The sequence below is a fragment of the Tamandua tetradactyla genome, chromosome 2 (genome assembly GCF_023851605.1).
Source record: "Tamandua tetradactyla isolate mTamTet1 chromosome 2, mTamTet1.pri, whole genome shotgun sequence".
NCBI lineage: Eukaryota > Metazoa > Chordata > Mammalia > Pilosa > Myrmecophagidae > Tamandua > Tamandua tetradactyla.
In genome coordinates, this window is record NC_135328.1 from 126,442,916 (window position 1) to 126,587,094 (window position 144,179).

The 144,179-nt window shown below is 37.1% G+C and overlaps 1 protein-coding gene, 2 long non-coding RNA genes and 1 pseudogene across 3 annotated transcripts; 2 read left to right on the forward strand and 2 right to left on the reverse strand.

Moving 5' to 3' along the window:
- Positions 1-11,590: 11,590 nt before the first annotated feature.
- Positions 11,591-12,520, forward strand: LOC143657289 (olfactory receptor 2H1-like). The gene has a single exon (XM_077129526.1). It carries the CDS (start codon positions 11,591-11,593, stop codon positions 12,518-12,520), a length of 930 nt encoding a protein of 309 aa, XP_076985641.1.
- A 12,769-nt stretch (positions 12,521-25,289) lies between these two features.
- LOC143662010 (RNA transcription, translation and transport factor protein pseudogene) lies at positions 25,290-26,236 on the reverse strand (annotated as a pseudogene).
- A 790-nt stretch (positions 26,237-27,026) lies between these two features.
- LOC143673828 (uncharacterized) lies at positions 27,027-29,374 on the reverse strand. The gene is made up of 3 exons (XR_013170674.1): positions 28,840-29,374; positions 27,787-27,907; positions 27,027-27,403 (listed from the first exon to the last, which is right to left on the reverse strand). It is a non-coding gene; the product is annotated as an uncharacterized LOC143673828 (long non-coding RNA).
- On the forward strand, positions 29,027-117,817 carry LOC143673827 (uncharacterized). The gene is made up of 3 exons (XR_013170673.1): positions 29,027-29,379; positions 103,787-103,963; positions 117,678-117,817. It is a non-coding gene; the product is annotated as an uncharacterized LOC143673827 (long non-coding RNA).
- Positions 117,818-144,179: the final 26,362 nt, after the last annotated feature.

The following is a 144,179-nucleotide window of genomic DNA, read 5'->3' on the forward strand; positions in this document are numbered from 1 at the left end:
ATAGGCCCTTAGAAAGGGTGGGGCTGCTATTTCTAAATCCCAGAGCATAAATGACCTTTAGGATTTGAAATTCAATGGAATTTGGACTGCAGAGTTTGCAACTGTTTGGATAAAGGGACCTCTGTTTATGTTTTGATTTCACCCTATGGCAATGGAAACATGGATCTTCGGATTGTCTCTCCTATGTATATTGGAAGAAGAAAACTTGCTTTGAATTCTTCTGGTGCACAGCCAGATTTTTTTTTTTTTTTTGCATTCTAACAGGCCATGTCTGAAGATGACTTTTATGAGACTTAGCTCTATTTAGTACTTTGTAATGAATTGTTTTTACTGAAATGGTTTAAGGGTTTTGTGACATTGCGATGGAAGGACAGTATCTTGTATATGGAAAGAACATGCCTTTTCTGGGGTGCAGGTGGTGGAATGTTCTATTTCAAAAGTGTTGTGCATCTGAGGAAAGCCATGTCTTCTAATCCTGATTTAATACTGTAGAATCATGACTGTTTTGTTTAGATTGTCTCCCTGGAAATATAACATGCTCAATATTGGTGGTGGTTTTGGTTATATGGAGATTTGACTCCACTTATTCAGCACAAATCATGAGTAGATTACCAGAGCCCTTTAAAAGGGGAAACATTTGTGAGAATTCTCAAAGCAGATGCAGACTCTTTAAGATCAGCTGCTTCACAACTGACAGAGACACAGGTGCTTGGAGTGACAATCCAGAGAGCAGAGGCCTAAACACGGATAGATCCCAGCTGACATTGCCATGTTCTTTCCATGCAATGCTAAGTAAGCCAGAACCCAGAGTTGTTTCCTGGAGGAGCTAAGTTAAAACTCCCAGATGCTTCTATAGGAAACCACTGTCATTAAAAGATGGAAAAAATGGAAGTGGAAACAAGGATCAGTAGATGTCAGCATATGGCTTCCCATATAACTGAGGTGTTTCAGATGATGTCAAATTTTCATAAGTGAAGGTACCTTCTTGTTGGTGCCTTGATTTGGACATTGTTTCAGCCTTCAAATTATAAACTTATAACTTATTAACTTCCTTTTTAAAAGCTGTTTGAGTTCTATACTATTGCATTCCAGCAGCTTAACAAATGATTACAGCTTTTGACACCAGAGAAGTGGGATGCTGCTGCTGATTGCAAATGCTAAATATGTTGGAATGTCCTTCTTTTTTCATGAATAAGAGAAAGATTCTGGAAGACTTGTGAGGGACTTGACAGAGAAGGTCTAGAATGCCTTCAAGAGACTCTTGGTAGAAATGTGTGCTTTAAGGATACTTCTGATAAGGCTTTTAACTGAAATGAAATATGTGACAATGTAAACTGGAAGGAAGACATTCTTTGTGGATGGAAGACAGAATGCGAGAGTGATGTAATTTAGCCCAAGAAACTTCCAAACTAAATGTGGAAAATGCAGTCAGGCTGCTATTTTCAGCTTATAGTAAAATATGAGAGGAAAGAGATAAATGAGGCCTGAATACTTGGCTATAAAGAAAATGTAAATGATGGTCTGGAAATTCCAGGGCTTCCAGAAATTGAGACCCAGTGAATAGGGCCTCTTGTGAGGATGTAGCAAAACATAGAAGCAGGCTATCTTACAGTCCAAGCAAACATTGGAAGTGGAGGTATCCAGAAAAGATTTGAGTAATATTCTATTGTCTTATGGATTTGAGACTTGTACACTGTACTGAAAATCAACAATATTTTGTGAGATATGTATAAGCATGTCCACTGCAAGTACGAACTAAAAGGATCAGGAACAGACAAAATTGAAGGATTAATGCTTTGAGAGGCAGAACCATTGAAACTGAGGTGCGTAGATTGAAATCTCATGCCATTAAAGCAGATCCATCCATACACATGGAAAGTGTGAATTTGCCCCAGAAACAGAGGTTGGTATTTCTGCTTCCATGCCTAGAAGATCTGTAATGCCCATGACTTCAATGAGAGTGGAACACCTAAACCAGCATTGGAAGAAACATGGCTGCCACCTCATTATTCTGGAGGCTATGAGCATATACCCAGATATGGTAGAGATTGCAGGTGTTATCCCGATGTCTAGAGAGGGTAGTGTTGAGAAAAACATAGTACACTCAATGATCCCTCATGTTGTAACTCACTCAGCATTTGGAGAGAAAGGAAGGCCACTGCTCAGGCACATGAAGAGAGTGATACTGCAACTTTCTATAATCCCAAGGATAAGTGACTCTCAGAGGTTGAAATCCAATAGTTTTTCTGCAGGTTCTTGAAACAGTTTGTATCCAGTGACTCCTGTTTATCTTTTAATTTCTACCTATGTCAATGGAAGCATGTATCCTTTGACAGGTTGTCCTATGTTCACTGGAAGAAGAAAACTAGTACTGAGTTTTTCAGATCCATAGCCAGATGATAATTTTTACCTTATTACAGGCCACGTCTGAAACTGACTTTGATGAGATTTTGTGCTACTTAGTACTTTGCATTGGATTTGTATTGTTACTGAAAATGTTTAAGATACTGTGATATTGTGATGGAATGAAAGATAATTGTGATACTGTGATTGAATGAAGGTGTGCACATACTAGTGCAAGTTGAAGGAATATGATGAAATGTCTTTTTGGGGATCCAGTTGTTTGAATGTGCCAAATTTTCAAAGTTTCAAAATTTCAAAATTTTGGATATTATTCTGTATTCAAAAATGAGCCACGCTCTTTATTGCTGACTCACTATTGTAAGGTGGAAACCGTTTTGATTAGATTAACTCCATGGAGATGTGGCACGCCTGATTGCAGGTGTGGCCTTTTGGTTAGATGGAGATGTGAGCCCACCCATAAAGTGTGGCTCTTGATTTGTTTACATGAGTCCCTTAATAGAGGAAATATTTTGGAGAAAGCTCAATGCAGGCACTTAGAGAAGAGATGCTTCAGAGCTGTCAGAGACACAGATATTTGGAAATGCTTGGAGTTCTGACAGAGCAGATGCCTAGACACAGCAGAGCCCAACAGACATTGCCATGTACTAAACTAGTGAGTAACCAGAGTTGTGTTTCTGAATAGCCCATTGAAGTGGTCAGAGGCTTACAGAGGAAACCAGTGGCATCAAATGCTGGAAGTAATGGAACCAGGAACAAGCACTAGCAGATGCTAGCCACAGGCCTTCCCAGCTAACAGAGGTTTTCTGGATTGCACTGGCTTTTCCTGAGTGAAGGTAACCTCTTGTTGGTGCCTTAATTTGGATATTTTTTATGGGTTTAGAATGGTAAACTTGTAACTTATCTAATTCCCTTTTTAAAAGCCATTACATTTCTGGCATATTACATTCTGGCAGCTTAACGAACTAATACAGTGACCATTCCCATGATTGCCAAATGATGGAATCTTCCCAAATGCCTATCAACTGAAGAATGGATGAGCAAAATGTGACATATGCATGCAATGAAATATTATTCAATCTTGAAAATGATGAATTTCTGATAAATGCTGTGACATGGACTTTCCTTAAAGACATCATGTTGAGTGAACACAAATGGTAAAATATTTATGATTTGACCAAATCAAATTTATAGTGTTAGAAATTAGAAAATAGTTTACCAGGGGCTGGAATGGTGGTTAAGAAATGGGGAGTTATTGCTTAAATTATTTAAAGTTTCTATTTGTGGTATGAGAAGTTTTTGGCAATGGATGATGTGACAGTAACACATTGTGAACATAATAACACTGAATTGTATTTTTGAATATAGTTAAATTAGAATTTTTGGCTTCTATAATTTACTAGAGTACAAATTTTAAAAATATGTCTGTACTACTGCACAAGGAAGGAAACCTATTGAAACCATGGACAGTAGTTAATAGAAGAATAATCATATTCTATCATTAATTTTCAGGTATGCACAATACTAGTGCAAATTGTCAATAACAGAGGGAGGTATATATAGAAAATCAGGATTTGGGGAATGATTTTTCTATGTTGTTACAATTTCTCTAACAAAAAACCCTTAATTTCCAAGTGAAGTTTGAAATAAATAAATAAACATGATACCATTCCACAGAACATGCAGCTGAAAAATAGTTTGGAAATTTACTGGGAAGAGGGTTGGGTTTAGGGAAGTTTTCTGAGAAGATGGTCTTTGGTGGTTACATACGGAAAATAGTCTTTGAAATATTGAAGAAAGAATAATCCAGGAAGTGGGATGTAAAATGGAAAAATAGCAATTGTCAGAATTCTGAAAAAATAATGACATTGTTATGGTTCCCAAGTAGGAAGATGTCTAAGATACTTGGAAAACTACAGAGTTAGATGGAAAAGGTCAAAGATGTTAGGAGAGGTAGACTAGGGAAGATTCTGAAGGGCTTGGTTAGAAAAATAACTATTTCTAATACACGGGGTTGTTTAAAAAGATTATATGATCAATTTGCTATAAAACATCTATTAGAATGAAATGAATAAAAAGCAAATAATACGCTGGCTGGGAGGCTACTGATAAGATATATCAGAAGCTCCTCTTAAAGAATTATAAAATTTAGTGAAAATAAATGCATTCCAAAAAACCAACCTCACAAAACTCATATAATTAAAGGTCAACAAAATATGTAATCTGTGTAATGAAGCGTTATCATACTCTAAAATAGACACAAAGAAGATGGATGGAAATCTCATATTGATCAGGTAGAGTCTACTCAAGATAATTAAATAATTTGAAGCAATCTCAATATGAATTTTTGATGTTAATGTTCCTGTGTTGCTTCTTAAATTTTCCTGCCCTCCATTGCTGTACAAACAATCAAATCCTGTTGTAGGAAAAATAATATCATTTATCATTTTAATGTTATTTTTATTTCTCTTTTAATATGTGGGCTTGTTCCATTTCCACTGAGCACATCATCAATGTTTCATTTCTTTCTGACATCTTATTTTTGCTATTCTTCCTTTTACTTTAACTTCCTTTATTTTACTTATTTCTGTTTCAAATGGATTATATAATTGTGTGTTTAAGTCCTGATAGTTACCATTTTGATTGCTTTTACAGTTCGAAAAATATATTTAAATATCTACTATTTAAATTTACACACCTATTCACTACCTCTTAAGAAAACAGTAATTAGCGTATTTATACATCCTATCACTTTGCGTGCAAGGCACAGAGTTCATGATTTTAATTATTCACCTTAAAGGCACAGAGTTCATGATTTTAATTATTCACCTTAAAGGATGTTTTATAATGACTTTAATGATACATGTGTGCTTATTTCTCCACTAAATAATTAATCAGTTTTAAAATTTGAGTAGACTGTTCTGCCAAGAAAAGCATTTGTTTTTGGAGATACAAAATGAAAAGAAAGACTTGTAAACATTGGTGGGGAAGTAGTCTATATTTATGTTTCACAAATCTCTCTCACCAACCTCTGGAACCTTCTGTTATATTGTTGTTTCAATTTTGTCATGGTTTGTTACATTTATATTCTATTTCAAGTCATACATAATTTAATAATGATATTTTGTCATATCCTCTGCTGTTTTTATTAAATGACTCAGTCCCATCATGGACCATTTTTAACATAACAATTTTATTCATCTCTTGGTGATCTCAGTGATGTTTGTTCTGAACCAGTTTTATTACAGTAAAGCACCTATGGGTCCTATATTTGTTAACACAGCAAACATTTGAATTTACTCCTCTGCTAAAAAGAAACTGAAGATATAATATACTATTTAAAAGATATTACATTAAAAACCATGTAAATATTGTTGTATTCTATCAATTATTTTTATTACATAAAAAACAGAGAATAGCCTGATATTTCCATCCATATAGATGAATTTACATTTTTGCCTAGATTTCCAAGTAATTCTCAGCTTATGCCTACAGCCAATGTTTTTTCCTATGTCATATTTTGAAATATGTATCTGAGTACATTTTTCTATCTAGTCATTTATTTATATTTTAACACAGTAATTATAATTTAAATGATGTTTGACATAATTTGGTGCCTTCCAAATCTCCACTAGCTTTTATATTTTTCCAAATTTTCACACTGTGTTTTCCTTATGATTTTTTCAAGCTTTTTTCCAAGTCCTTAAGCATTTTTGGCTATATATGTTCTTCTTTTTTCTTAAAATAATTTTCTTTTTTACTTCATTTTGTCTTTTATTTATTACCTAAGCTTTGTTTGCTTTGTGTTTTTGTTTTGTATTTACCTCTTTGTCACTTCATGCATATGCCTTGAATTCTTTTCACAGAAATACCATTTTTATAAGATTTTTATTTCAAGGAATATAAATTTTAATAATTTTTGTAGCTGTAGTGTAACATTTTTATTGATTTATTGCTATGTTTTCTTACCATGCCTCATTCTTCCTTTACAATTTAGCATATGTTGTTGGCTAAAGAGAAAATTTTATATTTTAAAGAAATGCATTTTTATTTCTAACTATTAAAGTCTTTTTTTTTTCAAAAACTAGTTTTGAATTATTTAAAGCCTTTTAGGTTTTTCTGCATGTTGAAAATGTTGTCACAGAACAATTAATGAAACGTTCTATAGTCATCTGTGTAATTTTGCTCTGTATCATTGCATGCCTGAGAAAAACTTTGGTTGTTTCTTATATCCTGTTTTATCCTTGCATACCAAAACCTCATTATAAAAATCTATTTTGTAAGCATTGTTTTGGATTCTTCATCTCCTCTATTTTTTGTTGTATAATATCATTTGCTTTTAATCTATTTCAGGATAAGAAAGAAGGTTTTTTATTAATTATTTTTTATTTTCTTTCTCCACTAGCACAGGTTTAGGAAGATAGCAGATGCTAAATAAACACTGGTGCAGTGAATAAACAAAAGCTTCATAAAAACTTTGGCATATATGATCAGTAAATCAATTTCTTAATTATACTAATTGGGAGACTATTTAAAAGAGCCAACTGATAACAGTTTAAATGATAGTTCAAGTCATTTGCTGAAAATAAAAGAAGTGTACATTCAGTTCCCAGGTTGTTGCCACATTTTAGGCCTGGCTTTTAATTACTTGCAGGAATAGAAAACCCCAGGGACTTACTAAGAAGCTCAGTTCATTCTGTGCTCCTTATGCTCTTTTCCTCAATGGCAAAAAACATGGTAGCATCTTGGGGCCCTCTTCCTTAGTCTGCAGTATGTCATGTATTTAATGGGACAACATAGAGGAGACTGAGATGAGACCTCAAACCCAGGACAGAGACAATGTGTGGCAATCTTAGGTTTTGCCCAACTCTGCCATTGACCTGCTTTCCAATCCAGGTAAGCACTTTATGTTTCTGAGGTGGAAATATCAAAAATGGAAATGGAAAAGATAATACTTTCATAAATTCAGAAGACATACTATTTCCCTAAAATTGAAGGGAATGAGTGTTAGGTTCTGTGGAGTTTCATGGGGCAGGATGTATTTTAAGATGCACAAGATATTATTATAGTCTGGTCAGCCTCAGAGTTCTGAGCTATAAAAAATTAGCTGTAAAATGTTTGTGTTAAAACACACCCAGGGTGGTGCAGTGGTGGCTCAGCGGCAGAATTCTTGCATGCCAGGCCTGAGACCAGGATTCAATTCCTGGAGACTGCCCATGCGAAAAAAGCAAAACAAAACAGAATGAAACAAAAAAACACTCCCTCACATAAAACACTCATAAATTTTTTTATCACTCTTACTTCATAAATTTTATTGTACATAAAAACATTCATAAATTTTAATGTAATTTTATTGCATTTATCATATCACAACAGTATATTTTAAAAATCCTTCATATTGAAAGGCATGAATGCAGATATTTCAGTAAAATATGTTTTTTTTTTTTTGTTTTTTTTTTTTTAAGGAAAGACAGAGAGAAGGAAGGAAGGATAGAAGGAAGGAAGAGAGGAAGAAAGGGAAACATCTTTTTTTTTTTTTTTTTTTTTTTTTTAGGAAAGACAGAGAGAAGGAAGGAAGGAAGGAAGAAAGGGAAACATCTTTAAACATTTTCTTGTTTTATTGTATTCTGTTTCTCCGTTTTTTTGTTACATGGGCTGGGGCCGGGAATCGAACCGAGGTCCTCCGGCATAGCAGGCAAGCACCTTGCCCGCTGAGCCACCGCGGCCCGCCCGGGAAACATCTTTTTAAACATTTTTCTTGTTTTATTGTATTTTGTTTCTCCGTTTTCGTTACATGGGCTGGGGCCGGGAATCGAACCGAGGTCCTCCGGCATAGCAGGCAAGCACTTTGCCCGCTGAGCCACCGCGGCCCACCCAGTAAAATATGTTTTAATGTGACCCTAAGGTTTCATTAGTCCATATGCATGGGTATTTTATGTATTCTCAGTTAGACACAGGATCATAGTTAATGAAGCTATGGCATACTTAGAACTAAAATCTATATGTAAATCTATTGACTATTACTTAATAAAATCACTGGAAGTTTCTATTGTCATAATCTGATGAAAATAAAAATAAAAGTGAGAAAGAAAGAGAGAAGAAGAGAGATTGGATCAATTTTTTTCCCATAACACAGGAATGGAATGTGTGGCTCTTGCCATGATTCCATTGAATTCTAGATCTGGGAAAATTTAGCAACTAGTTAGTTATACATTTTATATCCTATTCCGTCATTAAAATAATAAATAATCAATATGATTAAATGTTTAGACAGAAAATTAAACATTCTAGACCAAAAAAATTGGGTAAAATTTTACCTACACTACATGCATAAGCAATAAAGAAAATACTGTGGGATAGAAATTGAGAGTTTGAATAAAGGACAAAAATCCTGAGGAGAAGATTAAGAGGCAAACAATATTAAAACAAGTTTTATAAGTGGGGTATTTTTGTGGACCCTATTAAAAAAATGAAGGCTACATTTTAGTCATTTATAAACTCTTACAAATGAATCAGAAAAGGATAAATATATCAGTTAAGAATGGAAGCTTGGCACACCAAAAAATTTCAGTGAAGAAAACTTCACAAATGACCAGTGAATTAAAAGGAATGCAGTAATGATAAAAGTGGAAGCAAAACCAATAACGAAGTACCACTCTTTTTACTGAAGAGAAGAAAAATAAATGATTTGCAGTGATGTTGTGAGTAAAGATTGAAGACTCAAGCACCTGCCTATATCTGTGATACATGGTTTTGGTAAATCCTTGATGGAAATCAGCCTGAACACATTAATCAAATAAGTATGTTTTCTCTGGTAATGTGAGTTTTCCACAGAGCTATTAATTTTAGTATACATTTAGATGAGGAAAAATATTGTGAGCCTACTTTGGAAATAGGATGAAATTTGCTTTATGTTTTACCAAGATGAAATATTATAAAACATTAAATGATATTCAAAAGTGAGATCTTTCTATAGGCACTATAAGACATAAAAACACATACATAATTATAAACTGTAAGTAAATTTAGAGCTACATACAGCCATATTGTAATCTAAATCTTTTATATCTTATATGCCATGTAAAGTACATATATATATATATATATATACATATATATATACCTTATTTATTACTCAAAACATTAGAAATAAGAAACCAAATCCCTATATTTGATATTTCCATGATGGGATTATGTATTGCTTTTACTTTCTTCTTTTTGCTCTCTCTATACATCTTAAATTAGCTATAGTGTTCATAAAAGGCATTTATGTAGTGAAAAAGATAACTATTTAAAAACATCATTCAGTCTAATTTTAGCCCCAAAATACCACTGAATACCACTGACTTGAATGTATTTTTTGTTTGTATAAGGAAATCCCAAACTCATGGTATTTTAAAAACAAAATCAAAGATGGACAATTGGAAAATTTTTGCCCGAACTATGCAATTTAGGATAATATTGCATTATGAGACAAGCTAGGTAAGTGAATTAAATAAATGTCATGTTGATACTGAGGAAACAGAGCAAGTGGTACAGCCTGAAGGAGAAAGAATAAACATTGTATAATTAAGGTACCTTGTAGAGAAAAATAATGGAATGAGTTCAGGAGGACTGTCCTGGGAAGTGAGAAGAGAGAAGCTGAGTTCATCTGATGCAGTGTGCACGGTCCACTTGCTTCCCCAGTTGCACCAGCAATTTCTTTCTGACACACTTTTACCGTAAGAGAGTTTTTGCTTTTCCTCCTCCCTGTAATGAAATCATTACCCTCCGGTTCTTGCATCCTGTATTTTTATCTTCAATTATAATAAACTATTTTTCTCCTTTTTAAAACTTATCATATGAAATTGCTGAATTCCTCTTATTTATGTATTTACTTATGATTTTTGTCTTCTGGGTTTCATGAGATCTATAAAAGCAGGATTTCATGTTTTTCACAGTCTAAGCTTAGATAACAGCACAATGCTTGGCACAAATATGACACTGAATAAATAAGAAAGAAATTGCTATGGAATAGAAATTCCTCCAAATAATGTTTCTTCAATTTTTTGCTTACTATGACTCCTTTCAAAATGTCCCAACCCATGACTCAAACTTCTTTTACTTATTAGCATAATTTGAGCCTGTCATATTCTTTATTTCCTCTAAACTATTCAGCAATACCTGAAAACATAAAATCAATATTCCATGACAATATCCCCCACCCAGAATATCCCAAGATAGTATTTAGCTATTGTCTTTGTGTCAACTTTCCCCCCCGCTCATGAAGTAGAGCCTTTAGCAGTTACAGATGTCATGTTTTTGACACTTTTTCATTTCTCTGTTTAAAATATGGCTCATAGCTAAGTTTTTATTATATACCTAATTGATTAATGATAATGAAAATAATGGATATTTGTGGAGACAAATTAGACAGAAATTATGATGCTTCTATTCTCCTAGTTTTATTACTGCTTAGCGTGCTTATTACTGCTTAGAGAACAAATAGTAGACACCATTTCACTGTTATCCCCTTTAAGAATAAAGTGGAAGTTATTAGAACTCTTTTGTAGATGAGATTAGTGGCTCTAGATTTTTAAGTTATTTACTGAAAGCAATTTTAATAGACTCATGTAAGGTAAAAGAACCAGAAATTACTCCTAGGTTTGCATTATTTAAAAGCTGGTATGGCTCCTATGCCAAGGGGCTTCTTAAGTCAATCAAAGAATGGTATTTCATACAGGATCTCATTTTTGAGACTATATTAACACACTGCTGAGACCAGGAGGCCTTGTAAGTGGGATTATCTCCATTATACATGTTCTAGTAATGTCATAAAATGTTGTGAGATAATACTGTCTTCCTCTTGGGGTCTATTTATTTGAAAAATGCTATCAGTTTTGCATTTTCTAATAGATATTTTAGAATAGATACAGCACACATGACTGAAAGAATAACCTAGGAAGAAATGCAAGTGATCTAAAGTGATCAGGAGGATGTGACTGTGGATGCTGTGATTGCAGGTTTTAGAGATGAATTCCAAGAGTTTGTTTATACAAAGGCTTTTTGTTTGCATTAACAACATGGTCTTTTGAAAGGAAAGATTATATCACATTGGCTTAAGATAAGGGAAAATGTCCATATGTTCTGCATTTGGGAGAAATGTGGCCCTCTCTAAAAAGATCCACAGAATCAGTTTGCAACATGGTACTTACAATTTTTTCTAAACCCAATGTCAAACCCAACAGGAATGACCAATGAGAGTTTCCCAGTTGGTTTCATCCTTCTTGGCTTATCTGAATGGCCCCAGCTAGAAATGATTCTCTTCTGGGTTGTCATCGTATTCTACACCATGATCATCCTAGGAAACTTGACCATTATTTTACTCTCTTGCACAGATGCTCACCTCTACACCCCCATGTATTTCTTTCTTAGCAATCTTTCCTTCCTGGAACTCTGCTTTACTACAACCACTGTGCCTCAGATGCTGTTAAACTTTTGGGGGCCAGAAAAGACCATAACCTACACAGGCTGTGTCATTCAACTGTTTGTCTTTCTCTGTCTGGGTGCTACAGAATGTATCTTGCTGGTGGTGATGGCCTATGATCGCTACATAGCTGTCTGTCAGCCACTACACTATACCACAATCATCCACCCTCATTTTTGTTGGAAGCTGGCACTCATGGCTTGGTTCTCTGGCCTGGTGGAATCCATGATTCAATCCCCCATCACACTCCATCTTCCCTTCTGTGCCCACCACCGCGTGGATGACTTTCTATGTGAGGTCCCTGCACTCATACATCTTGCCTGTGGAGATACTTCCTCCAATGAGTGGCAGATGACCATATCTGCTGTCCTCTTCACCATCGTGCCAGTGGGGTTGATTCTAACTTCCAATGGCTACATAGCTCAAGCTCTTGGGAAAATCAAATCAGAGGAGGGAAGGCAGAAAGCCATTGCTACCTGCTCCTCCCACCTTCTTGTGGTCTTCATGTTTTATGGGACAGTTACAATGGTTTACGCAAACCCTAAGAGCAAATTTTCTTCAAAATATGGCAAGTTCTTCACCTTCTTGTACACTGTGGTCACACCATTGTTAAATCCTCTCATCTACACCCTGAGGAACAAAGAAGCAAAAGATGCTCTGCAAAGACTTCTGAGGAGGAAGATCAGCATATGAAAAATAGATCATTAACTTTGGACGAAAAAGAACTTGGAAATGACTTCTTTGATTCTCTAGTCTACAGAGGTCAAGAACAGGCTGTCTTTCAAATGTCACTGCAAATATGTGGGTTTAGCTCATATATGGTATAAAAACTTGTGTCTTTTCATTATGTCATTACATATCATCTTGTGGAAAATATGTACAAATACAATATCCCCATATTTGGCACATGATAAGTGTTCAATGTCTATTTCATTATGGGAAAATGATAGTGACAGTTCATTATTGAAGAACATAAATTATCACTTCTCAAGCAACATAAGCACCATAAGCTAGACACTCTAGAATAAGCAAATTCTGATTTATATATTATTTGAGCATTAACTTTAAAAAAATAAAGATAATTTGGTTTCAAAGATTCTCTTATAGAAGCCTGAAGGGAAGGTAATTACCCTGGAGTTTCTCTGAGTTCTTTGTATATATGAAAAAATAATTATTTTTAATTTGACCTTAGGAATGAAAACTGAAACACTAAGGAGATAATTTGCACATATTTGTGTTAGTGCTCTTATCTCCCTATATTTGGACATTTCAGAAGATGAAATCACCACAGTGTGATGATTCTGCAATATTTGAATACACAGGATATGTAGGCAGTCAACCTTGAGCCAGCTAAATCTCTAAATTTAATCTTCATAGGGCCAAAGATATAAATATTTACTGCAATATTTTCTATCAATATTAAATATAGATCATATTAATTTTAGTTCAAAATTTATATAAAATTTCTAAGTACCTTATAGATTCTCAATAATATTTCCATTGTTATGAAACTGTAGAAATACAACTTTGTGTAAATCTAAGCAAATTTTTGTCTATGGGACATAAATATGAAAGACAACTAGCAATTCAGCTCAATTAATTGAGTTGGAAATTTTAATTTAGATTTACTGAACATCTTCATGACCCTTGTTCTGCAAGAAGTATCAAGAGCACTTACAATGATGTGTAAGACATACATTCCCTGATTTATCACAATCTTTGAAGTGATTACCAGATGGCATTATCAAATATTAATTAAGAAAAGGATTCTGGGTGGCATTGATGACAAAATATAAGGAATCCAGATGGTTATGGTTATGGCTAGAAGTAATGCTATTGATTTTGACCATAATAATGTGATTGGCTGTATTGATCAGGATAAGTAAGAGGATACTGAAGTAACAACTGAAGATCATCATTTGTGCCTTAATGTTAATTTTTTTGCACATACAAAGTCCAGTCCATCTGCCTTGTGATACCCTGAGACAAATATCCTCTACATATTGTAATGGTAATGCAAACTTCTTTAGGGAATCTCCATTGCCACATATGCTCCCATGATAGGGGAAGACAGTTCTGGAAAGTCAAACAAAACCTGAGAATTAAATGCTTCCTCCTGGAAGTTATGCACTCTACTTCTTATCACATTTCCTTGGTAAAACAAAGTCAGGTGACTACTTCTAAATTTACGTGTGCAGACTTCTACAATCTTACATATGTTTCTAAAAATGGAACAGAAGATTGTATCAGTGAATGCCTATTAAATGTACGTAGGTGCTTTGGGAAATAAGTGCAATACTACAACATGGAAAATGCTGTAGGCATTATACCTAAGCAAAAGACGTCTCTTGGAGAAAGGAGCGGGAAGGTTATGTTTTTATCTGTGAAGTTGAGGAATGAATGCAAGTTCCTTCTTCCAGGTAGGTACATAAAAAGGGTGGAACTTAAGAATATTTGGGAAAGAAAGAACTGCAATAAATGCTGCTTGTTGGCCTGCTGGCTGCTCCATTCAAGGGACATATATGTGTTTAATTTTTTCTGTTTCTCATCTCCTCACTGCTTCACTTTCCTTTTGTACTCCAAATATAGCAATAGTTATTTTCCCTATTTTTTACTTATCATATTCCTTTCCATGTTTGATATATTGCTTCTCCATTAATGCTTCAGTTGCTGCCAATCCTTCCTAGTTGTGGCAATTGACACTTTTCACCCACAGCCTCGTTGCTATCCATATTCTAAGTCTCAAGAAACAGTCTAAGCATTAGAAAGAGACTAAGAGTCAGAGTTGTCCAACATGTGAAGTTTTGATTATTATTATTTTTAGACTTAGATGAGGTGTGCAGTGTGCAGGGTGCCCCTTGGTAGCCATGTGTTCATTGCCCCTGGACTTTTATACTAAGAGAATAAAAAGTGTGCAAATAAATTCTGACAAGAAAGCAAAATAGCAGCTCTGCATTATTTACACTGGGAAACACACACAGATAAAACAGCTGCAAAATCAGAGAAGACCTAGTTTCTCCCAAGGTCTTACAGGAGCTGTAAAATACAATAAGGACCCCCTCCTAGAGACTTCTCATTTCTCACCCATGATGCCGAGACCCACTTTGCTACACCCACTCACCAGGTACACCCAATTACTAAGCTACCTTCTACTCATGATAGTACCTAATTTCTGTTTAACCCCCACTTCTTCTATTCCCACCTCAGAAAGAGCAACTAATCTAGAAATGGTCCACACCACATTATGCTTTCTTCAGAATCCTTCATTAGAAACTCAAACCAAGCTAAATATACTTTCTGACTCCCAACTGTTGAAGGTCATTCCATGGTCCCTCTGGAGTCTCCTATTTAACTACATTGGGTTAAAAAACTGATTTGTTCATAGTATAGGTTTATCTCTTTTGGATGTTGGCCAATGGGGTATAAACTTCATTGCCACCGCCCGCATTCTGTTCAGAAGTTAGAGTAGGCTGGTGCTTCCTTTCTTTGTTTGAAAAACTGTTTTTTTTTACTGAGTGCATATGAATGAACTCTGATGAATTAGCTTATCTTTGTCAACATTTCTGTTGGTGATAAAACAAAGCTGTGTGTAGAACCTCATCAATTTTAGTTGACTGAAGACAGGAACTCACAAGCTGTATTATCACACACACTGGAAAATACTCTTCAACCATCTATCACCCACCTATTTATAGATCAGTTCAATTTTTTTTTCCTTCTGGAACCAAGATGAATTTCAAAGTTCTCCATTGACAGTATTGCAGAATGATAATTTCTTATTTCACACATTTATAAGTTCAAGTCCTCTTTATTTCAATGACCCATGATTTCAGGCTTCATATTTCAAGGTGAAACTCATGAATTATGATATAAATGGACCTACTTTGTTTTTATTCTTATTCTCTGTCCTTGTCATCCATAATTCTTAGATTACACGTCACATACTCATTTATTTCTTTAAATATTTCAGCAGTGGAGGTGTGTTTTCTTCCACATTCTCCTATGAAAACTATATGACCCTTTCTGAGCACTAATCATGTGATTTAATGTTCTATTATCCCACATCCTATTCAGACAATGGGGACATATACTTTTTTTCCTTACTCCCTTTCTGTAAGCACAGCTATGAAACCTGGAAAATGATGCAATGGACACTCAAAGTTCAACTCTGAAGGGTGATGAAGGAAATAAAATGGTTTGGGATCTCAAGATTGGGGGAATAATGCAGCAGCAACAGGACATCTTATGCCCATACTGAACTGAACACAAAAAGGTGACTCATACCAGGCAATTTTTGATCCCTAACCTAGGAATAAAAGACAATGCTGGTAGGTTTATTCCTCTTCAAGATCAAAACAGAGTCCGTCTAACAACATTTTGTGAGCTGGATGTTCCTGGCAACTTGAATTACTTGGGAACTCTTCTGATAAATCACCAGAGTCAGGGTTCTCCTTCCCCGCCAAGCCATTCTATCCCCCAACACACACACACGCGTGCATGCCCACACACACGTGCACACACACACACACACATACTAAGAGCTACCAGAAAGTCCAGGCAGCACTCACAAGAGAGATACTGGCACAAATATCAGTTCAGGGAATCATCTTCATACCCATGGCCTGTGAACAACCTGCCCCATTGAGGACCAGTAGTGGACTAGCCTGAGGAAACCACTTTCATCCCATAAGGCAGTACCAGCAGAGACAAGTGGCTGCAATATTGAGATGATATTCATGTAGAGGAAAATTATACCTCTGTCATAGAAGCCTAATTCAAACAAACCAAAGACATAATCAATGCAAGGACAAAGTATTTGAATCTCGCATGTAATGTGACTATAATGCTAATAATGACTCAGAAATGGTGAATATTTTAATTTTAATAATATAGACATTCCATCATATGTAATACCACATTTTGTTGATCCAATCATCTGTTGATGCACATGTGATTTGTTTCCATCTTTTGGCGATTTTGAATAATGCTGCTATGAAAATCAGTGTGCAAATATCTGTTTCTGTCATTGCTTTCAACTCTTCTGGGTATGTACCAAGTAGTGCTATTTGTGCATCATGGAGCAACTCGATGATCAGTTTCCTATGGAACAGCCAAACAGTCTTCCATAGTGGCTGTACCATTATACATTCCCAGCAGCAGTGCATAAGTGTCCCAATTTCTCCACATCTTCTCTAACATTTATAGTTTCCTGTTTGTTTAATAGCAGCCATTCTTATAGGTGTGGGGTGATATCTCATTGTTGTCTTGAACTGCATTTCCCTCATAGCTAATAAAAATGAGCATTTCTCCATGTGATTTTCAGACATCTGTGTTTGCGCTGCAGAAAAATGCCTATTCATAACTTTAGACCATTTTGGGTTGTTTGCTCTTTTATTGTTGAGTTGTGTGATTTCTTTGTATATACAGAAATTCAAACCAGTGTTTGGTATGTGATTTCCAAATATTTTCTCCCATTACATTGACTGTGTCTTCACCTTTTTGACAAAAGTCTTTTGAAGTATAGAAGCATTTGATTTTGAGGAGTTCCCGTTTGTCCATTTTTTCTTTTGTTGCTTGTGCTTTGGATGTAAAATTTAGGAAACTATGTCCTATTACTAGGTCTTGAAGATGTTTCTCTACAATTTCTTCTAGAAGCTTTATGGTGTTAGTTCTTATATTTAGGTGTTTGATCCTCTTGGAGTTAATTTTTGTGTGGGTGAAAGGGGTCCTCTTTCATTCTCTTGGTTATTGATATCCAATTCTTCCATGCTCAATTATTGAAAAGACTATTTTGTTCCAGTTCAGAGGATTTGAGGGCCTTGTCAAAAATCAGTTGAGCATAGATTTGGTGTTCTATTTCTGCTCTCTCTATTCAATTCTGTTGGTCAATGCTTCTGTCTTTGTGCCAATACTGTGCTGTTTTGACCAATGTGGCTTTATAATAGGTTTTAAAGTCAGGGAGTGTTAATCCTCCCGTTTCATTCTTCTTTTTTAGGATGCTTTTAGCTATTCAGGGTTTCTTTCCTTTCCAGATGAATTTGGTAGTTAACTTTTCCAAATCTTCAAAAGTAGATTGTTGGAATTTTGATTGGTACTGTGTTGAATCTGTACAACAATTTGGGGAGAATTGACATCTTAACTATATTTAGCCTTCCTGTCCGTGAGCAGGGAATATCTTTCCACCTATTTAGATCTCTTTGTTTTCTTTTAGCAATGTTATGTAGTTTTTTGGTGTACAAGTCCTTTACATCCCTCGTTAAGTTCATTCCTGAGTATTTGATTCTTTTAGTTGCTATTTTGAGTGATTTTTTTTCCTTAACTGACTCCTCAGCTAGGTCAATGCTTGTGTATAGAAATGTTACTGATTTTGCCCATTAATTTTATATCCCACCACGTTGCTGAATTTGTTTATTGGCTCAAGTAACTTTGCTGCAGATTTCTTAGATCTTCCAAGTATATTATCATATCATCTTCAAATAATGAGAATTTTGCTTCTTCCTTTGTAATTTGGATGCCTTTTATTTCTTTGTCCTGCCTAATTGCTCTAGCTAGAACTTCTAGCACAATGTTGAATAATAGTGGTGACAGTGGGCATCCTTGTCTTGTACGTGATCTTAAGGGGAAAGCTTTCAGTCTCTCTCCATTGAGTACGATGCTAGCTATTGTTTTTTTCATATATTCCCTTTATCATATTGAGGCAGTTACCTTTGGTGCCTATCTTTTGGAGTGTTTTTATCATAAAAGGATGCTGAATTTTGTCGAATGCTTTTTCAGCATCAACCAAGATGATAATGTGATTTTTACCTTTCAATTTGTTAAAGTGCTGTATTACATTAATTGATTTTCTTGTGTTGAATCATCCTTGGATTCTTGGTACAGACCCCACTTGGTCATGTTCTATAATTCTTTTATTTGCTGTTGCATTTGATTTGCTAATATTTTATTGAGAATTTTTACATCTGTGTTCATTAGAAAGATTGGCCTGTAGTTTTCTTTTCTTATAGAATCTTTACCTGGTTTTGGTATTAAAATAATATTAGCTTCATAAAATGAGTTAGGTAGGTTTCCTTTTCCCTCATTTTTTTTGAAAATGTTTGAGCAGGATTGGTGTTACATCTTTATGGAATTTTTGATAAAATTCACCTTGAAGCCATCTGGTCTTGAGTTTTTCTTCATAGGAAGATTTTTGATGACCGATTGAATCTCTTTACTTGTGATTGGCTGTTGAAATCTTCTATTTCTTCCTGAGTTAGTGTAGCTTCTTTGTGTGTCTCCAGGAATTAGTCCATTTCATCTAAGTTATCTAGTTTGTTGGTGTGTAGTTGTTCATAGTATCCTCTTATGATTTTTTAAATTTCTTCATAGTCTCTGGTAATGCACCCCTTCTCATTTCTGATTTTGCTTATTTGCATCTTCTCTCTTTCTTTCTTTGTCAGTCTTGCTAGTGGCCAATCAATTTTATTGATTTCCTCAAAGAACTTCATGAAACAGGAAGCCAGGATAGAAAGCTAGCAGATGATGCCATGTTCACCACCTGCATTTCCAGATGAGAGAGAAACCCTGACTGTGTTCACCATGTGCCTTCTCACTTAGGAGAGAAACCCTGAACTTCATTAGCCTTCTTGAACTAAGGTATCTTTCCCTGGATGCCTTTGATTGGATGTTTCTATAGACTTGCTTTAATTGGGATATTTTCTTGGCCTTAGAACTGTAAACTAGCAACTTATTAAATTCCCTTTTTTAAAAGCCACTCCATTTCTGGTATATTGCATTCTGGCAACTAGCAAACTAGAACGTTTTGGTACTGAGAAGAGTGTGGTGCTGCTGCAGGTTGCAAATGCCAAACCTGTTGGAATGTCTTTTTAAATGGATAAGAAGAAGATTTTGGATGAGTTAGTTGCAAGGAGCCTGATAGAGAAGGCCTAGAATCCTTTGAAGAGATTATTGGTAGGAAGGCAGACTCTAAAGACACAAAATGAGGCATGTGTTATTGCAAACTGGAAGAAAGGCAATCCTTGTTTTAAAATGGCAGGTAACCTGGCAAAATTGACAGCGGCTTTGTTTGAAATTCAGATTTTAAAAGCCATGAACTTGGATATTTAGCAGGAGAGATTTCCAAATTAAATGTGGAAAGCCCAGCCTTGTTTTCCCTTGCAGTATAGTGAAATGTGACAGGAAAGAAATGAGATAAGAACTGGACTCTTGGGTACACCAAAACCATAAATTGAAGTTCTGGAAAATTCTTGGCCTCTAAAAAGTAAGGCCCCAGAGAATAGTGTCCTGCATGAGGATTTAACCAAATGTGGAGCCAGCCAACCATTTCAAAGAAAGCCAGGATTGGACCTGGAGTTATCCAGGGTTTGTGGAAATTCCTTCTGTCCGATGTGCATGATCCAAGGCTACTGCATAGAAAGCCAACAAGTGTATTGCAGGCTCTGTATAAAGAAAACTACTGCCCCTCAAGACTGACAGGGACAGAGAAGGGACACATTGAAGGCAAAATAACTTCATAGCAAAGCCAAGGAGGCTGGGGTCTGAAGTTAAGAAGACTCAGGCCAGTAGAGCAGACCCACTCAAGCCTATATAGAGAGTGAGCGTACCCCAAAGGGACCTCATTTCAGTGGAAGAGTCATGCCACTTCAGGCTTTGGAAAGGGTGAAACACATTCCTTGGGCTTTGGGGAGAGCCTGGCTACCACCACATGGAGGGGTTGAGCATGTGCCCTGGAGATGGCAAAGAGCCTGGGTGTGGCCCCAATGTTTGGAGAGGGTGGAGCTGAGAAAAAAGTGGTCTCCCCAAAGTCCCCCAAGATTGCATTCAGAGAGAGGCAGGCCTCTCTGTAGGCCCTTGGAAAAGGGATTGCTGCTTTCAAAAGCCCCAAAGAGAAAGGATTCTCAGATTTTAAAGTCTAAAGAACTTTGCCCTGTGGGTTTTTTAAACTATATGGGTCCAGTAACTACTCTTCCTTCTTCCCTATGGAAATGAGTATATGTATTCTATGACTGCTCCTCCTTTGTATGTTGGCATTAAGAAACTTGTTTTGAGTTTTCAAAGGACCATAGCTAGAGGAGAACTTTGTTTTAGAACAGGCCATGCATGTAAGTGACTTTGTACTGGTTTTAGCTTTGCATTGTATTTGTAATGTTACTGGAATGGTTTAAGTTTTCTGATTTTGTGATGGAATTAATGTATTTTGAACATGGGAAAAACATGTCTTTTTTAGGGTCCAGAGGGTGGAAAGTTCTGGTTTAAAAGGATGTGTGTACACTAGAAATGCAGTGCTTTAATCCTAATCCCATTTTGTAAAGGTAACCATTTCTTCCAATCCTTATAAGGTATTGTATGTTTGAAACATCAATTAGATCATCTCCATGGAGTTGTGACTCAGTCAAGAGTGGTTGTTAAGCTGGATTAAGTGGAGACATATCTCCACCCATTCCACGTGGGTCCTGATTAGTCTACTGGAATCCTATAAAAGGGGAAACATTTTGTAAAAAGCAGGAGATTCTGAGAGAGCAGAACACATAGCCATGAGAAGCAGAGTCCACCAGCCAATGACCTTTGGAGATGAAGAAGGAAAATGCCTCCTGGGGAGCTGCATGAAACAGGAAGTTAGGAGAGAAGCTAGCAGATGATGCCATATACCCCACATGTCTTTCCAGATGAGAGAGAAACCCTGACCATGTTCACCATGTGCCTTTTCACTTGAGAGAGAAACCCTGAACTACACCAGCCTTCTTGAACCAAGGTAGCTTTCCCTGGATGCCTTAGATTGGAAACTTCTATAGACTTACTTTAATTGGGACATTTTCTTGGCCTTACAACTGCAGACTAGCAACCTATTAAATCCCCCCTTTAAAAGCCATTCCATTTCTGGTATATTGCATTCTGGTAGCTAGCAAAATAGAACAGGGTGCAATGAGGTATATATGTCTGTTAGGTCTAATCCATTTATCAAGTTATTTAAATTCTCTATTTCCTTGTTGATCTTCTGTCTTGTTGTTCTATCTGTAGAAGAAAGTATTGTATTGAAGTCTCCTACTATTATTGTTGAAAGATCTATCACTCTCTTCAGCTTTGCCAATGTCTGCCTCAGGTACTTTGGAGCTCCTTGATTAGGAGCATAAACATTTATGACTGTAATATCTTCTTGGTGAATTGACCCTTTAATTAGTATATAGTGTCCATCTTTGCCTCTTATGATGTCCTTACATTTAAATCCTATTTTTTCTGACATTAGTATAGCTACTTCTGTTTTCTTTTGGTTAAAACTTTCATGGAACATCTTTTTCCATCCTTTCACTTTCAATCTATTTGTATCCTCATGTCTAAGATGATTCTCTCATAAGAAGCATATAGCTGGATTATGTTTCTTAATCCATTCTGCCAATCTGTATCTTTTAACTGGTAAATTCAGTCTGTTGACATTCAAAGTTATTACTGAAAAGGTGTTTCTTCATTCCACCATTTTATCTTTTTTATTTTATTTGTCAGATGTATGTATTCTTTTCCCTCTTTCTCTTTGTATTCTTTAAATTACCCTTAGTGGTACTCTTCAATTATATGCCCTACTCTAGACCTCCCTTTCCTGTCTGTTTTTTCAACTGGCCCAACTCCTTTTAGTATTTCTTGTGGGTCTGGTCTCTTGTTGACAAATTCTTTCAGGACTTCTTTGTATGTCAAAACTTTAATCTCTCCCTCAATTTTGAAGAACAATTTGGCTTGGTACAGAATTCTTGGCTGAAATCTTTCTCTTTCAGGATCTGAATATATCATACCACTGCCTTCTCACCTCCAGGGTGCAAGGTGAGTAGTCTGAGCTCAGTCTTACTTGATTTCCCTTGTATAGAGTAGAATATTTTTCTCTTGAGACTTTCAGGATTTTCTGCTTCTCTTCAATATTTGACAGACTGATTAGTGTGTGCCTTGTAGAAGTCCCATTTGGATTTATTCTTTTAGGAGTTCTTTGGTCTTCTTTGGCTTGTATATTTATGTCCTTTAAGAGGGTTGGGAAGCATTCCCCCATTATATCCTCAACTACTCTTCCTAGCCCTTTACTCCTCTCTTCTCCTTCTGGGACACCAGTGATTCTTATATTCATGTGCTTTGTTTTGTCTGTCATTTCCCTGAATTCCCATTCAATTTTTTCCATCTTTTTTTTCACCTTTGCCATTTTCTGTTTTGAATCTTTGAAGTTAATTATCCTGTCCTCTATATTGCTTATTCTTTCTTCTTCTCTTCAAATCTGGTGTTGTGTGCCTCTAATATGGTTTTCATTTGGTCAAGAGAATCTTTAAACTCAGTAATATTCACTATTTTTCTATTTATTCTTTCAAATTCCTCTTTATGCTCTTCTACTGTCTTCTTGATCTCCTTTATATTATTTGCTATCCCGCTTATTTTTATTAAGTAAAATTGTATGAACATCTTTGATTAATTGTTCTAATGTCTGTGTCTCCCCTGCTGTTTTAATTTGGTCATTAGGCAGAACTATATCTGTCTGCATTGTAATATGCTTAGTGATCTTCTGCTGTCTTTGTGGCATGTAAATATCTTGATTGATTTACTTTGGAAGTTGGTTTCATTCAGTAGTCTAAGGACTTTTGTTTGTGGGATGGTTGTACAGCAATGAGCAAGGCACAGGATGGGCACTCAGTGTGGTGATTTGTTTCAGGGCAGGAATAGGTGCAGGTTGGGTATGTTACACTGATGCTTGTGAATGTGGGTGCCCAGTGGCTCTGTGGCTCTGCACCTCTGTGCCAGGCTCCAGCTTTCTACCTCTCAGCTCCTTGGCCTCTGCAGCCAGGGCTGGTGCATGTGGTGCAGAAGGCTCTCCCAAGTCAGCCACGCTCCCAAATCCCCACCTCAGTCACCCTCTCCAAACTTCTCTAAAGTTGGAGAAATTAGTTCCTTCTCTGCCTTTTCCATGGAGCAGGGCTAACACTTGAGCTAGTCTATTTGGCCATCTTCTGCAGTTCTTTTAACATTTCAAAAGCCATACTATTAGGTGCATACCAAATTTAAACTTCTAAAATTTCCTGGGGATTTATTATAGATTGTTATTTTAAAAGGACACTCAATTTGTAGAAGTTTCTTCAATGTCTTTTATATGTTATTAACATAATTGCACAAGATTTACTGTTTTTTTCTGTTTCCATGGCATATTGGGACAGTATGGACATATTGGAGCATGTTGGAACTTCTAATGTCAACTTTGAAGTATATTTCAGGTGAGTTTCTTAAAACTTCAGAGGAAGAAGAAAGTTTTCCTTTTAAATCACCTGATAATATTGACTATTTAAGCGGTACACATATTTAATATAAATTCTTTTAAAATTACGTTCTCCTTCTTTCATATGTTTTCTATTTGTACTCCATGTTTTATATTCTTTTTTAATGGGCAGGCACCAAGAACCAAATGTGGGTCTCCAGCATGGCAGGCAAGAACTTGGCCACTGAGCCACCAAGACCCTATGTTCTTTTTAATTTTTCTCCTGAATGCTTTATTTTAGATGGATTACTTTTGTTCAGATTTTCTCTTCAGCTAATTTTGCAATCCCATTATTTTAACATGCTTATTAGTTGCCTGAGAACTGACATTTCCTGCTGACTTTTTGTCAAATATAAAGTTAAAGTACTCTTTTATCCCCTTCCTAGATAATGTATTTTAAAATATTTTAGCTTCATTTATCTGTTTTATACCATGTATTATTTTATGGTGTATAAAACACTTTATTGATGTAATCACAATATTATTGATGTAATTATTGATGTAATACATTATTAATTTATACATGCATTCATTTTTATTTATTCATTTCATTAACAATTTTCATTGCTCTTCAATCCTTCCTGAAATTTAAAAATTTCTGTCTGGTATAGCTTTGTTCTACTTTAGGAATATCCTTTTACATCTCTTTTAGAATTAGTTGCTGCTAGCAAACTTTTAAATTTATCAGATTTTATTTGGTTAAAATGTTTTTACTTCACCTCATCTTTAAGGACTTCATTTTCAATACAGAATTCTATGATGATGGCTATTTTTTTATTTCAATATAATGATATCATGTCATTACCTTCTATGTTCCATAATTGGTGACAGATATCAGCTCTTCATCTATTGTTAATTTAATGGTTTTATCTCTGTTTTTAGCTTCTTTTAAGATATTTTTGAAATGTGCAATCGTTTGGCAAGGTGGTGTGAATTTCTTTTGATTTTTTGTTCTGAGTTTTTTCTAGGGTTTCTCAACTCTATTTATTTAATTAACTTCAGGTAATTAGATATAATCTCTCTGAATATTTTTATGCCCTGTTCTATCTCTAGTCTCCTACTGACACTACCAAGTAATATATGTTGTAACTTCCTACTCTACTCTCTACCATATTACTGTCTCTTCCATATTTTCCTTCATTTTTCTCTTTAGGCTTCATTTTAGATATTTTTCAGCCTTAATCTTTTTTTTTCCCACATTCCCCAACTTTATTAAAGAAAACAGTGATGGTAAATCTCTAGAACAGTCAATCTTTTGGGATTTCCTCCCTTGAAAATGAGACATTTACTTTCCAAACACATGCCTGAAGTATACACGGTTCCCAACTGCACTAAGTAGGTGAGAAGGCTGAAACCCTAAAATGTTCATCTTCCAACTTTTCCCAGCCTGTGGTCTGTCTTAGGATCAGCAATAATTGCCTGGACAGCGACTATGGCTTCATTAATTTTTGTCTGTAGCTCTCTGAGCTCTTCTATATGCAGCAATCGCAGAATTTGAGCAGCTTCATTTAGTACTGCATCTCCTGTGCAGAAACCAAGAATATGCTTGTCTAAAGCAACAGGCAAGCCCTCTTTTGTTTGATTTGCTTTAGCAACTGCGTCCTGTGTCAGGCGCTCCTGAACCAAAATGCGAATTGCCTTAAGCATCACCAAATAATAATCATGACGCTGAATCTGAAGGAGGTTAGCCAAAGCCATTACACCAGCTTTAAAATCAGGATTATTTACATCCAAATTGATCAATGGCTCTGCATTTTTAGTTGCACTGTCAGCAGTTTTTGTATTATCAGGTACCAAGTCTTTGTATTTTTCAGCATTATCTCCATATTCAAGTCTAACAGCTAACCCAAGAAGCCAGTCAATTGCTTCTTGTCGATCTTGAATCTTGAAAGGACAGTTAACATCTCTGAGATACTTTTCAAAGAACTTGGGCCAGTCACTGCTGTGGATGTTTCTTAAATTACCTCTGTCTTTTAAGTGTCTGATTTTCTGATCTTCAAGCCAAACAATAAAGTTTCTAAATTCTGTTTCATCTCTGCAGTTGAAGCCGGCGGGGTTGTGGTAGTCGAGTGCCGTCAGCTTACGTCGGAACATGGCCCTGGCTCCACGCTCGGAACCCGGCCTTGGCCGGGAGAAGCGACGGGTGCGGATTGCTGAGGCGCCGCGACGCGCCCTAGGGTCGGCCTAGCGCCGCGACGCACCGAATCAGCCTTAATCTTATAGTTCATTAATTCTCTCTGCTGTTTTGCCTAATGTGTTTTTGCTATTTACTTAGTTCATTTTATAAATACTTTATTTTGTTTTAGCATCTCCTTTATGCTATTTTTTGGTACTCACTTTTTAAGGTTTCCAATTTGCTGTCAAAAATTTATGTTTATTGGTGAAATTATTGAACCTAAGAAGTATAGACATTTTACATCCAGTCTCTAGGGTTCCTGAAGGCTGGTTTTTGTTGCTTATTATTCAAACATTTCCTTGTTTATTTCATTTCTTTTCTATAAAATATATTTTGAACCTTAAATTCAAAATTTTAGAAATAATGTCACACCTAAGATGACGTTACTATCCTTTAAAGAGGACATTTGTTTGCTTTTTGACAGGTTCTGTGTACATCAATAATCTAACACTACGTTAATCCAAATTAAAAATGAGATTTAATGGAATATTTTATATTTGGTTGATCACTGTGCCCAGAAAGCAGTCTACAAGGTTCCCAACGAAGAGCAATGGACATATTACTGGATTCCCTACTCTTGTTTCCACACTTTGGAATTTGTCTCGCTACCATGTCAGTGCTGACAAAACAATGCTTGGTTTCTCAACTACATTTATGAAATTGACAAACACACTCAGGGCACAAGCAACCCTGAATATTGGTTAACATTTTTGGAACTCTATCTTATTCTAATTCTTAGTCCAATTCTCCTCACTGTCTGAATAATTTGTTTTATCTGTTAATATTTCATCAAAATAATTACAAGATTCACCATCAATAGAATATTAATTCATCTCAGCTTAGTGTGGTGTTATTGTATGGAGGGGCATTTGGAAGACGGCTTCTGGAAAAAAAGTGAAATAATCAAACATCTTTTAGAATCCCTCTAAACAGCTTACTGTGGTTGTTCTTCCCTGTCCTAAGAATGATTTCCCTTATTTTCACTGAGTGTTGAGCAATAACTTTTATCTTCTTAGCTTTAAAATACCCGCCCTTCATACACTAAACATTTGGAAGCAGTCCTCACGTGGTGGGAGGGTGTGCTCTGTGCGTATTCCATGCTGACAGTTATGAAACCTTCTTTTCACTTCTGCATGAAGAAAATAGAAACCCTTTTTAGCCTATTGTTTCTTTTCATAGGGCTTATCATGCTTTATTTTAGATGTTATCATTAAACTACCAGGTAGACAATATTAGTGAATTTCATTCCTGCCCAAGCACAGTGGTGAGCTTCTGCTCTACGCTTCAGAGGCACAGCTTTGGGTGCACCCACAATCCCCCTGGTACTATAGGTTCAAGCAGATGTCACTTATCTGACCACATCCACCATTTAGAATCCACTCATTCCAGGCTAACAGGTCTATTGTTACCAACAATGCCCTGATGCATAAAATCCTCTAGAGATTAGTGCAATCAAGTTCAACTCTATAAAATGAAGAATTCATAAGTTCATAGTTTTAAATTTGTTCTAACCTCAGGAAGGCTACTGTCAGTCTTCTCTTTTCATAGTTTATTCTGACAAAAAAACTGGCCAACAGCTTATCCTGTATCTCCACCAAATCCATGAATATCCATCCAGTTACTCAGAAGTTGTCTTAAAAACAAGAATTTACTGTGTCATGGTTTTGGAGGCTGGAAGGCTTGCTTGCTCCTGGGGTCTAGAGCACCCGGTGCTGGCTGGCTCCAATCCTTGAAGTTCCTTGGTTTCTCTTTCTGTCTCATGTCATTTGGTAATGTCCTATCATTTCTCTTTTGGGTCTCAACTGGCTTACTGTTTCTCCTTGTCACCTTCTCTGACCATGGTGGCTTCAAGGTCTTCTCTTTATAAGGCCTCCCAATCCACATTAAGGCCTAGCCTGCTTCATTTGGCTACAACTTCACTAAAAATAACATCTTTAAAGGCTTATTAAAAATGGGTTTACACCCACAGGCATCAAGATTAAAATTAGGAATATGACTAAATTGGGATATATAACTCAATGGACCAGAATACTCCAGCTCATTTTAGTGTCTGATGATTTTAGATCATGGAGGGGAAGGAGGTGAGTGTGTCTGTGATAAGAAACTACTGATTAAAAGCTATAAATGATTCTATCACTACAGATAAATATTAAATCTTTTCTATTACTTTCAGATTCTTTGATAGGCAAGTCCTTTGGGAATAGAAAGTGGGTTCAGTCTCTCAAAGTAAAACTTCCTTTGCAATTATAGTTAAATGATTTATTTTTCACATCCTAGGGACTTAATTTGCTTATCATAGTAGGAGGCAAAGTGAGTGAAATCCACAAACCTCTGAGTTGTAGTGCCTCATTCCCTGCATTTTTAGTACCTAAGGCCAACACATGACCAACATGAAATTTTTGCCATATTTTGGAAAATAAAGAAATGGCTGTTGAGGTTGTTTCCATCAGAGTAGGAATAACAGCTCGCATGGGTTGAGTTTTGGAAAGATGAAGCCTAAATCATTGGAGGTGGGTGATATTAACCCACAGAGCTCAAGCAAGCCACTACTGGTGTTCTGTTTACCTTGCTGTTCTCTCCACCTTTGACTGGGAACATGAGGTTGAGAGCTGCCTTACTTCCAGTTGACAGTGTTGTCCTATAGAAGCCACCCTGTCTGAGCCCTAAGAAAGTCACTAATAAAGTGTTGGCATTGCCATACTGGAAAGGGATGAAGAGTCAGTGGGATAAAAAAGGGAAGGATTCTGACTGGGCAGAGCCTCCATTCAGGGAGTAAGGCTGGGGGGTCACATGGGATGGAGAACAGCATGATGTCACAGATGTCCCATTATGACATCCAGAACCTCAGCTGGGGACTGACTGGGAGGGTGGAGGATAAATATTAGGGGCACAGGTCCTGATAGAGACAGTAGAATCTGAGCACAGAGTGGAGGCTTCCTATCCACTAATGTCATTTGTCTCTACTTCCGAATAACATCAATGCTGAACCTGCTGAGGAGGCTGCTCTGGCCCATCGCTCTCCTGGGGCTCAGGCACACACAGACTCAGGTCTCTTGCTTCCCACCCACATCCACCTTCTCTACCCTTGGAACAGCTAAAGAAAAGGTAAGAAACACCAAATCAAGCAGTTTCACGGTTAGGATGGATATTTTAACCATCACATGTCATGGAGCGTTGACAACAGGATGGACAGCATAAGGAGTCCAGTGATATTAATCAGTAATCTAGAAATTCCACAAGGCCTTGGGTCCTTTGGATGGCAAGAGCTACAGAAATGAGGATGTGAGAGGCAGAACTGTGCAGCAGAATTTGTGTGCAGAATCCCACAGTAGACAAGGAAACCTCAGAAAGGACAAATGGCAGATATTTCTCAGACCAATTTTTTCACAGTGTTACCAAATTTGATGACTTCTTTCAATCCAAAGTGAGAACAGAAGGTTCATGCAGGCAGAAGTTGATAAACACACGAGGAAGCTGGACACATGATCACTGAATGTCACACAATCCTGATAAGAAAATGTAGATAAAACCTTACTTAGAACAAAATAATGAGTATCATCATTACTGGTTCTGCTTCTGCTGACAGGGACAGAGAATGTTCAACATTCACAGCCTTATTTACTGCATTTTCTTCTCCTACAAAGCAGACAAAGGAACATGTGAGTCCACAGTAATGGTATATTTTTAGGAGATTAACCAACACTAAGTTTATCTCCTGTGGAATTAACAATTACCCTAACCAGGCACACTGAGAGGATGCTACGTCTATCATGCAGTCATGTCCATACTCCTTGTGCTCTGTGGTTCCCTCTTATCTGTGCAGGGAAGGCCTCAAGCAATTGGGCATGGGAGGGACAGTAAACACTGAAGGCATGAGTTTTCTGGCATGCCTTAAAGGAATGTGGAGTTTCAAAGAGTCATCTGTTGTTGCATTTGTCATTCTTTTAACAGGTTTCCTTCCCTATCATCTGGTGATCTAAACAGATCCAACTACCCTAAACTTTTATATACTTTTGTACAGGAAAGGTCCACCAACTAAGAATGGCTTAATGAAGTTTTCCCCCCAAAAGAATTATTATGAAAAAGTTTAAAAAATAATGGAATGATAAATTAAAAATATATTTAAACATCTTATTCCCCAAAACTTGGTATATAGTTAATATTGGAAGGCAGTTTCTTTGTCACGTATCTTTCCATTTATTCATACATCTGGTAAGCCATCATATTTGCATTCATTTCAGAGAAAGTTGCATACATCAATAAAATTTCCCTAAGTAATTCAGAATGCACATTATTAGAACTTTATATTATTAGCGCTTATTCATTTTACTTAAAATTTACATATAGGGCAATGTACTTATATTAAGTATTGAAGTTTTTTTTTTTGCTTGGGCAGGCACTGGGAATTGAACCTGGGTCTCCAGCATGGCAGGCTAGAATTTTGCCACTGAGCCACCTTCATACCACCCAAGTGTTGGGCTTTAATAAATGTTTATACCTATATAACCCAAAGCTCTATTAAGTTATGAAATCAATTTTCAATTGAGAAGTTACTTCATTCCTATCCCTCTATTAAGACAACCATGGCTTTTATTTTTTTTAACCATCATGAATAAATTCTGCATGTTCTAGAACTTAACATTAATAAAGTTGTACAACATATTTTCTGCTGGGTAAACTTCTTACACTCCTGTTAAAGCTGTTGTATGTATACGTAGTTCATTATTCTTATAACTTATTAGTATCCAGCTGTATGAATAACCAAGGATTGCTTATATTTTTTCCTATTGCTGAAAACCTGGGCTTTTCCTGGTTTGGGGTCATTTAAAAATATACAAAGACCACAACTGCATTTCCTTGATGAATTTTCATAGCATTTGAATCCATCAAATGCTATTTATTGACAGTGTAATGACCATCTTGGGAAATGTACTGTTGGCCAAGCATCAAATCCAAAAGATCCAGGAAAGCCTCTAACATCAGTGATTTGTACCACTGCTGTCTTACTCTGCATCATAATTTAAAGGGATCCAGGGTTGTTGGGCTTCTTTAAACCTTCTTCTCTGGTTGTCCATATCCCTTTTACACCATAAAGACCAGCATAAAACTTTAGTTAGATGAAGAAATTGGACTGCTTTTCCTATCACAGGAACATAAGTAAAGACCTAGTAGCAGAGCCAGTCAACATATCAACCTCTTTGAGAGCTTAAAATAGATGATCCCTGATTTCTCCTCAAATTCCCTGGATTTCACATCTAATGAAGCATCATTGGGTAGAACCAAACCAAAGACATACAACTTGACTCCTATTCCAGTGCCCTGTCCTCCATATCACATCACTCCTGCAGCCCTGAGTTTGACCTTGTCATGCAATGAACAGAAAATGATGCTGTGGAATGGAGACTAAAACTTCCTGATAATTTTAGCAGTTAGTTTGTCAGAGTCCTAAGCCCTTCTAAATGTAATCACTGGCTGAAGACATTCTGGTAAAAAAAAGGCTCTATTGAAGTAAGTTTGACTGAAAGATGTACTAGAATTAAAATTCTCAAGGAGGAATGGACTTTATTTCAGGATATATGTCTATGATTATAAAAGGCTTGAGTAGAGTTACTTGAAGAACAGCATGAATGGATCACAGAGAAAGTGTTGGGGCACATGGGAAGTAAATTTTGTGAGGGAGAGAGAACAGATTATGACCCTTAAAATCAAGGTGAGGAATTGAGTACATGTGTATTTTAGACTCTGACTGGGTTTGATGGGGCCTTAGCAGCATGTTGAATCTGAGAGGGCACAGGCACAGCTGGACTTAGAAAGGAATTCTAGGGAAAGGTTTCATGGTCTGGGTGAACTCAACAATGAGATTCGGAGTGAAGAAGTCACAGAGTCACTATATATTTTTCCATGAGTGCAGGCCTCAGGATCGATCACATCAAGAATTATAGCACTTGATGATAAAGCCAAGGAAAACAGTGGCTATATGAAACTGAACCAAAAGCACACAAAGGTGAGGTTCGATTCCTATCAAATGCTGAAAATAGCTCTGTCTGGTGAAATCTGCCTCTGAATATAAATGTGGAGGAGATATAATCTCTAGAAACCAATATACCCATAATAATGGGAAACCTTTGTGAGGAGGAAAATCTGGTTGGGAACTGGGATGTGCATGGGAGTGCCCAGGTACATGTGTGCATATCTGCGTGGGTTTGTGCAGATGCATACATGCACCATGTGTGTGTACGTGGGTGCATGAGCATCTGCAGTTGAAGGATGTGTGTGGCAGCTGCCTGGAGCTCACAACACCCCTTGCAGCTGTGAGAAGGAGGATAAAGGAAAGTGTTTTCAAATCTGTACTTGGTTCTTCTTAGCCATTACCTTGGGAATGTTATGGACTGATACCAGTTATCTGTGGTAAAGGCCCAGGTCTCTGATGTGGGTGAGCAAAAGAAAAACTCTATTAGGTGAGGTATCAGGACAGCAGGTGGGGAATGATGTGCCCAGGCAATCATGCCTACCCCGTGGATCCCAGTTTAATTCCAACACATATTACCAGGGATATAAGAGTGAAGCTCTGACACAAAGAGCTCCTTGGAGCCTAAGACACCCCCATGTGAGTGACCACACCATCTCGGCGTACTGCAGGCTCTCTGTCCAACTGCTACCTACTTCCTACCCCTTCCTTGAACTCACCACTCATTGACACAGAGCAGAATTTGCCCTCTGCTCCCTCCAAATACATCTAAATGGTATGTTATTCTAATGGGGAGTGGCAGACAAAGCGCTCAGGAACCAAGATATGAGGCAGCACAGCACCTAATCTATCTCAAAGAGAACCACTTTCTGGAAAATTTATGACATTAGAAGAAGATGTTTTAAAATGGATGGATCCAAACTTAAAATATTAATATATAATCACAAATATAGCAAAGCAAACATGAGGCTATATTAAACATGTGAAACATAAAAATATAACTGAAAAGAATTGAGTTGAAATATTAGGTAAGGTAATTGGAGTATTATTGTTAATAGTTGTGGTTTATTTATTATAGAACATAGGGGTCTATAATTAGTCGGCACTTTTAAAAATGTTTCTTTCTCTACTTTATCATATCTTGTTTATACGTGTTTTTGGTAAATGCTCTTATCTATTGGTAACTCCAGCTCTATTTATATCTCTACTCTTAGTTTAAAAGTGAGCAATAGTAGTTGTGGAAGAACGATTACTAGTATTTACTTACTGTGGCTTTTTTTTCTGTTTTCTTTTATTTCTGCATGCGTTTCCTGGGTAATGCTACAGATACAGAGCAGTGTCATTAATCAAACACCCTACTCTTTATAATATCATTTTGTATGATTATCTTCATTTATTAAACAGTGTAACAAAATTATCTGTGCAAGGATTATAAAATAATATGTAATATTTGTGGGATGCCAAGCAATTCCTGTGTCTATTTTCCCAACCACAATTTTTCCTTTCCTAAGTATAGCCACATAAAATTTTATTGAATTTTCATTAGGGCATATATCTCTATATTTCTAAATAATATGCATGCATTTTGTTCTTTCATGAAACACAAACTGCACCACCCCTGTGCAAATTCTCATGTGCCCTCATCTTCTCACCAAAATTATTTGCTTCATGTTACATCTCTGAGAACAGAAATTCTTGCCATAATTTCGTGTTATTGTCCTGGCATCTATCTTTCATCGAGGGTCTACTCAGTTATGTTTTGATTCTTGGTTTTCTTTTCAAATTAAAGAGTGGAAACTTAGAACTGACTGTAAACCTCGGTTGTGGAAAGTCTTCAAGCTGTGAACTTAGCTATGGTGTAGTCTGTCTGGGTCATGTCTTTAAGGATCATCCGATGTCAGTATGATTAGGTCTTAAGTAATAGAAACTATGACACCATAAAATGTGAATTCCCTCTTGTCAACACTACCATCAACCTCAAGCCTAAGTGATGATATATTTTAGTTGCTATATATTGTCTAAGTTAATAATTCACCCATATAATATTGTAAAAGAAGAGTGCTCAGCTTGTAAGGGCTCCTTTCAACACAAAATAGGACCTTAACAATATGAATGAATAACTCAACGTAGAATTTCAGATGCCAAAAATATAGACAGAAGTCAGAAAAATGGTAGAGTGGGCTGCTCCAAAGGTCATTCTCCCTAGAAACATTGAAAAATGAGCAGAAAGTGACAGAATCAACTTTTCCAGAACTGTGGAAATCAGTCAGTAATTTATGGAAATGAAATGTATGCTTAACCTGGAAAATATTGCTTCAAAATTATAGAAAAATTCTGTGGTGCTTTACTTTTTTCAATGTAATGTTATTTCAACACATGCCAATGAAGCTAATTAATATTTTGTATTGAAAAACTTATCAGAGAAGTCAGGTTTACAAATCTATCACATGTGAAATACAAGATTTCCACAAACCATCCACATGAATACTTACATTGGTGTGAAAAAGTTGGTAAAATTGATGGCAACATATGATTTGTAATTCTACTTTGTAACAATAGCTGCATTAATTAAAATTGATGAAAGATTATTAAAGTAGTACTAAAAAAATTGTCCATAGAAGGGTTATTTCCCCCCATATTCTTGGCCTATTGTTATTATCATATTAATGCATGTCTTTATATTACTATTCACCTCTCCATACACTGGATAAGGGAATGTCGGTTACAAGGATTCTACAGTGACAAAGTCACATAAGAACTATCTAATTATGCAATAATTAACAAAGATCAAGGCTACTATATTACATAAGCAATTCTAGATATTTCCTCCTGGCTATTCTAACATGCTAGAAACTAAACAGAAATACATTATTAATCTATTAGTCACAATCATTTGTTTAAATCCAAGTTTCTAAGTTAAACCTCTTCCCTCTAATATGATTATTCTTTCAATCTTCAGGGATATCTGGGCAATAACCATTTAACTTCATGCCAGAAAGGGATATTGACCTGATAGCACAGAGGAATCAAACTGGTTGATGTTCTTGGAGAGACTGGTATCAGGGCTTATGGGGCATTGAAAAATTGGGAGGTTTTACTTTCTGTAAAAATAAACTTATAAAGAAAACCTTTTTGTAGAGTCTTATAAAGAGCTCAAGTTATTCTTTAGGGTTTTCAAAAATACTGTTGGGTTGGTGCTTGGCATATTTTGGCAATTTGCAATATCAGGCTAAATCTTGCATAAGAGTAATGTCTAGAATGATTTCTGAATCATATTTGAAATTTATTAGCCGCTGAATTTTTTTTATTCATGTATTTTCCCCTTTTGGTCAAGAAGGCTTTCTTAATCCTCTGATTCCAGGGCAGAACTAATCACTGGGTATCGTGTTGCACATTGCCTTGGAGATGTACACCCCGAAGCTCACGTCCCACATGGTGCTGAGGGTAGTGAGTTTATGCATAGAGATGGCTTAGAGAGAGACACATATCTGAGCAAAAAAGTGGTTGTCTGTGGGTGACTCAGGCATAATTATTAGTAGGCTTATCTTTGCCATTGTTTTCATAAGGGAAAACCTCAAGATTGAGTGCTTAGCTTATTAAATTGGGAGTCCCTAACACTTGAGAGAATATCAGAAATTCCCCAAATGGGGAAGTTTAATAGTTTCGTGTTTTTCCCACCTCCTCAAGGGGACTTTGGAAATGCTGCTTTTATTATCTGCTGTTTTTATATGTCCATAATATCAAGATCTCATTCTCTATTCTTTATCCCATGTAATTTATTTGAATAAAATAACCAGGCAGGATAAGTCTGATAGTATGCTTCAGAAAACTGAAATTTGAACAAAATGAACATTATTGTTTTTGGTGTCACACAGAAATTTAAGTTTTAAAATACAAACAATATCATCCTTTACCTTGTATTTTGATTTACTTTAGTCCTAGCCAGATCCACATCTCTTATATCTGTAATTGAAGTCTGATCTCCTTTCCATGTTCTTTAACATTTGCTGTGTATAGTAAAGCTGTCCTTCATGGTCGCCAAACTCTAACTCTGAGTCTCAGGTGCCACATAGATACCTAAAGTTCCAGGGAACTAGAAAGTTTCACACAAAGAACACTGTGTATCAGAATTTAAAAATAACAGTTAAATCTCAGGAATAGAATTTACTGGTCTAAGAGCTTACAATCTAGAAATCAATGAACTTTATTGAACATACTGTACTCGTTGAACAGCAATTGTCCAATCTCTGCCCACTTTCTTTCTCCTGATACCTTATGCTTCTGAATTTATTTATCAGGGTTTGAACATTATAGTTTACTTTACATTAGTGAGATCATGCCATATTGTTCTTCTGTTTCTGGCTCATTTCATTCAACATATCCTCGCTAGTTGTATGCCTCATGACTTCATTTCTTTCTGCAGCTACACAGTATTTCATAGTGTTCACAATGCATACTTTGTCTTACTGTTTAACAGTCAAGGTAACTTTAGGCCACTTCCTACCATTGGTAATCACATATCATGCCACCATAAACACAGTGTGCAGATGTTTATATGTGTCCCATTCTGTTCTTCTGAGCACATACCTAATAACTGGGCAGCAGTATCATAAGGAAAACCTTAATTTAGCCACCAGTGGAACCAGTACCCTGCCCTCCAGAGGAGCTGCAGCATTCTGCTTCCCAAACAACAGTTAATAAGTATCTTTCTCTCTCTGCACTTTTTTCCAGCACTTGCATCTTCCCATTTGTTTTTTATCCTTCAATGCAATTTTACTGAGATGTTCACACATGTTATAATCAATCTAAATGATAAAAAATCCCACTGTATCATCAAATAGTTCTGCATGCATCATCAGAGTGAACTTCAGAATATTTTCATTACCCTGAAAAAGGAATGAAAATAAAAAATGAAATCTAAACAACCCATACTTTAATTCCTCCATTATTATTTTTGTTTTTATTTTATTACCCCTCTTCATACAACTGATAAAGGGAAAATCAGTCACAAGGTTTTTGCAAATACACAATCCCAGGATAAAAACTACATAGTTATATAATAATTAACACAAATCAAGGCTACTGGATCACAGTTCAACAATTTCATTTTTTCTTATGACCACTCTAAGACACTAGAAACTACAAAAAAATCTATATAATCAAAATTCATAATCATTTGTTAAGTCCTAATTTCTCAATTGCACCTCTTCGTTCTCATTGGATAATTCTCTCAATATTCAGGGATATTTGGGCAATGGCCATTTTACCTTCATACTGTAAAGGAGTGTCAATCTTATGGGGAAGAGGAAGGAGACTGGTTGATGTCCTTGGAGACTACGTCTGGGTTTCAGTGCTTACCTGACACTGGAACAATCAGGAGGCCTTAAGTTTCTGAAAAAACAAACTTAGGAAACAAAATTTTATAGATTTTAGATAAAGCCCATGGTATTCTTTAGGATTTTCAGGAATACTGTTGGTTGAAGCTTAAGCATACTCCAAAAGTGCAATATCTGGATGCAGATTGTATAAGAGTGTTCTAGTTTGCTAGCTGCCAGAATGCAAAATACCAGAAACAGAATAGCATTTAAAAGGGGGAATTTAATAAATTGCTAGTTTACAGTTCTAAGGCTTTATCAGAGTGTCTTTAGAGTTTGCTAGCTGCCAGAATGCAATATACCAGAAACGGAATGGCTTTTAAAAAGGGGAATTTGATAAGTTTCTAATTTACGGTTCTAAGGCTGAGAAAATGTCCCAATTAAAACAAGTCTATAGAAATGTCCAATCAAAGGCATCCAGGGAAATACACCTTGGTTCAAGAAGGCCGATGAAGTTCAGGGTTTCTCTCTCAAGTGAGAAGGCACATGGTGAACACAATCAGACTTTCTCTCTCATCTGGAAAGGCACATGGTGAACACATTCAGGGTTCCTCTCTCATCTGGAAGGGCACATGGTGAACAGGGCATCATCTTCTAGCTTCATCTCCTGGCTACCTGTTTCATGAAGCTCCCCGGGAGGCATTTTCCTTCTTCATCTCCAAAGGTTGCTGGCTGGTGAACTCTGCTTCTCATGGCTATGTCATTCTTCTCTGTTGTCTCTGAATCTCTCTCATTCTCCAAAACGTTTCCTCTTTTATAGGACTCCAGTATACTAGTCAAGACCCACCCAAACGGGTGGAGACATGGCGTCACCTAATCCAGTTTAACAACCACTCTTGACTAAATCACATCATCCAGGGAGATGATCTGATTACAGGTTCAAACATACAATATTGAATAGGAATTATTCTACCTTTATGAAATGGGATTTTGATTAAAACATGGCTTTTCTAGGAGGCATACATCCTTTCAAACCAGTGCAAAGAGAAACCTCCAAAATGAACTTTCAACACTATTTGAAATCTCTTAGCCAGTAAAATTTTATTTTATTCTATCTATTTTTCCTCCTTTTGGTCAAGAAAGCATTCTCAGCCCCACTATGCCAGGGCCAGGCTCATCACTGGAAGCCATGTCCAATGTTCCCAGGGAAAATTATATTCCAGGGTTCATGTCCCTTGTTTGGGGAGGGGTGGTGTGTTGACTTAGAGAGAGGAGCCAAATCTGAGCAACAAAAGTGTTTCACTATGGTGACTTAGGCATAATTATGAGTAAGCATAGCTTTGTCATTGCAGAAATTATTTTTTAAGGGAAATCCTCAAGATTGAGGCCTTAGCATATTAAATTATGGGTCCTAATGCTCAGTAGAATATCAGGATTTCCCCAGTTGGAGAAGTTTAATAGTTCCACATTCCCTCCCCACCATCACTCTATGAGACTTTGCAAGTACTTTTTTATCATCTGCCCACAATACTCTGGAATATATTTGGACATTACATTAACCTATACAGAATAACAAGATAGTTCTCTCTATTCTAGGTCTAATATAATGATGCTATTTGAGTGAACTTACTAGGCAGGAAAATTAGATAGTATACTACAGAAAATTTAAATCTGTGATGAAATGAAAATCTCTCCACTTGCTCTCACACAGAGGTTAAGATTTTATAAAATACAGACAATATCATATTTTATCATTTTTAAATTTACTTTAGTTCTACCCTTGTCTCTTCCAGTCGTAGCTATATTTGAAGTCTGTTCTCTGTTTCACCATCTTTAGTAGTTGTTGTATGGGATAATGTTGACCTACTGGGCTGTCGAACTCTAAAACAGTCTCAGATGTCCCTTAGATGCCTGAACCTCCAGGGCAGTGCCAAACTCTACTCAGAGAGCCCAGTATCTAAAATTTAGAAATAACAGTTGAAAATCAGGGATAGAATTTGCTTCTCTATGAGTTTATAGTCTGGGAACCTTTATAATGAGCCTTATGGAACATTCTGTACTCCCTAATCATTGATTGTCCAATCTCTTCCCTTCTTGAATCACTTGATTGCCTATGCCCTCTAATTCATTTCTTCAAATGTATTCATTGTAGTTAGCTTATATTAGTGAGCTCATACAACCTTTGTCTTTTTATTTCACTCAACATAATGCCCTCAAAGTTCTTTCACCTAACTGCATGCCTCATGACTGCATTTCTTTTTTCAGATGCTCAATATTCTTTTGTATTGTATACATGCAATGTATATTTATTTTTAAGAGAAATCCTCAAGATTGAGGCCTTAGAATATTAAATTGTGGGAACTTAATACTTAATAGAATATTCCATTTTATATATACACACAGTATATGTATACACCACAGTTTGCCCTTCCATTTATCAGACAATGTACTCAAAAACCACCACTATCCATTGAAAATTTTGGATAATGCTGCCATAAATCCCAGTGTCCAAATGTCTATTCATGTTCCTGCCTTCAGTTCATCCAAATGTATACATAATGACAGGGTTATCAGACTCATATGATAACCCAATATTTAGACCCCAACAGAAACTGCCACCCTGTGCTCCAGAGGGCCCACACCCTTCTACCTCCCTAGTAACAATGAATCTCTCTCTCTCCACACTTTCTCTAGCACTACTATATTTCTTAAACAGCTTTATTCACACACAATACAAACCATCTTAAATGTATAATCAATGGCTCCTGGAATAATCACATAATTATGCATTCACCACCACAATCTATATGAGAACTTTTCCTTTTCTCCCATAAAGAAAGAAGAAGAAAATGAAAAACATGAGAGAAAACAACAACAAAAAATCCCATATCCTCCCCTATACTTCCCTCTTATTGGCAATTAACTTTGGTATACTGCTTTTGTTACAATTAATGAAAGAATATTACAACGTTAATATTGACTATAGACCATATTTTTCATTAATTGTATTTTGTCAATTTACCATCCCATTTTGACACCTTCCAATTGTGAAATTAATTTGTTCTCCCTCATTTAAAAATTTTCTTATATTTATACATTTAATGTACAATGTCATTATTCACTGTGGGTTTCACAAAGTTATACAGTCCCAGTTTTCATTCTCTATCTTTCTTTTTCTGGTGTCATGTATGACCCTAGCTTTCCTCTTTCAACCATCCTCACACTTAGCTTGTTTTTTTTTTTTTTGTATGCTGTATGGTGGGGTCACATTTTAACATTTTCCATGTGTATATCCCATTATTGCAGCACCATTTGTTGAATTTTTGTTTTTTTGTTTGTTTTGCTTTGGGGGAAGTGCACGGACCAAGAATCAAACCTGAGTCTCCATCATGGCAGGTGAGAATTCTACCACTGAACTACCCTTGCACCCCCTCAGCTTTCTTAATTATACATACAATATTGTGATATCATCACACAATATGGTGCTATCCATTTCTGAATCTTTATAATCAATCTTTTCAAATATTCTGTACTCCTTTAACATTAAATACACAATCTATATGATTTTTCTATCTCCTGATATACTGTAGTCTCAGGTTTAACTTTCAGTGTTTGCTCATTAATATTAGTTCATATTAGTGAGACCATACAGCACTTGTCCTTTTGTTTCTGGATTTTTGCTCAAATAATATTTTCAGGATTCATCCATGTTGATGCATGTGCCATGACTTTATTCCATCATGTATTTGTGTAATATTGTGTCCTATGTATATATCACAATTTGTTTATCCACTCACCATTGGACATTGGGGCTGTTTCCATCTATTGGCAATCATGAATAATGTTTCCATACACATTAGAAAGCAAAGTCTGTGCCTGTCTCTCCTTTCAGTTCTTCTGAGTACTCATCAGTATAAACCTGGTAATGGGATTGCTGTATCATAAGGCAATTTTATGCTTAGTTTCCTGAGGAACTGGGAAACTGCCTTCCAAAGTGCATGCACTAGTCTACATTCTGAGCAATAGTGAAAAATATACCTCTTTCTCCAACATTGTAATTTTCTTTCTTTCTTTTTTTAATAATAGCCATTCTAGTAGGTGTGAGATGATATCTCATTGTGTTACTGATGTGCATTTCCCTAATAGCCAGTGAGGTTAAGCATCTGTCATGGTTGGGGACAGGTGTCAACTTGGCCAAGTTGTGGTACCTGTTCATCTGATTGGGCAAGCGCTGGCCTGTCTGTTGCAATGAGGACATTTCATAGGATTAGGTCATGATCACATCAGCTACATCCATAGCTGATTCCATTTGTAATCAGCCAAAGGGGAGTGTCTTCTGCAATTAGTGATGCTAAATGTAATCATGGGAAGCCTTTTAAGGAGGACTCAGAGGAGACAGGTTCCATTCCTGCTTTGGCTGGTGAGCCTCTCCTGTGGAGTTCATCCAGGCCATCCGAGTCATCGGCTTCACAGCCTGCCCTGTGGATTTTGGATTCTGCGTTCCTACGGTCACATGAGACACTTCCATAAATTTTATATTTGCAAGTGTTCCCTGTTGATTCTGTTTCTCTAGAGAACCCTAACTAATACAGTATCTTTTCATGTTTTTGAGCCATTTGTATTTCTTATTCTGAAAAGTGTCTGTGTATTTTGCACATTTTTAAATTAGGTTGTTTCTCTTTTATTATTGGGTTACAGAATCTATATCTGCATTTACATTCATTATATGGATAAATATTCAACATATATATCTACATATAGATAGATAGATATTCTATGTCTATTTTCATTATAGATATTCGTCTGTAACTTTTTTTTATCATAGTGTCTTTGTCTGACTTTAATATTATGGTGCTGTTAGCGCCATATAATTATATTAACAGAATTTTAACAGCTTTCCCTCCTCTTCAATTTTATTGAAGGCTTTGATAAAGATTGGTATTAATTTTTTCTGAACTTTTTTTGGCGGAAGTATTTGATGATTGATTCAATCTCTGTATTTGTGATTGATTTGTTGAGCTCCTATTTTTCTTTTTGAGATAATGTTTGTTTTAATGCTTTCTAGGATGTTGTCAATTTCATGTAATCAGTGTCGTTTGTTATCATACAGATGCTCAAAGTATCCTGTCATTATCTCCTTTATTTCTCTGGGGTAGTAGGTCCTTCCTCTCTCCCACTTCTGATTTTATTTATTTGAATCTCCTCTCTACTTTAAACTAGATAAGTTCTGTCAATTTTATTGATTTTTCTCAAAGAATCAACTTTTGTTTATTGATTATCTTTATTGTTTTCATGTACTCTATTTCATTTATTTCTGTTCTAATCTTTCTTTCTTTCCTTTTGTTTTCTTTGTTTGTTATGCTTTCTTTAGTTCCTCCAGGTGAAAAACTCTTTCATCAATTTTTGCTCTTTTTTCTTTTTAAATATAAGCCTATAGGGCATTTTCTTTCCCTTTCAACACTGACATTGCTGAATCCCATAATTTTTTATATGTTATGTTTTCATTTTCATCTACCTCAGTATATTTATTGACTTCTCTTTTAATTTCCTACTTAACCCACTGGTTGTTTAAGAATGTTTTGTTTGGTCTCCAAATGATTTTTTTAAAAAAAATTGTTGGCATTCTTCCCGTTTTGGATTTCTAACTTCATTCCATTACGATTCAAAAAAGTTTTTTGTGTAATTTCAGGCTTTGTAAATTAATTATGATCTATCAAGAAGGATGATCCATGAATGCTTTAGAAAAATATGCTTCATGTTCTTGTGGGGCATAGTGTGTTATAAATATCTGTTAAGTCTAGCTCATTTATCACACTATTCAGCATATCTGCTTCCTTAATAATTCCCTATCTATATGTTCTGTCCATCGATGAGAGAATTGTATACATGTCTCTAACTGTTATTGTATGAGTTTCTACTCTTTCAGTTTTATCAGTGTGTGACTCATTATTTTGTGTGCTCTGGTTCAGTGCATAAATATTTATGTACTTTATGTCTTCTTAATGTACTGCTCATTTTATTAATACATAATGTCATTCTTTGTCTCTTTTGATTGTTTTACATTTGAAGTCTAATTAGTCTGATATTAGTATAGCTACCCCTTCACCTTTTTTGGTTGCTTGCCTGAAATATCTTTTTCTAGCTTTTCACTTTCAATCTAATATTGTCCTGGGTCTAAATTGAGTCTCTGGGAGAAAGCATACAGATAGGTACTGTTTTTAAATCTACTCAGACACTCCATGTCTCATGATTGGGGAGTTTAATCCACTAACATTCAGTATTGTTACTGTAAAAGCAGTTGTTCTTTTATCATTTTCTCTTTTGGCTTTTACATATAGAATCTTACTTTTTTCTTTCTGTCATTTTATGTTCCTGATGGTATTTATTTCTCCACTCTTCCCCAACCCTCTCTTTTCTTCCTTTCCCTATCTACTTGTTTTGTTCCCTTTATTCTTTCTCCAAGAACAGGTCTCTTGTTCTCAGTGTCTATTTGTCTGAAAATATTTTAAATTCAGCTCTTTTTTTGTTTTTTTTACATAGGCAGGCACTAGGGATCAAACCCAGGTCTCTGGCATAGCAGGTAAGAACTCTGCCACTGAGCCACTTGGCCTGCCCTCTAGTTCATTTTTGAAAGACAGTTTTGGCATATATAGAACTCTTTTCTTGACAGCCTTTCTCTTTCAGTGACTTAAATATATCATACCACTGTCTTCTTGTCTCCATGATTTCAGCTAATAAATTTGCAGTCTTATTGCACTTCCCTTGTATGTGATGGATTGTTCTTATCTTGCTGGTTTCAGAATTCTCTTTGTCTTTGACATTTGACAATATGATTAATAAGTGTCTTGGAGTATTCAAATCTATTCTTTTTGGGGCAGGTTATGCTTCTTGGATTTGTGATATTATCTATAAGAGATGGAAATTTTGAAGTGATTATTTCCTCCATTATTCTTTTTGACCCTTTTTCCTTCTCTTCTCCTTCTGAGACATCATTCTCATGTATATTCATGGACTTCATTCAGTTCCCTGAGTCCTTTATATTTTCCATACTTTTTCTTATCTGTGCTTTTGCATGTAGGATTTCAGATGTCTTGTCCTCTAGTTTACTAATCCTTTCTTCTCCCTCTTCAAATTTATTATTGTACATCTCCATTGTGTTTTCTTCTCTTCTACTGTTCCTTTCATTCCCATAAATTCTACCATTTGTTTTTTCAAACTTTCAAGTAATTCTTTATGTTCACCTAATGTCTTCTTTATATCATTCACCTCTTTGTCAAAATTTCCTGCTTAATTTGATTTTTGATGTGACTTTACATATCTGCTCAAACATCACGAATTAGTTATTTAATTGTAGCATGTTATTTGTAATGTTAGTTTGTTCCTTTGATTTGCCATAATTTCATTTAATATAGTATGACTCATAATTTTTTGCTGACACCTAGGCATCCGATTTTATTCATTAGTTTATTGTGGAGGTCCTTTTCATTCTTTTACCTAGGTTTTTCTTTTTTTTTTTTTTTTTTAAAGAGAGAGGGAGGAAGGGAAGGAAAGACAGAGAGAAGGAAGGAAGGATGGAAGGAAGGAAGGAAGAAAGGGAAACATCTTTAAACATTTTCTTGTTTTATTGTATTTTGTTTGTTTGTTTGTTTTTTACATGGGCTGGGGCCGGGAATCGAACCGAGGTCCTCCGGCATGGCAGGCAAGCACTTTGCCCGCTGAGCCACCGCGGCCCGCCCTAGGTTTTTCTTTTTAGTTGACTTTTTTCTCTGTCTGTCTTTGTCATTCAGTTCACCTTAATCTCGATATCTAGCATAGCTTCTGTTTAACTGATCACAGTTTTTCAGCTCTTGCTTCTGTGTTTCTTGCCCTATCTATATGGAACAAATTTTTGAGCAAGATCTCCCTTGATATGATCAACCTCATTCAGATTTCCCCTAACCAGACAGGCCAAGGTCTCTGCAATTAGGCATAATCAATATTAAGTTTCCCTGAGAGTGAGACTCAGTGGATTGTCAGAGATTCCTATGAAGCCTCTAGACTGTGATTTTCCTATCTTTTGCAGTACATGGTCCTTTTCAGCCTGCAGTATCCAACTATATTTCTAAACAGACACTGTACCTGCCAGGGTCACAGTTAAGACAGAGAATGAGGTATAAAGCAGGCTTATAGCTTAGCATCTATGACCTGAATTATCTGATTGAAGGTTGCCATTTGAGCTGGGACTTGCCCCTCACTTTTCTTGAAGAAGATAAGCCCTTTAGGGAATTATCTCCTTCACTTGACTCATTACTTTGTCTTGCAGACCTATTTTAACTCTGTCCTTGCCTGGGTCAAAAATTCCTAAGATTTTCACTTATGAATACCTAGAATAGCTTAAAAATGAAAAAAAGACAAAATAAGAAAAAGGCATCCCTCTTCAGAGCATGTACCTAGTCCCCACGTTTACTTGTCAAGAGCTGGATTTAGTAGCAGGCTCTATTAACACTTTTTCTTGGGGCACAGCCCTTTCCCAGTACTCTGAACTCAGCCAAATCCAAAAGTCTCAGTTTTTTTTTCCTTCATTAGCCTTGCCTCTTGTCTTCTGGGAAATACCTCAGGATTCCTTTCCTGCTTGTTCTCAGGTTATCTGTGCTTTAAGCTTGTTTTCAGCAGTCCCATATTTGTTAATTAAAACCACAATTTCAGCTTTTCTGATCTACCTTCCCTTACTCCCAGTAGAGGCTACTTAAAGTCATGACTTTTAGGAAATTATTTCCTTCAACTTGACTAGCTATTTTATCTCTCAGGCATACATTAATTCTGACTTTGCTTAGGGAAGCACTGAAGGCCTCAGAATGCCCACTGTTCTATCTAATGTGCTGTACAGAATTTCTACAAAAAATCTGAGAGAGAAAATTTCCTTTTCAGAGCTGTACCCCCATCCGAAGCTTTACCAATCAAGAGCCAGAATTGATTCCCTGCTCTTTGTGCACTTTTCCAGTAATTTGTGCCTCTGTTTTTTTCCCATCAATTCCATTCTCTCTCTGCTAGGACCAAAACTCTGGATTCCTCTTGTGCTTGCTCCAGATTTATCTGTGCTCAGAGTTTGTATTCAGCAGTCTGAATTTGTTAATTAATCCCACAATTGGAGCTTAGTAGAGCTGCCTTCATTGCTTCAAAGAGAGAGGGCTTTTATTCCCTTGGGGAACCAATTCTGAGATAAGCCAGCATGCCGAAGTGGAGGGTCACAAGCTTCCATGATTTGGGAGGCTTATAGTACACTGTAAGATCTCATCAGTTCCACCTGTTCCAGAATGGGATATGATGTGTGTCCAAAAACTGAAGTTCTCACAAACAGTTCTTCTAGACAGTTCTTCCAGACAATTCCTGGCTATTTGAATCTTCCCAGGAGAACTAACTAAATTCCGTACCTAACTATGCTGCTATCTTGCCCCAGGGTACTATGAATGTTCTTAATGGCATCTAATGGTGAGAAATTTCCAGAAGAATTTCATTTTATTTTAGCATTCTCCTCCAAAGGTATCACTATGTATGGCAGCTATGGTAGTTTAGAACTGCATGTTCCCCAGAATAATATATTTTAAAGTTAGCCTATTCCTGGAGGTATGAACCTTTTGAAATTTAGGACCATTGAAGGTGGTTTATTCAATTAAGGTGCAGAATACCTCATTCTGGATGGGTCTTAATCTTATTACATGGATCCCTTATAAGAGAATGAAATTAAGACCAAGAGAGAGCAAAGCACAGAAAAGAAGAAGGTGAAATGGAACCTGAAGGAGAAGGAAGAGAACAGAAGATTCCAATGTGTGCATGCCATGTGACAGAAGAACCAAGGATCACTGGCAGCCATCTCCAGAATACCACAATCTTCAGGGAGAAAATATCACCTTGATGATGCCTTGATTTGGACATTTTCTGCACTTCAAAATCATAAGTGAATAAATTACCATTGTTTAGTCTAATCAATTTTGTGGCATTTACTTAAGTAGTCTAGGAAATTAAAACAGCAGCTATAGCCTTACAAAATATATTACGTAAATAGACTTGAATGTTGAATTTACCTCTTGATCCATGAGCTGCAGAGTGGCTGTTTTGTCAGCAGACATGAAAACAGTATTCATCTCACTGCACAGCTCTATCAGAGCTGTTGAGTGACCAGAATCACTTTTCACTGAGCTATAATATTTTGAAAGGAATCTTTTTTTAGTGAGCAGTAGTTCTCAAAAGTAGGCATAAAGTGTTCAGTAACTCACATCGTAAACATGTTCTGTCATCCAAACTTTGTTGTTCCAAACACAGGAAGGGATTAATCATAAGTAATAAGGTCCCTAAGGTTTTTAGAATGGTAAATAAGCACTAGATTCAACTTAAAGTCACAAGATGCATTAGTCCATAACAAGAGAGTCAACGTGTCTTTGAAGCCAGGTACTGTTACTCTCTAGTTATGAAACTGCAAAATAGCATCTTCTTCCAATAGAGGGCTGCCCTTTATACATTTAAATCTGTTGTGTGGTGTAGCCACCTTCATGAATTACCTTAACTAGATCTTCTGGATAACATGGTGCATCTTCCACATAAGCACCCACTGATTCATCTTGCACTTTTATGATATGGGTACAGTTTATTTCCTTAAACCTCATAAACCAACCTCCATTAGTTTCAAACTTTTCTTCTGCAGCCTCATCACTTCTCTCAACCTTCATACAATTGATAGAGTAAGGGCTTTACTTTGGATTAGGCTTCTGCTTGAGGGAATGTTGTGATTGGTTTTATGTCCTATCCAGACCACTAAAACTTTCTTGTATCAGCTGGAAGGCTGTTTCTCTTTCTTACCACTTATGTGTTCACTGGAGTTGCACTTCTCATTTATTTCAAGAAGTTTTCCTTTGCATACACAACTTGGCTAACTTTGGCACAAGAGGACTAGAGTTTAGCCTATCTTTGCTTTCCTCTTTAAGGTTATTCATTTATAGATTTCAATTTAAAGTGAGGGATGGTGACTTTTCCTTTCATTTGATACTTGGAGGTCATTGTAGGGTTATTAATTAACCCACTTTCAATATCATTGTGTGTCAGGGAGAAAGGTGGTCTGAGAAAAGGGAGAGAGACAGGGAATGGCCAATTGGTGGAGCATTCAGAACACACAACACTGTGATTAAGTTCACTATCTTATATGGACTGCTTTCATAGCACCCCAAAATAATTGCAATGGTAGCATCAAAGATCTCAGAACACAGGTCACCATAATAGGTATAATAATAATGAAGTTCGAAGCATTGCAGGAATCACCAAAATGTGACACAGAGACAAAGTGAGCACATATTTTTGGGAAAAGAATTCCAATAGACTCACTCAATGCAGGGTTGACACAGTCCTTCACATTTTAAAATAATGTAAAGCTCACTAGAGTGAACTGCAATAAAATGAGCTGTCCCTGTATAGCCTCTAAAACTTGCCTTTCCAGAATGTCATAATACACTTAGTATTTGGCCTTTTCAGAATGACTTCTTTCACTTGGCATTATGCATTTCAGATTCATCCATTCATTTGGCATGACTTACTAGTTCATTCTTTTTTGTCACTAAATAGTATCTCAGTGTATTGATGTGACAGAGTTTATCCTTTCACCTATTTAATGACACCATGATATCTTCAAGATTTTCATCATTATAAATAAAGCTTCTGTAAATAATTGGAGACTGATTTTTGTTGTTGACAAGTTTTCCAACCAGTTGGTAACTATCTAGGAATGTGGTTACTGGATTGTATGCTGAGACCATATTTAGAAAGAAATGTGAAATTGTCTACCAAAGTAGCAGTTCCATAATGTACTCCTATCAGCTTTGAATGAGAGCTCCAGTTGTTGTGCAGCAATTACTATTCTCTCTTTTCTTAGAATTTACCCATTTGAAAAGGTTTGTAATTGTATGTTATTGTTGGTTTGTTTTATCACAATGAAAAGCGATGTTGAGCATCTTTTTGTGTATCTATTATCCTCCTGTATATTTTCTTTGCTGAGGTGTTTCTGTTGAAACTTTAGACATTTAAAAATTTTATTATGGTAACATAATCATAAAAACATTTTAACAATTTAAGTGTACAATTCAGCTATATCAACAACCAGTAGATTGTTGTGCTACTATCACTACATTTTAATTGAGCTGATTTTTCTTATAGACTTTTATGACTACAATTTTGCATATTTCATACAAGGCTTTTATTCAGATATGTATTGTGCATACTTTTTATCCAAGCATGTGGTTATATTTTCACTTTATTAATGATATATTTTACAGAGAATAGCATTTTAATGTAAATATAGCCCACCTTATCAATTTTGTACATGAATAATATTTATTTTGTACATAAGAGGTTATCCTAAAACTGTCACATAGATTTTTCCTATATTTTATTCCAGAACTTTTATAGTTTTGCAATATATATTTGACTATAAATTATTTTGAATATAGTGTTTAGTAATCAGCTAAATTTGTGTCTTTGCTCTTCTTTTTCTATGTGATTGTCCAATTGTTCCTTCACGATTTCTTGTAAAGATTATCTTTCTGCCATTAAATTGTCTTTGAAACACCAGTCAACTATATTTTCACAGGTTGATTTTTGGGTTGTCTTTTCTGTTTCATTTATTATGTGTCTTTACTCTTACCATTATCATGGTGTCTTGATTACTGTAGCTTCACAAGAACTTCTTTGATTCAACTTTCTTAGTCAGTGTTGTGTAGGCTCTTCTAGGTTTAGAAGTAAATTTATCTACAGAATTACTGAGGTTGATATTGAGTTTGCATTCAATCTATAGACAAAGATGGCAATAGTTGAAATCATAGCAATTTTAAATCTTCTCTTCATGAACAAGGAAAATCTCATCATTTATTTAGGTTTTCTTTGGTTCCTTTCAACAGCAAGTCATATTTTCCTATGTGTACAACTGCAGCTAATATTTTGTATTTGTGTTCCTGTTTTAAATATCATTTATCTTTAATTCCAGTTATAATTTTTCATTGTTGGAATATAGGAAGGTAAATGACTTTTGAATATTGAGCTTATATATGTTATCACCAACCATTCAATTTAAGGCAGGACATAGTTGGCTCCATTTGTGTTTGAATTGCCAAAAATTATGTCATATGAACCTGAATTTCAGTGACTCAGAGGGAGGGTTGGTTGAAGAAGAATCACCACCACTATTTAGTTATTTCAAACATTACTGTGCTGTGACTGGTTGATTGAGATGGACAATTTGAAATGGGCTTTTCTGACCAACTGGCCCCATAAGTACAGAAAAAAATGCCCAGGTGCTACCTCCTCTGAAGCTGGGTTTGCCTCCTTGGTGAGTATAAGTGCTTCATTCCTCAGGCACGAATCCTAAGGGGTTAAGCATGTGGCTTTGGGAAAACTCAGTGAAGTATCAGTAATGAGTAAAAACTTCCTGTTTGTGCACCTGATGCTGAATGGGGAGCTCTTCCACTTGAGATTTTTTCAAAGTTTGCATTTATTTAATTCTTAACTTTGTCAAAAAATATGTGATCAAAGTATTCGTTTTTGGCTTTGATGGCTGGAAATCATATCATACTGTAATATGAAATAAGACAAATATACAATTGTAAAATGAATATGTAAAATATTGTGACCTTCTTGATTTATGAGTGTATGACAGATTTTGCACCTTGAAGATAAAAGGAAAATTGTACTCCTATACATATGATTTTAATAATTTTTAAGTGGTTCATTTTCCTACAACACTAAAGTAGCTGAAAAATATCGAAAAATTGAAAAGTGTATATATTGAGTCTCACAACAATTTGCTTAAATACATTTATTTTTTTTTTGCATAGACAGGCACCGGGAATCAAGCCTGGGTCTCCGGCATGGCAGGCAAGAACTCGGCCTGCTGAGCCACCATGGCCCACCCTTAAATACATTTTTTTATACCCCCAAACAAACTGTATTATAATTTTTACTTTCTTTGTTTTAATGTTAGCAAACTAAAATGTGCTTTAAAATTTTACTAATTATCTAACATCATTTTCATTTTAAGGAATTGTTTTGGTTGGCAAATTCTTATGACCATGTAACAATCTTCATTATTTTAAAATTAACTACTGTTTACTGAAACATCTTTTTCAAGACCCAATTTTTACTGGTATTTAAAAAAAATCTCTACCACCTATAAATTTGAATAATATACTAACCAAAATTTGTAAATTAGTTTTAGAATGATGATTTTTAAGAAAAACATCTAATTAAATTTTATGTGCTTAAATCCATCTAATTTCAAATTTCTATAGGATTAAAAAAATTGAAAAAGCAGTGAAATAATCTCAATCGATAGATATTATGATCTTATATATATTGATGATCTCAAGGAATCCATAGATACAAAAGCATCAGCAGTAAAAATTAATCAAAATTAAAGGATACAAGATCAATGCATAAAAGTCAATTTTATTTCTATAAGCTAGCAATGAACAATCTGAAAAAGAAATTGTGAAAGCAATCACAGTTAAATTAGTAAGAAAATAATTATACCTTTAAAAATAAATTTAGACAATAAAGTACAATGTCAATACTGAAAGCTACAAAACTTTGCTGAAAGTAGTTCATGAAGATTTAGATAAATAGAAAAACATCCTGTACCCATGGATCTGAAGACTTCATAACATTAAGTGGCAATAATACTGATCTACAGATTGATGGATTCCCATCAAAATCCCAATGGCCCTTTTTAAAGAAATAGCAAAAGTGTTACTAAAATTTATGGAATTGGAAGGGACACCATAAAACCAATAAAATCTTGAAGCAGAAGAACAAAATTGGAGAAACCACAATTTCCTGTTTCAAATATTTTACAAAGCAATACTAATCAAACAAGATGACACTGGAACCAGGATATATACATAGAATATAGAAGAGACACCAGAATTAAACCCATACATGTAATTTCAACTGATTTTTACAAGGTGACATGTTCATTCACTGGGAAAACAATCTCCTTAGTAAATGGGGCTGATATCAATGGATCTTCTCAGACAAATAATCTAACTGCCCCCTACTTCATACCATATACAAAACAACTCAAAATGGAGCAGAGACCTCATTGTAAGAGCTAAAACTATAAAACTCTTAGAAAAAAACATAAGGGTTAAATATTTCTGATCTTGCATTTGGAAATAGATTATATTTATCACATCAACAAAAAAAGAAAATTTAAAAAATAATAAACTGGATTTCATACAACTTTTTTAACATTATGTTTTGCATCAAAGGACAGCTCAAGAAAGTATAAAGATAATTTATCAAATGGGTGTAAATATTTGCAAATCATATCTCTTCGAAAGGTCTGGTATTGAGAATGTAAAAGAATAGTTTCATCACAACATCACAACAATAAACATCCCCATTTAAAAAATGGTCAAAGGACCTAAATAGGCATTACTCCAAATATATATATATAAAAAGACCAGCAAGCACATGTGAATGGGCACAATTTCATTAGCCTTTGGAGACATTAAAGTGAAAATCACAGTAAGAAAATTTTATAAAATAAAAATTTAAAGTAAGCACAGAACTGTACATCACAGTTAACTGGAGTAAACCCTGATATATTCTACTGATTACCATATTGTGATCATAATAATATTTTTCATGTTATAGCAAAGGTACCACACTAAAGCACACTGCTAATGATAGGGAAAACTGCATGTGGAAGAGGCTTAAGGGAACTATGCATGTTCTGCATGATTTTTCTATTTACCTAAAAATTTTTCCAATTTAAAAAAATGGGAAACTTGGGCTTGAGGAAATAGCAGCTTAAATCCCAGCCTCTACCTGACTGGGCTATTGGTCTTTGACTCAAGGGCACATCCTGCAGAAAACCTTGCCTCTGGGAACTGGGTGGGCAGAAGCAAAAAGTTCATGCTCATGATGTGGGTGTCGCTGGCTTTGGCCTCATTGCCTCAGGCCTGACCCAGTCTCTGGCTCCTATGAAGGAGAAACACCTTCTTCAAGGGGCTCTCATGCATCAGGCTTGCATTCTTCAATTTGGTCTGGCAGCTGTGCATGAATTTCCTGTACTTATACCTTGTGGGCTCAGTGATCCTTATTTTCCTTAAAGATGCATTTTAGAGCTGTGATTGAGTTACCCATATGATGGCAGACTGACCTGCAGCTTGACAACTAAGTTGAGCTGTCAGCAACAAGCACTACAGTCTCAGGAGATTCCCAGATGGCTTTGCTCCCTAGACATTTCCAGTTTCTTTGCAGAGATACAAAGGAAGAATTACACAATTCTGCAATTAGAAAATTAAAAACTGGACCCAGTGAAACATTTACGAAACCATGTAAACTTAAAATTAAGATAAATGCAAAGACATAACAAATGGCACAGGGTGCATGATATAAAAGGAAGGCTGATAAACTTTTTAGGAAAGATAGTTCCATGTACAACAAACTTGTGGCCCAAACCTAGAGGAAATGAGTAAACTTCAGGGATTTTGGACTGTAAACATAATGAATGAGGAAGAAAATGAAAAGATTTAGGATATGATATGGTAGCATGTATTTTTCCATTTCACAAGAGTAAACATCAATAATCTTAAACTTCAATTTAACAAAATTAAAACTTACAAGAATGTGTTCTTCTAATACTAAGGAACTTGTAAATTGGTGAGAGATTTCCAACAATTGTGGGAATAAGAAAATGAATGCTGTTTTATTGTCCCTATGGACATTTCTTTCAAGGATAATGTCAAGAACTTGGAACCAGAAAGAAGGAAATGCAATCACAGCACCAAGCTTGGCTGATCCGTGAGTCACATTTAAATAATCATAATGTGGTTTCCCAGAGGAACTGAAAAACCTGTGGGTGTTACACCTGGAATCATGGTTGGTGGACCAAACTTCAACCCAGATTGAGCCGCAATTTAAAAAATAGAGTGAATGGTGCAGACCCTGTTGCTGGGGGTGGTCAAAGTGGACTCTAAGAGCCAAATTGAAATCACCAAATCTGGATAGTTCTGGGAAAAGAATTTGGTGAAGACCATGCCCTGGGTCTGACATCAGCACACCAAGTAAGCTGACTGCAGTTGAGAAGATGAAATGACATGAGTAGTTCTTCAAAGTCCTTATATCAGGTTCACAGATTCCACAAAGACATTTGTTGTATCTTTGCATTTATATTGATTTTAAGTTTACATGGTTTCTTAAATGTTTCACTGGGTCCAGTTTTAAAAGGGCATTTATTAAGTTGTAAGTTGATAGTTCTAAGGCTATAAAAATGTTCAAGCATCCAGAGAAAAATACCTTGGTTTAAAAAGTTTGATGGGTCCATTGTTTAAAACAGCATAGTGCTGACAGGAGTATTAATAGCAAGCCCTGTTTCTGCTACTAAAGTTGAAGGTTAACAAGTATTCTTAAATTTCTGCATTTGATTCTTCTGTATTTTAGTGAACAGTAGTTTGATTTTTTGATGCAAACACAAATTTAAAGCTCTTTTAATGAAGACATGGTTTTCATGACTTTTTTTGTTCAACAACAAAACAAGACAAAAAAAAAAGTTGACTGGGGTTTAGTGTATTTCTATTTTTTAAATTCAGTACAAAAAAATTTACTCCTTTGGTTTTTTGTACCTAGATGCCATATGACTGCTTCACTGACACCACCCACATTATTTAAGCTGACTTTATATCTTTTCTTGTAAATAAAAATAGGAATAAAAGTATAGGGTAGTCATTATGGTTGTTTTTTAAAATGCATTGCATGATTTGCAGACCTAAGCTCAGACACATTAAGTCCTACAAAGAAATAAGAATAAAAATAATAGCCAGAATTTATTGAATTGTCACTGTGAACAAGGCAATGCCTTATCATACATAATCATCACTTAGTGATGAGTATTATTATTATTCCCACTTTATACAAGAGAAAACAAAGGCAGAGAGAGGTTAATTTGCCAAAGTTCACAGAGCTAGTAAATTATAATGACTTCATGTCAGGTAGATACCCGTACACAGGCTTCTAGGAAACCTTCTTATAATATCTCCTTTTATAATATTTCCTTAAATTACCTTCATAATAAAAAATACAAATAATAGCATATCAACATTGGAACAAAGTATAACAATCAATCATATAACGGGAAGTGATGTCATATTTGTTAGCCAAGCAAATAAGCAAGTTTAAAAAACTGGCAATAGGTGGCATACCCAAGTAACCAAGACCCAAATAGGAGTCAGCCATAGGAAACTCCTTAAGGCAATGAGGATGTTGGACTGATTCAAATGTTTTAGATGGCTTTGGCACACATCAGAAAGAACATTGCTATCTTTGTCTTACTTCTGTGATGCATCAACATGAGTACTCCAAGGTATGGAATCCAGGGTTTTGTTTCTGACATGAATTTCTCCATTGAATAGACAACTCAGAAAATTGTAAAGGACCCACCTCTTAGAGGGCAAGTTTGTGTAAGAAGTTAGAAAAACTTTAAGCAGTACAAGGATAAATTCCTACCTCTTTGTCATGGTCAGGTTCATGTGTCAACTTGGCCAAGTGGTGGCTGGGCAAGTGCTGGCTTGTCTGTTGCTATGAGGACATTTCATAGAATTAAATCATGATCATGTCAGCTGCATCCACAGCTGATTACATTTGTAATCAGCCAAAAGCATGTTTCTTCTGCAAGGAGTGATGCTTAATCTAATCACTGAAAGCCTTTTAAGGAGGATTCAGAAGAGACAGGTTTTTCTTGTTTCGGCTGGTGAGCTTCTCCTGTGGAGTTCGTCTAGACCCTCCATCGGAATCGTCGGCTTCACAGCTTAACCTGTGGATTTTGGACTTTGTGTTCCCACAGTTACGTGAGACAATTTTATAAATTTTATACTTGTGAGTGTTCCCTGTTGATTCTGTTTCTCTAGAGAACCCTAACTAATACACTCTTACTCTCACTTCTTTCCCCATGAGATGCTTGATCTCCAAACCAATAATCTACTCATGATCGTATCCTTCCTTCTCTACAGAGAAAAATAAAGTATACATGCAAGGCCCCTTATCAATCTCTGGCAAAATACAATTAATTCCTACTTGAAATATTTAGTCAACCTAATGTCATCTCTCTTCTTTTACAGGGAAATACACTAATAAACATAAATCTTTTCATGAGGTCAGATGATTTCTTCTTTAGTTCAAATGAAGGATCCCAGTGCCCCTGGAAATCATTGCCTAATGAAATAAACCTATGTCAGGAAAGGACGACAGTGCTTTTTTATGTTCTCCATAGTGGTCAGAAAACTACTGGCACTGTGTCATAGATCAAAAAGTAAAACAAAAGAAAATAAATGGCTTTGTAGAGATGGAAAACATGGCAGCAGAATTTAAAATCAATATGGAGGCAAGAGGGAGTAAATCTGATGTTACAAAAATTAGTATGACTGAGCTAGATTCCAAACATAAGACACAATTTTCTTAGCTCCATTCTCACAATTTTCTTTGAAGATTAAAATTAAAGTGAAGTATACACCTTTCTTAAAGCTGCCAGAATGCAATATACCAAAAACGGAGGTTTTAAAAAGAACATTTATTAAGTTGTAAGTTTATAGTTCTGAGTCTGTAAAAATGTTCAAGCATCCAGAGAAAAATAGCTTGGTTTAAAAGCTTGATGGATCTGAAACAACTGTCAGCTGGGAAGGCATGTGGCTGACATCTGCTTGGGTCTCTCAATTCTCTTCTCAGTGGACTTCCTGAGGACCATTTCCCTTCTGCATCTCCAAAGCCCAAAGTCTGGGCACTGTCAAGATTTTCCAAAACGGTTCCCTCTTAAAGGACTCCAGTAAGCAATCCCACGCTGAATGGTTGAAACACATCGTCATGGAGATGGGTAGGTGGGTCATATCTCTATGGAAACAATAAAGAAGATCTTGCACAGTAATATTAAATGAGAATTTTAAAACATGGCACAGTATGTAACATAAATGGATAAATAACAACAACAATGTTAACATAAATTTTAATTAGCTCTCATTATCTTCCTAGAACCTTATAAATATTATAATCACTTCATTTTCAACTGACCCTCATTTGTTCAGGTACTCTATTATCACCAGTTTACAGATGAATAAAATGAGGCTTAGACATTTTAAGCTGTTTTCTGAAGTTGCAAAAATAAATAACTGGAGGGAAATTTGAAACTAGCTTTTGGAGTTTAGAGCCAATATTAAATTAAATAATTAGAGAGTGCCATATTTTATGTCTGAATCATAGATTTAATCTATTTCACCAGTTTTATTAATACCAAAACCTATGAAAACAAAAAAGGAAAACATGAGCTGATCACAATTTTAAAAAATGCAATTTTGTTTATTTTTTTTATTTCTATTGAATCCTAAATAGTATACTAGCAAATTAATTTTCAGCAGAAAAATATAGTATTAGTGGTGTTGGCTTCACAGATGTATACATATATTAAACCTTAAGTATGTGCTATTGATTGTATGTCATTATAACTGAATAAAGTTATTTTTTGAAGTAAAGAAAAATAATTATCAATAAAATACGGTTGCTTCTTTGTTATTGTTTCTTATAAACAATTGACAGCAGAGGTCCAAGGCAGCAAAATAAGACAATGGAAAGAAATCAAATGTCTGTCATCATTCATAGAAATAAATTTTAACTGTTTTCTATATACGTTATTTTTCACAATGTTAAATAAATGAATAAATATTTATTCATCTAATCAAGGTACCCAAAAGTACATAAGCAAACAATGGCAAACTAGAAGGAATGAATAGTTGTCTCTACAATAATAATGTGAGATTTCAACACACTACTTTTAGCAATAGATAGAATGTCTAAAGAAAGAATTAATAAGAAAATAGATAACCTAAATAATATGATAAATAAACCAGACCAAACAGATGCGTATAGAACATCTCACCCCAAAACAGGAGGCTATCCATTCTTCTCCGGTGTTCATTAAAAAATTTCCAGGATAAACCACATGATGGGGAATAGAGCAAGTTTTAGTAAATATGAAAGTAATAGTAATTTTGCAAATACACTTTCCCTGATAATAAAAGAGTGAAGCTGGGGATCAATAATAATCAAGGAACTGGAAATTATACAAATATATGAAAGTTGAGCAACACACTCTTAAACAATCACTGAGTCAAATAAGACAGTGAAGGTGAAATATTCAGTGAAAATGTATCAAGACAAAGGAGAAGAAATACAACATATCAAAAGTTATGAGATGCTGCAAAGGCAGGTCAGAGAAGAAAATTTATAGTCTTAAATGCCTATATTAAAAAGTAAGAAGAGCTGAAACCAAACACCAAACTGAACAACTGGAGAAACTAGAGCAAGATAAACTGTTCTCAAAACTAGCAGAAAGAAATGAATAACAAATATTAGAACACAAATAAGTGAAATGGAGAACAAGAAAACAATACAGAGAATAAATAAAGCCAAAAGTAGTTTCTTTGAGAAGATAAATAAAATCAACACATCCTTAGATTGACTGGCAATGATAAAAAGAGACAAGATGCAAGTAAAATAAGAAAGGAGAGAGGAATCATTACCACAGACAACCATATGCCAACAAACTAGACAATATAGATGAAAAGGGCAATTTTCCTAGAAACACACAAACAAACTACACTGAGTCAAGATTTTGAAGACTGCAACAAGCCAATCACAAGTAAAAAGATTGAATCAGTCATAAAAATTTTTCAACACAGAAATCCCAGGACCAGATGGTTTCTTTGATGAATTTTATCAAGATTTGAAGAATGTGTACCAATTCTGCTTAAACCCTTTTAAAAAATGAAGATGAAATGCTATGTAACGCATCATATAAAGCCAATATCTCACTAATAATGATGCCTTCTAAAGACACACTACCACAGAAGAAAACTACAGATCAGTCTCTCTAATGAATATAGATATAAAATACTTAAAATATTTGCAAGTCAGATCAAACAACACACTAAAAGAATTATACACCATGACCAAGGAGGTTCTGTCCAATATATGCATGTGTGATTCAACACAATAAATTAATGTAATATACTAAATCAATAAATCAAAACAGAAAACTACATGGTGATATCATATGTTGAAAAGACATTTGACAAAACTCGGCATCCTTGATAAAAAACATATCAAATGGTAGTAATTGAAGGAAATTTCCTCAATATGATAAAACACACATAAGAAAAAACAAAAGCTAATGTCATAGTCAGGTTCATGTGTCAACTTGGCCAGGTGGGGGTGCCCGGTTGTCTCTTTGGGCAACTGCTGGCCTGTCTGTAGCTATGAGGACATTTCATGGACTTAAATCATGGTCATGTTGGCTGCATTCATAGCCGATTGCATTTGTAATCAGCTAAGAGGTGTGTCTCCTGCAATGAATGAGGCTTAATCTAATCACTGGAAGGCTTTTAAGGAGGATTCAGAAAAGACAGCCACTCTTCTGTTTCAGCCAGCCAGTCTCTCCTGAGACTTCATTGAGGACCTTCATTGGAGCTGCCAGTTTGCAGCCTGTCCTATAGACCTTGGAATCTACATCCCCAAGGTTACATGAGACATTTTATGAATTTTATATTTATGGATATCTGCTGCTGATTTTGTTTCTCTAGAGAAACAGATATGCAAGTGTCTGTGAGTGCCCTGAAGGAAAATCATATTTCCTATAGTCACAGACTTGGGATCTCGGAAAATCAGACTCAGAGTCTCACTGTTAGAGTAGCAGCTTTGCAATGTCAACTGAAATCTCAATCTTGAAAGGTGTCTGCCATTAAATTGAGGGCATTGATTGGAAAGAAATGGACTCTGAAAAATGGTATGGTGACATAAGGATTGATAATGATAGCTGTGGAGACAAAGAAACCCCAGATTGTGCTTAATCTTTTCTAGAGAAAACAGTCATCACACTTCCAGTCTGACCTGAGGAAATGAATTCAAGACTGCCAGTCAATCCTGAGGATTCTGCCACCCAACCTTCACCTGAAGAGATGAACACTTCAGTGTGTGAAGCACGTAATTATTCCCTATAGGGAAACAGCCCTTGTTCTTCTGCATGGAGGAAATAATCCTGTTTCACCAGGTGGAACTGTGAAAGAATGCCCTGAAGTAATTGGCCTGGAAGTTACTATTAATTATTTTCATGAGCCAACCCCACCACCCCTCTTTGCTTCCAGACTTATAACTAGACTGAAGTCACAAAAGGCCCCAAAAGGTGAGGTACAAAGTGTCACTATGAGGTACACTATGAAGAGGTACACTATTCTCCAAAAGAGATGAATGAGTTTTCCAATTTATATAGACAGAAATCAGGGGAATATGTTTGGGAATGGATTTTCAGGTTGTGGGATAATGGTGGAAGGAACATAAAATTGGATCAGGCTGAATTTATTGACATGGGCTTAGTAAGAAGAGTTTCTGTATTCAATGTTATAGCTCAAGGGGTTACAAAAGGCATTAACATTTTGTATAGATGGTTGGCTGGAGCATGGATCAAAAGGTGGCCAACATTACCTGAAGTTGAAATGTTAGAACTTTCCTGGTATAATGTAGATAAAGAGACCCAAAGGCTTAGAGAGACTGGAATGTGAGGGTGGATTTATCATGGAAAGCCTGCTCATATACCCCAGGAATGTCTGGAGGACACACCTTTCACCAGAACTTTGAGAAATAAATTTGTGAGACTAGCTTCATCATCCCTGAAGAGCTCTCTAGTCACCCTTCTCTGTAAGTCAGATGTTACTATGGGAACTGCTGTCACTGAGCTGGAATCCTTAAACTTAATGGGGATGATCAGATCCAGAGTTTGCAGTAGCCAAGCAGCAGCACCTAATCACCTAAGACAAGGTAGGTGTGGCTATCATAATGGACAGCAGACCCAAAGAAGAAGTCAAAGATAATCTGATTCACAGAGACTTGTGGCAATGGCTAGTAGATCATGGGATACCTAGAAGTACAATAGATAGGTAGCCTACTACATTCTTCTTTGAGCTGTATAAGCAAAAGACTTCTAGTTCAAGTGAACAGAGGTCTAACTTGAATGACAAAAACAGAGAGTCATGGCCCATTAATCCATTTCCAGGCTTGAGACTATCTACAGACCCAGAGCCACGTGAATGAGGGGAAGGCTAGGTCCTTTGGGGAAGGACCGTGTTTCACTTCTACAAATTTATACTGCTAATATTCCTCCACTCTTCCCCAAGGAGACCTACAGCTTTTAACCAGGGTGACTGTGCATTGGGGAAAAGGAAATGATCAGATATTACAGAGATTTTTAGACACTGGTTTAGAAGTGACATTAATTCCAGGGGACCCAAAATGTCATTCCAGTTCACCAGTCAGAATGGGGGTATATGGAGGTCAAATAGTTCATAGAGTATTAGCTCAGGTCAATCTCAGTGGATCCAAAAGTGTACACAGACCCATTCCATACTTATTTCGCCAGTTCCAGATTTCATAGTTGGAATAAATATACTGCACAGTTGGCAGAATCACCACATTTGCTCTCTGACACATGGAGTGAGTTGTTATAATAGGAAAGGCCAAGTAAAAGCCACTACAACTGCCCCTACATGCAAAATATTAAATCAGAAGCAATACCAGATTACTGGAGGAATTGCAAAGATTAGTGCCATTCTTAAGGATTTGAAGGATGCCGGGGTGGTGATTCCCCCAACATCCCAACTCTCCTATTTGGTCTGTGCAGAAAAGAGATGGGTTTTTGGAGGATAAGAGTGGATTATCATAAACTCAACCAGGTGGTGACTCCAATTGCAGTTGTTATCCCAGATGTGCTATCATTGCTTGAGCAAAACCACACATTCCCCGGTACCTGGTATGCAGCTATTGATCTGACTAATGCTTACCTGGTATGCAGCTATTGATTTGACAAATGCCTTATTCACAATAATTTTTAGCAAGGACCAGCAGAAACAGTTTGCTTTCACTGGCAAGGTCAAAATATACTTTCATTGTCTTACCTCAGGGGTGTATCAACTCTCCAGTTGTATATCATAATATTGTCTGCAGAGAACTTGATCATTTCTCCCTTCCACAAGACAACACATCGGTCCATTATATTGATGATATCATGTTGATCGGACCTAGTAAGGAAGTAGTAGCAACTACTTTAGACTTATTGGTAAGGCATTTCGATGTTAGAGGATGGGAGATAAATCCAGTAAAAATACAGGGGCATTTCACCTCAGTGAAATTTCTATGTGAGCAGTGGTGTGGGGCATACCAAGATATGCCTTCTAAGATGAAGGATGAGTTGCTGCATCTGGCCACTTCTACGACCAAAAACTGAGGCACAATGCCTAGTTGGTCTCTTTGCATTTTGATGACGACATGTTTTTCATTTGATTGTGCTTCTCCAACCCATCTTTCAAGTGACCAGAAAAGCAGATAATTTTGAGTGGGGACCTGAACAAGAGGAAGCCCTCTGATAGGTCCAGGCTGCTGCACAAGCTGATCTGTCATTTGGACAATATGATTTAGCAGATCCAATGGTGCTGGAAGTGTCAGTGGCAAATAGAGATGCTGTCTGGAGAATTTGGTAGGCACCTACAGGAAAATCAAAATGCAGACCCTTAGGATTTTGGAACAAAGCCTTGCCATCAGCTGTAAATAACTACTCTTCTTTTGAGAAACAGGTTTTGGCCTACTACTGGGCCTTAGTAGAGACTGAATGCTTAACCATGGGCCACCAAGTCACCGTGAGACCTGAGTTGGCTATCATGAGCTGGGTGTTGTCTGCCCTACCAAGCCATAAAGTGGGACATGCACAGCAGCACTCCAGTATAAAATGGAAATAGTATATATGAAAAAAGGCCAGAGCAGGTCCTGAAGACACAATAAGTTACATGAGGAAGTGGGCCAAATGCGCATGGTCTGCACTCCTGCCATATTACCCTCTCTTTCTCAGAACAGAGTGTTGGTCTCTTGGGGAGTTCCTTACAGTAAATTGACTAAAGAAGAGAAAATGCAGGCCTGGCTTACAGATGGTTCTGCATGATATGCAGACACCACTCAGAAATGGGCAGCTTCATCACTACAGTCCCTTTCCAGGATGTCCCTGAAGGACAGTGGTGAGGAGAAATCCTCTCAGTGGGCAGGAATTTCAGTGGTGCACCTGGTTGTTTATTTTGCATGGAAGGAGATCTGATAAGAGGTGCATTTGTGTACTGACTCATGGGCTGCTGCTAATGGTTTGGCTGGATTGTCAGAGACATTGGAAAAGCATGATTGGGAAATTGGTAACAGAGGTCTGGGGAGGAGTTACATGGAGAAACCTTTCTGAGTGGGCTAAAAATACGAAGATTTTTGTATCCCATGTGAAAGCACACCAGAGGGTGACTTCAGCAGAGGAAGGTTTTAATAACAAAGTAGATAAGTTGACCCATTCTGTGGATATCAATCAATCTCTTTTCCCAGCAACTGCTGTCATTGCCAAAGGAGCTCATGAACAAAGGGTTCATGGTGGTAGAAATGGAGGCTATGCATGGCTCAGCAACATGGACTTCCACTCACCAAGGTTGACCTGGCTTTAGCCACTACTGAGTGTCCAATCTGCCAGCTGCAGAGTCTCACACTCAGCCCCTGATATGGCACCATTTCCCAAGGTGATCAGCCTGCTATCTGGTGGTAGCAGGTTCAAGTTTCATTACATTGGACCATTCTTATAATGGGAGGGGCAGCAATTTGTTCTAACGGGAACAGACACATTCTGGATATAGGCTTGCTTTCCCTGAACACAATGCTTCTGCCAAAACTACTATCCATGGACTTATAGAATGCCTTATCCATTGCCATGGTATTTCACACAGTACTGCTTTTGATCAAGGAACCCAGTTCAAAGCAAATGAAGTGAGGGAATGGGCACACGCTTGTGGAATTCTCTGGTCTTACCATGTTCCCCATCATCCAGAGAAAACTAGATTGATAGAACAATGGACTGGCTTTTTGAAAACTCAATTATCATGCCCACTAGGTGGCAGTACCTTGCAGGGCTGGGGTGATATTCTCCAGGAGGCAGTGTATGCTCTGAATCAGCATCCACTGTATGGTGCTATTTATCCCATTGCCTTGGGACCAAGGGACAGAAATGGGAGTGGCACCACTCACTATTAACTCTAGTGATCCACTAGAAAAGTTTTTGTTTCCTTTCCCTGTGACCTTGTGCTCTGCTGGTCTACAGGTTTTAGTTCCACAGGTGGGAGTGCTTCCAACAGGAGAAACAATAATGATCCCATTGAACTGGAATCTAAGATTCCATATTGGGCTACTCATGCCCTTGGACTGAAGGCCAAGAAGGGGAATATTTTACTGACTGGGATGATTGACCTTGACTATCAGGGGGAAATAGGGCTGTAACCACACAATTGAGGTAAACAAGAGTTTTCCTGGAATATAGGAGGTCCCCTAGGGCATCTGTTAGTATTCCCATATCCTGTGATTAAAATCAATGGAAAACTGCAACAACCCAATCCAGGCAGGACTACCAATGGCTCTCAAACTTCAGGAATGAAGATTTGCATCACCCCACCTGGCAAAGATCCATGTCAGCTGAAGTGCTTGCTGACAGTAAAAGAAACATGGAATGGGTAGTGGAAGAAGGTAGTGATAAGAACTACGGCCATGTGATCAGTTACAGAAATGAGGACTGTAATGTTGTTTTGTTCATGTTACAGTACTTAAGTTGTAAGATATCAAGTTTAAGAATGACTAATAACCAAGGTCTTGTGCCCTATTCTGGAGAGATTTAATATGTTTCCAGTTGTACGTGGGATAGTTGAGTATTTTTAGGTAAGGAAAAAATTGTGATTGTTATCGTTTTCTATTTAAAGATCAAGCTTGGTTTAAATCATGTGTATAGCTGCCAATTTGTCAAAGGATGCACTGTCATGGTCAGATTCATGTGTCAACTTGGCCAGGCAGTGATGCCTTTGTCTTGTCAGGCAAGAACTGACCTGTTTGTAGCTATGAGGACATTTCATGGACTTAAATAATGTTTACATTGGCTGCACCCACAGCTGATTTAATTTGTAATCAACTAAGAGAAGTGTCTTCTGCAATGAGTGATGCTTAATCTAATCACTGGAAGTTTTTTTTAGGAGGATTCAGAACAGACAATCACTCCTCCTGCTTCAACCAGCCAGCCTCTCCTGAGATTTCATACAAGACCTTCATCAGAGCTGCCACCTTGCAGCCTGCCCTATAGACCTTGGAGTTTGCATCCCCATGTGTATTAGTTAGGGTTCTCTAGAGAAACAGAATCAACAGGGAACATTTGCAAATATAAAATTTATAAAAGTGTCTCATGTGACCATGGGAACAGAGAGTCCAAGATCCACAGGGCAGGCTGTGAAGCTGATGATTCCAATCGAGGGTCCGGACCAACTCCACAGGAGAGGCTCGCCAACCGAATCAGGAAGAGAGCCTGTCTCTTCTGAACTCTCCTTAAAAGACTTTCAGTGATTAGATTAGGCATCACTCATTGCAGAAGACACTCCCCTTTGGCTGATTACAAAGGGAATCAGCATGGATGCAGTTGACATGATCATGATTTAATTCTATGAAATGTCCTCATCGCAACAGACAAGCCAGCACTTGCCCAACCAGAAAAACAGGTACCACCACTTGGCCAAGTTGACACATGAACCTGATCATGACACCATGGTTATTCAAAACACTTTTATAAATTTTATATTTTTGGATATCTCCTGCTTGTTCTGTGTCTGTACTGAATCCTAGTTAATGCAACTAACATCATTCTCAACAGAAAGAGCCTGAAAACTTTCATGGAAAACACAAGGACACACTGTTACCAACGCTATTCAACATTGTGTTATAAGTTCTAACTAGAGCCATTAAGTGAGAACATGAAGCAAAACACATCCAAATTGGAAAGGAAGAAATTACACTTTCATTTTGTGGAGATAATATGATCCTATATATGGTAAGTCCCCCTGCAAACTACACCAGAATTAGACAGCTAATAAACAAGCTCGACAAATTGGCTGGATACAGAATCAATGTGCAAAAATCAGTGGTGCTTCTACAAAGTAGTAGTGAACGATCACATGTAACCAAGAAAAAAATTAAACTCGCAATAGCAATAAAACAAATATCTAGGAATAAACTTAACCAAGGATGAAAAGATCTGTACACCTAAAACTACAAAATAATTCTAAAAGAAATCAAAGACATAGATAAATGGAATGGAATCCCAGGTTCATGGTTTGGAAGGCTAAATGTCATTATGATGTCAATTATGCTCAAATTGATCTACACATTCAGTGCATTACAGTCAAAATTCCAACAGTTCACTTTGTGGAAGTGAAAAAGCCAATTATCAAATTTATTTGGAATTAAGGGGCTTCAAATAAGCAAAAACAAAAGCATCTTGCAAAAGAAGAAAGAAGTGGATGGACTCACATTATATATATATATATATATATATATATATATTATATCTGTATCTTTAATATGCCAGGCTTTGAGGCATATTATAAAGCCACCATGTTCAAAAGAGCATGGCACTGGAATAAAGACAAGCGTGGTAGTTAGGTTCAGGTGTCAGCTTGGCCAGGTGAAGGTGCCTAGTTTACTTGCTGTGGACATGAGCCAATGGCATGTGAAGCTCATCTGTTGCTGATTAAATCTGCAGTTGGCTAAGAGGTTTGCCTGGTGCAATGAATGGTGCTTGATTTAATTGGATGGATGCTTAAATGAGAGAGTTCAACATAGAACAGCCCAAGTAGCTCAGCTTGCCTCACCTCAACACTCATAGATCAGCCCAGGCTTTTGGCGATGCAGAAAGGAATCACCCTGGGGAAACTTGTTGGAACTCAGAGGCATGGAGAGAAGACCAGCAGAGATTGTCCTGTTCCTTCCCACGTAAGAAAGAACCTCAGTTGAAAGTTTGCTGCCTTTTCTCTGAAGAACTATACGTTTTTAACTAAATAACCCCCTTTTATTAAAAGCCAATCCATCTTTGATGTGTTGCATTCTGGTACCTTTGGTAGACTAAAACAATAAGCATATTAAGAAATGTAATTGAATTGAGAGTTTAGAAATAGGCACTTAGATCTATGTTCAATTGATTATTGGCAAGGCTCCCAGTCTTATCAACCAGGAGAGAACAATCTCTTCAGTAAATGTTGTTGGGAGAACTGGATATCCATACCCAAAAGACTAAAATTTGACTCAACTCACAGTCTATAAAAAATTGACTCAAAATTGACCAAAAACCTCAATATAAGAAGGAATACAATAGCATTCCTGAAAATAAATGTAGGAAAGTATCTTCAAGATCTAGTAGTACCCGGCAGTTTCTTAGACCTTACTCCAAAAGCACAAGCAATGAAACAAAAACAGAGATAAATGGAATACTTTGTGTTTTAAGGAATTTGTGAAAGGTGTTAAAATGAAGCTGACTCAATAAGAGAAAATATTTGGTAACTATGTTTCTGATAAGGGTTTGATAAAGAAACCCTACAACTCAACAATAAAACTATGCACACCTAATTAAAAAATGAGTTCAGGATTTTCTGGGAAGATGGTGGATTGTGAACAGGCAGAATTCACTTCTCCACCAAAAGCACCTAGAAAGTAGGAATTACCTACCCAAAATAACATATAACTATCCAAAGAAGCACAGGAGAACAGGGAATGATCACTCCAGCATGTAAGGATGAGCTAGATAAAAAACAGAGAAACTGCAACTGGGAAATTGTGGTGTGTGATCTCAGGCTCAGTCCCTGGTGACACACATGCCTCCTAAGCCCAGCAGCTGTGGGATGGCCTGGTTCTAAATAGCTGGTGAGGCAGTCTTTGTCCTATTCAAATTGAAGGCCAAAGAATTAAACCTTCTTTGTCCTGAAATCTAACATTTCATGCAAGAATTCGAAAGCTCACAGCTCCATTAATCCTACAAACTGAGAGACTACAGTGAGAGATTAACCTCCATTGCAGCTCCTGTCACCTGTTCCCCACTCCTGAGGCCAATAGAGGAGTGCAGCCCTGGGAAAACTCTTGGCAAGTGAAAGTAACCCTGTCAGTCATGCAGCGTGGATCCTTTCCACACAGAATCTTAAGACCCCATATCTCAATGGTTCCACAAACTAAGAGAATGTGGAAAGGCACTGCTATATGCCAGGATGCCTGGAACTCAATCCCAACCCAAGAAGTAGATCTGGGCACATCTGATTCTCTTTTGACTAGAAGTAATAATCTGGGATGGACACAGAACCCCTAACCTTGGGAAACTGGGGGATATGGCACAGATATGATGCAGCTGCTGGCCAGAGGGAGTGCCCTTCTGGGTCTCACAGCATTGAACCTTTCTACACATGAGCCGGGAGTGCTTGTTCACCCACTATTTCCATAAAGAAAGTGCAGTGAGGGAATGAGATTCACAGCATCCTCAGATGTGCTACCTCCTTTGGCTATCAGTCCTAAGTATGCCTGAATTTTTTCCCAGAGAGCTACAGCAGTCCTCCCTTTGGGAAAGGATGGGCATGTAGAAAAGTTCTGAACAAACATTATAAAAGGGAAATAGGACAGTGGGGGACCACAGCCATACTCATATCTGGAAATGTGCCCGTGGCCCCATGGGGCCTTTATCTCCAATAACTGTAGAAACAGAAGGTTCAGAAGGATTAAAAAATAACTTACCCTTATATGATGTGGAGAGCAGGCTGTCAAATATTGCTGTCTGCTTGGAAGGCTGGGAAAGTGGAGTCTGAGGAGATACTTTCCTGACCATTTATAACAGGTGCTCATTCAAACAGTCTTCCCTCCCCCCCAACAAGACCCTGGGATGGTGGTCTTGGTTGGGAGTGGAATACTTATGTCCCAAGTGCCAAAAGCAACTTCCAATATAAGTGCAATCAACAACAAAATCTTAGACAAGAGGGAAACTAACTTTCAATATAGTCTCATCAAGCTAATCAGATGCCTAAAAATCAGCAAAAATTGTAAGCCACATTAAGAAATGAGAAGACATGGCCAAAGCAATGATCAAATAAAAAATTCTACGGAAATGCAGAATTTGGAAAATAATTGAAGATGGTTAAGTAAATCTCCTAAACAATTTTGAGATGGTTAAATACATTTAGGGTTCTATTTGTATTGTTTATTTTCTTAAATAAAATTTAAAAAGTACATAAAGGATATAAGTAAACTTTAGATGAACATAAAGAATTTGAAAGATTATATAGAAAAGTAACAAATCTCACATAATTGAAAGATACTGTAGATTCAATGAAAAATATACTACAGACACAAACAGTAGATTTAAGAGGCAGAAGAAAGAACCAGTGAAGTACAGCACTGACAAACTGAACTCAAACATGCAAAAGAATAAATAGAGGAAAGAACTGAAAAATTTGAACTGGGTTTCAGGGAAATGATTGACAACACAAAGCACCAAAATATATATAATGTATGTGTAACAGAAAGAAAGGAGAAGTATAAAGGGTGAGGAAGAAAATTTCAGGACACAATGGCTGAAAATTTCTAAACTCCTATAAAAGAAATAAATATGCAAATCCAAGAAACCCGATGTTCTCCAAATAGAATAAATCAGAATAGTCTCACTCCAAGATACATACTAATCAGACCATCAAATGCTGAAGAGAAGGAAAGAATCTTGACCACAGTAAGAAAAAAATGATTCACCACCTGCAAGGGGAGCTACATAAGGCTCAATGCTGACTTCATCTGATACCATGGAGGCAAGAATGCAGTGGTATGCTATATTAAAGACACTGATAGATAGCAATCAATAGCCAACATTTCTCTCTACAGCACCACTGTTCTTCAAAAGTGAGGGAGAGTTTAAAATATTCACTGATAAACAGAAGTGGAGAGAATCTATTGACAAGACACATGCCCTGCAAGATACACTGAAAGGAGTTCTGCTAGTTGAAAGAAAAAAAAGGAGAAAGTAGCTTGGATGAGAGTATACAAGTAATGACCATCAGTAAGGATAACTGAAAGGATAAAAAGAGAGAAAAATAATAGATCTGCCAAATAGAAGCCAAAGGATAAAATGGTTGATACATGGATGACTTTTCACAGTAATTATTTTGGTTGTTTATGAATTCAACTCCCCAATCAAAAGATGAATATTTGCAGAATGGACAACAAAAGTATGATCCAATTATATGCTCTTTACAAAAAAAGAGACAGATTTTAGATTTTAGCCAACTGCAGATGTGATCAGCCATAGATAAATTTCAGATGCTGATGATTTAAGTCTGCAGCAATAGAAGAATGGGGTAACATCACCTGGCCAAGTTGACACCTGAACCTATCATAGCACCTATCAAGTTGCCTGAAAGTACATACGGCAAACATTGGCAAAACTGAAGGGACTACTGTATCCAGTAGCCTTGATTCTTGAAGATGATTGTATAACAATTTAGTTTTTATGGTGTGACTGCATGATTGGGAAAAAACCTTGAGACAATACTCCCTTTATCCAGTTTATGGACAAATGAGTAAGAAAACAAAGACAAAAAATAAATAGCAGGAGGAATGTGGCATATGGTATGTTTTCAGTGATGTTTTTTACTTTGTTTTTATTCTTTTTTTAAACGTTTTTGGTGTAATGAATATATTAAAAATTGATTGTGATGAATGCACAGCTATGTGATGATAATGCGAACCATTGATTGTAAACATAGGATGATTATATGGTTTATGAATATATAATATATCTCAATATAATTCATTAAGAAAGAAAGTAGCTAGTGGGGATACTCCCACCACACATGGTAAGTAGCAGAAGTAGCCACCAGAAAAAGAAAACAGGTCAAGAAGACAGACTGTTCTCACCATATGTTCCATAGAGGATGATGATCACAACCTCCATAGAGCCTGAAAAGACAATGCAGGAGATGGCCAGGTGCAGGACACAAACAGCCGTAAGCTGGACAATAACAATAAATCTAATCTCCTGGGCCTGTAAGCCATACAGAAACACCATGTGTAGTAGAGAGTGGAAGCATGCAGATACTGCAGTGGTGACTCCATTGGGTTCCCCAGGCAGAGGATATCCACACATTCATGGCCATGAAAAGTGTTGCTTTGAATTTATCCAATATTCTTCAGCTATCAAAGGCTGTGAGGAACCACCTGAGAGACCAGAGGAGTAAGCCTTAGACCCTAAGTGCCAGGTGGCCACTTGATCCCACTTTGGCAGCTGGAGAGATAGCACTGCTGCATTTCCCCTGGGTTGCTGCTCTCCTTTCTTTCTCCATCCTTTCTTCTGTTTCTGGTAGGATGAAGTTGTTCCACAAAACAAAAAACAAAAAACAAAAAACAAAAAAAACGTGAATTCAAATGGGAAAAAAACTGAAGAAGCTAATAGATATTGCTACAATAAGAGTGGGAGCCTTGAAAACACTACTCGCTTTAATAGATAGAGCACCTAATCAGAGGATCAATAAGGAAGCAGAAAACCTAAATATATGATAAGTGGACTAGATCTAACAGACATATATAGAGCATTGCACTTCAGATCAGAATATGTACATTCTTCTCAAGTTTTATGGAATATTTTCCAGGATAGACCACATACTGGGGTAAAAAAAATCGGTCTTAATAAATATAAAATGATTGAAATGATACCCTTTCCATGATCATAATGGAATGAAGCTGGAAATAAACAACAACTGGAAACTCAAATTTCATAAATATATGGAAGTTAAAAAATTTGTTTTTAATCAGTGAGTCAAAGAAGAAATTATGAGAAATAAGTAAATATTGCAAGACATGAAAATAAGAGGAAAATATAACAAAATCTATGCAATGAAGTGAAGGCAGTGCTGAGAAGGACATTTATAGCTTTAAATGGCTCTATTAAAAAGAAAGAAAAATTCAAACCAAAATGTTACGTATAGAACTGGAGAAATGAGAAAGAACAGAAATCTAATCCCACAGCAAGCAGAAAGAAAAAAGTAACAAAGATTAGAACAGAAATTAAATGAAATGGATAACAATAAAACCAAAAGTTGGTTCTTTGAGATGATGAGTAAAATGGGCAAGCATAGCCAGAATGACAAAAAAAGAAAGGCAGAAGATGTAAATATACAAAATCAGAAAGGTGAGGGGGGATAATACCATGAACCCTGAAGAAACTAAAAAGATCATCCAAAGATACTATGAGCAAGTGTATGCAAAAATCTAGGCAAGCTAGGTGAAATGGACAATTCTCTAGATAGACACAAGCAACCTACAGACTCGAAAGCAAATACACAACCTCAACAAATCAATCAGAAGTAGGGAGATTTAATTAGCTATAACAAAACCTTCCAATGAAGAAAATCCCAGGGCCAGGTGGCTTAAAAGGCAAATTTTACCAAGCATTCCAAGGAGAAGTATTATCAATCCTGCTCAAACTCTTCCAAAACTTGAAGAAGAGGGAACACATAGAAGCACATCTATGAAGCCGGCATCACACTAATACCAAAGTCTGCTATAGATACTAAAAGAAAATAAAACTACAGGCCAGTCTCCCTAATGAATATAGATGCAAAAATACTTAAGAAAATGCTTGTAAATCAAATCCAAAAGCACACTAAAAGAATTATGTACCATGACTAAGTGGGTTTTATTCAAGGTATGCAAGGGTGAGTCAACCCAAGAAAATCAATTGATATAATACACCACATTAACAAATCAAAAGGGAAAAAACATGTCATCTCAATTAAAGTAGAAAAGGCATTTGACAAAATCCATCATCCTTTCTCGTTAAAAACAATTTGAAAAGCAGGAATTGAAGAACATTCCCTCGGTGTGATAAATGGCATATATGAAAATCCCATTTCTATCACCGTATTCAGTGATGAGAGATGGAAATCTTTCTTCCTTAGACTGGGAACAAAGGAAGAATGGCCTGTCACCAATGATACTCAACATTTTGCTTGACATTCTAGCTAGAACAATAGGCAAGAAAAAGAAATAGGCATCCAAATTGACAGGACAAAGTAAAACTTTCATATTTGGGGATGATATGAATTATATTTAGACAATCCTGAAGAAACTATGACAAAGTTACTTGAGCTAATAAATGAGTTCAGCAAAGGGGCAGGATACACAATCAACAAGCAAAAATTATTAGTAATAAGCTGTCAAAGGAGGTAATCAGAAGAAAAATCTATTTACAGAAGGATTAAAATAATTAAGTATTTAGGGGCAAATTTAACCAAGTATGTAAATATGTAGACACCTACAGAAGATTGCTAAAAGAAATTGAAGAGAACCTAAATAAATGGAAAGAAATCCAGTGTTCATGAATTGGAAGGCTAAATGCTAAGATGTCAGTTCTACAAAAACTGATAAACAGATTCAATGCAATACTAATCAAAATTCCAACAATCTATTTTGAAGAAATGTAAAAGATAATTATCAAATTTATTTGGAAACACAGGCAATGAATGAAAAATATATATCATGAACCATCTCAAAATTGAATGCTTCTGTGCTTCTAAGGACTATCAAAAGGGTCAAAAGGGTTAAAACTCAGTGGGAGAAAATATTTGGAAAGCAAATAGCTGATAAGATGTTGATGTCCAGAATAAAAAAAGAAACACTACAACTCAACAGTAGAAAGACAAGTAGCACAATTAAAAACTGGACAAAAGATAGGGATAGATATTTTTTCCAAAGAGAACACACAAATGGCTAAAAAGCACATTAAAAGATGCTCAGTTTCACTAGTTATTAAGGAAATGCAAATCAAAACCACACTGAAATATCATTTTAACAAGCTAGAATGGTCACTATTGCATGAACAGGAAACATCAAGTGTTGGAGAGGATGCAGAGAAACAGCAACACTTACTCTCTCCTATTGGGATTATAAAATGGTACATCCACTGTAGAACTCAGCCTGGCTTTTTCTCAGAAATCTAACGATACAGTTGCCTTATGAACTTGCAATCCTGCTACTCAGTATATAAACAGATGTTATGAAAGCAGGGATGTAAAATGACACTTGCACCCTAATGTTCATAGCGGCATTATTCATAATGGCCAGGATATAGAAACAACAACCCAAGTGTCCTTCAACTGATGATTGGCTAAACAAAATGTAATGCATACACATGATGGAATGTTATTCAGCAGTAAGAAGAAATGGAATCTTGAATCATGTGACAACATGGATGAACCTTGAAAACATTATACTGTGTGAAATATGTCAGACACAAAAGGACAACAGTTAGATTATCTCACCAACATGATCTAATTTTATACACACTCACACACACACACATATATGTGTGTGTGTGTGTGTGTATATATATATATATATATATATATATATATATATATATATATATATAAACTCACAGACATAAAATCTAGAATAGAAGGGTGCCCAGGTGGTTCAGGGGTAGAATGCATGCCTCTCATGTGAGAGACCTGGGTTTGAGTCCCAGACCGTGCACCCAAAAAAATCTAGAATGGAGGTTACCAGGAGATAGAACGAAGCTAGGTAAGGAGGAACATCTACTTAATACATGCAGAATGCTTAACTAGGTTGAAACTGAATGTTTCAAAATGGATAGAGGTGTTGCATGTTGTTTCGAATACAATTAAGACTGCTGAATTGTGTGTGAATGTGGTTGAGAGGGAAAGTTTACAGTCAGTATGTCACCAGAAAGAAAGCCAGAGATTAAACCATGCGAATATATGACACAGTGAATCTTGGGCTGGATGTTGACTGTGATTAACAGTGCAATATAAAAGTTCTCTCAGAAATGGAACAAATGTATGACACCATTGCTAGGAGATGATTAAAGAGTGGTATTTTGGGGGTAAATATACCTAGGAAACTACAGACTATAGTTAAGAATAATGTCTTAATATTCTTTCATTGATAGTAACAAATGTATTGCACTAATATGAGGGATCAAAAATAGAAAGGATAAGCTTTATGGGATGTCTGGGGATTTCTTCTTTACTTTTATTTCTTCTTTATTTTTTTGAGGAACGAAAATGTTCTAAAATTGTGGTGATGAATGCCCAAGTTATGTCAGGATACTGTGAGCCACTTACTTTATACTCTGGATGGATTATTTGGTTATTTCTTCCTGGGATCTGTTATTGTCATGGTCAGGTTCATGTGTCAAGTTGGCCAAGTTGTGGTACCTGTTTGTCTGGTTGGGCAAGTGCTGGCCTGTCTGTTGCAATGAGGACATTTCATAGAATTAGATCATGATCACATCAGCTGCATCCACAGCTGATTCCATTTGTAATCAACCAAAGGGGAGTGTCTTCTGTAATGAGTGATGCTTAATCTAATCATTGGAAGCCTTTTAAGGAGGATTCAGAAGAGACAGGCTCCCTTCCTGCTTTGGCTGGCGAGCCTCTCCTGTGGAGTTTGTCCAGACCCTCCATCGAAATCGTCAGCTTCACAGCCTGCCCTGCGGATTTTGCACTCTGTGTTCCCGCAGTCGCGTGAGACACTTTCATAAATTTTATATTTGTGAGTGTTCCCTGTTGATTCTGTTTCTCTAGAGAACCCTAACTAATACAGTTATAGCTAACTTAATAAACCAAAGTGAGGTTAACATAGATTATTGAAGTTTTCAAAGCTGACCTAAAAGGAAGACCAAATATGGAGGTTTATTTTGAAGAGTTTTTTCTTTGTTTGTTTTCTTTGTCCTTATTTTACTGGCTTCCTATCAATATTTTTCATTCATTTTCTATTTAAGAGTTAGAAACATCCTTTATTCATGTCACAGATATTCACTCAATGACTCCTTGTGTCAAGTACCAAAAAAGAGAAAACTTATGCACATAGTAGATTGTGAAATTGGGTGGTGTTTCATGGTCAAATTGTTCAGAAAATTTAGTAAGGTTTCACTTAAGCATCTTTTAAAATGATTTTCATTTTGAAAATTCAGTCTGATTTACAGATAGAATATTTTAAGAATAGTTTATGAATTGTTTAGCTATTTTCAAGTCTGTTCTTTTTTACATGGGCAGGCACTGGGAATCAAACCCGGGTCCTCTGGCATGGCAGGTGAGCATCCTTGCCTGCTGAGCCACTGTGGCCTGCCCTCAAGTCTATTCTTGACTCAGGTAGCAACAGAAATGCATTAAATTAAAAAAAGAAAGACATTAAATAATCTCAGTAGATCTTCATATACTCTGGCATTCCCCTTCCTATTTCAATCAAATAAGTAAACTGTCTGCAATTTGCATATTGTCATCAATTGCTAATCACTTCAACTTGTCCTATGGGAGCCTAGGGTGCTATACCTACAGTTTTAAAAAGTGACTTTTTTGGGGAAGGCATGGGAAATTACTTGCATCTCTTAGTCATGTCCCTCTGCCTCTGTTGGGACAGGAACATAGGCCTGTGCGTGTCCAGGGCATGCTCCTTACATCCTCGAAGGCCTTTTTTTCTTCCACTTAGCCATTTTTCTCACTGCCATTAGACCTCATGGAGGCCCACTATAGAGTGGCACCTGCCTAATATTATTCTAGTGCCTTAAAAGGGGCACTCAAAAACATATAAATTCTACAGCATGCTATTACTGCAGCCCTTCTCATTTTCCACATCTGTCTTCCATTTGATTTCCGAAAGACTATTATGCCCTTGCACATGCAGGCCTTTTGTGATGAAGGCTGCTATCTGACCAAGATAAAGAACTAGAATTCACCTCCATCTGTGACATCTGGAATTCACCTCAATGCCTTTAACTATCACATTTACTTAGTATTCTAATTAGATCAAAGGAAATTATTTTTCTAAGATTTGCACCTGAAATTTACTTTATATTTATTAAATATCTTCTAATTTTATCAACAGGAACACACATTGACTTTTTATTTTGCTGTAATTCAAGTTTTGAGAAACCACATGTTACTTTCACCTTAACATTTTTCCCCCCAATTAGGCACACATCAATCACTCTCTAACACTGACTTTTTCCCAAGGAAATTTCCCTTTGATTGGAGGAAAAGGTGGCTTCATTTTTCCCCTCAAATATCCCCACAAAAATCTGTTTTCGCATGTATCATCCTCAAACTTTATGGAAATGAACACAGATCAAGTGATGCTGACCCCAATTGGCTCCTTCGTCTCCTGCTTTGGGGGTGCAGTGAGGGCTAAGTCACTGAGCCCTGCTTCTCTCTCCTCTGCAGAGCATGTGGATAAAGGAACATATATGATCCCAAGGTCAGTATAAATGGGAAGGAAGAGGGAGTGAAAGTCTCTAGGCACCATGTTTATTGCCAATCCCCAACAGTAGGTGATTCTGGGTATTAGTGAGAGTACTGTGAGTGATTTTTCATACCTGGTGTTAAATGTCTGGTCAATGTTAAATGTCTGAAACGGTTAACCTTTGAATTTCTTTCAAAGGGAAAAAGGAAACAAACTAGTGGCAGAAAGAGTAAAAAAGAGATCACCTAAGGCCTAGTATTGCCCTTAATGTTGTCTATGCAAATTAATGTTAGCTGGACGGAATATTTCATAGAATAGGATTATGTCCCCCTAATGTATCCACATTTAAAAGTGGCTTTTCCATGACAGACAATTTGCCTTTAATGTAGTCCAAACACGTAAAATTATGCCTAGGTCCAGGATGATTATATCTGATGAAAAAGAACATAGGAATAGTGCTCAGATGTACAAAATAATAATCAGTAAACATCCAAACATGCCCATCAATGCCATGATAATATGAGTTTTCTTTCAGCTCATTGTTTTATGTATGAAGATTGATGACAACTAGTGATATTTGCCCCTCAACATATGCAAATAATGTATTTATTTGACTTTTCAGAGCCAGCAAATAGCACTACTGTAGGCTACATGATTGGATCATTTTACTACTTGCTTTTAAATCCGTTTACATAGTTCCTACATCCTTATTCATCTTAATGCCCTTTATAATGCAACATGGACCAGAATCAATTATATCCAGGAAAAAACTACTGAAAGGCAAGGAAATGCTTGTTCCTATCTAAGCAGTCATTTCACATCCCTTCTGCCTGGTCAAAGGTGAAAGCTGACCCTAACCCAACACAGCCTACAACTGTGCTGCATTCATGTATCAATATATTGCAAACTGGAAGAATCAGAGTTACTATGCTGGTAACAAAAGAGTGCATTTGAGCCTTGGGATCAAGCTGCAGAATTCAGGCTGCACCTAGAAGCCTATTCACTGGAAAATTGCTTCAGGTTGGAATAAATTACAAATTCTGGTTAAGAGACTATGTACACTGCAATAAAGAATGTATAGGTGAGTCACTTTCTAAATAGAATTGTACTGTTTCTGAAAGTGTGTGGATGAAAAAGCTAAGTAGGTACTTTGCACACTGATTAAAAAGGAAAGGACAAGAGGCTGGAAAACGTCTTCAGAGAATTGTAATTTCTGATTGAATAGGAATGTGTATCATATTCTGCATACCAAGGCTTGCTGCAAGCTGGTAGTTCTGAAGCCACTTGGGAAAAAAGGCAAATGTTGCTGCTAAGTACTTAGCTGCTGAGTAGTTTAATTAATTGTTGACATTTCAGCAGGGAGGCAACTCCCACAGCTCAGAACTTCCTACAGGTCAGGTGAATGCTTCCTAACACCCCGCCCAGTGCATTTCTTTACATTGGGTATTGGAATATTGAATTTTGGCCTTCTGCCATCTGCATTTAGGTGAGATTGGGTAAAATTTGCCAAAGAAATATGAACAGCCTTCATATCATTTTCTTTTTACAGCTACTTTCCAGGCAGTATTTCGGATCCATATGTGTCCATTTACTGGATTAAAAAAACACAAGGCAAAGTTGGAGGTACACAGAGCATGCATTTCCACATGTCCAGGCTTCAAATAAGAATAGGAGCACAGCCTTTAAATATATTGACAAGAAACAGCACAGCAGTTGGTCTGGAAACAGGAGACATGCATGCATTACCTGTTTCATTGACCTGGACTTCTCCCATGTGCAGATCATTCACAAGGTCCTCAAAAATCATCTCCTAGTTCCAAGACAAAAGAACATATCTGTCAAAAAGCAGAGAGTCCACTGAGCCATCCTTGGCAGAACACTGTTGCCACCTGCTGCATTCATCATTCCTTCTCAACATCAACAGATATGAAATAAGGCACATGGTAGGTAGGCGTGTTCAGCTACTGGTCTGAGAGTGACACAGAATTCTTCCTTTTTAAAAAAGGGTCAGAGACCCACATGTAGGAGCTGCCTAATGTGAACAGTTAATAAAAACACCATCCCTTAAATGTTGAAAGATCTTCTATCTCCTTCCTTTCACTGGGAACCAATTCCATCTAACTGCTAAGAGGTCTGCAATCAGCTTGAATGCTTTCTCCAGGGGAGGCAGAGAGATAAGAGGGAAGGCAGAGAGAATATGTGCGATGGATCAAGAGGAGGGTAGGCTGGAGGGGAAGTAAAACAGAGCACTTGACTATGCGGGCTGCAGGGAGAGAAATCTCACCAACATTCCCTTTCTTATTTTTACAATAATACTGACATTTGTTAGTTACTTAAATGGCTACCATTACCACAGGTCCTTATTTCTTTGTTTTTAAACTTTTTAAATTGTGTAATATAACATATATACAAAGCAAAGAAGTAAAAAAAAAACAATAGTTTTCAAAGCACTCTTCAACAAGTGGTTACAGGACAGATCCCAGAGTTTGTCATGGGCTAGCACATGATCCTCTCATATTTCTCCTTCTCTTAGGAGAAATATAGGAGGCTCATGGGATTACATATTTTTTTTTATTATCACCATCAACTTCTTTCCTTCTTTTTTTGTGAAAAATAACCTATAAACAAAAAAGCTATAAATGTCAAAGCACAGCACCAGAATCAGTTGTAGACCAAATTTCAGACATTGACATGTGTTACAACTTCACAATTTTAGGTTTTCACTTCCAGCTGCTCTAAAATACTGGAGACTAAAAGAGATATCACTTTAATGATTCAGCATTCATATTCATTTATTAAATTCTATCTTCATTGTATAACTCCACCATCACCTTTGACCTTTCCATACCTCTCTTTAGGGTTGTTTGGCCTGTGGCAATTCTAAATTTTTGGTACTGGAAGAGTCTGTCACTAATATGGGGTAGGGAGATGGAACTATCTGATGTTCTGGAGAAGCTAGGCTATATGTCAGGACTTATCTGAACTAGGGACCCATCTGGAGGTTGTAGGTTTCTGTAAAATTATTCTAGTGAATGGAACCCTTGTGGAATCTTATATATTGACCTAGGTGTTTCTTAGAATTAGCTGGAATGGTCCTGGTTGGGGTGGCAGGTTATGATGGGAAGCAAGGTCTGTCTAACCTGAAGCTTATGTAAGAGCAACCTCCAGAGTAGCCTCTCTATTTGAACTCTTTCTGCCATTGATACTTTATTAATTACACTTCTTTTTCCTCTTTTTGTCAGGAAAGATTTGTTGACCCTCATGGTGTCAGGTCTGGATTCATCCCAGGGAGTATTCTCCCATGTCAATAGGGAGACTTTCACCCCTGGATCTTATGTCCCATGTAAGGGGGGAGGGCAATGATTTCACTTGCAGAGTTGGGCTTAGAGAGACTGAGGCCACATCTGAGCAGCAACAGAGGTCCTCCAGAAGTAACTCTTAGGCATGCCTATAGGTAGTCTAAGCTTCTCTGCTACTTATATAAGCTTCACAAGAGTTAAGTCTCGTGATTGAGGGCATGGCCTATTGATTTGGGTGTCCCTAAAGTTTGACACAGTATCAGGGGATTCCCTGATGGTAAGATTTAATAGTTCCATATTCTTTCTCCCCTCCCTCTGGGGACTTTGCCAATACTTTTTGATTATGTGCTTAATATACTCTAGGATGTTTCAGGTATTACAATAATCTGTAAAGGATTAAAGGACTTCTTTCTTTTTCTCTGCTCCCTGTGTTTTAATTGTTCAAATGAGCTATACAGGTAGGTGGAATTAGATTATGCACTACAGAAAATTTCAGTTCCAGATCAAATAAACCTTTCTTCCACTGGTCTCAAAGAGTATGCCTGTTTCTGGGCAGTGTGAAGGTGGCTCAGTGGCAGAATTCCCACCTGCAATGCCAGAGACCCGGGTTCGGTTCCCAGTGCCTGACCATGCAAAAAATATATATATATGTGTGTGGTTCTAAAGTATAGACACTGTCTTCTTTACCCCTATGTTCTGAATTACTTTATCCTGAACTTATTGGCTTCATTCTTATCTCCAAATATCAGGTTATATATATAAACAACCTCTCAAAATCCAAAAATAATAATCACCACTCTGGACTTTATGTGTTCTAAAATCTTACAATCTAGGCCCCTGTTTTCTTATAAGCATTTTCTAAAGGTGACCATACCATTGTTGTTCTTTTGTTTCTGCCTTATTTTGTCTCACCAAATGTCCCACATGTTCATACACATCATTGCATGCCTCATGCACGCAACTTTATTCCCTTTGGCAGCAGTACAAACTTCATTCGTACGTATACACCATCGCTCACCAATCTACTTCTCCATCAGTGCATCCAAAAGCCACCTGCATTCATCGGACAGCATGTAGAAGGCCCGAAGTCCACAGTCCATCAACATTCTCAATTTTAGAATTGTTTCCAAGAGAAGGAAAACCAATAAACACACCCTTGCCAAACAGGAAATCTAAACCTCCCCTTAACTCCTGCCCTCACCCCATTATTTACCTCTGCTGTTGCTATGGTAGTGCTGATGGTTTCCTTTTGAACATAGCTCATAGCATACAATAGCAGTTTCCCCCTGTACCCTTCACTTAAACTCTCTTTATAGAACAATCTTATCTTTGATGTAATTCTTACAAGAACTAATTCTTTTTCTAGTGTGAATCAGTGGGACACATAGGTCTATACAACCCCTTTCAATTTTGTTCATCTTCGATATGGTAATATTACTTCTAGACCCACTAGAGAATCACCTTCACTCCTATCGATTCCCTTACATTGGAGTTCAACCTCATGAACAGTTCACCCCATCTCTAGTTTCTATGTATCTCTAAATCCCTTATATTCTGTATTATAAACCTCTAAGTCTACATTTATGCTGGTCATAAAAGTGGAATCATCCAGTGTCTATCTTTTTGTGTCTGGCTAACTTCACTCAGCATGTGTCCTCATGCTCATATATCTTGTCATGTGCTTCAGGATGTCATTTTGTCTTATTGCTGCATAATATTCCATCTTATCCATATACCACATTTTGTTGATTCTTTCCTCTGTCGATGGCCATTTGGTTTGTTTCCATCTTTTGGTCGTGAATAATGCTGCTATAAACATTGGTGTGCAGATGTCTGTTTGTGTGATTGCTTTCAGCCCTTCTGTGTATAAACCAAATGGTGCTATTGCTAGGTCATAGGGGAACTCAATAATTAGTTTCCTATGGAATAGCCAAACAGTCTTCCGTAGTGGCTGCACCATTATACATTCCCACCAGCAGCGCATAAGTGTCCCAGTTTCTCCACATCTTCTCCAACATTTATAGTTTCCTGTTTGTTTAATAGCAGCCATTCTTAGAGGCGTGAGGTGATATCTCATTGTAGTTTTGATCTGCATTTCTCTGACAGACAATGAAAATGAGCATCTCTTCATGTGCTTTTGAGTCATCTGTATTTGCTCTTCAGAAAAATGCCTATTCATATCTTTAGCCCATATTAATAATTGGGTTGTTTGTTCTTTTGTTGTTGAGTTCTGTGATTTCTTTGTATATACAGGAAATCAAATCTTTGGCTGATATGTGATTTCCAAATACTTTCTCCCATTGAATGGCTGCCTCTTCATCTTTTTTACAAAGTCTTTTGAAGTGCAGAAGCATTTCATTTTGAGGCATTCCCATTTATCTGTTTTTGTTGTTGTTGCTTGTGCTTTGGGTGTAAAGTTTAGGAAGCTACCTCCTATTACTAGGTCTTGAAGATGTTTCCCTACATTTTCTTCTAGAAGTTTTATGGTGTTAGTTCTTATATTTAGGTTATGATCCATGTTGAGTTCATTTTTATGTAGGGTGTAAGATAGGAGTTCTCTTTCATTCTCTTGGCTACTGATACGCAGTTTGTCCATGCCCAGTTATTGAAAAGACTATTTTGTCCCAATTCAGAGGATTTGGGGGCCTTATTAAAATCATTTGGCCATAGATTTGGTGGTCTATTTCTGTACTTTTAATTTGACTCCATTGGTCAGTGCTTCTGTCTTTGTGCCACTACCATGCTGCTTTGACCACTGTGGCTTTATAATAGGTTTGAAGTCAGGGAGTGTTAATCCTCCCACTTCATTCTTCTTTTTTAGGATGCTTTTAGCTATTCAGGGTCTCTTTCCCTTCCAAATGAATATTGTAATTAGCTTTTCCAAATCGTCAATTTAGGTTATTGAAATTTTCATTGGTACTGTGTTGAATTTGTAGATCAATTTGGCAAGAATTGACATCTTAACTATATTTAGCCTTCCTATCCATGAGCATGGAATATCTTTCCACCTATTTGATTTCCTTTGAGACCTTTTAGCAATGTTATATAGTTTTCTGTGTATAAGTCCTTTATGTTCCTAGTTAAGTTCATTCCTAAGTACTTGATTTTTTTAGTTGCTATTTTAAATGGAATTTTTTCCCTTAACTGACTCCTGAACTAGGTCATTGCTTGTGTATAGAAATGTCACTGATTTTTGCACATTAATTTTATACCCTGCTACCTTGCTGAATTTTTTAGTTCAAGTAACTTTGCTGTAGATTTCTCAGGATCTTCCAAGTATAGCATCATATCATCCCCAAATAATGAGAGTTTTATTTCTTCCTTTCCAATTTTGATGCCTTTTCTTTCTTTGTCCTGCCTAATTGCTCTAGCTAGAACTTCTAGCACAATGTTGAATAATAGTGGTGACAGTGGGCATCCTTGTCTTGTACCTCATCTTAGGTGTAAAGCTTTCTGTCTCTTCCCATTGAATACAATGCTAGCTATCAGTTTTTCATATACTCCCTTTATTATATTTAGGTAGTTACCTTTGATTCTTATCTTTTGGAGTGCTTTTATCACAAAAGGGTGCTGAATTTTGTCAAATGCTTTTTCAGCATCAATCAAGATGATCATGTGATTTTTCTCTTTTAATTTGTTAATGTATTGTACTACATTAATTGATTTTCTTGTGTTGAACCATCCTTTCATTCCTGGTATAAACCCCATTTGGTCATGGTGTATAATACTTTTAATGTGCTGTTGGATTCGATTTGCTAATATTTTATTGAGGATTTTTGCATCTATGTTCATTAGGAAGATTGGCCTTTAGTTTTCTTTTCTTATAGTATCCTTACCCACTTTTGGTATTAAAATTATATTAGCTTCATAAAATGAGGTAGGTAGAGTTCCTGTTTCCTCAATTTCTTGGAAACGTTTGAGCAGCATTGATTTCAGTTCTTTATGGAATGTTTGATAAAATTCCCTTGTGAGCCATCTGGCCCTGGACTTTTCTTTGTAGAAAGATTTTTGATGACCGATTGAATCTCTTTACTTGTGATTGGTTTGTTGAGATCTTCTATTTCTTCCTGAATCAATGTAACTTGTTTGTGTATCTCCAAGAGTTTATCCATTTCATCTAAGTTGTCCAGTTTGTTGGTGTATAGTTGTTCATAGTATCCTCTTATGATTTCTTTTAATTCTTCAGGATCTGTGGTAATACACCCCTTCTCATTTCTGATTTTATTTGCATCCTCTCTCTTTTTTTTCTTTGTCAGTTTTCCTAGTGTCCCATCAATTTTATTTATTTTCTCAAAGAACCACCTTTTGCTTTGATTGATTCTTTCTATTGTTCTTTTGTTCTCCCATTCATTTATCTCTGCTTTAATCCTTGTTATTTCTCTTCTCCTATTTGCTTTGGGATTAGTTTTCTGTTCTTTCTCAAGTTTGTCCAGGTTTGCAGTTAATTTCTTGATTTTTGCTCTTTCCAGTTTTTTTTTTATTAATTAAAAAAAGAATTAACAAAACAATTAGAAATCATTCCAATCTACATGTACAATCAGTAATTCTTAATAACATCACATAGTTGCATATTCATCATTTCTTAGTACATTTGCATCGATTTAGAAAAAGAAATAAAAAGACAACAGAATAAGAATTAAAACAATAATAGAAAGAAAAAAAACAAAAAAAACAAAAACAAAAAACCTATACCTCACATGCAGCTTCATTCAGTGTTTTAACATAATTGCATTACAATTGGGTAGTATTGTGCTGTCCATTTCTGAGTTTTTATATCCAGTCCCGTTGTACAGTCTGTATCCCTTCATCTCCAATTATCCCTTCTCTTTCTTTTTTTTTTAATTAACGGAAAAAAAGAAATTAACCCAACATTTAGAGATCATACCATTCTACACATGCAATCATTAATTCTTAACATCATCACATAGATGCATGATCATCATTTCTTAGTACATTTGCATTGGTTTAGAAGAACTAGCAACATAACCGAAAAAGATATAGAATGTTAATATAGAGAAAAAAATAAAAGTAATAATAGTAAAATCAAAACAAAACAAAACAAAACAAAACAAAAACCTATAGCTCAGATGCAGCTTCATTCAGTGTTTTAACATGATTACTTTACAATTAGGTATTATTGTGCTGTCCATTTTTGAGTTTTTGTATCTAGTCCTGTTGCACAGTCTGTATCCCTTCAGCTTCAATTACCCATTGTCTTACCCTGTTTCTAACTCCTGCTGAACTCTGTTACCAATGCCATATTTCAAGTTTATTCTCGAATGTCCGTTCACATCAGTGGGACCATACAGTATTTGTCCTTTAGTTTTTGGCTGGACTCACTCAGCATAATATTCTCTAGGTCCATCCATGTTATTACATGGTTCATAAGTTTATCTTGTCTTAAAGCTGCATAATATTCCATCGTATGTATATACCACAGTTTGTTTAGCCACTCTTCTGTTGATGGAGATTTTGGCTGTTTCCATCTCTTTGCAATTGTAAATAATGCTGCTATAAACATTGGTGTGCAAATGTCCGTTTGTGTCTTTGCCCTTAAGTCCTTTGAGTAGATACCTAGCAATGGTATTGCTGGGTCGTATGGCAATTCTATATTCAGCTTTTTGAGGAACCGCCAAACTGCCTTCCACAGTGGTTGCACCCTTTGACATTCCCACCAACAGTGGATAAGTGTGCCTCTTTCTCCGCATCCTCTCCAGCACTTGTCATTTTCTGTTTTGTTGATAATGGCCATTCTGGTGGGTGTGAGATGATATCTCATTGTGGTTTTGATTTGCATTTCGCTAATGGCCAGGGACATTGAGCATCTCTTCATGTGCCTCTTGGCCATCCGTATTTCCTCTTCTGAGAGGTGTCTGTTCAAGTCTTTTTCCCATTTTGTAATTGGGTTGGCTGTCTTTTTGTTGTTGAGATGAACAATCTCTTTATAAATTCTGGATACTAGACCTTTATCTGATATATCATTTCCAAATATTGTCTCCCATTGTGAAGGCTGTCTTTCTACTTTCTTGATGAAGTTCTTTGATGCACAAAAGTGTTTAATTTTGAGGAGTTCCCATTTATTTATTTCCTTCTTCAGTGCTCTTGCTTTAGGTTTAAGGTCCATAAAACCGCCTCCAGTTGTAAGATCCATAAGATATCTCCCAACATTTTCCTCTAACTGTTTTATGGTCTTAGACCTAATGTTTAGATCTTTGATCCATTTTGAGTTAACTTTTGTATAGGGTGTGAGAGATGGGTCTTCTTTCATTCTTTTGCATATGGATATCCAGTTCTCTAGGCACCATTTATTGAAGAGACTGCTCTGTCCCAGGTGAGTTGGCTTGACTGCCTTATCAAAGATCAAATGTCCATAGATGATAGGGTCTATATCTGAGCACTCTATTCGATTCCATTGGTCGATATATCTATCTTTATGCCAATACCATGCTGTTTTGACCACTGTGGCTTCATAATATGCCTTAAAGTCAGGCAGCGCGAGACCTCCAGCTTCGTTTTTTTTCCTCAAGGTGCTTTTAGCAATTCGGGGCACCCTGCCCTTCCAGATAAATTTGCTTATTGGTTTTTCTATTTCTGAAAAATAAGTTGTTGGGATTTTGACTGGTATTGCATTGAATCTGTAAATCAATTTAGGTAGGATTGACATCTTAACTATATTTAGTCTTCCAATCCATGAACACGGTATGCCCTTCCATCTATTTAGGTCTTCTGTGATTTCTTTTAGCAGTTTTTTGTAGTTTTCTTTATATAGGTTTTTTGTCTCTTTAGTTAAATTTATTCCTAGGTATTTTATTCTTTTAGTTGCAATTGTAAATGGGATTCATTTCTTGATTTCCCCCTCAGCTTGTTCATTACTAGTGTATAGAAATGCTACAGATTTTTGAATGTTGATCTTATAACCTGCTACTTTGCTGTACTCATTTATTAGCTCTAGTAGTTTTGTTGTGGATTTTTCTGGGTTTTCGACATATAGTATCATATCGTCTGCAAACAGTGATAGTTTTACTTCTTCCTTTCCAATTTTGATGCCTTGTATTTCTTTTTCTTGTCTAATTGCTCTGGCTAGAACCTCTAACACAATGTTGAATAATAGTGGTGATAGTGGACATCCTTGTCTTGTTCCTGATCTTAGGGGGAAAGTTTTCAATTTTTCCCCATTGAGGATGATATTAGCTGTGGGTTTTTCATATATTCCCTCTATCATTTTAAGGAAGTTCCCTTGTATTCCTATCTTTTGAAGTGTTTTCAACAGGAAAGGATGTTGAATCTTGTCGAATGCCTTCTCTGCATCAATTGAGATGATCATGTGATTTTTCTGCTTTGATTTGTTGATATGGTGTATTACATTAATTGATTTTCTTATGTTGAACCATCCTTGCATACCTGGGATGAATCCTACTTGGTCATGATGTATAATTCTTTTAATGTGTTGTTGGATACGATTTGCTAGAATTTTATTGAGGATTTTTGCATCTGTATTCATTAGAGAGATTGGTCTGTAGTTTTCTTTTTTTGTAATATCTTTGCCTGGTTTTGGTATGAGGGTGATGTTGGCTTCATAGAATGAATTAGGTAGTTTTCCCTCCACTTCGATTTTTTTGAAGAGTTTGAAGAGAATTGGTACTAATTCTTTCTGGAACGTTTGGTAGAATTCACATGTGAAGCCATCTGGTCCTGGACTTTTCTTTTTAGGAAGCTTTTGAATGACTAATTCAATTTCTTTACTTGTGATTGGTTTGTTGAGGTCATCTATTTCTTCTTGAGTCAAAGTTGGTTGTTCATGTCTTTCCAGGAACCCGTCCATTTCCTCTAAATTGTTGTATTTATTAGCGTAAAATTGTTCATAGTATCCTGTTATTACCTCCTTTATTTCTGTGAGGTCAGTAGTTATGTCTCCTCTTCCATTTCTGATCTTATTTATTTGCATCCTCTCTCTTCTTCTTTTTGTCAATCTTGCTAAGGGCCCATCAATCTTATTGATTTTCTCATAGAACCAACTTCTGGCCTTATTGATTTTCTCTATTGTTTTCATGTTTTCAATTTCATTTATTTGTGCTCTAATCTTTGTTATTTCTTTCCTTTTGCTTGCTTTGGGGTTAGCTTGCTGTTCTTTCTTCAGTTCTTCCAAATGGATAGTTAATTCCTGAATTTTTGCCTTTTCTTCTTTTCTGATATAGGCATTTAGAGCAATAAATTTCCCTCTTAGCACTGCCTTTGCTGTGTCCCATAAGTTTTGATATGTTGTGTTTTCATTTTCATTCGCCTCGAGGTATTTGCTAATTTCTCTTGCAATTTCTTCTTTGACCCAGTCGTTGTTTAGGAGTGTGTTGTTGAGCCTCCACGTATTTGTGAATTTTCTGGCACTCTGCCTATTATTGATTTCCAACATCATTCCTTTATGGTCCGAGAAAGTGTTGTGTAAGATTTCAATCTTTTTAAATTTGTTGAGACTTGCTTTGTGACCCAGCATATGGTCTATCTTTGAGAATGATCCATGAGCACTTGAGAAAAAGGTGTATCCTGCTGTTGTGGGATGTAATGTCCTATAAATGTCTATTAAGTCTAGTTCATTTATAGTAATATTCAGATTCTCTATTTCTTTGTTGATCCTCTGTCTAGATGTTCTGTCCCTTGATGAAAGTGGTGAGTTGAAGTCTCCAACTATTATGGTATATGAGTCTATTTCCCTTTTCAGTGTTTGCAGTATATTCCTCACGTATTTTGGGGCATTCTGATTCGGTGCGTAAATATTTATGATTGTTATGTCTTCTTGTTTAATTGTTCCTTTTATTAGTATATAGTGTCCTTCTTTGTCTCTTTTAACTGTTTTACATTTGAAGTCTAATTTGTTGGATATTAGTATAGCCACTCCTGCTCTTTTCTGGTTGTTATTTGCATGAAATATCTTTTCCCAACCTTTCACTTTCAACCTATGTTTATCTTTGGGTCTAAGATGTGTTTCCTGTAGACAGCATATAGAAGGATCCTGTTTTTTAATCCATTCTTCCAGTCTATGTCTTTTGATTGGGGAATTCAGTCCATTGACATTTAGTGTTATTACTGTTTGGATAATATTTTCCTCTAACATTTTGTCTTTTGTATTATATATATCATATCTGATTTTCCTTCTTTCTACACTCTTTTCCATATCTCTCTCTTCTGTCTTTTTGTATCTGACTCTAGTGCTCCCTTTAGTATTTCTTGCAGAGCTGGTCTCTTGGTCACAAATTCTTTCAGTGACTTTTTGTCTGAGAATGTTTTAATTTCTCCCTCAGTTTTGAAGGATAATTTTGCTGGATATAGGAGTCTTGGTTGGCAGTTTTTCTCTTTTAGTATTTTAAATATATCATCCCACTGTCTTCTAGCTTCCATGGTTTCTGCTGAGAAATCTACACAAAGTCTTATTGGGTTTCCCTTGTATGTAATGGATTGTTTTTCTCTTGCTGCTTTCAAGATCTTCTCTTTCTCTTTGACCTCTGACATTCTAACTAGTAAGTGTCTTGGAGAACGCCTATTTGGGTCTAATCTCTTTGGGGTGCGCTGCACTTCTTGGATCTGTAATTTTAGGTCTTTCATAAGAGTTGGGAAATTTTCAATGATAATTTCTTCCATTAGTTTTTCTCCTCCTTTTCCCTTCTCTTCTCCTTCTGGGACACCCACAACACGTATATTTGTGCGGTTCATATTGTCCTTGAGTTCCCTGATACCCTGTTCAAATTTTTCCATTCTTTTCCCTATAGTTTCTGTTTCTTTTTGGAATTCAGATGTTCCATCCTCCAAATCACTAATTCTATCTTCTGTCTCTTTAAATCTATCATTGTAGCTATCCATTATTTTTTCTATGTTTGCTACTTTATCCTTCACTTCCATAAGTTCTGCGATTTGTTTTTTCAGTTTTTCTATTTCTTCTTTATGTTCAGCCCATGTCCTCTTCATGTCCTCCCTCAATTTATCGATTTCATTTTTGAAGAGGTTTTCCATTTCTGTTCGTATATTCAGCATTAGTTGTCTCAGCTCTTGTGTCTCATTTGAGCTATTGGTTTGTTCCTTTGACTGAGCCATATTCTCAATCTTTTGAGCGTGGACAGTTATCTTCTGCTGCTGGCGTCTGGGCATTTATTCAGATTTCTCTTGGTGTTGGACCCAGCAAGGTTGTAATATTTTTCTGTGAAATCTCTGGGTTCTGTTTTTCTTATCCTGCCCAGTAGGTGGCGCTCGTGGCACACATTTGTCTGCAGGTCCCACCAGAAAAGGTGCTGTGGGACCTTAAACTTTGGAAAACTCTCGCCGTCCTGGGGGTTCGCTAGCCGAAGCGGCTTGAGCCGGCCCGGGGTCCGAACGCAGGGAGGGTGTCCGAACGCAGGGAGGGTTGCTGGTCACCGCAGCCAGGGAAAGAGCCCGTCCGAATTTCCTAGTCGGCCCTGGGCAACAAGCGTGGCGGGAGGGCGCCAGCGGCAGCGGCCCGCCCGAGAGAGTGCACGTTCCCCGGGAGTCACGGGGTCACCGTTCTCCGCGGCCTGGGGGTTTCCGATCCAATTCTCTCAGTTGGTCCGGGGGCTGCGCGTGGTGTGGGCGCCAGTCGCCTTGGTTTCAGGGGACCACCTCTCCAATTCTCCCAGCCAGCCCGGGAAGGGGGAAGGGAGTAACTCCGGCCGCTTGCCACCCCGCCCGGTAAGGCCCGCGCGCCTCGGCGATCTCACCCGAGCTGCTTCTCTCAGCCAGCCAGCCGTTCCAGGATGGGGTACGCTGTCTTTTTTATCTCTGTTGTGGCTTTGGGCGCTTTCTGTATCGTTTCTACTCCCCTAGTAGGTGTCCTGGAGAAGAAACTAAGATCCGCGCGTCTTACTAAGCCGCCATCTTCCAGGAAGTCTGGGTCTCACTGGCCCACCGAAGGCCAGTCTCCCCAAGGCGCCCCACCTCCTCCAGTTTTTTAATATGGGCATTTAGGGCAATACATTTCCCTCTCAGCACAGCCTTTGCTTCATCTCATCAATTCTGATCAGTTGTACCCTTATTTTTATTCCTCTCCAGATAGCTACTGATTTCTCTAGCAATTTCTTCTTTGACCCACTGGTTGTTTAAGAGCATGTTAATTAATCTCCATATAGTTTTGAATGTTCTCATTCTTTAGTGGTATTGAGATCCAGCTTCATCCCATTTTGATCAGAGAAAGTGCTTTGAATAATTTATATATATATTAGAGAGAGAGGGAGAGAGAGAGAGAGAGAGAGACACCTGTTCTGTGCCCCAGCATATGCGCTATCCTGGAGAATGTTTGGTGAGCACTAGAGAAGAATGTATATCTTTGTGCTTTGAGGTGCAATGACCTATATATGTCTGTTAGGTCTAATTCATTTATCAAGTTATTTAACTTCTGTATTTCTTTGCTGACCTTCTGTCTGGTTGTTCTATCTATAGAGGAGAGTGGTGTGTTGAAGTCTCCTACTATTATTGTCGAAACATTTCTTGCTCCCTTCAGTTTTGCCAATATCTTTCTCATATACTTTAAGCTCCTTGATTGGGAGCATAAACATTTATGATTGTTATATCTTCTTGGTGAATTGACCCTTTAATTAGTATATACTGTGTTTCTTTGTATCTTATGATGTCTTTACATTTCAAGTTTATTTTGTCTGATATTAGTATAGCTACCCCTGCTTTCTTTTGGTTACAACTTGGATGGAAAAACTTTTTCCATCTTTTCACTTTCAACCTATTTGTATCCTCGTGTCTCAGATGAGTCTCTTGTTAGCAGCATATAGCTGGATTATGTTTCTTAATCCATTCTGCCAATCTGTACCTTTTAATTGGTAAATTTATTCCATTAACAATCCAAGTTATTACTGAGAATCTGTTTCTTGAGTCTACCATCTTATCTTCTATATTTTATTTTCAGATTTAAATATTTCTTTCCCTCTTTCTCTTTGTATTCTTTAAATTACCATTAGTGGTACTCTTCAATTCTGTGCCCTCCTCCAGACTGCCCTCTCCTGTCTTATTTCAGCTAGCAGAACTCCTTTTAGTGTTTCTGGTTGACAGATTTTTTCAGGATTTTTTTTGACTGTGAAAACTTTAATCTCTCCTTCCACTTTGAAGGACAATTTGTCTGGGGACAGAATTCTTGGCTAGAAATCTTTCTCTTTCAGAATCTTGAATATATCATACCAGTGCCTTCTGGCCTCCAGGGTGCTAACTGAGTAGTCTGAACTGTGTCCTATTTAATTTCCCTTATATGTAGTACATTGTTTTTCTCTTGCCACTTTCAGGATTGCTTCTCTTTAACATTTGACAGACTGATTAGTCTGTACTTTTGGGAAGGTCTATTTGGATTTATTCTGTTTAGAGTTCTTTGGGCTTCTTTGACTTGTATATTTATGTCCTTTATGAGGGTTGGGAAGTTTTCCCCCATTATATCCTCAAGTGCTCTTCCTAGCCCTTTATTCTTCTCTTTTCCTTCTGAGACACCAATGATTCTTTATGTGTGTGCTTTATTTTGTCTGAAATTTCTCTGAGTTCCCACTCAATTTTTCCATCCTTTTTGCCATTGGCTGTTTTGAGTCTTCAAATTCAGTTATCCTGTCTTCTATATCACTTATTCTTTCTTCTTTCTCTTCAAATCTGGTGCTGTGTGCCTCTAGTATGTATTTTATTTGGTTAACAGAGTCTTTAATCTCAGTGATATCCTCTATTTTTCTATTTATTCTTTCAAATTCCACTTCATGCTCTTCTACTATCTTTTTGATCTCCTTTGTGTTATTTGCTATCCCACTTATTTTATTAAGTAGAGTTGTATGAAAATTTTGATTAGTTGTTTCAGCATCTGTGTCTCCTTTGGTATTTTAATTTGGTCATTAGGCATGGCTATATGTGTCTGCATTGTGATATGCTTAGTGATCTTCTGCTGTCTTTGTCACATAAATATCTTGATTGATTTACTTTGGAAGTTGATTTCTTTCAGTATTCGGAGGCCTTGTGTTTGCAAAATGGTTGTAGAGCAGGGAACAGGGCACAGAGTGGGCACTCAGTGTGGTGATTTGTTTCAGGGCAGTTGTAGGCACAGTTTGGGGATTTTACACTGATGCTTGTGAACATGAGTGCCCAGCAGCCAGGGAGGGTGTGGCTATGTGGGGAGTATCCCTGGTGTGCATGTGTCTATGATACAGGCGCTTTCTACATAGAGCTGTGGCAGCAGGTTGTATTGTGCCCTCATGGATTGGGGGCAGATGTGACCTAGCTACACAGGTCAGTACTTTCTCAGAGCTAGGAAGTATGGCTGAGGGCACTCCCATGGGCTCTGTGGCTCTGTGCCTCTATGCCAAGATTCAGCTTTCTGTCTCTTAGTTCCTTGGCCTCTGCAACCAGGGCTGTTGCATGTGGCACAGAAGGCTTTCCCATGTCAGCCACACTTCAGAATTGCCATCTCAGTCAACTTTCCTTTCCTTTCTCTAACTTTTTCCATGGAGCAGGGCTACGCTTGAGTTAGTCTATTGGCCATCTTTCCAGAAGTCTACATTCACTTTCTACATGTCCAAGTGTGTGGGTTGTGCCACAGCACTAGAGATTCTATAGAACCAGTATACTCTGGTTTTCCTCTTTAACCTGGAAAGTCCTCATTTCATCCTCTTGCTTTTATTTTGGATGGGCTGCCACATGCATTTACATATGACAGAAATTTCAAAGACCAAGAGGGATAGTAGCCAGCTCATGATCAGGTTCATGTGTCAACTTGGCCAAGTGGTGGTACCTGTTTGTCTGGTTGGACAAGCGCTGGCCTGTGTTGTGATGAGGACGTCTCATAGAATAAAATCATGATCATGTCAGCTGCATCCACAGCTGATTCCATTTGTAACCAGCCAAGGACAGTGTCTTCTGCGATGAATGAAGTTTAATCTAATCGCTGGAAGCCTTTTAAGGAGGATTCAGAAGAGACAGGCTCTCTTTTTCCTGCTTCAGCCAGTGAGCCTCTCCTGTGGAGTTTTCCAGACCCTCCACCAGAATCATCAGCTTCACAGCCTGCTGTGTGGAGTTTGGACTCTGTGTTCCCACGATTATGTGAGACAGTTTTATAAATTTTAAATTTGTGAGTGTTTCCTGTTGATTTTGTTTTTCTAGAGAACCCTCACTAATACAACTTGGTACTGGGAGTGGTTCTTAAGAAACAGAATCTTAAAAATGGATATTTATGAATGGTTTTCTACCCTGACTGGACTCAAAGGCACTAAGGACTTTTATTCCCATAATCTGAATGACACTTCCAATCCATGGAGTGAGTTGGCAAAAGAGATAGTCAAAATATCACCATTCAATTCTCCTAGTGTTTCGCTTGTATGAAGCCAGGTTCTGGGGGATAACGTTTTTGACACCTTTAGAGAGTGGAAATAAGAGGTATAGAGATGTTGGCTGGTTGTTGTTAGATACACTGGCTACATTATGGAGTGAAAAGGATGGGCTTAAGGCTTCAAACAAGAAGCTTAAGCACCGTCTGACAGATGTAGAAGTTTCAATGAGTGTCCTGAAGGAAAATTTTGTTTCCTTTGGCTGTAGACATGAGATCTCTGAAAATCAGACTCAGAATCTTATTGTTAGAGTAGCAACGTTTAAACATAAACTGAAATCTCAATATTGCATGGTGTCTGCCGTTAAAGTGAGGGCATTGATTGGAAAGCAGTGGGACCCTGAAAAATGGGATGGTGACATATGGATCGATAATGATGCTGGGGGTGAGGTTGAAACACTAGGTCATGCTGAGTCTTCTCTAGATGAACCTGCAATAGTTTGCCCTGAGGACACAGATGCCCCAACTCCAGCCTGCCTTGAGGAGTTGGCCAACCAACCTCCTCCTGAAGGGATTAGCCCTAGAGTGATTAATCCTGTCTCATCAGATGAAACTGCAAATGAATGCCCTGAGGCAAATGGCTGGGAAGATATTTCTAATTCTTTTCATGAACCACCCCCCACCACCCCTCATTTCTCCCAGATCTATAACTAGACTAAAAACCCAACAAGCCCTTAAAGGAGAGGTACAAAGTATCACCCATGAGGAGATATGTTATAACCCAAAAGAACTGTGTGAGTTTTCCAATTTATATAGACAGAAATCAGGGGAATATGTGTGGCAATGGATTTTAAGGGTGTGGGAAAATGGTGGGAGGAATATAAGGCTACGTCAGGCTGAATTTATTGATATGGGCCCACTAAGAAGCTATTCTGCATTCAATGTTATAGCCTGAGGGGTTAGAAAAGGTAGTAACAGTTTGTTTGGATGGTTGGTTGAAACATGGATCAATAGGTGGCCAACATTACCTGAGGTTGAAATGCCAGAACTGCCCTGGTATAATGTGGATGAGGGGATCCAGAAGTTTAGAGAGATTGGGATGTTAGAGTGGATTTATCATGCAAAGTCTGCTCTTACACCCCAGGAATGTCCAGAGGATGCACCTTTTACCAGAAGAGTGAGAAATTTGTGAGATTAGTGCCATCATCTCTGAAGAGCTCTGTAGTTGCACTTCTCTGTAGGTCAGATATTAGTGTAGGAACTGCTGTCACTGAGCTGGAATCCTTAAGCACAGTAGGGTTGACTGGATCCCAAGTTGGCAGAAGCCAGGTGGCAGCACTTAATCGCCAAAGACAGGGTAGATTTTATTTTACTATTTCTACTTTTTCCATAGTTTCTGCACTTCTAAATATCTAGAAAGGCTATTTGCTTCAAATAAAGACTTATATTTGTCCACTATAAATATAGTAGTGTTGAATAAACTACAAGCATGTAACAAGGTTTGTGTCTTCTAAACAACATTTAGAAAGACAAGATATTTCAGATAGGAACTTACTTGTCCACTATACACATAGTATTGTTAAATAAAACTGCACACACATAACAAGGGTTATAATCTGAGACATGCCCTAACCATGACCATCTTGGCCTCAAAAACCTCCTTAAAATCTAGAAGACTAGATGCTATAAATTAAGATGTGTTTGCTCACTGTATACACGGTAACATAAAACCAAATGCACAAACACAGACAATGGTTAATCTTGTCTCATCATAAACACAGATATAGAACCCTGTGCACTTCTTTATCCCTCCTCCCACAAACCAGTGCACAAAATGTGTACTACTCTGAGAAGCAGTTTATCAATTCAGTAAAACCACAATATTTCATATGAATTTTAACAAAAAGATAATTACAAAATTCATTCTTTTACTACTACCATTTTTCTTTTATGAAGGCTATTTATTTCAACACATTATTTTTTTCCACGGACTCGCCCAACTGAGTTCTTTTATTATTTCTAATGGTTTTTCCATTTTTCTGAAAATATCTATTTTTTCTTCTCCTTTCTGATTTATTTATTAATTTAAAAAATATATAACAACAAACACAAGCATTCTTAATATATGATCATTCCATTCTACATATATAATCAGTTATTCACAATATCATCACCTAGTTATATATTCATCATGATCATTTCTTAGAACATTTGCATCAATTCAGAAAAAGAAATAAAAAGAAAACAAAAATTCATACATATCATACCTCTTATCCCTCCCTTTCACTGATCCCTAGTATTTCAATCTACGAAATTTATTTTAACATTTGTTCCCCCTATTATTTATTTTTATTCTGTATGTTTTACTCATCTGTTGATAACGTAGATAAAAGGAGCATCAGACACAAGGTTTTCACAATCACACAGTCACACTGTGGAAGTTATATCATTATACAATCATCTTCAAGAAACATGGCTACTGGAACACAGCTCCACATTTTCAGGCAGTTCCCTTCAGCCTCTCCACCACATCTTGACTGACAAGGTGATGTCTATTTAATGCGTAAGAATAACCTCCAGGATAACCTCTCGACTCTGGAATCTCTCAGTCATTGACACTTTATTTTGTCTCATTTCACTCTTCCTCCTTTTGGTCAAGAAGGTTTTCTCAATCCCTTGATGCCGAGTCCTACCTCATTCTAGGATTTCTGTCCCACATTGCCAGGATAGTCTACACCCCTGGGAGTCATGTCCCACCTAGAGAGGGGGAGGGCAGTGAGTTTGCTGGTTGTGTCGGCTGGGAGAGAGAGGCCACATGTGAGCAACATAAGAGGTTCTCTTGAGGGTGACTCTTAGGCTTGATTTTAAGTAGGATTAACCTATCCTTTGTGGAGTTAGGTTTCATATGAACAAACCCCAGGATTGGGGCTCAGCCTAATGCTTTGGTTTTCTCCACTGCTTGTGAGAATATCAAGAATTCTCCACTTGGGGAAGTTAAATTTTCCCCTTTTCTCACTATTCTCCCAAGGGGAGTTTGTAAATATACTCACTGTTCAAATCACTCTGGGTTTTGTCGGGCATCACTCTGGAAAAACCTACAAAATCTTATGCCCTAGTCAAGGTCCCAGGTACTTACGGTGTTCATTTAAACTGTCCACATAAATTATATTAGGAACTGCACTAGTCAAAATATAAATTTTGTACCAAATAAACATTTTTTGCTTTAGTCTCACACAGAAGTTAAATTTTTAAACTATTAATTACCACTATTTTTAACATATGTCAGTCACTTCAAAACATCTAGGAAGAAGAGATATTTCAAAAAAGTACTTAGCATTGTCAAATATATGGAAATTATTAAGGAATAAAATGTGCACACAAAACAATGGTTATAATATGAAAGTATGTTCTAAATATGACCATCTGGCTTTCTCAGCCTTCTTTCCATATGCTCTAACACAGAACTAGCCTGAATGTTTGTCTTCCCCAAGTTGCTTCCAGAGACAGTCTAAATTCCATTTCAAAATCATTTCCAGGAGAATTTAATTTTCTCTGATTTTTAAAAATTTATTATTTTTTAACAAATGGGCATTTCAAGATATGATTTTCTCACTATACTTTATCAAACTTCAGCAACCTCCTGACATCTAGTAAGCCTAGCTGTAGCAAAAGTTTTCTTTTTAAAGGCTGAGGGAAAGCCGAGAGCAGCTTTTTCCTATTATATACACAGACCTTCTTTAAAAGATCAGTAAATCTTCCCAAAGGGTGCTGGGCACTTATTACTGGATAAATATGGCACATTATTCTACTACCATTTGTCTCTTGAAATTATTAATTAAGTGCCAACCACGCGTCTGCCGCTTACCGTTCCACGTGTGTCTTCAGGGCTCTGCTCGCGTCTCAGGCCCGTTAAGGCCTCTGCCCGTCGCTGTCGGGGCGAGGCGGCGTCTTACTCAGTCGGGACAGAGCGGTCACCGCGCCCGGCTCGGTGGTCTGAGGAGGCAGACGCGCTTGGGTACCCGCAGACCCGTGTCATTGGCCCTTGAGTCCCTGACCGCCCTCTGCCACATCCTGGAAGCCGCCGTTCCCCTCTTCTCGCAGCCCCGCCGCCAGGCAAGTGCGGGCAGGGAAATCAGGCAGCAGGTCGGGTCTAGGGGTGGGGAAGCCGCCGCGGTCATGAAGACCCCAGGCTGCCACTGCTGCCCGAGGGCCTGCACCGGGCCGGCTGGCAGTCGTGGCGAGGACTCCTGGTTTCCACAGGACCACGGGTCTGCCGGGGGCAGGGGAAACAAGGCCACACGTGCTTTTCACTGAACTCTCTCAAGGCTTTAAGGGTAGACTTTTATAATTCCATATGCGATACCCTGAGAATTGCTGTTGGAGTTATTGGGAACAGTATCCCATTGGATGTGGGGAGAAAATATTAGTGGCTTGATTTTCTCAGCATTTTAAATCTCATTCATTTTAATTTCTATTTTTGTGTTTGGTAATGTACATAATATAGGGATATGATGGTATGATGAATGTAATTTATTAACAAATAAACAGATTGGGAATGCTTGTTCAAATCACTTTTACTGTTGAGTGTGACTGAGTGTGATATCAATATATTTTGGAAAGAGAGACCACTGACTAAAATCAGAGAGTGTTCCATTTTAGTGTTTTTGTGAGTTGGTATGTTGAAAAATGGCAGAAATTTCACCACCTGACAGAATCCCCATGATTTATTTTATGGTATTTCAACAACATTATGAAAGCAGTTTCACCATTCTTGTGGTTTACAGTAACAGCAGAGTATATTTTAAGTGTTCTTCCCCAACCCTTATTTCAAGATTGATTGAAGCATGGAGCAAGTCAAAGCATTTCCCTGTATCACCGATACTATCTACGAAAAATATATTTCACTCTTTTGGGACTGGAAAAAAATGTAAGATTCTAACTTTCTCTTTTGAAATATCTACGCTAGGTATTTGGGACCGCAATGGACAAATTAACAGTTTTTTCTGTTCCTTCTATTCTTCCTTGAAATAAGAAAATCCAGAAAGTAATGGATAAATGTCGTTGGCATTTAAACTCATACCAAGTTTCAGAATCTGGTGGAAGCTGGTGAGTTTTGTGTGTGTGTGTGCGCATATGTGTGTGTGTGTGTGTGCATGTGTGTGTGTGTGCATGTGTGTGTGTGTGTGTGTGTATGTGTGTGTGTGTGTGTATGTGTGTGTGTGTGTGTGTGCCTGCCCATGTTTATACAGTGGGACAAACATTCAGGGCTCCTCACCTAGGACACCCTCTTCACATTCGGCACTTAACATCCACTTTTCCCCTTGTATAAGACGGGTAAGGGAGAAAGAGAATTTATTACCCCTCTCGTTGTAAGTATTTTTGACAAAGAATGAAATAATAAGATGAAAGGTTAAGGTCATATTTTGCTGCACTTTGATCTCACCACCAATTTAGAGTCCCCCTTCTTAGGCTATCAGCATTTTGTGAGCACTTGCAGAAATTTCTATGCATGTACAAGGATATATACGTATATGTATGTGTGTATATATACTTTTCTTAAACAGATGGTAATTGTATTATAGATATTGTGTTATCCAACTTGCTTTTATTCACTTTGCAATGTAATTTGAATATTTTCAGTTTAAAGAAAATACAGATTTATCTAATTTTCTTTAGATGCTACATGATACGCCTTTGGATAGATTTTTTTATGATCCATTTAGCTGTTTCCTTATTCAACATTGTAATATCCTTGTGCATATATCTTTGTATACTTACAGGGAACATATTTATGGAAATGGTGTTACTGGTTCAAATGTAGGCATATTTAAAATGATGGCAGAGCAAATAAAAGCGCATCAGTTTGTCCTCTCATCAGTGAGAAATTTTCTCATTTGTTTCAAATTCTCCTATTGTTTATGGGGAAACCTGGCATTTGGGTTTTCTCTTAATTTGCTTTTTCTTTAATTATTAATGATATTGAGCATCTCTTCTACAGTCTATTGGTTATGTGCAACTTTTGGAAGGAGGTATTTTTTCAAACATTATTTAGGGTGGGATATTTTCCATTGTACTGATTGCACCCCTAACTGTTACTACACTTAGAGTCCTCAAAGAAGTGAAACCAGTGGGGAATATGGATTTTAATGAACATTGGCTGCTCCATCAAGCAGTCTGATCATTGAGGAGACTTGGAATGTTTCACTTGTATGACTCACCACACAAATGCAGCAGAGGTAATGGAATAATTACCATTACTTAAGACAGTTGTATTAAAATTTAGTCAGGTGTGGTAAGATCAAAGGTGCCCTGATTCTTCCCTGAATTTTTCTATAAGAAAGTGATTTACTGGTTTGATCTTACATGACAGTACAGCAGGGAATTTTAGGACATGATTCCCAATGCAGAGAAACATAGGGCAAATTTATTTAACATGCTGGCCTCAGGTAACAATACTTACACCATTCAGTGGGTATGAAATTCTGTGGGTATGTACTACTGTCCACTGCATTAACTGCCCTCCATGCTGATTCATTATTTTCTAAAGTGTTACTTTGTATTGGATGGTGAAAATCATGTGGCTAGAGATAAACCAGCATTGTAGTTTTCAGAAGTACATGAAATAAAAATGTGACTGATCAGCATATGAATTATTAAATGCAACATATATAATATAGCTTTATATATGTAGTGTTACATAGATTGGGCCTATGTGGTATTATTACGAATTTAAAATTTATTATTATATTTTTATGATGTTCAAATGGTCTGATAAGTTTTCATGCTGAGAATATTTTTTGTTTAACTCTTTCATCAGGTTCTACTCTTAAAATTCATACCATGGTCTCTAAAGACAAGAAGTAAAAGTTTCTACAGACAAGAATCAAAAGTTCTTTACTGCTGCAGCCTTTCAGTTAAATGACAGAGAATCCACATTTCCTCTAAATTTATTGTCAACCAGTACATTTTATAGTCTCCCACATTCTTTTCTTCTTTGAAAGATGTTTTCAATTTGAATATTAAATTTTTAAGTCAGATAGATTTCAGGGGTTAAAAATCTGAATTCCAGCATAACCTAAAAAAATTACAAAGAAATTTTTAAAAGCTCACATAGAGAGACAGTTGCCATATCTGTTGAAAAATCGCAGCATAAATTTGGTGGTTGCATTATTGTGGAATTCTTAATATTCTTGGGTATTCAAAACCATTGAAATAAACTTATTTAGAAATAATGCTATTTACTACGAAAAATATGGAAGGATAATGCATATGTCTGTTGGCTTTAAATTGATTAGGTATATTTTGTGGAAAGTTGGATGTTTTAAAGATTAATCTTAATAGGGAAGTCTTTTCCAATGTAAATATCTTTTAACTTCACACTATATATTACTGGTGTTTTTCCTGACAATTTGTCATTTTGAGATCTATAAATCTGATTTCAAATTTGCTCATTTGAACATTTCATAACATTTGTTATGAGGTTATACTGACCACACAAATTCTGTTTCTTTATGTTCTTCTTAGGGTATGCTCTCTGGTCAAATGGAATCATCTACTTTTAAAGTTATTATGAAAGAAAGCTATATAAAGAATAAATCATGTGTAATTGTGGTAAAGAATACATTTTACTCATCAGTTAGAAAATACCAAGGGCATAATTGGTTTCTGTGTCTGTGTAATCAATTATGGGTTAGTAGTATTATATTTATAAGAAAAAATATTTTAAAATGCATTAAATTGACCATAAGAGAGCCGAGTAATCTCGAATTCTTGTCACAAAGAGACTTTGGCATTGAGAAGAATCATTTTTATAGCCATTTAATTTGTTTAACTAACATTTACTGAAGTCATGTTCTTCTTATGTACTCTACTTGGCACAGATATTTGGTGGACCATGTAACTACTAAAAATGATCAGTAGAGCACATTGTCTTAGGTATTTTACAAGCTTGAAGGTGGGTGGTGGGATATAAAGAAACAACCATGTAAGCAGCACAATACAATACAAAGAAAAATGAGAAGTAGTCATTAAAAATACAAATGGAATACTAATATATGCTAATATTAGATTGATGTTTACTAATTGCCCATTTTAGATAAAGGCTCAACTCCCCATTATCTCCCCAATTATCCATCTACTTCTCCTTCCCCATATCATACTTACTGTACAGTTTATAGAGGACCTGATATTTTCCCATGACTCCCTCCCCTGTGCTACAGTGTCTGGTCTATCTAACATCTGAAGAAATTAGAACATTGAATTCCTCTGCCCTAGACACTGGTTCAAGAATGGGCTTGTTATTTACATCTGGGCAGGAGGACAGGAACAGAGGTTTCCTGAGGGTATGGAAAGAGTTTTCCTTACTCTTCTAGAATAGCTTGTTTAAATGATTGTTTTTTTTCACTCTTTTGTCTTGATGAGAAAGACTATAGCTCTAATGACAGCCTCTTGGCATCATGATGAAGAGCAAGATTTATGCTAAATCTGACAACCCCAGAAAGCACAGCACAACAAGAGAAGGAAGTCAGGTCCTTAATCCTATGGCTGAGTGAATATATCAAACCAAGTCTGAAGCCTATATTTCCTCTGGACTTCAAGATAAGTGAGTCAATAAAACAGTCTGGATTGGGCTTTCTCTTGCCTTCAAGCTGTCTAAATTATACCCAGGAGTTAATTCTTGTATTCTTCCCAACAAGTTTAATAAATACCCGATATTATTGTCACCATTTTACAGTTGAGGAAATTGAGGCTTAGAATGATAAAGTAACTTGTCCCAAATCACAGTAGCAGTAAGTAGTAAAGCCAGGACAATAGCAGCTTAACTCCAGGGACCACAACCCTAAGCAACACATCCTACTGTATCACATGCTTTGGGGGAGCACAAAGAAGTGGCATGGTGGAAGCATTTCACCCAAGCCTATAAGGTATAGCACAAATTAATGAAGAATGGCACTGAAGCAACAGCTCTGCAGTAGACAATATAAATTAGCTGAAGTCAGGAACTAGGCTATGTGTATTCCCACAGGGGGATGACAGGGAACATGACCAGTAGGAAAGTTCTAGGTTTTCTCAGATATTAGGAGGTGAAGAAAGTGAGCAGAAGAGAATGGTATAACAGGATGGAGGAGTTTAAAGGAAGGAGGAGTTGCTGAAAGGAATGGTGAGCATGGCAGAAGCAGAAAAATCGAGTCTAAAACTGATCTACTACTAGCCCATTAGATAGTGTGATAGTGGAACCTCAGTTGGACAAAAAAAATCACCTCACCATGATCTGTTTACACTTACAAGTTCAGTATTATCATTAATTAATCATCATGGAAACTCCAGGTTTCAATTTAGGATCGAAGGTAGAGGAAGTGTTGCCACAAGGGTTGGTTGAGAATGTGTGTCTAAGGAAGGGTTCAAATGACACAGTGAAATATTAGCAGGTATATCTATGATTGAGGATTATGGTGTGGTATAGAACACAGGTCTGAGAGAGGCTGTAAACTGGAAGCATGTGCATTTTGGTCAATGGTACCAACATGAGCAAGACAAGGAATTGCAGGAGGTAAAGAAATTGCCAGTTTGAACTGCATGCAAGATTTCATTTACATATGTGGAGTTCTCTACAATTCTGGTTTCTAGTACATCACATCTTGCTGGCAGAAAGGAGCTAAGGTGATTACAGTAACTTGAATATTAATATTCAAAAACAGATGGAGGGTGCAGACCTTTAAAAGCAACAAGGACATCAGCAGTAGCAGCCACAACAGCAGCAACCATAATAATTTGTAACTCCAGCTTCTGGAGAAAAGCTGAATTGTAGCTGGTCCCTTTCATTCATTGCTCTTTGCCTGGCTTTCCTCAGGATTGGGGTTTGTGTTCCAGCCCAGTAGAGCCTAAAGACCAAAGAATATGCCAAATGGAAAGTTAGACATGGGTTGTATTTGGGCCTTACAGAGAGAAGACAATTCTTTCCCCATGATAGCCAGTCAGGAAATGGAAATTAGTGATCCCCAAGGACAAGAGGAAGCTGAGTTTCATATATAGCAAGTCTCAGGAGATTTGGCTACAAAGAAGATTCAGCTGAGTCTATAGTAAGCTAATTACCAACGGTTATTAGGCTCATGAACTTTACTATATGTTTGGGTTAGGAGTGTAGCCGCATGGTCAAGGTTCCACCCTTTGCCCTAAGGGAGGTGACTTCCAAACCCTGGGCTGCCATAGTTTGGGACCACAAATGTAAGAATATTAGTTGTAGACTCAGACTGCCTAGGTTTATGTACCCATCCCTCAATTCTCCTGTGTAAATCTGGCAAGTTAATCATTTTGTGTCAATTTCTCATCTTCAAAATAGAGATGCAGATAATATCTATATCACAGGACTGTTAAGAGAGTTACATGAGAACAACACATGCAAAGACTACGGGACATAATGCTAGTAGTAGTTAGGGGAGATGGTGATGCTGATGATGTTACGTTAACTCAACGGCTGCTTCATTAACAGGTTAAGCAGATATCTGTGGAATAATTCCAGCCATTCAGAAACTATTGTTTTCTGCTATGTAGGATATTTAAAAGACATGCCTACTGAATATTGTTGCTTATTGAAGGCAACAGTAAAATGAAAGAGAATAAAGGGATGTTCTAGTTTGCGAGCTGCCAGAATGTGATATAGCAGAACTGGAATGGCTTTTAAAAAGGAGAATTTAGTAAGTTACAAATTCTACAGTTCTAAGTTGATAAAATTATCCAAATTAAGGCATCCAGAGAAAGATACCTTAATTCAAGGAAGGCCAATTGCTCATGACCATCAGTCAGTTGGGTAATCATGTGGATGACATATGCTGTTCCCCATTTGCTTCATTGTTTTCAGTCTCTGATCCTTTAGGGTTTCCTCACTTAACTTCCCTGATGATGGCTTCCATCTCTTGGCTTCTCTTGGTTCTCTCCAGGTTCTGGGCTTGAAGTGTCTTCTCCAAACATCCATGTCTCTGTTCTTTGAAGCTTCTGTTCTCCAAGCATCTGTATCTGCTCTCTCTGTTGGCTCTGAAGCTTCTGTCATTTCTTTCAGCTTTGCTCTCTCCAAATGTTTCTTTTTTTAAAGGATTCCAGTAAATTAATCAAGACCCACCTTGAATAGGTGGAGTCACATCTCCATCTAATCAGAAGGTCACAACCATGATTTTGTGTGTCTCATCACCGTGGAGATCAGCAAATCACAAGTTTCCAATTTACAGTATCAAATCAAGATTAAAAGAGATGGCTGGTCCTGCAGGATTGGATCATGATTAAAAGTTGGCTTCCTGGGATACAAAATATTTTCAAACCGGCACATTCCACCCTCTGGGCTCCCAAAAAGACATGATTTTTCCATCTAGAAAACACATTCACTTTATCACTGTGCTGGTTTGAAAAGACATATGTACCCTAGAAAAGACATGTTTTAATCTTAATCTCATTTTGTAAAAGCAGCCATTGTTTCTAATCCCTATTCAGTACTGTATGCTTGAAATTGTAATTAGATAATTTCCCTGGAGATGTGACTCAATCAAGAGTTGTTGTTATACTGGATTAGGTGGAGATGTGTCTCCACCCAATCAGGTGAGTCTTGATTAGTTTACTGGAATCCTATAAAAGAGAAAACATTTTGGAGAAATAGAGATTAAGAGAGAGCAGAGCAGAACGACATAGCCACGAGAAGCAGAGTCTACCAGCCAGCAGCCTTTGGAGATGAGGAAGGAAAATGCCTTCTGCGAGCTTCATGAAACAGGAAGCCATGAGAGAAAACTAGCAGATGAGGTTATGCTCATCATGTGCCCTTCCAGATAAGAGAGGAACCCTGACCATGTTCGTCATGTGTGTTTCCAGATGCAAGAGAAACCCTGAACTTCATCAGCCTTCTTGAACCAAGGTATCTTTCCCAGGATGTCTTAGATTGGACATTTTATAGACTTTAATTGGGACATTTCCATGGCCTATAAGCTGTGAACTTACAACTTATTAAATTTCCTTTTTTAAAAGCCATCCATTTCTGGTATATTGCATTCCTGCAGCTAGCAAACTAGAACAATCACAATATCACAAAGCCTTAAAATATTTCAGTAACAATACACATACAGTACAAATTTAAAACCAGATCAAAATCTCATCAAGGAAAGTTACAGTCATTGTCTGTTCTAAGGCAAAAATCTTTCCCTCTGACTCTGGACTTGTGAAACTCAGTAGTTATCTGCTACCAACATACAAAGGAGGGACAGTCATAGAGTACATGTTTCAATTTCCATAGGGAGAAATTGGAAGGAACACAGGGGCCGCAGGACCTATAAACTTCCTACAACATGCAGTACAAACTCCGTTAGATTTCAAAGTCTGAAAGTCATTTATCCTTGGAGCTTTGGTAAGTGGGAGCTCCACCCTTTCCAAGTTCCTGGGCAGTGACTTGGCTCTCACCACACACTGAGGAGGCTACAGTCTTTGGGGATATTTGGGAGACTAATTTTTCTTGGCTCCACCCTCTCCAAGATTTGGGGCAGTACCCAGGATCACTGCCATCTCTGGGTCACATGCTCAACCCTTTCAGAACAATGTGGTGGCAGCTGGGCTCTCCCCAAACCCCAAGGAATGTACTCTACCCTCTCCAAGGACTGGGGCACGATTTTTCCAGAACAGCAAGGTGGAAGGCCCACTCTCTGCCTTTGGGGCTGTTCTAGTTTGTAAGCTGCCAGAACGTGATATACCAGAAATGGAATGGTTTTTAAAAGGGGGAATTTATTAAGTTCCAAGTTTGCAGTTCTAAGGCTGCGAAAATGTCCCAATTAAGGTAAGGCTATGCAAATGTCCAAATTAAGACATCCAGGGAAAGATACCTTGGTTCAAGAAGGCTGATGATATTTGAGATTTCTCTCTCAGCTGGAAAGGTACATGGCAACATCTGTTAGCATTCTCTCTAGGCTTCTTCAATGGCTTTCCTGGGGCTCCCTTTCTAGTCTGTTAGCTCTGTCAGTTCACATAGCTCTGTCTTTTTCCAAATGCTTTCCTCTTAAAGGGCTCAAGTAAACAACCCCACCTTGAATGAGTGGAGACACATCTCCATGGAAACTATCTATTTAATCCAATATTACCACCCACAATTGGGTGGGTCTTATCTGCCTGGAAACAATAAAAATGATTCCACCCAGCAATACTGAATGAAGCTTAAAGGACATGATTTTTCTGGGGATATGTAATAGCTTCAGACCGGTGCAGGGGCAGACTCACCCACTCCAAGTACTTTGGTCTGTCCACTCTCCTGGCCTGAGGTTTCTCAGCCTCAGACCTCAGCTTCCATGGCTCTGCTTCTGAAGTTACTTTTCCTCCAATTTGTCCCTTTTCTGTCTCTTTTTGTCTAGACTGGCAGTGGATCCATTTATACAGATCCCACAACACTCTTGTTGGCTTTCTATGACAACTGAGATTATCCCCATCAGATAATAGGACTTTCCATAAAACCTTTCTGGATGATTTCATCTCAAATATTCACTTTTCCTGTAATGTTTGACTACTTCCATGCTTGGATAAATCCTCACGTGTGGCCCTATTCATTGGGATTTCACCTTCTGGAAGCCCAGAATTTTCCAGAACACAAATTTCTGTTTTCTTTGTACCCAAGAATTCAGTTCTCAATGTATCTGTTTCCTCTCACGTTTTATTATAAGCTTCAAGGAGCAGCCAGATCGCACTTTCCACATTTAGTTTGGAAATTTCTTCTGATAAATATCCGACTACATCACTCTCAAATTATACCTTCCATTTGCAATGAATGCCTTCCTTTCCCATTTGGAATGACGCACTCATCATCTCTGTGTAAATCCTCACCAGATGTTATCTTTAGAGTTCACATTTCTACCAACAGTCTCTTCAAAGTTTTCTAGGCCTTCCCTATCAAGTGTCTCACAACTCCTCCAAAATTTTCCCATTGCACATTTATAAAGTTGTTGCAACATGTTTGGTATTTGCAAACCAGAGCAGCACCCCAATCCTGGGAAAATATGTTCTAGTTTGCAAGCTGCTGGAATGCAACATATGAGAACTGGAACAGCTTTTTTTCTTTTTTAGGTGCATGGTCTGGGAATCAAACTTGGGTCTCCCACATGGAAGATGAGCATTCTGCCACTGAACCACCTATGCACCCTGGAAAAGCTTTTAAAAGGGAACTTAATAAGTTACAAGTTTCGAATTCTCGGCTTATAAAAAAAGCCTAGGCAACTAGGATTTTTCCTGAATGCCAAACTAAGACATTCAGGGAAATATGCCATTATTGAAGGAAGGCTGATTGTTCAGTAACACCTCTATCAGCTGGGTAGTCAAATGGCTGGCATCTGCTAGTCCTTTGCTCTTGGGCTCCATAGCTTTCAGACTCTGCTCCTGGGGGAGTTCCTCGCTTTGCTTCTCTTGGGCTGGCTTTCATCTCCTGGCTTCCTTTGGTTCCCTCCAGATTCTGACTTGCTTAACATCGTGTGTTGACATTTTCTGGGCTCCAAACATCTCCAGACATATATGTTTTGGTTCTCCAAGCTTCTGTATCTGCTCTCTCTGTTGGCTCTGACTTCTGTCATTTCTGTCAGCTCTGCTCTCTCCGAAGTATTTCCTCTTTTTTTAAGGATTTCAGTAAACTAAACAAGACCCAACTTGAATGGGTGGAGTCATATCTCCATCTAATCAAAGGGTAACACCCACAAATGGGTGTATCACATCTATGTGGAGATCATCTAATCAGTAGTTTCCATCCTAGAGTACTGAATCAGGATTAAAAGAAATGGCTGGTTCCACAAGATTGGCTCAGGATTAGAAGATGAATTTTCTGGGGTACATAATATTTTCAAAGTGGCACAGATATATTAATTTATTTTCCCCAAATGTTTTATGAAAAATTTCAAAAATACAAGACAATGCAAGAGTATGTTGAATATGTTCATACCCTCAAATTAGATTGAACATTAATATTATACCATATATACTTTCTTTGTTTATATATGTGTATTTTTCTTTTATTAGCATGATTGCATTTTTCAAAAATCAACTCTTAACCATAAATTCCTTTGCCTGAGTCTTCTAGGAGAAAACTTTTCTCTGCAATACTCTTGTAGGAACTAAGAGAAAAATAACCAGAATTCGACATTACTTTTCCAATGATATGTAATTTTTCTCAATTGTGATGTGATTACATTTTGTAAATTTCTTTAAGAAGGGTTGAATGTATCTTCACATGCTGCAAGAAATTTTTAATCCCTATTAATCTGGAATAGAGACATCTATTTTTTAAATTACTAGACATTACTACCTATCATAATAATTTTTTAAATTAAATCTATTTTTTTAATTATAGACATTGTGGATTTACAGAACAATCATGCATAAAATACAGGATTCTTCTATACCACCCTATTTATTAATACCTTTTATCACTAACACATTTTTATAATTGTACTCTGCTATTTACTTTTTATATAAAATATATTGTTTTATTTCATATTACTATTCAGCGTGTGTGCTCTTTTTTTGGAAGGAAACCAGTTTGTTTGGAACTTGAATGCTAGTTCTTTAAAACATATTTTATAATTTGTAATATTATTAACAATAATCACTCTATGAGTAAGTATTTATTATCCTCACATTTTATTTGAGAAAAGAAGAGGTCCAGAAAACTTCAATAACCTGTCCATTGACCCATACATCGTGATACATACCCAGGTATATCCAAATCCAACCCTAATGCTCTTTTCATCTGAGCAACACTTTTTTCTTTTTTGTGAATAATAACATATATACAAAAAGCAATACATTTCAAAACAAAATGCAACAATTAGTTGTAGAAAAGATTTCAGAGTTTAGTATGGGGAACAATTCCACAATTTTAGGTTTTTAATTCTAGTTGCTGTAAGATACTGGAGACTAAAAGAAATATCAATATAATGATTCAGCAATAATACACATTTGTTAAACCCTACCTTCTCTGTATAGCTCCACCATCACCTTTCATCTTGCTCCCAATATTTAGGGGTATTTCGGCTATTCTTATTCTAGCATTTTCATTTTGGAAGGGGCTGTTGATAATATGGGATAGGGAGATGAAAATGTTTGATGTTCTGGATAGGCTAGCCCCTCTACATTTCAGGGCTTATCTGGTCAAGTGACTCATCTGGATGTTGTAGGTTTCTAGAAAGTTACTCTAGTGCATTGGACATTTGTAGAATCTTATATAACCCCTAGGTTTTCTTTAGGATTGGCAGGAATGGTTTTGGTTCCAGTTTGGCAAGCTATGATAGGTAGCAATGTCTAATTGAAGCTTGCATAAGACTGACCTCCAGAGTAGCCCGTCAATTCTATTAGAACCCTCTCAGCCACTGATATCTTAATTGTTAAATATGTTTCCCCTCTTTTGGTCACATGACATTGTTGACTCCACAGTTCCAGGGCCAAACTAAACACTGGGAGTCATCTCCCACACTGCCAAGGAGACTTTCACCCCTGGAGTCATGTCCCATGTAAGGGGAGGGCAATGATTTCACTCACAGTGTTGGGCTTAGAGAGAGAGAGGCCACATCCAAGCAGCAAAAGAGGTCCTCCAGAGGTGACTCTGAGGCACACCTAGAGGTAAGCTTAGCTTTTCTGTTACCTACCCAAGCTTCACAAGAGCAAACCTCAAGATCAAGGACTTGGCCTATTAGTATGGGTGTCTCTAATATTTGACACAGTATCAAGGGTTTCTCTGGGTTAAAGTTTAATAGTTCCATATTTTTTCTCCCATGCCTCAAGGGACCTTGCCAATATTTTTGATTATCTGCTTAATATACTCTGGGATTTATTCAGGTATTATATTAAGCTATACAGGATTAAAGACCCTCATTCTTACTCTGTGCTCCCTGTGTTTGGGTTGTTTAAAAGATCTATCCAGACAGGTTGAATTAAATTATGTGCTACAGAAAATTTAGTTCCTGGACAAAATAAACCTTTCTTCCCTTAGTCTCAAAGAGTGGATGAAATACAAAACTACAATTTCTTCCTTACTCTTGTGTTCTGAATTACCTTAGTCCTGATCTTATTGGGTTCTTTCTTATCTCTAAATAACTGGTTATACATATACAAAATAACCTCTCAAAGTCCAGAAATAACAACTACCAGTCCAAACCAAATGTGCCTGCTCTAAGAGCTTACAATCTAGGACCCTGCTTCCTTTTTTATTTTTCATATTTTATCATTTATTTTTTACTGATATATATTATATATTCACATACCATGTAGTCATCCAAAGTGTACAATCAATGGTTCACAACATCATCATATACCTGAGCATTTAATATCACAAATGATTTTTTCCTTCTTTTTTTTGTGAAATATACCACATATACAAAAAAGCAATAAGTTTCAAGCACATCACAACAATTAGTTGTAGAACAGATTTCAGAGTTTGTTATGGATTACAGTGCCACAATTTTAGGCTTTTACTTCAGTTGCTCTAAAATAATGGAGACTAAAAAAAGATCAATATAAGGATTCACAAATCATACTTACATGTTAAATCCAACCTTCTCTGTGTAACTCCATCATCGCCTTTGACATTTACCCACTCTTTAGGGCGACTTTCACCTGCATGCATTATTTCATTTTATTTCTTTCAGTAGCCCTTGTGCTAAGTACTATCATTTCCCCAATTTTAATGAAGGTCATGTAAGTATGTGTTCTACACTCTCATCTTGGAAATACAAGCTAATTAGGTGTCTTTCAGGGTTAAATGTACATAAATTTTTTTAGAAATTATTTTTGGACATTGAATGTAAAAACTAAAAATTCCATGTTGCATTGACATAATTGTTGGTTTTCAAATTTGTCTCAATTTAATCTTCCTGCTGAGAAATCCTTTTCCTACTCTAAAGGTATATTATGTGGAGACTGTAGAGCCTGGTTTGACTTCTCTGCAAGATGCTTATTGATGACACCATAGAAAACTGTGTTGTTAAGGAAAAGTTAAGTGAGCTTTTATGAAAAAGTCTCATACTAGTTTCTGAGGTATAATATGGCTTAATGCTTGTTACTATTTTTCACCTCTTTATAATTCTGTCTATATCCAATATGTTTTCAGGCAAGCAAAGGATACAAAAGGATAAAGAAATAATTAACCAACTTCCTCTAGACAAAAAAGTAATTGGTTAAAACAAGTGACATCAAGTGTCCTGGATTTAATATAAGAGCATCATTTAAGATAGTAAAGCTTTGATTAGCTTTCCCTATAAAGAAATGTTCTGTAGGCAAAACACAGGAAGCCTCTTCTTCCTTTTTTTTTATACATGGGTAGGCACAGGGAATTGAATCCAGGTCCTCTGGCATGGCAGGCGAGCATTCTTGCCTGCTGAGCCACCGTGGCCTGCCCAAAACACAGGCAGCCTCTTGACCTTTCTCAATGCTGCATTTGAAGTCTATTGATGGCCATTCATCCATTCTCCTTAATAAAAAATTCTCATAGACTGTGACTGTTGGATATGGTTAAGTTTCAAGAAGATCTCAAAAAATGACAACATCACCAGAGGATTTTTGTTAAGAGAGTAATGCTAATAGCTGATTATTACCACAACCCTGTAATTTGGTTATAATGCAAATGAGGATTATTTGACAAGTTAGGAACTTAAAAATTAGAGAAATGAAGTAACTAGGCTGAGTAATTGCTACTATATGTACTCTGTACAAATCATTATTTATCTTCTCCACACTCTTCCTACCAAGGAAATTATTGCTTTAATTGTTTGCATATTTTGTAATTTTATGTGGTCCCTTCATGATAACATAAATTTCTAGGGGCAGGGGCTTTTGTTGTGCTTGGCTCGTTTTCTTTTCCTTTAGATATGTGGAAAAATTGTATTTCCTGGACCTAAGTTGGGTGGATTGTATGGCTTATTTTAGCTAATGAGCTTTAAAAGAAGTGACTCAGTCATTTCTAGACAGAAACAATTCATCATTGATGTAACACCTCTTAGAGCTATTTCCCAATTATCACAGTGACCAAGAACATTCAAAATTCTTGCTGCTTTTTCAACTTGTCAAATAATCCTCATTTGCATTATAACCAAATTACAGTAAGATGTGGAAGAAAGCCCTAGCTGGCCATGGGATTTGAGTGAGAAATAAGACTTTGTTCTTAAAGCTATTGAAATTTTGGCACTGCTTTTGCCAGAATATGATATAGTCCTTCCTGACAGATCCCTAGGAAAAAAAAATGAACAAATTTGACCTTTTCAATTTGTGCAGAGCCCTTGAGTAGCCTAGATTATATAAGTAGCTAATTTACAAAGTTTTAAACATCCACTAATATAGGACCTTGTCAGGACCTGAAAATTCACAAATTTAATATTATATTTAATTCACTGTAGAAAGATTTCTAATTATAACTCTCATTTATGGCAACACTCTTTACATATTGGAAAGACACTATCCATTGAAATGCTAGAGATGAGTGTGAATGGCACAAGAAACCAGATCAGGCAGGCAGCTTCTCCAGAGAGCACAGAAACTAATTTGGGTTTTCAACATATTCTTTGATGTTTCATTATTCTCAACAATAGCAAATAATTTTAAGGTGGAGAATGAAAGCTACCTAGGCCTATTCTATACTCTTATGTCTAGTCTTCTCTTCTTATTTAAATGTGCCTCTCATTCATAACATTTATTTCTTGATAAATAGGACTGTGTACATGTGCATTGTTTTGTCCTGGATGTTAAAACAGGTACACAGGTTCGTAGCACAGAAAATTTGCAAAAAATGTGAAAAATTTGAAACTGAGTGCATGAAAAACCAAGGCCTTGCTTTAATGACCTATTTTACCTGAAATTTCTTTGGGTAAGAAAAATTTTTTTGCTTTGTAATTTTATAGTTAGACCATGCTGATAAAAATATAAACCAACCACAATTATTAACCAATTTTGGAGGGAAGGTGATCATTTTTGGGGGACAATAATAAAGATATAAACTTCATTCATCAATGTAAATAAACAATTTACAAGCCCACTATTTATCACACACTGAAGGGGAAGTTTGGAATCAGAAATGAACCTCAGTAAGTTCTCTATCTTGTCCAATGTGTCTAAAAACCACTGTTTACCCAGTTAAAGAAACATATATCCAAGTATCCAGCAATTTTTGGAATAAGCCACAATTATTCCAAATTGTGAATATGAATATATATGAAACACAAAAGATATTTTCTAAGTAAAGTAAATTTTGAAGATTCACTAGATGTATATATTAGGCATGGAGTCACTAAGGAATCTACAGAAGATAGCAAGTCAGAGCATAACAGATTCACTGAAGAGAGAGAAAGCAGGCAGGTGGGAGCCAGTGAAAGGAAAGAAAAATGTTTTCCCCTCTTTCTTTTGGGAGCTGTGTTTTTAAAGCGACCCTGACACTGGGAGGGGAGGGTGCCTACTAGGTGGTGTGCTGTCCCTTGATTGGATGGGGGCCTGTTGACTTAGGGTATGATAGATTGTTGAGGTACTGATGAACTATTCTCCTTTGATATGAATAGTAAGTATCAGGCAGGGTGAGACACTGATAGGACAGGGCATTATCAACAGAGACAAAGTATGACTATACTCCGGTTGTCTGGTATGTGTTCATTCACCTGGAGGATACAACATCAGCCAGTATGGCAACTGGTTTATATCTGGATCCTTGACCTGCCAAGGATACTGAGAAGCGGGGCTGAAGGGGCTCTGCATCAAGAGTTCCTTTTGCTCTTTAGAATTCTTCTTCTGAGACTTAACAATATGCCTCTAAAGAAGAGGATTAAAAGCAGTTAGAATCATACTGATTCCTGGCTAGTTAAATAAGGTAATCAAATGAAATTGGTATGGAAAAGTTGTAGATAATATAAGGAAAACTCTGTGCGCTGCATCAGAAAAAATGGAGTTGTGGTCTAGTAAGGAGAAGTACTTCATCTATGCTTTCTTTGGCAGAGATAAGGCAATAGGTCTTTGGGAGAAAATGATGTTCTTGAGAGTTTCACATGTATAGGAAACCAGTAATGGAGATATCCGCATATTAATTTCCATTACAAACATACCTGATGGTTTAAACTCCTTAAATCCTGCTTCACACAAAGATATCTTTTGAGAAAGTCACTCCAATTGTTTACTTTCCCACCTATCTCAGTCATGCTTGCAGAATGCTGTGTTAGATATATGAAAGGAATCTAGCACTTCTCAGGTGGCTCTTGGTTAGAAATGAGTGGGGGTTTAATTCAAACTTTTCACTTTGAATGTCATTAATCACAGTCCCATTTTTGTGAAGTATAAAAAAGGAAGATAATTTAGGTGTTTTAGTTCAAGGTTAATATTATCTTTCAACACTGAGTAACTCTTCGCATTTACAACTAAAGCCTTCTGAATATTCTGAGGCTGGAAGGACCAAAGACAGTATGACAGTGGAATTATGAACAATTTTACTTTCTTTAGGATATTTTGCATATTTGCATTAAGCTTCTGTCATTCTAGGTAACAGTTCAATCTTCTTGTCATTATACTGTCTTTTGGTAGCCCTGAAGTGCTTTATATGCTGTACTTGTGTAGCCAAGATATTAGGATTTAAAGGATGATTTTGATTCGTAAATCATTGTATAGATATTATTTTTTTTGCTTTTTGGTATAATGGAGTAGACAGAGGGAAATACCTGAAATCCCTAAACTGTAATTCAGCTGTTCTGGTATCTAAAATGATTTTACAAGAACATACCTTGTGCCTTTGTAACTATAAAATTGCCATTATTCCCTTTATCTGGTCATTTTCTTTTAGGCAAAGCCCTAATGCAAATGAAAAATTTGAAGTCAGCCATTAATTAGTTTCAGTCCCTGATATTTGTAAATTATATTAACTAGACTCTGCTACTGAAAGATAACTTGTCTTCTCTTCTTTTGGCTTACACCTTTAGTATTGAAAGAATAACTTGTCTCCCCTCCTTTCCAGTTTGTTCTCGTATTGAAATGATATTGATAACACTGGCTTCTTCTCCGGTTTGAATTTCATATAAAAAATGGCCTCCTTTTCCCTTGTTAAAATCTTTAAAAACCTTGTACCCACTAATCTTAGGGAAACAGATTTTGGGCCATTAGGCCATCTGCTCTCCTAATGTACATCTAATAATAAACTCATTCTCTTTGAAACACCAGTGTCTCAGAAATTGGATATTGAATGCATTAGGCAAAAGAACCCATGGCCTTTGCCTGGTAGAATTTTATAAGTTCTTTAACAATATGTATTTAACACACTTAATAGAAGAATCTAAATTATTTCTCTACTTGCTTTTCAGAACATGAAAAACACATGAAATTACTCTTCAACATGCACAAGAAAACCCAATGTTAACTGTCTGTATGTTTAGTGTATTATTGCTGACCAAAGTCATCTTTAAGATGCCTAAGAACCTAAAAAAGAATAAATTAGGCAATGTTGTGTATAATATGTGTGCGTGTTCAGAAATTATTTAATTAAAGGATCATCTGCTTTAATGGTTAGCTAAACAGACAGTTCAATCAGACATAGTTTCTCAATGCCTGGCCTTTCTGCATAACGTGAAATATTAGCTGATAAATTATCAAAATAAGACACAAAATGAAATATAATACTGGGATGCTTAATTTAATGCATCAAATTGCTAGGTTTTGGTGTTCAGGTGTATAGTCAAGCACTGGCTTTTGTGTTAATGTGAGGGTATTTCAGGTAGGTATATCAATGATCAGCAAAGGAGATTATCTTCAGCAATGTGGGGAGCATCCTCATCCAATCAGTTTGAGGTCTTAAAAATCAGAATTGAGGAATTTAGAGGTTGGAAATGCCACTTAAACTCAATTTCTGTGTTGGTTTTCCTCAAAATTTCCAATCACCCTGTTTCCCCTGGGGAATATGGACTAAGAACTTAGCATAATACTTGTCAGAATTATGCTTGAGGAATGCACTATGCAGTTTGGCCTTGCCAAGCTCACTATCATGTGAGCCAGATATGTTTATACACACACACACACACACAAACACACATATCCTGTTCATTCTATTTCTTTGGAAAACCTTAATACAAATACCTTAGCACAAAAAGTGTGTATCTAGGACTAGAAACCAAGATGGCAGCTTAGCAATGTGCACGACTTAGTTCGTCCTCCAGAGCAACTAATAAATAAACAGAAACAGTACAGAACAGTTCCTGGGGCCACGTCAGTGACCAGACACACAGCGTACCCCAGTCTGGACCAGTTGGACCAACTGTGAGCCCCTCCAGAACTGTGAGTTCCCCAAGCCGTGGTGGCTGGTGCCCATCCCCCACAGGCTGTACCCAGAGGGGAAAGGAAAGAGACTTTACCAGCAACAGGGACTGAGCCGAACCAAGTGTCAACTGTGGAATTTATTAACAAATTCTGACTACTAAAAATAGGCCCTCAGCTCAGGTGAACCTGTTCAAAGCAGAGGTCACTCATTTTTGCCCCGATGCCAAGGGGGCAAGGCTGATAGAAAAAAGAAAAAAAAAAAAGAAACAGGTTTTTGTGGCTGTGTTTCCACAAAGTCTTGACTGACTTTGGATACAGTGACAGGACTTCTCAGGCTGAAACTTCCCCAGGCATAGGGAGAAACAAACTCATTTTGAGGGCTTGTCTGGAACCTGTGCCTTCCACAGGGGAGGGGTGAAGCCCAACTCAGGTGGAATCCCTCCCTCAAGGAATTCAGACACCAGGGCTTGGTAATTTGAAGCCATTAAAACCAGCCTACAACCTCTCCTCTGTCTCCACCACAGCCCCAGCAGAGAGAGTCTGCCAAAGTTAAAGGTACCACATCATCTTATGCTGGTGGGAACTTCAGGCAGACAAGAGTCACATACTGGGTAGGATAAGAAAATCACAGAGTCCAGAGACTTCACAAGAAAGTCTTTCAACCTTTTGGGTCTCACCCTCAGGTAAAACTGAAGCAGATGATTCTTCCCTCCTGATAGCAGGCCAGTTTGGTCTGGGAGAATCTGGATAGGATCTATAATACCTACGAAGACCCTCCTAAGGTTGGGGGGAAAGGCACCATACAAGCAGGGCAAGAAACAAGGAAACAAGAACTGAAAAATTTCTCCTCTGTTAAACAAAACCTAAGCTAGAGGTCCAGAAAAAGCTTAACTGAATGTCAAAGAACAGATAGACAACAAATTTACCCAGCAAGAAAACCCTAGGTAAAAGAAGTGAAAACAATCTCCAGAATAAACTAGTTAAGGTAATTAAATGCCTAGATGCCAGCAAAAACAAACAAATCACACTAGGAAAATTGAAGATATGGCCCAGTCAAAGGAACAAACCAACAATTCAAATGAGATACAGGAGCTGAAACAATTAAGTCAGAATATACGAACAGACATGGAAAACCTCATCAAAAACAGAATCAATGAATTGAGGGAGGATATAAAGAAGGCAAGGAATGAACAAAAAGAAGAAATGGAAAGTCTGAAAAAACAAAAAAAATAAAACCAAAAAGAAGAAATGGAAAGTCTGAAAAAACAAATCACATTCATGGGAATGAAAGGCACAGTAGAAGAGATGAAAAAAACAATGGAAACCTACAGTGGTAGATTTCAAGAGGCAGAAGTTAGGATTAGTGAACTGGAGGATGGAACATCTGAAATCCAACAAGAAAAAGAAAGTATAGGGGAAAAAATGGAAAAATATGAACAGGGACTCAGGGAATTGAATGACAATATGAAGCACATAAATATACGTGTTATGGGTGTCCCAGAAGGAGAAAAGAAGGGAAAAGAAGGATAAAAACTAATGGAGGAAATTACCAGTGAAAATTTCCCAACTCTTATGAAAGACTTGAGATTACAGATCCAAGAAGTCCAGCATACCGCAAAGAGAATAGATCAAATAGATGTACTCCAGGACACTTACTAATCAGAATGTCAGAGGTCAAAGAGAAAGAATCTTGAAAGCAGCAAGAGAAAAGAAATCTATCACATACAAGGGAAGCCCCATAAGACTATGGGTAGATTTCTCAGCAGAAACCATGGAGGTGAGAAGACAGTGGGATGATATATTTAAATTGCTAAAAAAGAAAAACTGCCAACCAAGAATTCAATATCCAGAAAAATTATCCTTCAAAAATGGGGGAGAAATTAAAACATTTTCAGATAAAAAATCACTGAGAGAATTTGTGACCAAGAGACCAGCTCTGCAAGAAATACTAAAGGGAGCAATAGAGACAGATATGAAAAGACAGAAGAGAGAGGTGTGGAGAAGAGTGTAGAAAGGAAGATGATGAGTAAAGATAAAAAGAAGGAAAATTAGATATGACATATAAAATCCAAAAGGCAAAATGGTAGAAGAAAGTACTACCCATACAGTAATAACACGAAAGGTCTAGTATTCAGAATTTATAAAGAGATGGTTCAACTCAACAACAAAAAGACAGCCAATCCAATTACAAAATGGGCAAAAGACTTGAACAGATACTTCTCAGAAGAAGAAATAAAAATGGCCAAAAGGCACATGAAGAGATGCTCAGCTTCCCTGGCTATTAGAGAAATGCAAATCAAAACCACAATGAGATATCATCTCACTCCCATCCGAATGGCCATTATCAATAAAACAGAGAATGACAAGTACTGGAGAGAATGTGGAGAAAGAGGCACACTTATCCATTGTTGGTGGGAATGTCAAATGGTGCAACCACTGTGGAAGGCAGTTTGGCGGTTCCTCAGAAAGCTGAATATAGAATTGCCATATGACCTGGCAATACCATTGTTAGGTATCTACTCAAAGAACATAAGGACAAGGACACAAATGGACATTTGCACACCAATGTTTATAGCAGCATTATTTATAATTGCAAAGAGATGGAAATAGTCAAAATGTCCATCAACAGATGAGTGACTAAACAAACCATAGTATATACATATGATGGAATATTATACAGCATGTAAGATAGAATAAAGTTATGAAGTATGTAACAGCAGGGATGAACTTTGAGGACATTATGCTGAGTGAAATTAGCCAGAAACAAAAGGATAAATACTGTATGGTCTCATTGATATGAACTGACATTAGTGAATAAACTTGGAATATTTTGTTGGTAACAGAGACCATGAGGAGATAGAAATAAGGTAAGATATTGACTAATTGGACTGAAGGTATACAGATTGTGCAACAGGACTGAATATAAAAACTCAGAAATGGACAGCACAATATTACCTAACTGTAATACAATTATGTTAAAACACTGAATGAAGCAGAATGTGAGAATGATAGAGGGAGGAAGGCTGGAGGCATAAATGAAATCAGAAAGAAAGATAGATGATAAAGATCAAGATGCTATAATCTAGGAATGCCTAGAGTGTATAATGATAGTGACTAAATGTACAAATTTTTAAAATGTTTTTGCATGAGGAAGAACAAAGGAATATCATTACTGCAGGGTGCCGAAAACAGATGGCAATTAATATTTTAAAATTTCATCTTATGTGTGAGACTAAAGCAAAAAATGTTTATTTGGTACAAGATTTATATTTTGACTAGTGCATTTCCTAATATAACTTATGTAGATAGCCTGATTGGACACCATAAGTACTTTGAACCTTGGCTAGGACATGAGATTTTGTAGGTTTGTCCAGAGTGATGCCCCAATGAATCCCAGAGTGATTTGATCAGTGAGTGGAAAAGAATTTACAAAGTCCCCTTCAGAGAATGGTGAGAGCGAGGAGAAATTCTACTTCCCCAAGTTGAATTCTTGATATTCTCACAAGCAGTGTGGACAACCAAAGCTATAGGCTGAGCCCCCAGTCTTGGGGTTTGTTCACATGAATCTTAACCCCACAAAGGATAGGTCAAGCCTACTCAAAATTAGGCCTAAGAGTCACCCCCAAGAGAGCCTCTTTTGTTGCTCAGATGTGGCCTCTCTCTCAAGTCAACACCACAAGCAAACTCACCACCCTCCCCCTGTCTACGTGGGACATGACTCCCAGGAGTCTGGACCCTCCTGGCAACGTGGGACAGAAATCTTAGAATGAGCTGAGACTCAGCATCAAGGGATTGAGAAAAACCCTAGAATGAGCTGAGACTCAGCATCAAGGGATTGCAAAAACCTTTTCGACCAAAAGGGGGAAGAGTGAAATGAGACAAAGTGTCAATGGTTGAGAGATTCCAAAACAGAGTTGAGAGATTATCCTGGAGGTTATTCTTACACATTAAGTAGATATCACTTTGTTATTCAAGATGTAATGGAGACCCTCCTCCCTTCCCGGGCTGGCTGGGAGAATTGGACAGGCGGTCCCCTCAAACCGCGGCGGCTGGCGCCCACACCACGCGCGGCCACCCGGACCAACTGAGAGAATTGGATCGGAAATCCCCAGGCCGCGGAGAACGGTGACGGGGGGGGCCCTTCCAAACCCGTGACTCCCCGGGAACGGTGCACTCTCCCGGGCGGGCTGCTGCGGCTGGCGCCCTCCCGCCACGCTTGGTGCCCTGGGCCAACTAGGAAATTCGGACGGGTGCTTTCCCGGGCTGCAGCGGCCAACGACCCTCCCTGCATTCGGACCCCGGGCCGGCTGGCACTTTTCCAAGTCGCTTCGGCTAGCGAACCTCCCGGACGGCGAGAGTTTTCCAAAGTTAAAGGACCCACAGCACCTTTTACTGGTGGGACCCGCAGACAAACGTGTGCCACGAGCGCCACCTACTGGGAAGGATAAGAAAAACAGAACCCAGAGATTTCAGAGAAAAATCTTCCAAACTTTTAGATCCAACACCCAGGGAAATCTGTCTAAATGCGCAGACGCCAGCAGAAGATAACGGATCATGCTAAAAAAATTGAAAATATGGCCCAGTCAAAGGAACAAACCAATAGTTCAAATGAGATACAGGAGCTGGGACAACTAATGCTGAATATACGAACAGAAATGGAAAACCTCTACAGAAATGAAATCGATAAATTGAGGGAGGACATGAAGAAGACATGGGCTGAAAATAAAGAAGAAATAGAAAAACTGAAAAAACAAATCACAGAACTTATGGAAGTGAAGGACAAAGTAGAAAAGATGGAAAAAACAATGGATACCTACAATGATAGATTCAAAGAGACAGAAGATAGAATTAGTGATTTGGAGGATGGAACATCTGAATTCCAAAGAGAAACAGAAAATATCGGGAAAAGAATGGAAAAATTAGAACAGGGTATCAGGGAACTCAAGGACAATATGAAGCGCACAAATATACATGTTGTGGCTGTCCCAGAAGGAGAAGAGAAGGGAAAAGGAGGAGAAAAACTAATGGAAGAAATTATCACTGAAAATTTCCCAACTCTTATGAAAGACCTAAAATTACAGATCCAAGAAGTGCAGTGCACCCCAAAGAGATTAGACCCAAATAGGCGTTCTCCAAGACACTTACTAGTTAGAATGTCAGAGGTCAAAGAGAAAGAGAGGATCTTGAAAGCAGCAAGAGAAAAACAATCCATCACATACAAGGGAAACCCAATAAGACTATGTGTAGATTTCTCAACAGAAACCATGGAGGCTAGAAGACAGTGGGATGATATATTTAAATTACTAAAAGAGAAAAACTGCCAACCAAGACTCCTATATCCAGCAAAATTGTCCTTCAAAAATGAGGGAGAAATTAAAACATTTTCAGAGAAAAAGTCACTGAGAGAATTTGTGACCAAGAGACCAGCTCTGCAAGAAATACTAAAGGGAGCACTAGAGTCAGAAACGAAAAGACAGAAGAGAGAGGTATGGAGAAGAGAATAGAAAAAAGGAAAGTCAGATACGATATATATAATACAAAAGGAAAAATGGTAGAGGAAAATATTATCCAAACAGTAATAACACTAAATGTTAATGTACTGAATTCCCCAATCAAAAGACATAGACTGGAAGAATGGATTAAAAAACAGGATCCTTCTACATGCTGTCTACAGGAAACACATCTTAGAACCAAAGATAAACATAGGTTGAAAGTGAAAGGTTGGGAAAAGATATTTCATGCAAATAACAACCAGAAAATAGCAGGAGTGGCTATACTAATATCGAACAAGTTAGACTTCAAATGTAAAACAGTTAAAAGAGACAAAGAAGGACACTATATACTAATAAAAGGAACAATTAAACAAGAAGACATAACAATCATAAATATTTATGCACCGAACCAGAATGCCCCAAAATACGTGAGGAATACACTGCAAACACTGAAAAGGGAAATAGACACAAATACCATAATAGTTGGAGACTTCAATTCCCCACTCTCATCAATGGACAGAACATCTAGACAGAGGATCAATAAAGAAATAGAGAATCTGAATATTACTATAAAGGAGCTAGACTTAACAGACATTTATAGGACATTACAACCCACAACAGCAGGATACACCTTTTTCTCAAGTGCTCATCGATCATTCTGAAAGATAGACCATATGCTGGGTCACAAAGCAATTCTTAACAAATTTAAAAAGACTGAAATCATACACAACACTTTCTCAGATCATAAAGGAATGAAGTTGGAAATCAATAATAGGCCGAGTGTCAGAAAATTCACAAATACGTGGAGGCTCAACAACACACTCTTAAACAACGAGTGGGTCAAAGAAGAATTGCAAGAGAAATACCTAGAGGCGAATGAAAATGAAAACACAACATATCAAAACTTATGGGATGCAGCAAAGGCAGTGCTAAGAGGGAAATTTATTACCCTAAATGCCAATATCAGAAAAGAAGAAAAGGCAAAAATGCAGGAATTAACTGTTCATTTGGAAGAACTGGAGAAAGAACATCAAGCTAACCCCAAAGCAAGCAAAAGGAAAGAAATAACAAAGATCAGAGCAGAAATAAATGAAATTGAGAACATGAAAACAGTAGAGAAAATCAATAAGACCAGAAGTTGGTTCTATGAGAAAATCAATAAGATTGATGGGCCCTTATCAAGATTGACAAAAAGAAGAAGAGAGAGGATGCAAATAAATAAGATCAGAAATGGAAGAGGAGACATAACTACTGACCTCACAGAAATAAAGGAGGTAATAACAGGATACTATGAACAAACTTACGCGAATAAATACAACAATTTAGAGGAAATAGACGGGTTCCTGGAAAGACATGAACAACCAACTTTGACTGAAGAAGAAATAGATGACCTCAACAAACGAATCACAAGTAAAGAAATTGAATTAGTCATTCAAAAGCTTCCTAAAAGGAAAAGTCCAGGACCAGATGGCTTCACATGTGAATTCTACCAAACATTCCAGAAAGAATTAGTACCAACTCTCCTCAAACTCTTCAAAAAAATCGAAATGGAGGGAAAACTACCTAATTCATTCTATGAAGCCAACATCACCCTCATACCAAAACCAGGCAAAGATATTACAAAAAAAGAAAACTACAGACCAATCTCTCTAATGAATATAGATGCAAAAATCCTCAATAAAATTCTAGCAAATCATATCCAACAACACATTAAAAGAATTATACATCATGACCAAGTAAGATTCATCCCAGGTATGCAAGGATGGTTCAACATAAGAAAATCAATTAATGCAATACACCATATCAACAAATCAAAGCAGAAAAATCACATCCTTGATCAACAAACCAATCCATGATCATCTCAATTGATGCAGAGAAGGGATTTGACAAGATTCAACATCCTTTCCTGTTGAAAACACTTCAAAGGATAGGAATACAAGGGAACTTCCTTAAAATGATAGAGGGAATATATGAAAAACCCACAGCTAATATCATCCTCAATGGGGAAAAATTGAAAACTTTCCTCCTAAGATCAGGAACAAGGCAAGGATGTCCACTATCACCACTATTATTCAACATCGTGTTGGAGGTTCTAGCCAGAGCAATTAGACAAGAAAAAGAAATACAAGGCATCAAAATTGGAAAGGAAGAAGTAAAACTATCACTGTTTGCAGACGATATGATACTATACGTCGAAAACCTGGAAAAATCCACAACAAAACTACTAGAGCTAATAAATGAGTACAGCAAAGTAGCAGGTTACAAGATCAACATTCAAAAATCTGTAGCATTTCTATACACTAGTAATGAAAAAGCTGAGGGGGAAATCAAGAACGAATTCCATTTACAATTGCAACTAAAAGAATAAAATACCTAGGAATAAATTTAACTAAAGAGACAAAAAACCTATATAAAGAAAACTACAAAAAACTGTTAAAAGAAATCACAGAAGACCTAAATAGATGGAAGGGCATACTGTGTTCATGGATTGGAAGACTAAATATAGTTAAGATGTCAATCCTACCTAAATTGATTTACAGATTCAATGCAATACCAATCAAAATCCCAACAACTTACTTTTCAGAAATAGAAAAACCAATAAGCAAATTTATCTGGAAGGGCAGGGTGCCCCGAATTGCTAAAAACTTCTTGAGGAAAAAAAACGAAGCTGGAGGTCTTGCACTGCCTGACTTTAAGGCATATTATGAAGCCACAGTGGTCAAAACAGCATGGTATTGGCATAAAGATAGATATATCGACCAATGGAATCGAATAGAGTGCTCAGATATAGACCCTCTCATCTATGGACATTTGTTCTTTGATAAGGCAGTCAAGCCAACTCACCTGGGACAGAACAGTCTCTTCAATAAATGGTGCCTAGAGAACTGGATATCCATATGCAAAAGAATGAAAGAAGACCCATGTCTCACACCCTATACAAAAGTTAACTCAAAATGGATCAAAGATCTAAACATTAGGACTAAGACCATAAAACAGTTAGAGGAAAATGTTGGGAGATATCTTATGAATCTTACAACTGGAGGCAGTTTTATGGACCTTAAACCTAAAGCAAGAACACTGAAGAAGGAAATAAATAAATGGGAACTCCTCAAAATTGAACACTTTTGTGCATCAAAGAACTTCATCAAGAAAGTAGAAAGACAGCCTACACAATGGGAGACAATATTTGGAAATGACATATCAGATAAAGGTGTAGTATCCAGAATTTATAAAGAGATTGTTCAACTCAACAACAAAAAGACAGCCAACCCAATTACAAAATGGGAAAAAGACTTGAACAGACACCTATCAGAAGAGGAAATACAAATGGCCAAAAGGCACATGAAGAGATGCTCAATGTCCCTGGCCATTAGAGAAATGCAAATCAAAACCACAATGAGATATCATCTCACACCCACCAGAATGGCCATTATCAACAAAACAGAAAATGACAAGTGCTGGAGAGGATGCGGAGAAAGAGGCACACTTATCCACTGTTGGTGGGAATGTCAAAGGGTGCAACCACTGTGGAAGGCAGTTTGGCGGTTCCTCAAAAAGCTGAATATAGAATTGCCATACGACCCAGCAATACCATTGGTGGGAATCTACTCAAAGGACTTAAGGGCAAAGACACAAACGGACATTTGCACACCAATGTTTATAGTAGCGTTATTTACAATTACAAAGAGATGGAAACAGCCAAAATCTCCATCAACAGAAGAGTGGCTAAACAAACTGTGGTATATACATACGATGGAATATTATGCAGCTTTAAGACAGGATAAACTTATGAAGCATGTAATAACATGGATGGACCTAGAGAACATTATGCTGAGTGAGTTTAGCCAAAAACTAAAGGACAAATACTATATGGTCCCACTGATGTGAACGGACATTCGAGAATAAATTTGGAATATGTCATTGGTAACAGAGTCCAGCAGGAGGTAGAAACAGGGTAAGATAATGGGCAATTGGAGCTGAAGGGATACAGACTGTGCAACAGGACTAGATACAAAAACTCAAAAATGGACAGCACAATAATACCTAATTGTAAAGTAATCATGTTAAAACACTGAATGTAGCTGCATCTGAGCTATAGGTTTTTGTTTTGTTTTGTTTTGTTTTTACTATTATTACTTTTATTTTTTTCTCTATATTAACATTCTATATCTTTTTCGGTTGTGTTGCTAGTTCTTCTAAACCGATGCAAATGTACTAAGAAACGATGATCATGCATCTATGTGATGATGTTAAGAATTACTGATTGCATATGTAGAATGGTATGATTTCTAAATGTTGGGTTAATTTCATTTTTTCCGTTAATTAAAAAAAAAAAAAGAGAAGGGGTAATTGGAGCTGAAGGGATACAGACTGTGCAACAGGACTGGATATAAAAACTCAGAAATGGACAGCACAATACTACCTAATTGTAATGCAATTATGTTAAAACATTGAATGAAGCTGCATGTGAGGTATAGGTTTTTTTGTTTCTCTCTATTATCGTTTTAATTCTTATTCTGTTATCTTTTTATTTCTTTTTCTAAATCGATGCAAATGTACTAAGAAATGATGAATATGCAACTATGTGATGATATTAAGAATTACTGATTGTACATGTAGAATGGAATGATTTCTAAATGTTTTGTTAATTTTTTTAATTAATAAAAACTAAACAAAACAAAACAAAACAAAACAAAAAGATGTAATGGAGAGCGGGCCAAGATGGTGGCTTAGTAAGGTACGTGCGTCTTAGTTCCTCCTCCAGAGCAACTACTAGGTGACCAGAAACAGTGCAGAACAGTTCCTGGGGCCACAGCAGGAACCGGACACACAGCATACCCCAGTCTGGACTGGCAGGAATGGCTGCGAGACTCCGCTGCAGTGAGCCCCCCGAGAGGCATGCGCTTCCCTGGGCCATGGCAGCTGGTGGCCAGCGCCCCTCCCTCCCTCCTTCCCGGACCAGCTTAGAGTCTCAGAGAGGCAAGTTCCCCAAGCCGCAGCGGCAGGTGGCAGGTACCCCTCTCTCGCGGGTGGCTTCCCGGACCGGCTACGAGTCTCAGATCAGCGAACTCCCCAAGCCGTGGCGGCCGGCAACCAGCACCCTTCCCCCACAGGTGGCTTCCCGGTCTGAAGGCGAGTCTTGGATCAGCGAGTTCCCCAAGCCGTGGCGGCTGGCGGCCCGCGCCCCTCCCCCACAGGCAGCTGCCCGGAGGGAGAAGAGGAAGTTCCCGACAGTGACAGGGACTGGGTCCAACCAAACACCAATAGTGGCATTAATAAAGGAGCCACAACATCTTTTGCTGGTGGGACCCACAGACAGACAAGCACCACATACTAGGCAGGATAAAAAGAAACAGAGCCCAGAGACTTCTCAGGAAAGTCTTTCAACCTGCTGGGTCTCACACTCAGGGAAATCTGATTAGATGTCCAGATGCCAGCAAAAAATAACAAATCACACCAGGAAAATTAAACATATGGCCCAGTCAAAGGAACAAACCAATAGTTCAAATGAGATACAGGAGCTGAGACAACTAATTCTGAATATACGAACAGAAATGGAAAACCTCTTCAAAAACCAAATCAATCAATTGAGGGAGGACATGAAGAAGGCAAGGAATGAACAAAAAGAAGAAATGGAAAGTCTGAAAAAACAAATCACAGAACTTATGGGAATGAAAGATACAGTAGAAGAGATGAAAAAAAAATGGAAACCTACAATGGTAGATTTTAAGAAACAGAGGTTAGAATTAGTGAACTGGAGGATGGAACATCTGAAATCCAAAAAGAAACAGAAACTATAGGGAAAAGAATGGAAGAATTTGAGCAGGGGCTCAGGGAATTGAATGATAATATGAAGCACACAAATATACATGTTGTGGGTGTCCCAGAACGAGAAGAAAAGGGAAAAGGAGGAGAAAAACTAATGGAAGAAATTATCACTGAAAATTTCCCAACTCTTATGAAAGACCTAAAATTACAGATCCAAGAAGTGCAGCACACCCCAAAGAGAATAGATCCAAATAGGCGTTCTCCAAGATACTTGTTAGAATGTCAGAGGTCAAAGAGAAAGAGAGGATTTTGAAAGCAGCAAGAGAAAAACAATCCATCACATACAAGGGAAACCCAATAAGACTAAGTGTAGATTTCTCAGCAGAAAGCATGGAGGCAAGAAGACAGTGGGATGATATATTTAAACTACTAAAAGAGAAAAACTGCCAACCAAGAATTCTATATCCAGCAAAATTATCCTTCAAAAATGAGGGAGAAATTAAAACATTTTCAGAGAAAAAGTCACTGAGAGAATTTGTGACCAAGAGACCAGCTCTGCAAGAAATACTAAAGGGAGCACTAGAGTCAGATATGAAAAGACAGAAGAGAGAGGTGTGGAGAAGAGTGTAGAAAGAAGGAAAATTAGATATGATATATGTAATACAAAAGGCAAAATCGTAGAGGAAAGTATTACCCGAACAGTAAGAACACTAAATGTTAATGGACTGAATTCCCCAATCAAAAGACATAGACTGGAAGAATGGATTAAAAAACAGGATCCTTCTATATGCTGTCTACAGGAAACACATCTTAGAACCAAAGATAAACATAGGTTGAAAGTGAAAGGTTGGGAAAAGATATTTCATGCAAATAACAACCAGAAAAGAGCAGGAGTAGCTATACTAATATCCAACAAATTAGACTTCAAATGTAAAACAGTTAAAAGAGACAAAGAAGGATACTATCTACTAATAAAAGGAACAATTAAACAAGAAGATATAACAATCATAAATATTTATGCACCGAATCAGAATGCCCCAAAATACGTGAGGAATACACTACAAATACTGAAAAGGGAGATAGACACATCTACCATAATAGTTGGAGACTTCAATTCCCCACTCTCATCAATGGACAGAACATCTAGACAGGGGATCAATAAAGAAACAGAGAATTTGAATATTGGAATAAATGAGCTAGACTTAACAGACATTTATAGGACATTACACCCCACAACAGCAAGGTACACCTTTTTCTCAAGTGCTCATGGATTATTCTCAAAGATAAACTATATGCTGGGTCACAAAGCAAGTCTCAACAAGTTTAAAAAGATTGAAATCATACACAACACTTTCTCAGATCATAAAGGAGTGAAGTTGGAAATCAATAATAGGCAGAGTGCCAGAAAATTCACAAATATGTGGAGGCTCTACAACACACTCTTAAACAACGAGTGGGTCAAGGAAGAAATTACAAGAGAAATTAGTAAATATCTGGAGGCAATGAAAATGAAAACACAACATATAAAAACCTATGGGATGCAGCAAAGGCAGTGCTAAGAGGGAAACTTATTGCCCTAAATGCCTATATCAAAAAAGAAGAAAGGGCAAAAATTCGGGAATTAACTGTCCACTTGGAAGAACTGGAGAAAGAACAGCAAACTAACCCCAAAGCAAGCAAAAGGAAAGAAATAACAAAGATTAGAGCAGAAATAAATGAAATTGAGAACATGAAAACAATAGAGAAAATCAATAAGATTAGAAGTTGGTTCTTTGAGAAAATCAACAAGATTGATGGGCCCTTAGCAAGATTGACAAAAAGAAGAGAGCGGATGCAAATAAATAAGATCAGAAATGGAAGAGGAGACATAACCACTGACCTCACAGAAATAAAGGAGGTAATAACAGGATACTATGAACAACTTTATGCTAATAAATACAACAATGTAGATGAAATGGACAAGTTCCTAGAAAGGCATGAACAACCAACTTTGACTCAAGAAGAAATAGATGACCTCAACAAACCAATCACAAGTAAAGAAATTGAATCAGTCATTCAAAAGCTTCCCAAAAAGAAAAGTCCAGGACCAGATGGCTTCACTTGTGAATTCTACCAAACATTCCAGAAAGAATTAGTACCAACTCTGCTCAAACTCTTCCAAAAAATTGAAGTGGAGGGAAAGCTATCTAATTCATTCTATGAAGCCAACATCACCCTCATACCAAAACCAGGCAAAGATATTACAAAAAAAGAAAACTACAGACCAATCTCTCTAATGAATATAGATGCAAAAATCCTCAACAAAATTCTAGCAAATCGAATCCAACAACACATTAAAAGAATTATACATCATGACCAAGTAGGATTCATCCCAGGTATGCAAGGATGATCCAACATAAGAAAATCAATTAAAGTAATACACCATATCAACAAATCAAAGCAGAAAAATCACATGATCATCTCAATTGATGCAGAGAAGGGATTTGACAAGATTCAACATCCTTTCCTGTTGAAAACACTTCAAAGGATAGGAATACAAGGGAACTTCCTTAAAATGATAGAGGGAATATATGAAAAACCCACAGCTAATATCATCCTCAATGGGGAAAAATTGAAAACTTTCCTCCTAAGATCAGGAACAAGGCAAGGATGTCCATTATCACCACTGCTATTCAACATCATGTTGGAGGTTCTAGTCAGAGCAATTAGACAAGAAAAAGAAATACAAGGCATCAAAATTGGAAAGGAAGAAGTAAAACTATCACCGTTTGCAGATGATTTGACACTATACGTCGAAAACCCTGAAAAATCCACAACAAAACTACTAGAGCTAATAAATGAGTACAGCAAAGTAGCAGGTTACAAGATCAACATTCAAAAATCTGTGGTGTTTCTATACACTAGCAATGAACAAGCTGAGGGGGAAATCAATAAACGAATTCCGTTTACAATTGCAACTAAAAGAATAAATACTTAGGAATAAATTTAACTAAAAAGACAAAAGACCTATACAAAGAAAACTACAAAAAACTGTTAAAAGAAATCACAGAAGACCTAAATAGATGGAAGGGCATACCATGTTCATGGATGGAAAGACTAAATATAGTTAAGATGTCAATTCTACCTAAATTGATTTACAGATTCAACACAATACCAATCAAAATCCCAACAACTTATTTTTCAGAAATAGAAAAACCAATAAGCAAATTTATCTGGAAGGGCAGGGTGCCCCGAATTGCTAAAAACATCTTGAGGAAAAAAAACGAAGCTGGAGGTCTTGCACTGCCTGACTTTAAGGCATATTATGAAGCCACAGTGGTCAAAACAGCATGGTATTGGCATAAAGATAGATATATCAGCCAATGGAATCGAATAGAGTGCTCAGATATAGACCCTCTCATCTATGGACATTTGTTCTTTGATAAGGCAGTCAAGCCAACTCACCTGGGACAGAACAGTCTCTTCAATAAATGGTGCCTAGAGAACTGGATATCCATATGCAAAAGGATGAAAGAGGACCCGTATCTCATACCCTATACAAAAGTTAACTCAAAATGGATCAAAGATCTAAACATTAGGTCTAAGACCATAAAAGAGTTAGAGGAAAATGTAGGGAGATATCTTATGAATCTTACAATTGGAGGCAGTTTTATGGACTTTAAACCTAAAGCAAGAGTACTGAAGAAATAAATAAATAAATGGGAGCTCCTCAAAATTAAACACTTTTGTGCATCAAAGAACTTCATCAAGAAAGTAGAAAGACAGCCTACACAATGGGAGACAATATTTGGAAATGACATATCAGATAAAGGTCTAGTATCCAGAATTTATAAAGAGATTGTTCAACTCAACAGCAAAAAGACAGCCAATCCAATTACAAAATGGGAAAAAGACTTGAACAGACACCTCTCAGAAGAGGAAATACAAATGGCCAAAAGGCACGTGAAGAGATGCTCAATGTCCCTGGCCATTAGAGAAATGCAAATCAAAACCACAATGAGATATCATCTCACACCCACCAGAATGGCCATTATCAACAAAACAAAAAATGACAAGTGCTGGAGAGAATGTGGAGAAAGAGGCACACTTATCCACTGTTGGTGGGAATGTCAAATGGTGCAACCACTGTGGAAGGCAGTTTGGTGGTTCCTCAAAAAGCTGAATATAGAATTGCCATATGACCCAGCAATACCATTGCTAGGTATCTACCCAGAGGACTTAAGGGCAAAGACACAAACGGACATTTGCACACCAATGTTTATAGCAGCATTATTTACAATTGCAAAGAGATGGAAACAGCCAAAATGTCCATCAACAGATGAATGGCTAAACAAACTGTGGTATATACATATGATGGAATATTATGCAGCTTTAAGACAGAATAAACTTATGAAACATGTAATAACATGGATGGACCTAGAGAATATTATGCTGAGTGAGACTAGCCAAAAACTAAAGGACAAATACTGTATGGTCCCACTGATGTGAACCAACATTAGATAATAAACTTGGAATATGTCACTGGTAACAGAGACCATCAGGAGATAGAAATAGGGTAAGATAATGGGTAATTGGAGCTGAAGGGTTACAGACTGTGCAACAAGACTGGATACAAAAACTCAGAAATGGACAGCACAATACTACCTAATTGTAATGTAATTATGTTAAAACACTGAATGAAGCTGCATCTGAGGTATAATTTTTTTTAATTTTTTAATTTTATTTTTCTCTCTATTATCATTTTATTTCTTTTCCTGTTGTCTTTCTATTTCTTTTTCTAAATTGATGCAAATGTACTAAGAAATGATAAATATGCATCTATGTGATGATATTAAGAATTACTGATTGTATATGTAGAATGAAATGATTTCTAAATGTTGTGTTAGTTAATTTTTTAAATTAATAATAAAAGTCTAAAAAAAAAGGTGTAATGGAGAGGCAGGAGGGAATTGCCTGAAAATGTAGAGCTGTATTCCAGTAGCGATGTTTCTTGATGATGATTGAATAATGATATAGCTTTCACAATGCGTCTGTGTGATTGTGAAAACCTTCTGTCTGATGCTCCTTTTATCTACCTTGTCAACAGACAAATTGAACATATGGAATAAAAATGAATAATGGGGGAACAAATGTTAAAATAAATTTAGTTTGAAATGCTAGTGATCAATGAAAGGGAGGGTTAAGGGGTATGGTATGTATAATCTTTTTTCTTTTTTTCTGTTTTCATTTTATTTCTTTTTCCATTGTCTTTTTATTTCTTTTTCTCAATTGATGCAAATGTTTTAAGGAGTGATCATGATGATGAATAGGCAACTATGTGATGATATTGTGAATTACTGATTTTATATGTAGAACAGAATGATTATATGTTAAAAATGTTTGTTTCTTTGTTGTCATATTTTTAAATTTAAAATTAATAAAAAAATTTTAAAGTATGTATCCAAACATTTTCTTACTATAATTTAAACTATGTGTAAAAGTAGTTCTTAAATGTATTTTTGTGGTTTTAACTCTTGAACAATAAGGTAGTCATGCATTTAATATCCTTGAAATATTGGCTAAGAGAGTACATAATCTTTAATCTCTGAGTGTGTTGGTGATCTTATCACCTTTTTATTAACAATCTATGTACCAGAGTTCTGCAATGCTTCTTTGGAATTTGAAGTAAGCATTGTTTCTTTTCTGAGGAATTTTGAAACATGGCACTCCTGTGACATGGGTGTCTTGGAATGTAGTTTGTCAAAGCTTTCTTTTGTGGTGTACTGGGAATTTATGATGGTTGTGTGGATGGGCTCTTGTTACTTTGATAGCTACTATCTGGAGAATGCATAGGGTGGGTACTCTACAAGATGCATTTGAAATAGAATTTGGAATAAAGCTAGTTTTAGTGAGTTATGTGAACCTGTCTTCTTTGTTTTATTATCAGTTCTTTGTTTTTGGATATTCCTGTCTTATAGTAAAATCTAAAATGGAGTAATTTCCTCAGGGAAGCAGGACTTGAACTAAATAGAATTAGAAGGATGATGTGATCCAACTATACTTAGTCAACATATAGAAAATATGTGAATACCTCTCAGATGATTTCTTGTCCACATATCACACACATAAAAATGATTTTGCATATGATTTTGCACTGACTTGAAAGGATTACGTGCCCTAGAAGAGCCATGTTTTAATCCTGATCCAGTCTTGTGGGAGCAGCCCTTTCTTTTAGTATCTATCCTGCACTATAGGTCAGGGTCTTGATTGGGTTATGTCTGTGGAGATGTGAAATGTCTGGTTGTGGGTATTAACCTTGGATTAGAAGGAGATTAGACCTATTCCAGGTGGGCCTTGATTAGTTTGCTGGACCCCTTAAAAGAGGAAACATTTCTGAAAGAGCGATGAAGCAGAGAGCCCGTGACACAAGAGTCCTTTGGCGATGAAGAAGGAACATGTCCTCAGGGGAGCTTCATGAAACAAGAAGCCTGGAGAGAAAGCAGACATTGCCATGTTTGCCATGTGCCTTTCCAATTGAGAGAGAAACCATGAATGTCATTGGCCTTCTTGAGCCAAGCTATCTTTCCCTTTATGCCTTAGATTGGACATTTCTATAGCCGTGCTTTAATTTGGACATTTGAACAGCCTACAACTAAAACTATAACTAGAAATTTAATAAATTACCCCCTTTAAAAGTCACTTTGTTTCCCATACATTGCATTCCAGCAGCTAGCAAACCACAGCAGATTTTTGTACCAGAGATGTGGGGTGCTGCTGCAGTTTGCAAATACAGAACATGTTGGAATGGCTTTTGAAATGGATAAAAAGAAGGTTTTGGAGAATTTGTGAGCATCTTGATAAAGAAGGCCTAAAATGCTTTGAAGAGACTGTTGGTAGAATTGTGAACTCTAAAGTTACCTCTGACAAGGCTATAGACAGAAATGAGGCATGTGTTATTGCAAAGTGGAAGGAAGGAGATCCTTCTTTTTTAGAGAATAAACTTGAAATATGTCATTGGTAATAGAGTCCAGCAGGAGTTAGAAACGGTAAGATAATGGGTAATTGAAGCTGAAGGGATACAGACTGTGCAACAGGACTAGATACAAAAACTCAAAAATGGGCAGCACAATAATACCTAATTGTAAAGTAATCATGTTAAAACACTGAATGAAGCTGCATCTGAGCTATAGGGTTTTTTTTTGTTTTTTACTATTATTACTACTTTTATTTCTTTTCTCTATATTAACATTTTATATCTTTTTCTGTTGTGTTGCTAGTTCCTCTAAACCAATGCAAATGTACTAAGAAACGATGATCATGCATCTATGTGATGATGTTAAGAATTACTGAGTGCATATGTAGAATGGTATGATTTCTAAATGTTGTGTTAATTTCTTTTTTTTTTATTTCTTTCCGTTAATAAAAAAAAAAAAAGAAAGAAAAAAAAATGGCAGATAACCAGACAAAATTGATGAGTGGTTTTGGCTGGAAAAAAAGCTGTGAACTTGGATATTTAGCTGAAGAGATTTCCAAATTAAATGTTGAAATTGCAGCCTTGTTTCTTCTCACAACTTATAGTAAAATGTGACAGGAAGGAGATAGCATGAGAACTGAACTCTTGGGTACAAAGAAACCAGAAATTCATGTTCTATAAAATTCTGGGCTTCCAGGAAGGGAGACCCCAGAGAACAGTGCCCCACATGAGGATCTAAACAAAGGTAGAACCAGTCAGCCATTTCAGAAAAAGCCAGGATTGGAAATGGAGTTATCCAGGAATTATTAGTGGAAACTCCTTATGTCTGATGGGCATGATCCCTGCTTGCTACACAGAAAGCCAACAAGAGTGCTGTAGAACTTGTATGAAAGGAACAACTGACAACCTTAAATGGGGGGCTCAGGAAAGGGAAAGAGTGAAGGTAAAATTTCTTCAGAGGCAAGACTATGCAAACTATGTCAAGGGGGCCAGGACAGCAGACTCATCCAAGCATGAGAGAGGGTGGGGAAGATCTCTTGGGGATTGGGGTGAACCTGGCTGCCACCACACGGAGGGGTTTAGTGTGTGCTCTGCAGATGGCAGAAATCCATGGTTCAGGCCCCAATGCTTGGAGAGGGTGGAACTGAGGAACAAATTGTTTCCCCAATGTCCCCCAAGGTTGCATTCTGAGAGAGGTGGGCTGATTTATAGGCCCTCAGAAAGTGGGGACATTGTTGTTTTCTAAAACCTTGAAGATAAATGACTCTCAGATTTTGAAAGCTAATGGAATTTACCCTGCAGGCTTCCTCAACTGCTTGGGTCCTGTGACCCCTATGTTCCTTCCAATTTTTCCCTATGCAAATGAAAATATGTGTCTTATGACTGTCCCTCCTTTGTATGTTGGCAGCAATTAACTTGTTCTGAGTTTTACAGGTCCAGAGCCAGAGGAGAATTTTGTCTTAGAACAGGCCATGCCTGTCACTGACCTGGATGAGACTTTGTACTGATTTTAAATTAATATTGTTACTGACATGGTTTATGGATTTCTGATATTGTGATGTGATATTTCTGATATTTTGTATATAAAAGAAACATCTCTTTTAGGGCCCAGAGGGTGGCATATGATGGTTTGAAATGATTATGTGCCCTAGAAAAGCAATGTTTTAATGCTGACCCAATCTTGTGGGAGCAACCATTTCTTTTAATACTTATTCAGTAGTATAGGTTGGAAGCTTGATTAGATAGTCTCCACAGAGATGTAACACACTCAATTGTGGGTATTAACCTTGGATTAAAGGGGTATTTGACTTCACCCATTCCAGGTGGGTCCTGATTAGTTTGTTGAAATCCTTTAAAAGAAGCAAGCAGATTTGAAAGAGCCATGAAGCACAGAGCCCATGCCATCAGCGACCTTTGTAGATGAAGAAGGAATACGTCCCTGGGGGAGCTTCATGAAACAAGAAGCCTGGAGAGAAAGCAGAGATTACCATGTTCACCATGTGCCTTCCCAGTTGAGAATGTCATTGGCTTTCTTGACCCAAGGTCTTTCCCTCGATGCCTTAGATTGGACATTTCTGTAGCCTTGCTTTAATTTAGACATTTTCACAGTCTTAGAACTGTAAAGTAGCAACTTAAAAATTTCCCCCTTTTAGAAGCCATTCTGTTTCTTGCATATCACATTCTAGCAGCTAGCAAACTAGAACAGGCTGTTAGATTGAGTACACAAATCCTCCAATATGGGCCTAATGAGAAAGAGATAGAAGAGTTGGACTCAGACAATTGAGAAGAATTATTACTGGTCAAATAGTATTTTGAAAAGCTAGTATCAGTTAGCTTCAATACTCCATTGGCATTTTCCCTTCCTTTCTGATAGATTGATGTCCATTTATCTACCAGAGGAAGAAAAGAACTGTATATCTTAATAAGTTAGTAAGAATATGACAACTGTAAGTAATGGGGGCCTATTGCATTTTAGGTTCTTTTGGAAAAGATGGCAAATATTTCCCATGAAAAGTTTGATCATGTCATCTCTCCCCAAAAAAGAAAGTGAGATGGTAATGGTATTTTTTCTAATTATCTAGCTCACAAATATTAGCTGGAAATTTTCTCTATTAATTTAAGAAGAGAGAAAAAATGAATTCAGTGTTTTTTCTTTTACTACACATTGCCTTTTTTAGTACATCTGTAGTGTTCCACCAAAATTCTCAGCTGTCTCCTGACCCTAATACTCACTATATTTAGAATCAAGGCAGTCATTAATTCAGCTGTTATTTTAGTGTTTGATTTCAGGTTTAAAGAAAACATCTTTAAATCTTAACCCAATCTATCTTACTGAAAATTCACAGTGGAGTGCCTACCAGGTAATTGCCTTCAGCAAAGGAGAGTCTCTTTGCCCAAAATTGGGGCCCATACTCAGAAATAGCCCACATCTAAAACTGGCCAATGATGGGCAAAAAGTGTGATCTCTTTGTTCCAATTGGAACATCTCTGAGGGACCTCTCCATGAGATCAGCAGAGACCTCTGAAACAACTGCATCACAGTTCAACTTTTCCTTCTGCACAGCCCTGCATTTTATCTTCATTCCTATAGATGTTGTAACTTTAAATCATTCCCTAGTAAACCACTTGAATTTCAATCTCAATCTCAGAATCTGTTTCCTGGAGAATCTGATCTAAAATACCTTATTCTAAAATGAGATTTCTTCAGTGATAGCTGGATGCTAGGCTGGCAATGAGAACCCCATTGCTGATGGTTGGTGGAATGTAGAGAGCCTGTGGCAAAATGTAATGGTGCAATTATTCAAACTTCCTTTGGTAGGGAAGTTGGATCAGGTGCTGGTAAAAGGGAATGCATGAGAAGACTGAGTATCAAATTTGCAGAGTTTAGAAGAAGTAGAAAACATATGGTCTGTAGAATTGTATAATTCCTGCTGAGTGTCATGGATGCATTAGAGAAACAAAATAAAAGGTTGAAGGTGATTGTTTAATTGTGAAAGTCAAAAGAGCTCAATAGTAAACTATAAATAAATTATAATCTGTTACAGTAAGAAGAAAGAGAACCCTGAGTATCAGGACCAGAACTGGGTTCACTTTGAGCAGAGCTGTAAAGAAGTTTGAATTTTCAAGACCAACAATTCTCCTATGCAAAATGAGGACAATGGTTGGGAAGGAGTGGGAAGCTGAGTCTTAGGATGTGATCATTTGAGAAAATACCTGAGAAACTTGAAACTTCTTAACTTCCTGAAACCCTTTTGCCATCAAAAGTGACCTACTCTATCTATTAAAAGCTAGAATATGCAGTGCAATGGTGGCTCAGTGACCAAATACTTGTCTGCCATGCCAGTGACCTGAGTCCAATTCCCAGAGCCTGCCCATGCCAAAAAAACCCAAAACAAAACAAAACAAAAAGCTAGCATAGCATTCCAGGAAGATGGCAGAATAGGATAGCTTGAGTTCAGCCATGTCCAAGAAAAAATTAGAGGAGGGATAGGAGGGGGACTGAGATGGTGATTACATAGTTTAACTGACTTGGAAGAGTCTTCTGCACCACATAGGGCAGCCCTGGTTGCAAAAGGTGAGAAAGTGAGAAGGAGAGAACCAGAATCAACATGGATGTCTGGAGCACTCAAGAATGCACAGACGGGGAGATGGGATCTAGGAAGTAAGCCAAGCCACATTCCTTTAATGTGCTACCATCACCAGAGCAGGCCCATGAGCCATGACTCATTCCACACCCATGCACCTGAGCTCTGTCACCTGCCTCCACTCCCTACGCTCCAAGTGCCCCTTGCCTACCCATACCTCTCCCATGTACCTGCCTCAAACCCCTACTCCAAGTGCCCTGCCTAAGAACTACCTCCCCCTCTGAGCTCCCTATAGACTATCACCAGCATATAAAGGAGATGGGTTCTTACTTCTGTACCCAGGATACACCACTCCAGATCATACAGTTACACAGCCCTGCCCCACCCCCTGAGCTCACTGCACCTGTACATCAGTTTATAGCATCCCTAGACCCATGCATGCACATGACCCCAGTCATGACCCACAGCTCTGGGAAAGCACTGAACTGCACAGCCAGGTCACATCTGCCCCAGTCCATGCAGGCATAATGCCAATCCATTGCCACAACTCTGTGCATGTGTACAAAAGGTCCCATGCCCTAGACAAGTGCACACCAGGGCCATGCTTCCCAGACCTGTACAGCCAAGCAGGCACATCCTCCCCAACCACGGGACACCCATATTCATAGGCACCAGGGTAGCATACCCAACCTAAACCTATACCTTTTCTGCAATGCATCACCACACTGTTATGCCCCACAGCATTCCCTTCAGCCTGCTACACATCCATCCTGCAAAAGCAAGACTTTAGACTACTGAAGGAAATCAACTTCAAAAGTAAATCAATTAGGAAATTTACATGTGATGAAACAACAGATGATCACTAAGCATATCAGAATGCAGACAGATATAGCTAAGCTTAACTACCAAATTAAAACATCAGAAGAGATGCAAATGTTGAAACAACTAAACAAAGATGTCCATATAACTATATTAAATAAAATAAGTGGATAGCTAATGACATAAAAGAGATTAAGAAGACACTAGAGGAGCATAAAGAAAAATTTGAAAGAATAAATAGAAAAACAGCAAATATCACAGAGAAATAAGATTCTGTATTCAAAATAAAATAACATACTAGAGACACCCAACAGCAGATCTGAAGAGGCAGAAGAAAGAAAAAGCAAATACATGATGGGATAATTGATTTTGAACATTCAAAACAGCAAATAGCAAAAAACATGGAAAATTTTAATTGGATTTCAGGGAAATAATGGACGAAATAAAGCACACAAATGCAACAATCATTGGTGTCCCAGAAGAAGAGAGGAGTAAAGGGCTAGGAAGAGTAGTTGAGCATGCATTGGGGGAAAACTTCCCAACCCTTATAAAGGATATAAATATACAAATCAAAGTAGCTTAATGAACTCCAAATGGAATAAATCCAAATACACCTTCCACACGACACATACTAATCTGTCTGTTAAATGTTTAAAACAAGCAGAAAATTCTGAAAGCTACAAGAGAAAAACAATCTTCTAAATACAATATAAGACTGAGTTCAGACTAATCAAGTGGCACCATAGAGGTGAGAAGGTAGTGATATGATATATTTAAGATCCTGAAAGAGAAAAATTTCCAGTCAAGAATTCTGTACCAAGCCAAATTGTGCTTCAAAACTGAGGGAGAGATTAAAATTTTCACAGACAAACAAGCGCTGAAAGAATTTATCAAGAAGATACTGGCTACAAGAAAAATTAAAGGGAGTTCTGCCAGAAAAAAAAAAAGACAGGAGAGGGCGATTTGGAGGCAGGCACAGAATTGAAGAGCACCAGTAAGGACAACTTAAAGGATAAAAAGAGAAAGATAGAAAAGGATATATAGGTCTGAAAAATAAAATCCAAAAGATGAGATGGTGGATTCAAGAAATGCTTTTTCAGTAATAACTTTGAATGTTAATGGACTTAACTTACCAATTAAAAGATACAGATTGACAGAATGAATTAAGAAATATAGTCCAGTGATGTGCTGCTTACAAGACACTCATCTTTGACTCAAGGATACAAATAGATTGAAAGTGAAAAGAAAGAAAAAGAGTTTCCATGTAATTTGTAATCAAAAGAAAGCAGGAGTAGCTATATTAATATTGTTTATACTCCCAACTAAGAAGCTCCAAAGTACATGAGACAGACATTGGCAAAACTGAAGGGAGTGATAGATGTTTCAACAAAAATAGTAGGAGACTTCAATACATCACTCTCCTCTATGGATAGAACAACCAGCAGAAGATCAACAGGGAAATAGAGAAGTTAAACCACTTGATAAACCACCCCAAAACATCAGGGTATGCATTCTTCTCTAGTGCTCATGGAACATTCTCCAGGATAAATCATATGCTGTGGCACAAAGCAGGTCTTTATGAATTTAAAAACATTGAAATTAACCAAAGCACTTTCTCTGAGCACAATGGAATGAAACAAGATCTCAATAACCACTGAAGAACAAGACCATAAACAAACATGTTTAGATTAAATGACATGTTCTTAAACAAACAGTGGGTCAGAGAATAAATTGCTAGAAAAAGCATTAACTATCTGGAGACTAATGAAGATGATGATACAATATATTAGAACTTATGGGATGTGGCAAAGGCTGTGCTGAAAGGGAAGTTTATTGCACTAATTGCCTATATAAAAAAATAAGAAAAAACAATAATCAAGTGCTTAACTGATCACATGGAGGAACTTGAGAAAGAACACAAACTAACCCCAAAGCATATAGAAGAAGAGATAAAACAATGATTAAAGCAGAGTTACATTAATGGGCAAACAAAAGAACAATAGAAAGAATTAATAAAATTGAAACTTGGTTTTTTGAGAGATCAAAAAAATTGATGGGCCACTAGTAAGACTGACAAAGAAGAAAAGAGAGAGGATGCAAATAAACAAAATCAGAAATGAGTAGGGGATGTATTACTACAGATCCTGAAAGAATGAAAGAAATTATAATGGAGTACTGTGAACAACTATATGCCAACAAACTGGACAACTTAGATCAAATGGACTAATTCCTGGGAACACACAAACAAGCTACACTGACTGAGAAAGAAATAGAAGATCTCAACAAACCAATCACCAGTAAAGAGATTCAATCATTCATCAAAAACCTTCCAACAAAGAAAAGCCAAGGGCCAGATGGTTTCACAGGGGAATTTTATCAAACATTCCAAAAAGAACTAACACCAATCCTGCTCAAACTTTTCTGAAAAATTGAGGA

Excerpts from the sequence above, each read along its gene's own strand:
- LOC143657289 (XM_077129526.1), top strand. The coding sequence starts at position 11,591 with ATGACCAATGAGAGTTTCCCAGTTGGTTTCATCCTTCTTGGCTTATCT.